The 131,872-nt window shown below is 45.3% G+C and overlaps 2 protein-coding genes across 3 annotated transcripts in view; both read left to right on the forward strand.

The window, feature by feature from the left end:
- The window catches only part of TDRD5 (tudor domain containing 5), an 89,630-nt gene extending 80,076 nt beyond the window's left edge, over positions 1-9,554 (forward strand). The window contains exons 17-18 of the mRNA XM_025878182.2: positions 3,293-3,503; positions 7,932-9,554. Coding sequence (XP_025733967.1) covers positions 3,293-3,503; positions 7,932-8,176 — 456 coding nt within the window. The 3' untranslated portion in view covers positions 8,177-9,554. The remainder of the gene's footprint in view (positions 1-3,292; positions 3,504-7,931) is intronic.
- A 38,820-nt stretch (positions 9,555-48,374) lies between these two features.
- On the forward strand, positions 48,375-119,509 carry LOC112828572 (protein FAM163A). 2 transcript variants are annotated; one of them, XM_025877735.2, is made up of 5 exons: positions 48,375-48,604; positions 111,320-111,411; positions 114,573-114,594; positions 115,624-115,738; positions 116,310-119,509. In XM_025877735.2, exons 4-5 carry the CDS (start codon positions 115,646-115,648, stop codon positions 116,715-116,717), a joined length of 501 nt encoding a protein of 166 aa, XP_025733520.1. In that variant the 5' UTR covers positions 48,375-48,604; positions 111,320-111,411; positions 114,573-114,594; positions 115,624-115,645; the 3' UTR covers positions 116,718-119,509. The 2 variants fall into 2 exon arrangements, with proteins under 2 accessions (XP_025733520.1, XP_073755528.1); XM_073899427.1 differs by lacking the exon at positions 48,375-48,604 and adding an exon at positions 49,012-49,129.
- The last annotated feature ends 12,363 nt before the right edge of the window (positions 119,510-131,872 follow it).

Below are 131,872 nucleotides of genomic sequence, written 5' to 3' on the forward strand. Positions count from 1 at the left end.
TAAATAAATTTGAATTCTTTGCTTAAATTCTTTACATTTTCATCAATTTTTTTCTGTTACTTCCTCTGCATTCTTAATCATGCTAATCACATTTATTTTAAAGTTTTTTTTTTTTTCAGATAATGCCAATATCTGAATCAACTTTGGATATGTTCTTCCCTGCCCCAGCCCCCCGTATTTGATCTTGTTCTTTGATCCTGTTTTTGGTATGGGAGGGGGGATGGAGAAAGTGGGAAGCATACCTCCTGATTATTTAAATTGAATATTTGACATTATGGATAAAAAATTACAGAGGCTCTAGATGAGTTATCTTCCTCTAAGGCAGACTGAGATGTCCTGTGGCTGACAGATACCAGCCAGTCACCTTAACACACACAATGAGGTTTGGTTTTAGGCTTTGTTAGGACTGCTCTATTTCACTTTTGTCCTTACTCCTTAGATGTGGCTGTTATTCCTAACATGGGATCCTTTGGGGATCTCAGCTGAAACCCTTGGTGGGGCTCAGACTCCATCCTCCTCTCCTCAGCTTTATAAGGTATAATTCATATTCCATAGTTACCCATTTAAAGTGTACAGTTTATTGGCTTTAGTGTATTCACTAGTCCATTAGCTTATTGCGCATTCATCCTACAAGGAATTGTAGAACATTTTCATTATTTCCCAAATATACCCTGCGTCCCTTAGCTGACACCCTCCCCTTTATCTGCCAGATACTCATCTACTTTCTGTCTCCGTTGATTTGCTTATTTTTTGTGACATTTCATGTAATTAGAATCAGTACAATATGTGATCTTTTGTGTCTGGCTTCCTAACATAATATTCTCAAGGTTGATCATGTATCAGTACTTTATTTCTTTTTATGGCTGAATAATCCATTGTATGGATATACCACATTTTGTTTATCCATTCATCAGCTGATGGATATTTGAGTTGTTTTCAGTTTTTTTGCTATTCTGAATAATGCTGCTGTGACATTCATGTACATGTTTTTATGGAGACATGTTTTAAATTTTATGAGGGTATGTACCCTAGGAGTGGAATTGCTGGGTCATATGGTAACTCTTTGTTTAATGTTTTGAGGAATTGCCAGACTTTCCTAAATAGACATTCCCACCGACCATATAAGAGTGTTCCAGTTTGTCCACGTCTTTGCCAGTACTTGTTATATCTATTTTTTTTTTTTTAAATCATAGCCATCCTTGTGGGTGTGAAGATGTATGTTATTGGGGTTTGGGTCTATGCTTTTGATTACATATGTTAATCATGTTTCTTGAAAGTCTGTCATTGACCTCTAGTTCCATGAGGTGTGTTTTCACATAACTATGATGGAGGCAGTCATTGATAACTACAGAGAGCTAAATCTGGTAGTATGATGCTTCTCAGAGTATAATGTGCTTACACATCCCTTAAGAATCTTGTGAAGCTGCAGGATCTGAGTAAATTTGGGATGGGGACACAGGTTCTGCATATCTAGCAAGCTCCCAGGTGATGCTGCTGGTTGGTGAACCACACTTTGAGCAGCAAGGCTGGAGAACACTCTTTGGAGAAAGAACCTTGACTGTCAATTAAATGCTCAAGTTGACTGCAGGCAGTTGCTGTCAGAGTGTCATACAAATTTAGAAAGCATTCACCTGTGTTATTTTTTTTTCCAGAATAAGCTATCAGAATGCATCTTAAATATGTTTTAACAATGCATCTTCAAAATCATATTTATGAGGAAAGAGAAAGGATATAGCCTCAAAAATTTGTTTCTGATTTCAATTTTTGTTAAACTACTGAAAATAGACAGCAGGACATAGTGTAAAAAACACTTGGTCTGGCTGGTCTGCAATCTGTGGCTTAGCCTCACCATAGACTAAAATCTACAGGTTGGCACAAGTTACCTTTTGGAGCCTCAGTTTGTCCATCGGCAAAGACTGATTTAGATAGTGATCTTTTCAGCTCTGAAAATTTATCATATAAATATTTATTTACCTGCCTTTGGAGCCTTATTGAAAGAACTCACTAATGCTTAGCCTCATTCTGAGAATAAACCTACAGGGTAACTAAAACACACATGAATTGCATAAGCCAAGTAAAAATTTGAATCTACATCTTTGATTTCCTGAATTAGCATATTGTGTGGCCAGTATAGCTAATCTGAAATGTGAGTTTCATTTTTGCTGTCAAAAAAGGCTACCCACATAGCCCTTTGTATATTGCATAATTGTATAACTGCTTTCATGCCAGCCATATTTGAAAATGAGCAGAATTTTTTTTGTTATGGAACAAAAAGAGAATGCCAACTGAGACTAGATGTCTACTACATATGAGGCTGAAGAACATATAAAGCTACATTTTCTGTTTGTATAACTACTGGTTCAGTTCACTCAGGGCAGATCCCAGACTGTTGGCAGCCTAGGTGGGGTAGGGCTGGCTTTAGTCATATTAAGGCCAGTTACCATCACAGAAGGTGAATGCTAAGTTACCATAGATTGTATCTACTTCAGCAATGACAGTATGGTAGGACATAGGATCTCGTGGTTAAAATTTGATATTCCATTCACTTAAGTCCAATTTAGTCTCCATATGGGATGTTCATCTTTTTTTCTCAAACCCTGGTTCTTAATATTCCATTTTGTCTCTTCTTCTGAGGAGCCTTCCTTTAACTAGTTTATGTTCTCCTGGTGTGTTCACACTGCAGAATGTGGGCCAGGCCTCCATTCATGGCTGGCTGCAGGACACACACTGTTTCTTCAACTGAGGGCTGTGAGCTTGGGGACAGGGATCCTGTCTTACTGGGAGATTGTGAGAACAGGAACTGGGCTGAGTTCCCATCTCTGCTTTGTCACCTACTGGGTGACACTGGATAGCTTCGCCTCTTGTGAAGAGTGTTCTGCTAAGTGAAAGGGCCCATGGTGAGGACAACAGAACCCCAAAGCTAGAGCTCGTACTGACGTTTGAATGAAGAAGCACATGCCGGTAGCCTGGCCGTGTGCCGGCCGGTGAGCACTCGCCGCCTTCTCCCGCCTTTCCCACCGCCCTTCTGCCACTCTGTGTGGCCGCTTTCGGCACTGTGTTTGCTTGTAATGTGTCTTCAGTAAATGTTTCTTGAATTGAATTGATGGTCACTAAGTTAGAAAGGGACTGTTTTTTTCTAGAGAGGAACTAGGTTCTTAAAAGTGAGTAGTGGTATTAATTCTGATATGAAAAATATTTGTCTCTATAACTAAGGAACCAAAACAGGGTTAATTCTTCCTGTTACACTAACAACTACTTTTCATGCTTTTGCCCTACTTTTCTCATACTGCAGCAGCCAAACCTAGAGACTTCTTCGGATTCTTCCACATTGCCCAAGTTGGAGGAGTTCTATATCTCTCTGATTCGGTCGCAGCAGTCAGCGGAAGGGAGCCAGCCCGAGGCCAGCAGCGTCCAGACTCCGGCCAAGCCCGTTCAGCTGTCCTCAGCAGCCCTTAGTGCAACGCCTCCGGTGCTTGATCCTGCAGAAAAACGCTCTGGTTCAGGTAGCTTTACATTTAATTGACAAACACAGTGGTTTGTCATCCTGCTAAAAATTAGCCTGCATTGATCTTTTCAGAACCTACCTTGAAAAATTGCTGACTTTAGCCTTGGTCTCAAGTCCTTACTGGGCTCAGTTGTCCCTTCTATTTGCCACTCCTCTTTTTATGAGCAGTTTGGTTGGGGGGGCGTCTGTTTTACGTACAGTAGAATTTGCCAGTTTTGAGTAGATGGTTCTGTGAGTTTTGACACACGTAAACAGTCTTGCTGCCACCACAGTCGTGACCTAGAACAACTCCACCAGTTCTTTGCTTCCCTCTGCAGTCATTCCCTCCCCTTACTCGCTGGTTCCTGCATGTTACTTTCTCTTTTCTAGAATTTCATAGAGTCATGCATTATATGGTTTTTAAGTCTGACCTTTTTCACTGAGCATGATGTTTTAGAGATTGATTTATGTTGTTGCCAGTGTCAAAAGTTCTTATTTTATTGCTGAGTGGTACCCAGTTGTATGGATATCTTGTCATCAGATGAACAGATTTGGGCCTTTATGAATAAAGCTGCTGTGAACAGTCACACACGCAGCTCTTTGTATAGACATAATCAGTACGTACCAAGGAGTGAAATTGCTGGGTCACGTGATCACTGCATGATGAACTTTTTAAGAACTGCCAAAACGTTTTCCAAAGTGGCTCTTCCATTTTTGATTCACACAGGATTACATGAAATCTGATTACTCCATCTCCTTGTCGGCAAATGATATTACCAATCTTTTAAAATTTTGCTATTCTCATGCATGTGTAGTGGTATCTTATTGTGGTTTTAATTTACATTTCCCTGTTTGCCAGTGAGGTTGACCATCTTTTCATGTGCTTATATGCAATCTGTAAATCTTCTTTAGTGAACTTATGTGTTCAAAGGCTTATTTTTATTGGATTATCATCTTTTCACTGATTTGTAAACATTCTTTATTCTGGACACAAAAGCTTTGTCAGATATATACACCTATATGTATGTGATATATATCTCACAAATATTTTAAGTGTGTGACTTCCTTAACAGCATCTTTGGAAGAGCAAAAGTTTTCATTTTGATGAAGTCTGATTGATTTTTTTCTTAATATAAAGTTTGAGCTTTTTGTGTCCTATTTAGAAATCTTTCCTAACCCAAGTAACTGATTTGCTCTTTTTCTTATGAAAAGTTCTATAGTTTTAGGTCTTAAAATTAGATCTGTGATCCAATTTGTTAATTTTTGAGTTACGGTTTGCATTAGTATTATGGTGTGATGTAAGGATCAGTGTTTATTTTGATTGCATATAAATATTCAGTTCTAGTACCATTTTTTGAAAAGACTATCCTTTTTTATTTTTATTTTTTTAAAGATTTTTTATTTATTTATTTGAGAGAGAGAATGAGATAGAGCATGGGGGGGGGGTTCCGAGGGAGAAGCAGACTCACCGCCGAGCAGGGAGCCCGATGTGGGACTCGATCCCTGGACTCCAGGATCATGACCTGAGCCGAAGGCAGTCGCTTAACCAACTGAGCCACCCAGGCGCCCAAGACTATCCTTTTTTAAACTGCCTTGATGTCTTTGTCAGAAGTCAGTAGGCGGTATATGTGAGGGTCTATTTATGTTTTAGTGGTTTATATGGCTTTATACCACTGCCTTGATTAGTGTGGCTTTATATGTCTTGAAATCATACAGTTTTGTTCTTTTTCAAATTGTTTTGGCCATTTTAGGTCATTTTCCATATGAATTTTAGAATTAACATAAATGTACACAAAGCCTGCTAAAATTTTTATTGGGATTTTTTTATACATTGTAATATTAGTTTCAGGTGTACAATATAGTGGTTCAATTCTGTATATCACCTGATGCTCATCACCACAAGTGCCTCCTTAATCCCCATCACCTATTCAGTACCCGCCCTCCCCTGCTTCTGGTAACGTTAGTTTTTTTTTTTTCCCAAGTTTTTATTTAAATTCCAGTATAATTAACATACAGTATAATACTGCTTTCAGGGTTATAATTTAGTGATTCAGCAATTTCATACATCACCCAGTGCTCATTACAACAAGTGCACTCCTCAGTCCCCATCATGTATTTTACCCATCCCCCACCCACCTCCCCTCTGGTGACTGTCAGTTTGTTCTCTATAGTTAAGAGTCTGTTTCTTGGTTTGCCTCTCTCTTTTCTCTCCCATGCTCATTTGTTTTATTTCTCAAACTTCACATATGAGTGAAATCGTATGGTATATGTCTTTATCCTGCAGACTGATTTCACTTCGCATAATACTCTCAAGCTCTATCACAAATGGAAGATTTCATTCTTTTTTATGGCTGAGTAATATTCCATTGTATGTATATGTGTGTGTGTTTATATATATATATATATATGTATATACACACACACACACATATATATATATATATATATATATATATATCACCTCTTCTTTATCCTTTCATCAGTCAGTGGACACTTGGGCTGTTTCCATAATCTGGCTGTTGTTGATAATGCTGCTTCCCCTTTCTCCACATCCTTGTCAACACCTGTTGTTTTGTGTATTGTTGATTTTAGTCATTCTGACAGGTGTGAGATGTTGCATTGTATTTTGATTTACATTTCCCTGATGATCAGTGATGATGAGCATCTTTTCATGTGTCTGTTTGCCATCTGTATGTCTTCTTTCATGCCTTCTACCCATTTTTTAATTGGATTATTTGTTTTTTGGGTGCTGAGTTGTAGAAGTTCTTTATATATTTTGGATACTAATCCTTTATCAGAGATGTCATTTGCAAATATCTTCTCCCATTCTGTAGGTTGCCTTATTTAGTTTTATTGATTGTTTATACCTTTGCTGTGCAGGAGCTTTTTATTTTGATGAAGTCCCAATAGTTTATTTTTGCTTTTGTTTCCCTTGCTTCTGCAGACATATCTAGAAAGAAGTTGCTATGGCTGATCTCAGAGGTTACTGCAAGTGTTCTTGTCTAGCTAGATTTCTAGCTGCCTCTTCTCTCGTTCTTTTTCCCACAAATTCTAGGCACCTTGGCCTTCTTGAATTCCAAACTCTGTCTTTTCAACCGAGTTAAGATCTCCAGGCTCAGTTTGGCTTCTTCCTTCTTGTACTGAAGCCTTGAAACTATTCCAGCAGGAGCTAATGTCGTTGTAGCACTTACTTCATTTGTTTCCCTTGTCTTAGGGATCACTGCCTTGCATGCCTGTTGTTCAGTGTCTGAATCTGCTCCTGTTTCAGACATTCTGCCCAGTTTTCCAGTTGTTTAAAGAAGGAAAGGTGGTTTTTCAATCACTGTTGAATTAACATCAGATCTGGAAGCAGAAGTTTTGCTACTCTTTTAAATTCTTTGATCATGTGTCCCTGCTTTCATATATTTATACCTTTTAAAACCTGAGCTCACCAAAACTGTGTAAAACTTTATTTTATTAGAACTCACCAGCTCTTTTCCTCTCTAGTGAGCATTAATTATAGCTTTATGATCAGAGTTTTACTTTTTGGAATACCCTGTCAAATTCTCCTTGAATGTGATTCATCACAAATGTATGGAACATATACCACGTGCTACTATGTTAGCTGCGAAAAATGCAAAGATGAATAAAGTACTGGATTATGTCCGTGTTTTCTCTAGATTTTTTGAAATCTGTGTTTTTAAGGTCTAGAGCAGTGCTTTGCAAAATATAATCATACTGGTACTAGTCTGCGAAGTGTTTGTGATGATGGACAACACATTAGCACATTATTTAGCTCACCTGCATTTTTTTTTTTTTTTAACTAAAGCAGAATTTTCTTGAAAGAAGCAGTGTGTGGCTTAGATGCTGGCAAAAGCTCCTTCTTTCATTGTAGGCAGGTAATAAAGAGTTCATGATCTAGAGTATACGTGTGACAATGCCTAGCATCCCCTTCCTTGGCTGTTTGGAACTTTTGGCACTGATTCCTAAGGAATTTATTTTATGGCTGATAACCCGTTTTTGGGACTTCTTACAAACATCTTGGTCAGTTTTGTTTTTACACTGGTACATTCAAATTGAAACCACTTTGGCAATAGAAAACACGTGTGGGACACCATTGTGGTCTCTGCTGGAAGGAAATAGGAGAGCTTCAGGACTCCTCCCTGGTATTGGAATTATATCCAATTCTGATGTCCTAGAAAGAAATTTTCCCTTCCCTGTTCATTACTACCTTTTTTCCTCTCTTTCCCCCCCTCATTCTGACAAAGATTTATTTCATCTCAATTCCCCATTCTCATTTCCTTGCCATTTATTGACTGATGAGTCTCATCCTCTCTAATTGTAACAGAAAATGTCACCACCTAAAGAAAATGATTGTCACACACACTAGTAAAGATCTAGAATGGGAAAGAGAAGGCAATGAGTGTGAGAACCCCTTGAAAAGACTTGTGTTTTCTTTTTTTTTCAGTGGAGAGCTCTCCAGAGAGCCTAAAGAATGATTTCTCTAGTAGCCATGCTATTACAGTATTCAAAGACAAGAGTCACGGAGCCATGGACCAGCTCTCTTTGATCTTGTCTCCTGAGCACCAGATTTCCCAGAAGCTCTACATTCCTCGGAGCACAGCCACTGCTGCCTTAGGAGCTGCTGCACGGTTAGCCACCTCCAGGAGCCTCTTACACTGGTACCCCAGTGTGAAAAGGATGGAAGCATGAGGGAGGGAGGAGGGGAGAAAATAATAAGCCAGGTGCTTTAGGGCTTGGTGATTTCCCAAGGTCAAAACGAGGAGGTATTGAGACAAAACAGTATTTTGATAGTTGATGCCTTTGTCTTTCTGTGTGATCGTATGTTAGCTTTATTTTGCAAACAGTGCACTTTGTTGTGTAAGTATTGATATTTAATGTTAGTTTTAATTTTTATTGACAGTGTTTCTTATTCCATATAATTTTGTTCACCTTAATGTAGTTTAAAGGAATTTTTATTTTTTGTTGTTTTTGTGTGTGTTTCTATAAATGTTTTTCTTGTACATATCGTGACTGATAAAACTGAAAAACTAATGTTTTGTGATCCATATTTAGTAAGACAAAAATTATCTCAGATTCTTATTTCCAGAAAAAGGATGTCTGAATTATAAAGGCTGCTTTTTCTTTTTCATTTGAAATTTTCTATATCATAGAGATAATTCAGGGCTCCAATTCTTACCATTATTATTTCTTTGAAATGCTAGGATCAGTCAGAAAGTCCACATCCTGAAGCTTTGGTCATGTAAACACTTGCACATTTAAAAAAATGTAAGTAGTCTTTCAGTACAGGCAGTTTCCTGAAGACTAATAACAAAATTCTAGAGACTGGTTGTTGAAACTTGCCTGCACCATTTCTGTAGGCCTCCCAGGAGCTTCATTGTTTAAGCATCTGTGGGACATGGTGTTCTCTGAAGTCAAATTGTGTGAAACACCATATAGCTAAAGGTATGAACTATCAAGAATAAACAAGAGACCGAAAGGTGAAATTAAAGAATATGAATGGTACTAGTTTAAATTCTTTGTGGTAAAATACTGGACTTATCCCCAAATTTAAAAAAATTGAATACAGATGCATTTCTTGGAGTAAAATCTGAGAAAGAGCTGTGAATTACTCGTGTGCCGAATATAACTCGATTCTCACCTTCCAGACCCCTCCTCTAAGGCCTCCTGTTTCAGCATTACATGGCAGAGCTGGCCCCTACTTCCTTTCTCTCTTTCTACGGTAAGGGATTTCTCTTCATCTCAACAACTTAATCAGCAAAATGTCCACTGAGGAAGGGGGTGAGATGAAAGTAAATATGAAGTACATTTAAATTTAGACTATTACTGGCTGAAACTTCTTTCTTAGAATTAAGCAATTATGAAACAGTTAAACCTTGAGTCTCTAACTACTGATGTGTTTTGGTTTAAAAACCTTAGAGAAAACATATTTAATACAATAAAATTTAAAAATCCAGATTCACCTTAAATTCCAGTATATCTGTAAGAATGATGATATTCTAATTAACAACAAAAGAAGGTAATCTGGAAACACCACTGATAGTTGATCCAACAGAAAGAACAGGTTCCCATTGGGAACCTGTGGCTAAAGAATCTGAATGGTGTGGGCGGCACGGTAAGGGATGAGAAATCAGCATCTTACAGAGCAGTTTTCAGCTTCCTCCTGACATTTATACATGTATAGCCAGGCTTTTCTAACAAACTTTTGATATCTTTTCAGAATTAAATTCATCTTATTTATGCATACAGTGTCGTGGACAGCATTATTCATAATTTTGCAGGAGCCATCACTGAGACAATTCAAAATTTTCATTTCCTGGAGCCCGTTCAGATCTTGACGTTTTCCAAGATGCCAACCAAAGTGCATAGCAACTCGATCTGCCTGTATTCTTTGAACATAGCCCTGTTCCTAACAGTTGGGTGTCATTTGTCTCATTTAGTCAGTCACCAGTCAACCTAGGAAGCTCTTGGTGTCATTAGCCTATTGGAACCAGAATACTTTAAATTCTGCTATTTTTAACCAGGTAGACAAATTATTTTAACTTCTCAGTCAAGGTGTTCTCTAACATTTAGAAACACAGTTGACTTATGTGCCACTTTTCACATGAAATTGAGTGTTTGACCCACTTCAAACCTGAGTGGAGAATTTATTCACAGCTAAAATTTCTTGGTTGTAAGCATAGTTTTCAAGAAATGCTTTTAGGTTTCTGTTTGGTATAAACTTTGTTTTAAATTTTGGTTAAAATTTTTAAAAATATTTTTTAATTTATGGAAAAATGTTTATAAGGAACTATGTTTACTTGATTATTATGTCTTAGTGCAATTTAGATAAATAATTTGATGAGGAAACCAAACTTAGGACTCTTTCTCTGCTCTCTAAACTTTTGTTACGGAACTAATGGGAAGTTATTGGGATCAATATGATTGGCCTAATGTTTGGAATTTGTAACAGCATTTTGTTTGATTTATATATTTATGAAGTTGGAATTTGTGTTGTCAAAAAATGTCGAGGTGTTTTTTTGTAACTAGTTTTTGTTGTGATGATTCTGCAGGAATGAACATTTCACTTAAATATGTGACCCAAAGAACTTAGTTGACTAAAATACAAAATTTGCTTATATAGTTGTGCAAACAGATTTAACACTCATACTGGATAAAATATTTTTCTTCATTTTTGGCATGACCTTTTTATTCTTGACCTTTGTAAACCGTTGCTATGTTGTAGGTAAATACTTTTGTTCCATGAAGTTGGAATTTGTTCACACTGGAGCCACGTCTTAAGTAGCTGACCGCCACATTTTAGACTTGTGTTATTTCTCCTATTAGTGCAATATGTCACACCCTTCTCAGCCATGTTCCGGTTTCTTAAATTCTCTTCTGAGACTTTCCACACACACACACTACCGAACCTGCTCTCCACTTGCAGCTATAATTCCGCGCTCTTTCAGCTGCTCACTGGATTGCCCAAGTCCCCATTCAGAGCCTTTGTTTGCTACAGTAGCTCTTCTGCCTGGAGCAGATTATTTCTAGGTGATTCTCAAACCCCATTCAGGTGGTTTGGTCAAACTTATCCTTAATCTGTCGTTCCACGGACCGTAAGTAGGAACCAGTCAGCTCAGTTCATTTCTTACTGCAAAAAATGACTCCTTGAAAAAAGTATGAGTATGAATTGTCATTCATATGTTCTGATGAAAAATCTCTTCTGATGCCATATATAGGAAAATACCTGTCAGCTAAGTGAGCCTCTGTGTGTACCACGATATCAACTATGAAGCAAAGTGTATCCCCACAGGATGTTCCCTGTTTTTTCCCCGTGATGCCTGTCTTGCTCCTTCCTAATGGATACCTGTCTTCCCTTCTGCTTGGAAGGATGAAACTTAAACATACATGATATGGGCCAGAGTCAAAAGTTTACCCTTTCTTTTCTGAATTTTAAAAGTAATAACATTCCTGTACTGATCTGGACTAGGATAGTTAAATAAATTGGGAGTAGGGGGGTGGAACGTTTGGCTATAATTGATAGCATACTTTTCGCGCCTCATGTTTTAGGTAGTGGAGCATCTGTTTATGATTAGCTAGAATGTGATCTCCCATCACCTTTTCTACAATTGATGTTGATTTAATTTTGCTAAACTTTCTAGATTCAGAAACATAACTCCACCAAAACTTTTTGGTCTTTATGTAGTTTTTGCTTGGAATTGACTTTATCCAGATTCATGAGGCTCAGCAAAGTTGTCTCAAAACCTTAAGAGAAAAATGGCGAGTTTTTCAATAAAAGCCAAATCAGGTGTAGCAAACATCAGTGTAGGTAAGTATCAGTAAAATCTGCCATCACCTTAGGCTAAGCCACCTTTATGTCTTTTCTGGCATGGGGTAGATGTTCAGTAAGTTTTACTGAGTGAATGAGTAAACAAGATAGAATAGGGTATAAGTAAGGTTCGTTGAAGTCTTGATCTTTTTTCTATAATTCTATGTTCTGAATGTCTATAAAACAAGGCTTTATTGGGAAGTGTCTAATCAAACATGAGCAAACATCCTTAAACTGCCTAAGGTTGAATAAAGAGCATGTTCTCCAGATAAGAGAACTGAGTGGAAAGACCAAATATTTTGTCTAGGTTATTCTTCTACACAAACCATACTTGGTTACTTTTCAGGTTTGGTTCGTGAAAGAAAATGGCCAAAAAAAAAGGGGGGGCCGTTTGATATTTGCAGCTGAGTTCTTAGCAATCAGCCTCTATAGCCTCCTTCCAGAAAAGTTTATCAAATTGGCTCTTTTTAGTTTATCGTTCTCTATTCGTGGAGGCATACCTCTGACATCCCAGTTCATTTTCCAGAAAGTCTTTCAGCACCACAGACCCAGGTTCGGTGACGAGACAAATGCATTTAAAAGTGCTCTTTAGGGTTAATATATTACTTTGGACGTAAACTGCTTTTCATGGACTTTCTGGTGGCCTCTATTGAGTTTTGGGGCTAAATTGAGTTGTAATGAAGAGGGTGGGGCAAGGCCTGTGGCAGTGTCATACCCTGCCAAATAATGATTCCAGGGACAACAGTGAAATGAGGGACGCCCTAGTAGCTCAGTTGGTCAAGCGTCTGCCTTCAGCTCAGGTCATGATCCCAGGGTCCTGGGATCGAGTCCCGCATTGGCCTCCCTGCTCACTGGGGAGTCTGCTTCTCCCTCTGCCCCTCCCCCTGCTGTGCGCACGTGCTCTCTCTCTGATAAAATCTTTAAAAAAAAAAGTGAAATGAAAGAAATTGAAGAATCTGCTCTCCTTACCAAGAAACCCCTTTTGGTTTTTTGGTGAATTTTCTAATTTTCTGCCATTCATTCTTTTTAAGAACATATTGATGAGGTTTTCTGTTTTGAATTCAGTGTGCGAATGTGATCTAAAAACATTAAGGCAACTTAAGAAATGAGCAGGGAAACCACCACTAGCTTTAAATGTGTTCGCTAGTAAAAGTAAACTTACGGATTCCCACTGACAAATACAATGCTGGTGATGGACCATGACCACGCATTGCTGAGGCAGTAATTTGCAAGCCTGGCCTTGTATAATCACCTGGAGGAGCGTTGAAAAAGCCTGCACAGCTTGGATCACTTCGTCCCCCAAAGGCCCTGATTTAATCGGTCTCCTGTGGTTCAGTGAGCAGCAAGGCCCAGAACCACTGTGCAGGAGGATTCCCAACTCTGTCCTGACTGGGAAAAACCACACACGGACACATGTCCTGCCCTTCCTCTAAACTTTAGAGGCGTGATTCTCAGGGGAGGGGCTAGAGGAGCAGATGGCTGGTGAGGAGAGCACTTTTTCAGATGAGTCAGGCTTCCCGCTCTGGCTTGCCATCTAACTCCTCCTTTGCCTTTCTGCCTGGTGCTAGTGAGCCCACCGTCCACCCTTCCCTCCCTGCCTTCCAGGCATCCCTGGTGCTGGCCGCTGCTGGAACAGACAGAAGTTGGGAACTCTTGCGTTAGAAACAGGGTCGTGACAGCCTACAGCAACTGATTTTTTAAGTTTAATTGTGTGGTTTTTTTTTTTTTTTTTTTTTAAAGATCTCATTTATTTGACAGAGACAGAGACAGCGAGAGCAGGAACACAAGCAGGGGGAGTGGGAGAGGGAGAAGCCGGCTTCCCGCCGAGCAGGGACCACCACGGCGGGGCTTGATCCCAGGACTCTGGGATCCTGACCCTAGCCGAAGGCAGTTTAATTGTAACAATGCAGGAGATTTTCAGGAGCACGGTACAATATTAACCATAGGCCCAGTGTTGTACAGCAGACCTCTAGAACTTACCCATCATGCATTATTGAAGCATTAACCCCACTGATTAGCAACTCCCCATTTCCCACACACTGATCTTAATTTGGTCATCATGTTCTTTTATATCCCACGGTGGCACTTTCCCACTAAATACTGTAGGGCTTTAATGTGGGCTTGAACTGTGGTGGCCTTTATCCCCTCTCAGTAGGGACCAGATGTGATGGCAGCCTGGAAAGTGCTGAAGCCAAGCGCCCAAGAGGGGAGCCAGTGTGACGCTCACTCTACTGTTGTTTCCTAACCAGACAGCAGTCATTTTATCTGGGAACCTTGATACGAAACCTGAACAAAGCTGAATTTCCTGCTGTCTTTGGAAGGAGTCTGCAGGAATGTTAGGGTGGTCTGGTGTCAACACAGGGCTTTAGCTGAGGGCTTGTCGGGTGATCGTCCTGGGGCTTTCTTTTTAGACGACATAGAGCTGAGCTTTCAGGGGCAGCTGCTGAAACGGGAAGCGGAAGTAGTACGTGGACACCTCGTGGGAGTTTTAATTTAGGGATTATAAGCCTAGGATTTCTCTACTTGAATTGCTCCTCAGAGTAGAGCTGATGAAGAGAGTATTTCACCAATGCTGGATTTAAAAAACAACAACTTTTTGTTGTATGAAGCCTTCTTCGCCGAGGCGGTTTTGCCTGCTCCTCACTGCCAGGGGGCGCTCTAGGACAGGCGTTCTGTTGCCAAGCCAGATCCTTTGAAATACTTCCTACCTCACCGCACAGTTGAATTGTTGAGTTGGAAGTGGAGCTTGGAGCTCACTTCTTCCAACCTCTCTTTTTACTTGAAAAAACAAGCTGAGTGACATAAAGTGAATTTGGGGGGTAAATAAAGGTCTTAGAGTAATTCTTATTGGGTGATCTTCTTTCCCACAGTTTAAAATTCCTCCCATTTGACCTTACTCTTGTAAACCGCTTGTTTACACAACTTAGACTTTACTACTTCGTGGCTATTTTTATCCCCCCCAGACGGTGGGGAGACACCAACAAGCCTCTACTCATATTCAGAAGCAACAACTACTAATTCTATCTTGCTCTGTTGAAAAAAAATCTAAGAAAAAATAAATCACCTTTCCATCTTTATTTTAGACTTTCCAGGGCAGACAGGTTCTTACCTCCTTTATAAGTTTCCATTGTAGGGAAAAGAAAGCAAAATTCTTATGATTTAGGCACATTTTGAGTCTTTAAATAAAGGGATTTTTTTTACTCCAGTGCATTGAATTTTGTGTGTGTGTGTGTATGTTTTCTGGGGGAAGGTTCCTCAGATTCTCAGAAATGATTAAGAATGCCTGCAGGAATTCTGCAACCTGTGTTACAAGACTGAAGGCTCTCCAGGTTCTCCAGGGAGATGGAAAACAACCATTAACCCTTGTGACTTCACTCTCAAGACAAGCAAGGTCCCTGGTGTAGAGAGTGGGTTTGACTCATGATGAGATCTTGAGTCCATTATAATAACTGTCACTTGTGGAGGGCTTTACACGTTGCAACGCAGCAGAGACAGCTACCATCAAAAGTTAATGAGTTTAGATCACATTAGACAAGGATAGTATTACCCAAGACAGGAAATTATTTTATAAGTTCTGCACCCTGTTTGCTTCTGGGCAGCACTGCATTTACAAAAGGGGTTGACCAGCATTCCTAAGAGAATTGCTTGGATAGTAAGAGCTTTGTTGCATTCATATAATGTGCCACGAGCTGTTGGTTCCAAGTGTTTTACGTAGATTATCTCATTTAATCCTTGTAAGAACACTAGGGGGTAGGTGCTCTATTACTCCCATTTTACAGATAGGGGAATTGAGACACCGAAAGGTTAAGTATCTTACTACACTGACTGAACTTAATACTGTGTCATAGTAATGTTAATATCAACTTACTAAATACTTAGGATATGCTGTACCTTTTACATATTTAATTTTCACAGCATCCTTATTACTCTTTCTCACAAGAGGAGAAACTTGTAGCTCAGAAAATGAAGTAACTTACTCAAAGTCACATCTAGTAAGTTGCAGGAACTAAATATGTCTGATTCCTCCAAAGAGTCATCTCTATTGTTTTCCATCATGCTTCTCCTATTCCCTCTTAAACCCGCTCCTGTTCTGCCTGTGCCATTCTGCCCAACGTGTTTCTGGTCAGGTGTCCAGCGATCTCTGTGGAATTCAGTAGTCAGCCCTCAGTCCTCACCGTGTCTGACTTGTCAGCAGCGTTTGACACTTCCTCTCCTTCAGGGACATCACATTCTCTAGGCTTCCCTCGTACTTGTAGGTCAGTCCTCCACACCTCCTTTTCTGGCTTCTCCTCTTCGCCCTGACCTCTTACTGCTGAAGGGCAGCAGGCCTCGCTTTCTCGCTGAGTTCATTCAGGCTCGTGGCTTTAATTACCATCTACGTCCCGGAGATTTAGATTTTTGTCTCCAGCTCAGAACTCTATCCTGAGCTCCATACTCAAATTCCTATGTGACCTTTCTGCTCAGATACCCAAATGCCATTTCAAGCTTAGCAGGTCCAAAATGGCAGTCATGATCTTGGCCCCACCCGCGCCTCGCACCACACCACATCCTAAGCCTTCTGTAAACTAGTTGTCGAACTCCCTGCATCTAACTACCCAGACCAAAATCCTTGGAGTTATCGCCGGCTCTTCCCTTTCTCTCATATCCTGCACCCAGTGAGTCAGGAGATCCTATTGGCTGTACCTTCAAAATGTATCTGGGTTTGCACCTCTTCCCACTGCCTGTGCTCTTCTCACCTGGTCTGAATCATGGTGTTTGGCCTGGGTTGCTTCAACCGCTTCATCTAGTTCCCCTGCTGCCTACTGCACTCTTTCCTCAGTTCTCCACAAAACAGCCAGGGAGAACCAGTCAAGCTCTAAGTCTACTGGAATCCCTCTTTTGCTCAAGACCCTCCAAGGGCTCCCAGTCTTCCTCAGAGTCCCTGCAATGGTGCTCAAGGGGTGGTATTGGCCAGATAAAACACAGGATGCCCAGTTCAATTTGGATTTCAGATAAACAATAATTTTTTAGCATAAGTGTGTCTCATGCAATATTTGGGACATAATTATACCTTTAAAATATTATGAATCTGAAACTCAAAATAACTGGGAATCCATGTTTTTATTTGCTAAATCTGCCAACAGTACCCACAAGGCCTGACATGATGCCCCCCGCCGCAGCCTGTCTCTGACCTCGTCTCCCACAATCTCCCCCTTGCTCACTCCATTCCACCCACACTGACCATGTTTTCCTTGAGTACAACCAGGCAGCTCCCAGCTTTGACTTTGCCGGCTGTTCTCCCTCCAGTATCTGCATCTTCTCAAAGAGGTCATTATGAAAATTATTACTTAATCCCCACGCTCCTGATCGCCCCCTCCCCCCACTTACCCTGCTCTACTTTTTTCCCCATAGCACCTAACTTCATATACCTTTTAATTCTGTATTGTCTGTGTCCATCAACCAGCATGTAAATTCCCCACAAGGCAGGTATCTTTGCTTTGTTCAGTATTGTATCCCGAGAGGCTAAAACAACAGCACACAGTTACACGATAAATATTTGTTGAATGATGGAATGATTTCAAAAGCCTGTGTTCCTTTCCCTTGCATTATATCCCCTCCGTTCCAACTTGCCTTAGGACAAATATCTGAAGAACCTGAGAGTGTAGAGGCCAGAGAGATTATTGGCCAAGATGGGGAGTGCACTTACATCCCAGCTGCCACAGCCCTTTGGTCCTGAGTCAGGGCACGGGACCGTCCACACCTCTCTGCCTGGGCAAGTACGGTGTTCCTGGACCCTCGGCCTTGCCCTCTATTTAACAAAAAAACTTGTTTCTTTTCTATGTGCCAGGACTTACGCAAAACTCCAAGGATCCGAGGATAAACAAGACAATTCCTACTTAGAAGGACCTTACAGTGAGGTTCCTGCCTGTCTGATCAAATGAAAGGGAATGGGGCCCGACGGGCCACATTTGCCCCTTTTCCAAAGAAAGCGCCACAGCTTTCCAGGTGCCCCTTACAGCCTGTCATCTCCCCGTGGGTTTTTTCCTCTTCTGGTAACCCCCAAGAGAAAACCGGAGCGGCTGGGAAGCAGAAGCAGCGAGAAGCACATCTGCTCTACCCTCCCGGTGACCCCGGCGCCGCACAGATCAATTACAGCGCGCGCAGGAAGCAGGTTGGCGTCAGTCTCCGATGACGTCAACAGGAAGGTGCAGCGGGAGAGCGAGGACCCGCACCGGGAAGCGGGTTTGCTGCTGAAAATCACTGGCCTCCACCACATCCCAGGAGCAAAACTCGTGACAACGGGGATACTGATGTTTACTCAATGGCTTTGTATACATTTTCAACCCACCTGATTTCTGCACTCTTCTGTTGCTGAATTACTGAAGAGAGAAATGACCGTCTTAACATGCCGCAGCTAACTAGAAAAATCTAGGGCAGTTCGCGGAAGTCGTGGTAACATGGCTGAAATGCATTAGAGAAAGAAGTATCTTTGCGGGAGGATGGTTTTCTCGTCTCTCTTCCCCCCTGCATTCTAGCTGGCCTGGCAGCATGTCTCTGTCACTAGATGAGAGGCCTGTCATTTTCTAATTCAATGAAAATTCATGATGGGCCTGTTTGACACAGGCTGTGTAACTTCCTGTTTCCATGGTATTAAATTTATTAAAAGAGCTCATCCTTTACTCAAAGAAGATAGCTTCCTAGTTGCAACTGACCAGGCATACCGGGGGAAGAAAAAAAAACCAACAACAAAAAGCAGTCCTTGGGATCAACTATATGCCAGTAGCAAGAACTGGTTCTTTCTTTCTCGAAAAACAAAAAATAAATGACCAGATGCTAGCTGGAACTCAGGACACCTCCCAGGACAGGACAGCCCAGGGATGTGGAGGGGAGCCCGGACCCGCGGATCTTGTAAGGCAGAACTGGCCGGGCGACACTGGGAATGGGCCGTTCTGATTCAGCATTCTCTCATTTTCACGCTCAGCTCTTCCCCCTCTAATTTTGCCCACTGTGCTCCACGACTGGTCACGGAGTGCCCGGCCCTGTCCTGTCTCCGTGCAGCTGGGCCCCAGCTTAGCAGCGCTGACCCTGGGGGCGCCTCTTAGAGTCAGGATCTAGCCGCTCAGTTCAAACTTACCCATTAATCTTAGTAACTCTTAGTGTCTTCTAGTGAAGTCTATGCCCCTTTACTTCTTTGCAGTGTGTGTAAAAAGGGGACGGAATCTCTGCTTTCTGAGCACTTGCTTCAACAACTGGAAGGTTTTCCCATCAGTCTTCATCTTCTGTTTAATATACTTTTCTCTTTCTTGGTAATAATGTTCTATGAGGAAATATTTATTTTATTTTATTTTTTAAAAAGATTTTATTTGATGGAGAGAGACAGTGAGAGAGGGAACACAAGCAGGGGGAGTGGGAGAGGGAGAAGCAGGCTTCCCGCTGAGCAGGGAGTCCCATGCGGGGCTCGATCCCAGGACCCCGGGATCATGGCCTGAGCCTGAAGGCAGACGCTTAACGAATGAGCCACCCAGGCACCCTTCTATGAGGAAATATTTTAAACTTGTTTTGACACTGTACATTTATTATTCCTATTACCTGGAGGAGGTGGGAATCTGGAAATAACAAAAAAAACAGTTTTTAGAAAATGAAATCATTTTACTGGGAAAAAATTACACTTTGAGCACCAAAGCAAGAACATTGTTTTCAATTGGTCTGGTAGATCATGTTGCAAGAACAAAATGCTCAGTGTGGGCCTGGCAGACTGTCCATAATGATCAGGAACATTCAGGCCGTTACTTTTATTTTAAAGGTTGATAAAATTTCCACAGCTACAAAAACTAGGATCTTACAGGATTCACTTACAACTTTATCGCCAACCTCACTCTTCTTCCCTATAAAATTCCCGGAAAACGTGCCTATCTAGCAGGGGAATGTGACAAAACCAAATCAAAAGGAGCACCCACAACTATAATAGTTTATATAACCCTTTATGGAGTGCCTGCCTTATGGAGAGTCAATGAATGAATACAGAAAATGAGGCTCTAAGTGCTTAGGACCAAAGAGGTCCTTCTTAGATCTTCTGCTTCAAAGTGATATGAGAATTAACTGAAATCCTGAGAGTTCTACCAAGGGGAAAGCATTCCATTGACCCTCATCACAGCTGAGTCAACTTACAGTTCTTAATCAAGCCTTCCCTGTTCCAGACAAATTTCAGTGAGTAACTAGTTTCCCTGTTTCTAATTACTCATAGAAGGTGACGCAAAGTGGTATTATTTTAACTAGGAAAAGATGTTAAATTTCTTCATCATGTTATTAAAAAATGTATAATCACACACAAAATGAAAGATGGCTATTAAAGATTTCTTCCAAGATATGTTAAATCTCCAACTCCTCCAAACCCATTTTTAAACTGAGAAATCAGCTCTAAGAGGAGACACTAAAACCAAGGGTTACTAAGTGTCTGGGTGGTTCTGGATGGCTAATGCTCATCTTCTTCATTCAATCAACTTTTATTTGCCAGGGACCTTCTGTGTGCCAGGCATTGTATTGTGCTAGATGCTTAAGACAAAAGATTATTCCTGTCTTCAAGAATTTCACAGTTTGGTAAGAGAATGGACAGGGTGGAGAGAACTTACAGGTAAGCAACCATAATAGGATGTGATAAGTGCTCTAGGGCGCATGTGCAGGGATCCTTGGCAGCAAAGAAGGCTTGACCCAGCCTAGGGTTGGAGGGCAGTAGATATAGCAAAGATTTTTTTTTTTCCTCAGAAGTTGCCACCTAGGCTGGGTTTTCAAGGTCATACACGTGTCTCTAGTTCTAGTGCATAGAAGGTATTTCAAAAGCACTTAAAAGATCCTTCAACAGGAAGAAATGAGGCAATGGGAAATACATTCCAGTTGGCTGTGGGAAAAGAAAAAAGTTAAAGGAATCAGTTGAAGGAAAATTACCCCAAACTTATAAAAGTGTAAAAGATGATTTTATGACCTTTCATGTTAAGCTAAGAGCATTTTCTAATAAGCACACCTAACTTTATTTGCACAACCAATCATGGCCTAAACATTTTACAAGTCTGTAAAATTTATAATGTGATTTTCTTTTCTGCCAATGTAAAGAGGATAACTCCGAGGGTTATGGTTTAGTGTCCTGTAGAGCATTAACCAATTTGAAACTAGTGTAGCAAATTTCTTTCACTATTTCTTTTTTTCTCTTCTTTCATTATAAATACCCCAAGTTTTCACATTGTCTTTTTTTAAAGTTTTGAATGATTTAATTTATTTTAAATTGTGATAAAATACACATGATATAAACTTTATCATCTTAACCATTTTTAACTGTACAGTTAGTGATAAGTACATTTACATTGTTGTGCAACCAGTCTCTGGAACTTTTTCATCTTGCAAAGCAAAAACTACCTAGTAAATAATTCCCTATTTCCCCTTCCTCCCAATCTCTGGCAACCACCATTCTACTCTTTGTTTCTATTAATTTGACAACTCTAGGTAACTCCTATAAATGGAATCGTAGAGTACTTGTTTTCTGTGACTGGTGTCACTTGGCATAAGTAAAGGTTCACTCATGTTGTTGAATGTGTTCGAATTTCTACCTTTTTTAAGGCTGAGTAACAATTCATTTGCATGTATAGATCCCATTTGGCTTATCCATTCATCCATTGATGGACACTTGGGTTGCTTCTACCTTTTGGCTATTGTAAATAATGCTATGGACACGCATGCACAGAATGATTTAGTTTCAACACACAAAGAAGCGTCAGTTTAGGAGTATTTTTATCATAACCGAACTTTTGGACGTTTGTACGCCAGAGCTCGGGTATCCTGTGAAACCCCTTGGGAGTGTGTCATGGAGATGGTGGCAGGAGAAGGGACTGAAGGCATCAGTTACCTTCCAGGCCCAGAGGTGTAGCTTAGAACACAGCCACCTCCCAGGGCAGCTGGGAGGATTAAAGGGAATAGCAAGTAACAAGCAGCGGAAGGAAGGCACAAGGCGTGTAGTAGGAGTTCCACATACTTGCAATCCCTTTCCTTTCCTTTGGACTTGCCTTGCTCCGAGTGCAGGTGGCTAGGGAGTACACAGGACCCATGGTGGCTTACAGTGCATCAAGTATTCTGAAAATGATTAGATTGCAGATTCTGCCTTATGTATAGTCAAAACATTTAAAATACCATTAAACCTCTGCTTTCCCAGCTCTGTGGATTCCTGCAACCTACAGCTCACAAAATTTCTGTGTCTGCAGGGGTTCCTAATATACTCTGGTCTCGATGCTGCGCTGTGCATTCACATTGTCTTTGAAAATAGCTTTGACATCCTGCTGGTGTCATCATTAAAGAGTTAAATAAAACTCTAAAATGAGCTCACTGTTTTTTGTTTAAGAATCGAGTTTTTAAAATTTTGAGAACTACACTTTGATGGATAGGTATGAGCAGAACATAAACAGCTCGTTATAAAAGCAAATGCTATATATGAAGTGTTTATTCGATACAGGTTTTTCATTTACTGATATTACCCAACCCTCATTAGCTACATTATCCTCTGTTTTCCCATCCTAAGAAAAATAATGATATTCACTAATGCCCTAGACTCAGCACTTTCATCTAAGCATCAATTTCAACTATTGTTCTGTCACCTCTGTGCACTAATAGGGATAGTTTTCCCTGCTTATTCTAGGGCCATCTGTGGAAATGTTAATTTGTGTTCTTCCTTTTGATTTAAAAATACTCTCAGAGGGTTGCTGAAGGAGATTGGGGTGGGGGGATGGGGTAACTGGGTGGTGGGCTTTAAGGAGGACACGTGATGTAATGAGCACTGGGTGTTATATAAGACTGACGAATCACTGAGCTCTACCTCTGAAACTAATAATACATTATATCTTACTTGAATTTAAATTTAAAAAATTAAAAAAATAACTCTCAGAAAGCATATACATTCACAGAGATTAATTTGAGAACATCAGAACCATATAGTACCATGTGGCAATTGAGAAAGTGTATACATGCCAGGAGACCCCCTTCTCTCCTTCTGGAAGTCCTGCAATACCAGGTTGGGATACTTTCTACTGCACTTGCCCATTGCAAAATCCAAAACTTTTGATATGAATTTAAACTGAGTAATTTTTAAATTAGTGCATGGATATTTTTAAAGGAGTTCATTTTTTCTTCACATAATTAATTGCACCTACATTGAGAGACAAGTGTATAGATGAGTAAGATGGAGAGTGGGTACACACCAAGCAAAGAGACCACAGGGCAGAGGCACAGAGATGTGAGAAGCAAGGGCATAGTGTGCTTAAGGAGCTTCAAGTAGGTCAGTCTGACTGAATCATTGAGTACAGGTTAAGGTAATGGAGAAATAATGCTGCTCAAGTAGGCAGGGGCAAAATGAAAATGGGCCTTGCAGACCATGCAAAGGAGTGGTGATTCTGCAGGCAGGCAATAGGGAGTAATTGAAGGAATTTTTTTTTTTTTAGTTTTTATTTAAATTCCAGTTAGTTTGCATACAGTGTAATATTAGTTTCAGGTGTACAATTTAGTGATTCAGCACTTCCATCCATCACCCCGTGCTCATGACAACATGTGCCCCCCTTAATCCCCTTCACCTACTTCAACCCATTCCCCCCACCACTCTCTGGTAACCATCAGTTTGTTCTCTAGAGTTGAGTCTGTTTCTTGGTTTGCCTCTCTCTTTTTTTCCCCTATGATCATTCGTTTTGTTTCTTAAATTCCACATATAGTGAGATCATATGGTATCTGTCTTTCTCTGATTGCCTTATTTTCCTTAGCATGATACTCTCTAGCTCCATCCACATCATTGCAAATGGCAAGATTTCATTCTTTTTTATGAATTGAAGGATTTCAAAGCACTTTATAAAAATCACTTTGACAGCAAATATGAAGCATAGACTGAAAGATGAAAGATAGGAAACAGGGTCATTGGTTAAGAGATTTTTGCAGTATCCATAATTCATGTGGAAGTAATGAAGACCTAAAGGAGGGCATAGGGGGTAGAGAGGATCAGATTACCTCCTTTTGAAAAGGAAACAGTCCAAAGATCTTATCAGAAAATGCAACTCTTTTCCATGTCTTGTCTCCACATCTATTTGTATGAAATCAAAGAGACAACAATAAAATCCCAAGCAATAATTTCATCTCTGTGTCTTGAGTCTATCCAGAGAACAATATCCATTGACATTTGGCTTCTCTAGCTATATCTAATACTGTATGTGTATTTAAGCGCGGAAAGTTCATGGAACTTTCCCCATATTTCTAGGAAGAGCACCCTGAGAAGAGTTAGTCTTATGGGAGGAATATTGAACTATAGTTATCTCTCTTCCATTTTTTTGGAAACAGAAGTTTCCATTTTGACAATGCCAGTGAATCACTTATAACTAATCAAAACTACTTTTCTTAAAAAATGCATCATTTTCTTTTGCTAAATTTGGTATTTTCTTTGGCATGCAGTGGAAAGGCACATAAGTTTTCTTAGAGAGAGTGGGGATACCAAATGGTTACTTAAGAATGAGAAGGAGACAACTGAAGAGCCCAAGACCTAAACCCATCTGAGAAAAAAAGCCATCCTCTTTTTCATAAAACTAATGAAAACACTGGCAAAATTGTCAATCAACTTCTTCAAAATTCTGGAAATTAACCAAAGGCTTGTGACAATCCAGAGGATATTTGTTCAAGAAAAACTTGGTAAGAAGAGCAAGCTTTGTGGCCTTTTACCTTGCCCTTGTTTCCACACCCCCTTTTCCGTAGCATTTCCCCCTTAAAACCAACAGCCCACAAAGAGTGAAAATCAGCAGGCTGGCAGCTATTTGGGGGGGGAGGGAGGTACAACAGAATTGGAGTTCTTTCAAAGCCCTATTACCAGAGAACTTTCATTGTTTGACCTGTCTAGTGGTCCCCTGGAAGACTCCACTAGCAAGTATATTTTATTTGACGTGATTTGGAGTTTAACCAGTGTAAACAGCCTTTTCTTTGGGGGTATTTATTGAAAATAATCAGAGCAATTGTTTTACATCATGAATGGCTGAGTAGTGGATAATAATTGGGATTATAGGTAAACCAAAAGCTTGAAAGTGAGGAATGAGATATACATTTATATATATATATGAAAAGCTATTCATATATATATATAAACATAAATATATATATTAACTCTGGAGGTAAAAAGTAAAATAACTGAAATGAAAAATTCACTAGAGGAGCTCAACATTAGGTTTAAGCAGACAGAAGGAAGAATCAGCAAACTTGAAGATAGTTCAATTGAGGTTATCCAGCCTGAGGAGCAGAATGAGGAAAAAGGAACAGAACCTCAGAGACTTGTGGGATTCTGTCAATTGTATCAACATAGGCATAATGGGTGTCCCAGAAGGAAAGGAAAGAGAAAAAGAAGCAGAAAGAATATTTTAAGAAATTTTAAGAAATAATGGGCAAAATCTTCCCAGATTTGATGAAAAAAGTCAAATGGATTCAGAATAGCAAAGCTCAAACACTTCCCCACCTAGATACATCATAATCCAAACTAGACAAAGAATACTGACAGCAGCAAGAGAGAAGTGATTTATTACATACAAGCATTCCTTAAAAAGAGTAGCAACTGATTTCTCATTAGAAAGTGTTGAGGCCAGGGGATCCTGGGTGCCTTATTTGGTTAAGTGTCTGCCTTTAGCTCAGGTCATGATCTCAGGGTCCTGGGATCGAACCTGCAACAGGCTCCCTGCTCAGTGGGGAGTCTGCCTCTCCCTCTCCCTCTGTGCTTTCCCTCTCTTTCTCTCTCTCAAGTAAATAAAATCTTAAAAAAAAAAAAGAAACTGTTGAGGTCAGAAGATGGTGGTATGACGTATTCATAGTGCTGAAAGAAAAAGATTGCCAATCAAGAATTCTATATCCAGCAAAAATATTCTTCAAGAATGAGTGAGAGATTATGACATTTCAAAATAAATAAAAACTGAAAGAACTTGTTACTTGCAGACTTGTTCTGCAGGAAAAATATAGTGAGTCCTTCAGGCTAACATGAAAACAAATTAGACAGGAACTCAAATCCACATGAAGAAATAAAGGGCACTGGTAATGGTAACTATGTGGGTGAATACAGAAGATGGTAAAAAATATACGTTCTTGGTGACTGTTTTTCTTCTATCTTATTTAAAAAACAAATGTATAAAGTAATAATTATAAATCTGTGTTGATGGATACAAAATGTATAAGGATGAAATTTATATGAAAAATATAATACCAAGAGAGGGGTAACAGAAATATATAGGAGCAGAGTTTTTGTATACTGTTTGTATTAGGGTTCCCCAGAGAAACAGAACCAATAGGATATATATATATATATATATATATATATATATATATATATGGATTTATTATAAGGAATTGACCTGTGTGATTATGGAGTCTGACAAATCCCCAAATCTTCAGGGTAAGTCAACAAGCTGGAGACCCAGGAGGAGAGCCAGTGGTCCAGTTCATGTCTAAAGGCTAGTAGGCTCAATACTCAGGAAGAACCAATGTTTTGGCTTGAGTCTGAAAGCAAGAAAGAGCTGATGTCTCAGTTTGAAGGCAGTCAGGCAGAAGGAGTTCTCTATTATTTGGGGAAGGGTCACTTCTTTTTTTCTAATCATGCCTTCAGCTGATTGAATGAGGCTGGGGGGGGTGGGGAGGATGGTGGACAATCTGCTTTATTCAGTCTATCAACTTAAATGTTAATCTCATCAAAAAAATCCTTGCAGAATCATCCAGAATAATGTTTGACCAAATATCTGGGCACACATGCCCTAGTCAAGTTGATACATAAAATTAACCATCACACTATTGAAATCAACTTGAAAGTTGGTATTAGTCTGAAGTAAATTGTTGTAAGTTAAGATGCTAATTGTAATCCCTATGGCAACCACTAAGATAATAACTCAATAATATATAAAGAAACCACAGGATCATCTCAATAGATTCGGAAAAACATTTGAAGAAATGCAACACACTTTTATTATTGAAACACTCAATAAACTAGCAATAGAAGAGAACTTTCTCAACTGATACTGGGCTCTGATGAAAAACCCACTGGTAACATTGTACTTAATGGTGAAGGACTGAAAGCTTTTTCCATAAGATCAGGAACAAGACATGGATGTGCACTCATGCCAATTCTATTCAACATTATACCTGAGGTTCAAGTCAAGACATCCAACAACTAAAAGAAATAAAAGGTATTTAGTTTGGAAAAGAAGAAGAAAATCTATCTCTATTGATAAATAACATAATCCTGTGTAAATGAAAATCCTAATACATGCACACATAATCCATTAAGCTAAGAAACAAATTCAGAAGGTTTCATGTTACAAGACCCATATAGAAAAATCAATTGTATTTCTAAACACGAGCAATAAATAATCTGAAAATGAAATTAAGAAGATAATTCCAGGAAATAAACTGAGGGTTACAGAAGGGAAGGGGATGGGGGGATGGAAAAGCCAGGTGATGGGTATTAAGGAGGGCATGTGTTGTGATGAGCACTGGGTGTTATGCACAACTAATGAACCCGTGAACGCTACATCAAAAACTAATGATGTACTCTATGTTAGCTAACCGAACATAATAAAAAAAAGATAATTCCATTTATAATAGCATCAAAAAATGTAAAATACTTAGGAACAAACTTAACGGAAGTCCAAGACCTGTACACTAAAAACTACAAAATATTGCCGAAAAATTCAAGACCTAAATAAATAAAAAGACAGTTCATATTGATGGATTGGAGGACTTAATATTATTAAGATGTCAATATTCCTGAATTGATCAATGCAGTTCTTTTTTTTTTTTTGATCAATGCAGTTCTTATCAAAGGATAAAGTTTTGTTGTTTTTTTTTTTTAGAAATTGATAAGCTGATTCTAAAATTCATATGTAAATACAAGGGATTGAGAATGGCCAAAACAACCTGGGGGGGAAAAACAAAGTTGGAGGAATCACACTTTCAGATTTCAAAACTTATTATAAAGCTACAGTAATAAAAACTGTGTGGTACTTACACAAGGATAGCCATATAAATCCATAGAATAGAGAATAGAATTGATAGTCAGGACATAAACCCATACACTTGTGGTCACTTGATTTTTGACAAGGCTACCAAGATGGTACATGGAGAAAGGATCATCTTTTCAACAAATGGTGCCAAGACAAATGGATAGCCACATGAAAAAGTATGAAGGTAGACCCTACCTTGCCTCACATAAAAAATTAAGTCAAAATGAATCAAAGACCTAATTTAAGAGCTGAAACTATAAAATAGTTAAGAGAAAATATAGGCATAAATCTTAGTGATCTTGGATTTAGCAATGATTTCTAGGATATAACACCAAAAACATAAGCAACAAAAGAAAAAAAATAAATTGAATTTCATCGAAATTATTAATTTTTGTGCCTCCGAAGATATATCAGGAAAGTGAAAAGACAGCCCAAAGAATGAGAAGAAATGTTTACAAATGTATATATGATAAGAGACTTGTATTTAAATATATAAGGAACTCTCACAACTCCCAATTAAGATGGGCAAGGATCTTAACAGATATTTCCCCAAGGAAGATAAACAAATGGCCAATAAGCACATTAAAAGGTGCTAAACATCATTAGCAATCAGGGAAATGCAAAGCAAGACCACAATATAATACTTCACTCTCACTACCATGGCTAAAATAAAAAGGACAGAGAATAACAAGTGTTGGTAAAGATGTGGAGAAATTGGAACCCTCATATATTTCTGGTGAGAATATAAAATGATGCAGCTGCTTTGAAAAACAGTCTGGCTAAATACATAATTACCCTATGACCTAGAAATTTACCTCTTAGCTATTTACTCAAGAGAAATAAAAAGTTATGGATATGACTTGACATGAATGTTCATAGAAGCATTATTCATAGTAGCCAATAAAAGTGGAAACAACTCAATGACTCATGACAACTGATGAGTGAATAAACAAAATGTGGTCTATCTGTAAAATACAGTATTACTCAGTCACAAAAGGGAATGGAGTAGTGATGCATACTACAACATAGATGAACCTTGAAAACATGCTAAGTGAAAGAAGCCAGACACAAAAGGTTACATATTGTGTGATTCCATTTATATGAAATTTCTAGAATAGATAAATTCATGGAGACAGAAAGTAGATTAGTGACTGCCAGTGGTTGGGGGGGTAGGGGGAACCAGGAGTAAATGCTAATAGGTATGGAGTTTCTTTTTGGGGTGATGGAAATATTCTGGATTAGATAATGACGATGGTTTCACAATTTTATGAATAAACTAAAAACCACTGAATTGTACATTTTAACTGGGTGAATTTTATAGCATATGAATTAAATCTCAGTAAAGAAACAATGCTAATAAAAAACAGCCTTTTCATAGGAGCAAAAGCCTGTATCTGTTCAAGCAAGGAGATGTTGGCTTCACAGACTCCAGAGGAGGCTTACGACAAAGTGCTGTATGGTGATGGGTCTTAAGTAGACATGAGTAAGAATCACCTGTGGAACTTTCAGAATATACTGACAGCTGGTCCACTTTGAAGTTTTCGGATTTAGTGGGTCTCTAGTAAATCTTGAGTGTTTCCATGCCCATCCCACCTGTCCCTAAAGCGTGGATAAGGTCAAAACTAGGATTTTAGATATTCCTGGTTTAGATGTTGGGGACTTCCCAGTTATTAGAGGACAGCATTAGAACCCAGAATTAGAATATCCAGATGCTTCTAATTAGAACTCAGAATTAGGAAATCCAGATGCTTCTCATTAGAAGTGATTTGAGTTCTATACCAAGGTTTCTGTTCTACAGTCTAAGAGCAATTGCTATCTACCACTCATGTTTCATGAGGAATGTCTACACAGTATCTCGGTCACTGACACTTGTTTTCTTGAATTCATGCCAACATCTCAACTATGTCAGGCATGTAGGAGGTGCTCAGTAAATGTAATTTATATTTCCTCCTTTATATCAACTTATGTCTGAGACCCCCAAATCTTTAGGAATGAATAGCTTTCCCTAATAAGTAGCTTTGGAATTTCGAATACTAGCTTTTGTAATAATACTTGGGGGTATTTTTGTAATAAAAAGCATTTAGATAAGGATTAGTATTGGTTAATCTACAAGTAAATATATATTCTAGTGGAAATGGGAAATCTCCTTCATTACCAAATGGCATTATGTATGTAATTTTGTTGCTCACAATCTGTCTTGGCAGGTGTTAGAACACAAACTCTCTAGGGCTGTCCCAAACGCAGTGGGTCCCCGAAAAAGAAGAATGATTTGTGACACAAACCCCGCGGAGTCCCTCAATCTGTTTCCGTGATTTACGATTCCCTTACTTCAGTGATGACTCCCACCATTTGGTCCAGACCTACAGAGGCCATGTCTGACATTTTGGCAAAGAGAGGGGCAAATACCACCTTGAATCTATCTCGGGCTCACGAATCACCTTTCTTCCCTGCAAAGTTATCAGCTGCTTAATTCTGGATGAGAAGTTGGCATCTGTGGCCAGAAACCAGGGCCAGGTTTAATAAAACCTTAGCTGGCTCCCAGTTTCCAAGGACAGTCAACATCAAGGAATCCTACTGCATGCTTTCCCAGGACTAGGGTGGATGAAAAATGCCAGTCTTCCCAAAGACAATGTTTTCTCAGAGCCATACATGGCTACTGACAGCGTTAGCAAAGCAAGTGCTAATACATCTAGATTTGAAGGAGATGGCAAGAAAACCAATATGGACTATCAAGGTGACCTACAAAAATTACTTGCCGTCTGTCTCCACTCCTCTTCCTCTAAAACAATATGTAAGGCAGTTTGGTGGGGCCCTGTAAAAGGTAGGGGAGAGGATGAATGATTTCTCCAGATTCTTTAACTTCCTCTACCATAAATTCCAGTGTTTGGGAAATTGTGTGCAATTATTATTTTTATAGCCAATAACATATGCATTGTACAAAACTTAAAAGGATTAAAAGGTCCTATAGAAAAATCTTCCCCCCCATTCGCTTCCCTTAATCCATTTTTTATCCCAGGGCCAATGGCACCAGGCACTGTTCTAGATCCTGGGGATAGAGCAGTGAATAAAACAGAGTCCCCGTCCTTATTGAGCTATATTCTAGTGGGGAGAGACACAAAGCAGCTTTGGGTACTGATAAATCGCATAAGAAAAATAAAATAACCGGTGGGGGGAAAAAAACCCCCAGCCTTTGAGGCTCTCAAGGAGAGTCTGGTCAGCTCTGTCAAATGTTGCCAAAAGGTAAAGGTAAAGTATGCAGTAGGATGTAGTGATGTGTCGACTCCTAGTCTTCCCAACGGGAAGATGCCTAGTGACCTTGACAGTGGACAAAAGGAAGAGTGGAAAGTGAGACAGTGGGGACAATGTGAGCTCACTCTGGAGGCTTGCTGTGAGGACACAGAAAATGGGACAGTGGCGGGAATGTTGTCACACAGGTTAAATCAAGCCGCGCGTATGCTGCGCCGAGCCCAGTGCCCGGCACAGAATGAACTCATAGCTATTCTTAGTGTTGTATTTCCTACTCCCAGTCTTTCCTATGTCTGTTCCAAAGTTCATTTTCTCCTAAAAATGTTTTCAATCTGTGGTTGTCTTATGTGAGTCCTGAGAATGCACAGTCACTCCGAGTATTATCCACAGTTGTGAATGATCTTATCTCTGGCCTCTCTGGATAAAAGTTACGTTTCCAGGAATTGTAAATGGAGAGACTTTGTGTTTTAAGTGGCCTGTCAGGGTGCATTTGGTGCCAGCAGGATGAGGCTGCATGACTGCTCATTTCATCGTGAAAGAGGGCTTTGGAGGGGCTGCAAAGCACCAGATTTCAGCCAGTAAGTGATCTTTCTCCTTCTCTCTGTGGCTCTGTCCCACCTTTATCTGGATCATAGCACAGATGCAAGAGCACCCAGGGAATTCTATGGTCTCTAGACAGGTTTTCTGGTATTTCCATATTTTCCTGGGACAATTTGGGAGAAGTGGCGTTGGCATGTTTGTGGTTAGTTTGCTTTTGGTCTTTTGTTTGCTGTCTGCCAAACAGACGCATGTCCCCAGTTGTCACTATTTATGAGCACTCATATGGCCAAAGATTAGCCACAGGGATAAAAAGACAAAGCAATTTGGATAGCCTACAATCAACACAAACTACCCTAGCAGAAGGGAGAGAGGGCTGATGATGTTCCTCCCTAAGTCACTGGGATCCTGTCCCTCAAGGCACTGGCTCCTGTTCTAAGCCCTTGGTCCATACTGGTTCCCATGCACATGTCAGTCCTGTTAAAGAATTAGTTAATCCCAGATTTTCAGTAAATGCATCTATTTTGTACCCAGCTGGGTAGCTCCTGTTCTTGGAGGAGAAGAACATTCCTTCTCATCTTCAAGGTGGCAGAGTCAGACTGGACCCTTCTGTTTCTCCTCCTGCCAGGTGAAAGGCAGCATCCTGAAGCTACTCTTCTTGGAGCTGTTCCTTCTTCATGCCCTCCCCTGTCGTCTCTCTAGCACAATCTCCTTTCCCGAGGAAATCTGGCATACATTCATTGTGTAACACCACGTATTTGTGACCTCACTCAGTTGTTGCCTTGCACTGACATATAGTTGCTTTGTGTGTGTCTTATTTTTGTGAGCTCCTCAAATGTCTTTGAATTCCCTTCAGCTGAGTATAAAGTATAGACAGTCTGTAAATATTTTTGAATTAGTTTCAATGCATTGCTTGACCCTCAAGGATCTTAGAGTTTCACCAACTGGGTGAGGCAACAATTTAGTGCCGAAGTGGAAATGTAACCCCAGGAGGTCCTGTGCTGAGAAGTGGGGGTGGGGGGGGCAGAGTTGAGGCTGGGCCAGTCTGGGGAGGCTCTTGCTTGCTCGTAACAGTTGTCACCTGCACTGAGAAAGTAAGTCAGTAGTTGCTTTCCAAGTGGGCCTGGTTTTACAAACGAGCCTAGCTAGCAGAACAATATTACCGCGACTGACATGATGTCCTTTGCTTACTGATCTCTCTGCTTCCTCAAAGGAATTTGTTCTGCAGACAAACCTAGCTCCTGGCCCCTAGAAATCTCACAACAAAGGTTACGTCTGTTCTCTTTTCCCACTCACCAAAGCCCTTTTATCAGTGTGCTTTTATTCGTAAGCCTCTGTTTCTCTGCAAAGATTTATTTTATGGTTCAGCTCTCTAAAAAAAAACAAAGAGCTGAGAGCAGGAGAAACGGACAGGGAGAGGATGCAGATGCTGTCCTGCACGGCTTTCTGGATGCTGCATTTGGGCTTTTAATACGGCTGCTGTCAAGCTCCATTAGGAGATTTGCACATCAGCCTCCTACCTTTGGGGCCCAGCCTCCCGTCGTCAGCCCTGGCTGGAAGGAAGATGGTGTTTGAGGCCGGTAGCCAAGATGAAAGACAGGTTGGGTGTTGCAAAGAGCCCTCACTCACCATCCATGCAGCCCAGTCGCCTTTCATTCCATGGGGGTGGGGGAGCATTGACCTCCCCACGTGCAAGTGCTGACTGCCATCAGGGTCACGTGCGGGCATCCGTAAAGCCCTTTGTGAACAGTACAATAGGAAACAAGGCTAAGCCTCCATAACCTTTGTATACTTTGAAGAGAGACGGATTTCCTCTCTCTGGGAACGTGGAACAGTGCTGGAGGAGGATAGAGCCTCCACTCCCACCGACGTAGTAGAAGTCATCAAAACGGTCCTGGGGTCACAGGGCGACAGATGTGACAGACAGCCTTCACATCTGGCCTCCTATGTGGCTCTGGTGGGTCAGGGCACCATTTGGACTCTTGCCTCAGGGGCCGGGCAGCAAGTTTCTGGGAAGGAAAAGCCCCCTGGTGACATTCTCTTTCTTTGTCTTTGATAGAAAGGAGAAACCAGTACCCCAGGAAGAATCTATGGGGGTGTTTGTTTTTCAAGCTGAAATGAACACGTTTGTGGTCATCAACAGAAAATATTAAGCACCCAACTCTGCAAGTTATTATGCTGGATGTAAAACCAGAGTGTGTGTGTGTGTGTGTGTGTGTGCGCCTTTAGTGTAAAAAAGCACTGATTTGCATTCAGCAACTCTTGAAAATTATATGATCAAAAAATAGATGGAATATAAAGCTCAAATCATTGTTGGTACGGAGAACAAATGGAAAGATTATGTGTTTATCCCTGTGTTGTCCCCACAGTTATTTATTACAGTAAATGCTGCTTCTTTGAGGAAAGTTCCAAGTTTACAAAGAAGTTTATTTGCTGAATCGGGCATTTAATTTGGAATTTTAATTGTTTTTGTTTAATTGGAAATTTTGACTTATTTTTTATGGAGTCTGGCATTACGATGAATTTGCCAAAGAAGGTGTGTCTTAATGCCCACGATTCGTTTTAGTGAGACAAACCCAACACACTCATTTTTTGAAATGGGTAGTCGTGCTTCCTTCATTAAGTTGAAGCAAAACTTCTCTCAGTACCGTGTGTAGAGTCAGTGGACAAATCCATGCAGCACAGGCACTGGAGGGTTGAAAGAAGGGCAGACAGAATGGCCTGGGAAGAGAGAGGGGATGTAGTCTTAGGCGGTCATCTGCCATGAAAAGCTACACATGTAAGCTTGGATGTGGAATAGTGAAGGAGGGACTGAAGCGGCAATGTCCAGATGACAATGAGCAAACCACTGGTGATATGAGAGCCTCAGAGAGTGATACTGAGCCAAGTGCAGAGATCGAGGGCTCCTCCCCACAGAGCAATGGTACCAGTGGGAGAGCAATCTCAGATTTCCGGAGGAACGAGGGCAGTTTGCTCTACAAGACAAGAAATAGGAGACGGCAGTAAATTTATATGGTAGATTTTAAACTACAACTTCAGGTATAAGAAGAAAACATTGACTAGTGGGTGCCCACCTTGGGCCAGATAAACAAAGCTCTGGACTTGGGCTGCTGCAGCAGGACCGAGCATTGCCCCACGGCGGCATTTAGCACGGCCATCATGATTCCCTGCGCCTTCCTGCAGTTTGCCGGTTCTAGAACACCATCTCTTCCCTTGTGCCCATCTACCTGCTTACAGATATGCTGTAGAAAGTCTCTTTAGGGGGCAAATACCACATCCTGTTTTTGTTGTGAAGTTGCTGTCATTTATTCTTCTTTTTTTCTAGCTTCACTGAGGTATAAAAGACAAATACACATGTATATATTTTTATATGTACAAGGTGATGGTTTAATATACTTTGTGAAATGATTACCACGATCAGGTTAATGAACATATCCATTATCTCAGAATTACCTGTGCGCCCGTTGTGTGGGCGTGGGCATGTGTGCATATAGTGAGAACGTTGAAGGTCTACTTTCTTAGCAAATTCCAAGTATACAACACAGTATTATTCACCAGAGTGATCATGCTGTATCTTAGATTCCTCCAAACTTATTCTTCTTATAACTGAAGACTTGTACTCTTTGACCAGCATCTCCCCATTTCCCCTGCCCCTCAGCCACTGGTAACCACCATTCCACCATTCTACTCTGTTTATGAGTTTAGCTTTTTTAGATTTCACTATAAGTGATATCATGCAGTATTTGTCTTTCTTTGTCTGGCTTATTTCACTTAGCATAATATCCTCAAGGCCCATCTATGTTTTTACAAATGGCAGGATTTCCTTCTTTCTCATGGCTGAATAATATTCATATATTATATATATATATGTATATAGCACATCTTTTTTTAAAAAGATTCTATTTTATTTACTTGACAGAGACAGAGAGAGAGCACAGGCAGGGGGACCGGGAGAGGGAGAATCAGGCTCCCCGCTGAGCAGGGAGCCCAATGCGGGGCTCGATCCTAGAACCCTGGGATCACGCCCTGAGCCAGAAGCAGACACTCAACCAACTGAGCCACCCAGGCACCCCTGTATCACATCTTCTTTATCCACTCATCTGTTGACAGACCCTTGGTTGTTTCCATATCTTGGATATTGTGGATAATACCGCTGTGAACATGGGAGTGTAGAAACTTCTGAGATAATGACTTTGTTTCCTTTGGATACATAGTCAGAAGTGGGATTGCTCATTGTATGATAATTCTATCTTTAGTTTTTTGTGGAAACTCCATACTGTTTTGCATTGGTGGCTGCACCAGTTTACATGCACAAGGGTTCCCTTTTTTCCACGTCTTCACCAACACTTGTTATCGCCTGTCTTTTTGATAAAAGCCATCCTAACAGGTATGAGATGATACCTCAATGTGGTTTTGATTTCCGTTTTCTTGATGACTAGTGATGTTGAGCACCTTTTCATGTATCTGCTGTCTATTTCTATGTCTTCTTTGGAAAAGTGTTTATTCAAGTCTTTTACCCATTTTTAATGGAATTTTGTTTTATTTTGTTTGTTTGTTTTTTGCTATTGAGTTGTAGGAGTTCCTTATGTATTTTGGATATTAACCAAACCTTATCAGATATAAGGTTTGTAAATATATTCTGCCGTTCTGTAGGCTGCCTTTTCATTTTGTTCATGGTTTCCCTGGCAGTGCAGAAATTTTAATTCCATGTAGTTCCACTTATTTTTTGCTTTTGTTGCTTGTGCTTTTGGTGACATATCCAATAAATCACTGCCAAGACCAATGTCAGGAAGATTTTTCCCTAAGTGTTTCTTCTAGAAGTTTCACAATTTCAGGTCCGACCTTTTAGTTTTTAATCCACTTCTGGTTAATTTTTGTGAGTAAGATAGGGTTCAGTGTCATTCTTTTGCATGCGGATTTACAGTTTTCCCAATACCATTTTTATTAAAGAGACAGTCTTTTCCCCCTATTGCATGTTCTTGGAGACCTTTCAAAGATTATATACACATGGGTTTATCTCTGGGCTCTAAAATTTGTTATTTTGGTCTAGGTCTTTGTTTTTATGCCAGTACCATACTGTTTTGATTTTATTATAGTTTGTGTGATACATCCAGGTTTGTTCTTTTTCCAGATTGTTTTAGCTTATTGGGGTTTCTTGTGGTTCCATATGAATTTTGGAATTTAATATTTTTTCGATTCCTGTAGAAAATGCCATTGGAATTTTAATAGAGATTGCATTGAATCTGTAGATCACTTTGGGTAGTATAGACATTTTAATAATATTAATTCTTCCAATCAGTAAACATGGGATATCTGTCCATTTGTTTGCATCCTCTTCAATTTCTTTCTTTAGTGTCTTGTTGATTTTCATTGTACAGATCTTTTGCCTCCTTGTTAAATTTAGTTCTAAGTATTTTTTGTTTGTTTGTTTTTGATGCTGTTGTAACTGGGACTGTTTTCTTGACTTCTCTTTCTGATGGTTTGTTGATGATATATAGAAATGCAACTGATTTTTGCATGTTGATTTTGTATCTTGTGACTTTACTAAATTAATTAGTTCTATCAATTTTCTGATGGAGTCTTTAGGTTTTTCTATGTAATTTCATGTCATCTGCAAATGGAAACAGTTTTACTTCTTCCTTCCCAATTTGGATGCTTTTATCTCTTTTTGTAGTCTAATTACTCTGGCTAGGACTTCCAGAACTGTGCTGAATAGGAGGGGGGAGAGTGGGCAACCTTTTCTTGCTCCTGAGACCAGCATTATTCTGATATCAAAGCCAGATAAGGACACTACAAGAAAAGGAAACTACAGGCCAATATCCCTGATGAACATACTTGCAGAAATCTTCAAGAAAATACTAGAAGCAGAATTCAACAGCACATTAAAGGCATCATACACCATGATTAATTTGGATAGGTCCGTGGGATGTAAGGATGGTTCAACATACACAAGGCAATAAATGCGAACATCACATTAACAAATGAAAGACAAAAATCATGTGATCATTGTAATAGAATCATTTGACAAAATCAACATCCTTTCATGATCGAAACTCTCAACAAATTAGTTATAGAAGAAATGTACCTCAACATAATAAAGCAATATATGACAAGCTCATAGCTAACATCATACTCAATGTGAAAAACTCTAAGTTCCTCTAAGATCAGGAACAAGACCAATATCACATCTTAGATGGCAAAGAGAGACTTAGTGCCAACGATGAGTTCCTAGGTCTGTTGAGATCTTTTGTATAACTTGAGTAAGTCACTCATATGCTCTCTCCCCATGTGTAAAATGGACTAAAAATCCCAGTTCTCATGGGCCATGGAGAAGCTCCCAGAGATGTGAATTAATTGCTAAATGTATAATTGTGTTGGGAAAGATAAACAAGCTAGTATCTTGCCTTTGTTTTAGGTGGCTAAAAATAGACCAAACACCAACTAATTCCATTTCTTTAAATGATTCTCCTATAGTTTAATATTTTACAGAAGTTGCAGGAAGCAATTATAGAGGTTATAAATCTGAATAAGAAATTGCTCCTTGTTCATTTACTGAATTATCCCATAGCTCTTTTGTGAATTACTTTTTTTTTTTAAGATTTTATTTATTCACTTGAGACACAGAGATAGAGAGAGAGAGAGAGAGAGAGAGAGAGCACGAGCAGGGGAGAGGCAGAGGGAGAAGCAGGCTCCCCGCTGAACCAGGAGCCTGATGTGGGGCTTGATCCCAGGACTCCGGGATTATGACCTGAGCCGAAGGCAGCCATTTAACCATCTGAACCACCCAGGTGCCCCTCTTTTGTGAATTTCTAGTAAAGAACTGATTCACCCTTAAATATCTTCTGGTAGCCCATGCCAACATGGAAATTGGATGTCAACTTTGCTTTCTATGGAAACACAGATGCCCCACAGCTCTCTGGGGCTGGTGGAACTTTTCAGGTGTGGGTACTGGAACTCTGTCCCTATACAGCCAAACACACATTTTTAATTCCCATTTTTCTGTAACCAATTATTTTAATTCAATCATGAGAAAGTACCTTGCTATGCTTATAGTGCTCTTCAGCACGTTGTTTTAATGAGTAATATTTGTATCCTCCTAAGAGGAGAGGTTGACTGCGGTCAATCTTGAAAGCAGCTGTAAAGTGGTTATGGAATCTCATGCATCAGCCAGGTCGCCAGAACAGGTGAGAGGAATTCAATAATTCCCAATTCCCATGAAATGACTAGAAAATAAAAGACTTTGTCTCAAGAGAGGATAGATGTTTCACTTGTATAAGGGAGCCCAGGAACCAGAGACAGGAGAAAATGCGATTTTGAGTACATTTAAATGCAAGATGAAATTCAGACCTTCACGGAGGTAGGAGGGCCCCCCTTTTTCCCCTTGGATAATTAATTATACCTTTACCACAATCCCAATTCCAAGGCCTTGTGAGAGAAGACCCCTGCCCCACCCTCACCATTTCTGGGAGTCCTCAGAACTTCCTCACATTCCTCTCGTCTCTGTGCTCATATGTCCACACGTGCGGTCTCTTTTCTGACCTACATTGAAACAGGCACAAAGCCAACCATCTTCGCCTCTTTCCCCACACCTACAAATTCACTCAGAAAAACATGTATTGTCAGTGTAGAAACTTTGCTGAGGATTAGGGGGAAGAAGGTCACAGAAAGGGGTGATGTGGTAAAACTCAGTCTTCAGCTATACGCACGTGTCCACTTTCCTCTTCTCTTCCTCCTTGTTCCTTACATCCCAGGAGCAACAAAATCTTCCCCTTGCCTCATGGGTAACAGTTTTTTTGAAAATCAGTCCCTCTGGCCCCCAAAATTTAGAAAGGTAATTTGGTGCATTTCCTATTAGCATAACACACCCCAAGTAGAGACTGGAGCAGCAAACATCAATGTTTTTGCAGCAAAATGAATAAATATTGGCATGAAAATGAGACAAAGACTAAATAACCTCACTGGAGTTTAAGTTTTGCCCCCACATCAGATCAGGTCAGATCTGGTTTTGCTCTCAAATGAGATCTTTTCTAAACTGACTTTCAGAGATTTGTGAATTTCAAATTGTGGATAAGGGATTGTAGATCTATACAAGAGAAAACCACTGAGCTGGGCTTTATAATGCTACCCTCTTTAGAGAAAACTGTGATCTTAATTACTGATTAAACAATAGCTGACATCTCTAAAAAGAAAAACTTGAATCCTAGCTCTGATTTACTACGTGGTTTGAAGGTCAGATGGCAGAGTTGGTCATAAAGAAAAAATTAAGGTAATATCCCTTTTTGATATCTCAGGAAGCTTCCACCAGAAGAACCTGGGTTTAGATAAAAAGCAGTTTTTTCCCAGTTACACTGACAACACCAAAACTGCTTTGGAAAGAGAGGCATAAGGCAGGAGGAGATGCTTCCAGTGGCCTGGGAGACTAGGGGGAGGACAGGGTTTTATCTCACTCCAATTAAGTGATGTGGCCCCTGTCTGAGTGGTCCTTTGATTTTATAATGAAAGTCAGTAGAAAAATATTACTTCACTAGAATACATCTAAGAGTACAAAAGGTATGGGTAATTACTTTTTTCTTTGATATAGTCCTATTGATGTTTAGCAAAAAGGCAGTATTTTTTTTACCCAAAATAAGTCCTTCCAGATTAAAACAACACATTCACATAGGCAACTGGAGCACTTCAGCTTCTGACAAAGGCAGAGTAAGCTGAGGATAACTAAAGGTTTTGAGAAAATGTTTAAAATCATCTTAAAATCATCAAAGATTCAACAAGTTCATAAGGAAAATTACTAGCTTTAAGTCTCAAGAGAGGATAAAAATTCAAACTGAGGAGCCTTACATTTGGAGCAACTGGGGGGCATTTGGTAATCAAATGTTGGAGCCCATGGTTCACCCAAAGTATGGATGCTGGGAAACCACCTCCTGCCTCAGGTTGGGAGCCCAAAGGACTTACACTCCAGGGTCGGGTGAATAGGAAGTGGAGGACCACTTGTACTTGAATGTGGGTTGGATTTGGTAACTCACTTCCAATGAGTAGTGTGTGGCCAAAGTGATGCTCTTTTGCCACAAGATCTTTTATCCTGGGTTTCTTTACACCATGATGATCTCAAAGACTCCATACCATACTTAGTGGTGAAAATTCAGAAGTTTTGCTTACACATTCATATGTGAACAATGTCACTATAGCTCAAAAATACATGAAGCAAAAAGTGACAGAATTGAAGGGAAAAATAGACAATTTAACAACAAAAGTTGGAGACTTTAATTTCTTTTTAAAAAAATTTTAAGTAAGCTCTATGCCCAACATGGGGCTTGAACTCACAACCCTGAGATCAAGAGTCACATGCTTTACCAACTGAGCCAGCCAGGCACCCCAAAAGGTGGAGACTTCAATATACCACTTCTGATAATGAGTAGAACAACTAGACAGAAGATCTACAAGGATATAGCATACTTGAAAAGCACTATAAAACAACTAGATATAACACACGTCTATAGAGACTCCACCAGCAACAGCATTTTTCTCTAGTGCACATGAAATATTCTCTAGGATAGACCATATATCAGGCCATAAAGTAAGCCTCAACAACAGGTTTGATATCATAGAGAACATGTTCTCTTATCAGAATGGAATAAAATTAGATAATAATAGAAAGAAATTTGAGAATTTTATTCACAAATATGAAGAAATTAAACATCAAATAGCCACTCCCACATAACCAATGGTTCCAGGAAGAAATCGCATGGAAAACTAGAAAATATGAGACAAGTGGAAATAAAAACAGAATGCACCCCAAATTCATGGAATGCAATGAAAGCAATGATTAGGGAGAAATTGATACCTGGAAACATCTATATTAAAAAGGAAAAAGGATATCAAATCAATTGCCTGAACTTCCACCTTAGGAAACTAGAGAAAAAAAGCATGCTAAACCCAAAGCAAGAGGAAAAAAGAACTAATAAAGTTTAGGGTGGAAATAAATACAGTAGAAAACAGAAAGACAATACGGTGCCAATGGAACTAAAACTGCATCTTGGAAAAGGGCAACAAAATTAACAGCCCTGTAAGGAGACTGATCAAGAAGAAGGGACAGAAGAAAACTCAAGAATGACAGGTAGTCACTACCGACCTTACAGAAGTAACAGGGTGATAAAGGCATACCATGAACAGTTGTACGCCAACAAATCAGATGACCTAAATGAAATGGAGACATTTCCAGAAAGACATAAACTACTGAAACTAATTCAAGGAGAAATAGAAAAATCTGAATACACCAATAGCAAGTAAAGAGATTGAATTAGTAATTAAAACATTACTCCTAAAGTAAAGCCCAGATCCAGAGAGCTGATGAATTATACCATTGAAAGATGAATTCATACCAACCTCCACAAACTCCTCCATACAACAGTAGAAGGAATACTTCCCAATTCATTCTCTGAGGCTAGTATTACCCTGATACCAAAACCCGATAGACATACAAGAAGAAAGAACTATAAACAAATATCCCTTATGAATATAGATGCCAAACTTCTCAACAAAATATTAACAAATCAGCAACATTTAGAAAGGATTATACACCAGGACCATGTGAGATTTAACCTAGGAATTCAAGGTTGTTTTAACAACCAAAAATCATTGAATATAATACACTATTTGAATGGAATAAAGGCCAAAACCACTTGATGACAGTAACAGATGCAGAAAGCATTTGGCAAAATCCTACACCCTGTTATTACAAAACACTCAACAAAGTAGGAACAGAAGGGATCTTCCTCAACCTGATACAGGACATTTATGAAAAACCTCACAGCTAAGCTTATACTTAATGGTGAAAGACTGAATGCTTTCCCCCTAAGATCAAGAACAAGACAAGGATGTCTGCTCTTTCCACGGCAGTTCAGAATTTCACTTAAGGTTCTAGACAGGACAGGAAAAGTGGAGAGAAGGAGGCCGACCACAATGGAATCAGAGTAGAAATCAGTAACAGAACGATAACAGGAAATCTCCAAACACTTGGAAACCAAACAACACACTTGTAAATGACCCATTGATCAAAAAGGAGGTTTTAAGGGAAATAAAAAATAAATTGAGATGAATGAAAATGAAAATACAAATGTCAAAATTGGTGGGACTCTGCTAAAGCAGTCCCAAGAGGGAAATTTATAGCACTAAATGCATATATTAGAAAAGAAGAAAGTCTTTAATCAATAATCTAAGCTTCCACCTCAAGAATCCAAGGAAAAAGGAGCAAAATAAACCCAAAACAAGAAGAAAGGATATAATTAAGACAAGAAGAAGTCGATAAAATTGACAATAGATTGTTTCTTTGAAAAGATCAATAAAATTAATGAGCCTTTCGCAAGACTGGCAAAGGACAAAAAAGAGGGGACGACACAAATGACCAATGTTTCAGGAATGAAACGGGATCATTACACACTCGGCAGATATCAAAGAGGAAAAAAGGGAATCCAGTAAATAACTCTACACACACAAATCCGACAACTTAGGTGAAATGTCAGTTCTTTGAAAAATACAAAATACCGCCTCTCACCCAGTCTGAAATAGACAATTTTAATCACCCCATAACTGTTAAGAAAATTAAACTTATAATTTTTTTTTATTTTTTTTAAAGATTTTATTTATTTATTTGAGAGAGAGAGAGAGAGAGAGAGAGAGAATGAGAGATAGAAAGCACGAGAGGGAAGAGGGTCAGAGGGAGAAGCAGACTCCCTGCCGAGCAGGGAGCCCGATGCGGGACTCGATCCCGGGACTCCAGGATCATGACCTGAGCCGAAGGCAGTCGCTTAACCAACTGAGCCACCCAGGCGCCCCCGAAAATTAAACTTATAATTTCAAATCTTCTAAAAGGCCCAGGCCCAGACAGATTTACCAGAGAAGTCTACCAAACATTTAAACAAGACTTAACATCAAATCTACATAATCTCTTCCAGAAAGTAGTAGAGGAGGGAACATGTTCCAGTTTATTTTATGAAGCTAGTATTACCCTGATACCAAAACCAGGCAAAGATAGTACAAATAACCAAAACCACTGACCAATATCTCTCATGAATACAGATGCAAGAAATGCTCAACAAAATATTACCAGATAGAATTTAGCAATACATAAAAAGAATTATATAACATGACCAAGTAGGCTTTATTCCAGGGATGCAAGGCTGGTTTAATTTTCAAAAAGCAATGGACATAATCCACCATATTAACAAGCTAAAAAAGAAAAAAAATCACATGCTTATATAACCCAATGTAAAAGCATTCAACAAAATTCAACACCCATTTATCACAAAAATTTTCACAAAAATAGAAATAGAAGGAAATTTTGTTAGCTTGATACTTACAGTTAGAAGGAAAATTTGTTAGCTTGATACCTACTCTTTATGCTTAATTTATACTCAATGATGAAAGGCTGAATATTTCTCCCTAATATCAAAATGCCGGCAAGGGGTGCCTGGGTGGCTCAGTCGTTAAGCGTTAAGCGTCTGCCTTGGGCTCAGGTCATGGTCCCAGGGTCCTGGGATTGAGCCCCGCATCAGGCTCCCTGCTCAGAGGGAAGCCTGCTTCTCCCTCTCCTGCTCCCCCTGCTTGTGTTCCCTCTCTCGCTGTCTCTCTGTCAAAAAAAAAAAATCTTTAAAAAACAAACAAACAAACAAACAAACAAAACAAAACAAAAAACAAAATGCTGGCAAGGTTCTTGGTAGATATAGAGAAGATTATTCTAAAGTATAAATGGAAAGGCAGAGGAACTAGAAGACGTAAAACAATTCTGGATAGGAAGAATATCATGGGCAGAATCAGTCTGCTCAATTTCAACCTGTGTGGTATTGGGGGAGGAAGAGATCAATGGAACAGAATAGAGAATCCAGAAATAGACCCACACAAATATGCTCAGTAAGTTCTTGACAAAGGTGCAAAGGCAATTCAATGAAGGATAGATAGCTTTTCAACAAATGGTGCTAAAACAATTGGACATACTTGGGCAAGAAAAAAACCTCAACCAAAATCTCACATCTTATATAAAAAATTAACTCATAATGGGTCACAGACTTAAAGGTAAAACATGAAAGAGGAAAAAAAATTGGAGAAAATCTTTGGGATGTAAGGCTAGGCAAAGAGTTCTTACACTTGACAGAAACTCCATGACCCATAATAGGAAAAACTGAAAAATTGGACCTTATCAAAATTTAAAAATTCCTCTGCAAAATCCGTGTAAAGAGGATGAAAGATAATCTATAGACTGGCAGAAAATAGTTACAAACCACGTATCTACAAAAAGACTAGGATCTAGGAGCTCCTGGGTGGCTCAGTTGGTTAAGCATCTGACACTTGATTTTGGGTCAGGTTATGATCTCAGGGTCGTGAGCTCAAGCCCCTCATCAAGCCCTGCCTCCCTGCCTGGGGCTGTGGGCTGAGTGTGGAGCCTGCTTAGGAGGCTCTCTACCTCTGCCCCTCCTCCTGCTGGCTGCACTTTCTTTCTAAAACAAACAAACAAACAAACAAACAAAACAAAAACAAAAAACCCCTAGGATCTAGAATATGCAAATAATTATCATAACTCAAAAGAACAATCTGATTAGAAAGTGTCCAAAAGGCATAAACAGATATTTCACCAAACAGAGCATATAGATGGAAATACTGATGCTAAATTAGTACATGAAAAGATGTTCAACATTATTTCCCATTAGGGGAATGGAAATTATAACCACAAGGAGATGGCACTATGCATTTATCAAGATGGATAAAATTTAAAAAATAGTGACACCAAATGCTGGCAAGGATGTGGAGAAACTGATTAACTCATACACTGCCAGTGTGAATGTAAAAAGGCACAGTAACTCTGGAAAACAGGTTGGCAAATCTCTTTTATAAAGGATGTGTGCAACTACCACACGATCCAGGAATTGCACTTCTGGGCATTTATCCCAGAGATATGAAAACTTATGTTCATACCAAAACTCGCACATGAATGTTTATAGCAGCTTGATTCATAACAGCTCAAAACTGGAAAAAAAAACAAAACCCAGATGTCTTTCAATGAGTGAATGAATTAAACAAGCCATGGTACATCTATATCATCCAATTAATAAACCCAGATGAATCCCCAAAGAATTATGCTGAGTGGGAAAAAAAACTTTATGTATCGTATTATTTCATTTATTTAATATTCTTGAAGTCACACAGTTTTAGAAATGGTAAACAGACAAGTGGTTTCTAGGGGTTAGGGATGAGGAGGGAAAGTGGGTGTGGCTATTAAAAGGAAATCTGAGGGATTCTTGTGCTCATAGAAATGTTCTGACTCTGGCAATGTCAATCTCCTGGTTGTGATATAGTTTTGCAAGATAGTAGCAATGGGGGGAACTGGGTTAAGGGTACCTGACACCCCCGCATTATTTCTTGAAACTGTATATGAATTTACAATGATCTCAAAATGAAAATTCTGCTTTAAAAAATTATTCCCGATCAAAAGACGAAGATTAATGAGGGGGAGAAGATACTTGCAATCTATAAGTGACAAAGGCAGATAGCTAGAATATACAAAGAACATTATGGATCAACAGAAAAAAAAATCTGATAACTCAGTAGAAAAATGGGTAAAGATTTAAATAGGCACTTCACAAAACAGAAAATTCAAATAGGCTCTAAACACATGTAAGTGTGCACCATCTTATTGGTAATTAGGAATATGAAATGAAGATCACAATTTTGATATCATTACATATCCACCAGATTGACAAAAATTAAGAAGTCTAACAGTATGTCTTGGCAAGGATGTGGAGCAACTGAAACTACTATACATATTTGGTGGGAGTGTAAATTTTATGACCACTTTGGTAAACAACTTGGTATTATCTAATAAAGTTAAATATAGGCATACCCTATACCAAAACAACTTGGTATTATCTAATAAAGTTAAATATAGGCATACCCTATCTAATAAAGTTAAATATAGGCATTCCATGGCAAGGTATATACTCTAAAGAGAAGTTTGCATTTGGACACCAGGAGATATATATAAGAATGTGGTTAGCCGCATTATTTGTTACAGCCCCAACTACAACAATATACAACAAAATGGATGACCTCACAAACATAACCAAGTGAAAGAGGAGGCCAGATACACACCAAAAATTCATGCTCTATTATTCCATTTACAGAAAGTACAAAACCAAGCAAACCAAACAACAGGGTTTAGGCATGCATATACGAGGAAGTAATTACTGTAAAGTCAGGATGGCTTTTGCTTTAGGGGGAAGGGAAGGGCTTAGGAAAAGGAATGGGGGCAGTTGTAGGGTGATGTCAATGACCTGGCTGAGTGCACAGGTTTGGTTTATGATGATTGGTCAGGCTGCACCAGGCTTCACTTCTCTGTGTAATTGTGCATAACAAAATAACACAGCTCTTCATATTGCAGTTTTGAGAAGAAATGAGACTGAGGAAGGAATGTAGGTGTGAGGTCTGACTGTGTGAGAAAAGGCAGCACATGATGCTCTGAGATCAAATTTTGAGGGGCGCCTGGTGGCTCAGTCGTTAAACATCTGCCTTCGGTTAGGGTCATGATCCCTGCGTCCTGGGATCAAGCCCTGGGTCAGGCTCCCTGCTCAGCAGGGAGCCTGCTTCTTCCTCACCCTTTCCCCCTGCTGTGTTCCCTCTCTCGCTGTGTCTTTCTCTGTCAAATAAATAAATAAAATCTTTAAAAAAAATTGAAATCTGTGAAAAGAAAGAGGAAAAAAGTGGAGTGTTGGAAGCAACAGTAAACCTGCTGGACCCATTGGGTGGGTAGCTTGCCTTTGGATACATGCATATTTTTTCTAAAGAGTGCTTTAGGAATAATAAAGGTTGCTAAATTTCCTACTCCTTTCCTTTCCAAGTTGGACCTGGGCTGAAGGATCCATATTTTTCTCTCTCTCTCCTCTAGAAATAGATACAATGTTCACGTTTGCTTTGAATCCTCCAGATTGTCCAGAGTATGAAGAGGAAAACATATTTGATGTAGAGAACACCCCCCTTCCTTGAGCATTAATTTGGGTGACCCTCTCCCCCCCCAATGTCTTCAGTCAAGCCTGAGAGCAGGGTCAGGAGAAAAATGAGCAGACCGGAACAAGCAAAATTTCCATATTGAGATGCTTTGGAGATGCGAAAAAGTGACGGTTTCCTTCCATCTTGCCCCACCAGTTCTCCAAGCACATTGATGTCAGAATTTATTGTTTGGGGGTACAGTACAGAAGCGACTTGTAGAGTTTGAAAACATTTTAAAGGAGGGTAATTTCAGGGAAGAAATCGAGGGCACCGTTAACGTTTTCTCCTCGTGTTGGGGGGGCTGGATGTGGAGAAGACAGCGCGTCTCCTTTGCTGCCTTTTCCTGCTAGATCTCTCCGTCCCAATTCTAATTACACATTTATTTACTCCCTCCCTGCCCCGCTGCAAGGACGCGGTGCCCCTCCACGGCGGGGACATCCAGATGTGACTGGTCTTCCAGGGACCAGTGCTGGCCAGAAATAGGGAAACAGATGAGCCTTTCGGGAGGCTCTCCAGGCCAAGTCCAGGGGACAGCGACCCACCCTGGTCCTTAAAACTATCATTCTCTCAGGATTTTCCATGCTGGACTTGAGCTGTGGCTCGCGAAGTTCCTAGGGCGCCCACTCCGAAGCTCATATTTCTTAGGCGAAAGGGCACTGGAGCTAAGGGAAGGCTCTTTGGAAGGCACCAGGCTGCGCCGTGTTGTCCCTTCCCTTCGCCTTCGTGCAAGCAGCCTCTCTGGTGGGGGATTCTCCCAGGACTGGGGCCAGCGCCAATCAGGTGGCTCGGTACCTGCCCCCAGCCACGGCCACCTGGAGGGGCGATGAGGTTCTCCGCTCCGTGCGGGGCCAGTGCTCGGAGCGCGGGGGAACGCAGAGGAGCCTCACGTGGGCAGCCCCAGGCCCGGGCGCTCGGAAGGACGCGCGCAAACCCGGTGCCAGCCGAACGCGGGAGCGGCCGCCGGAGCGAAGCTGCTCAGCTGCGGTAACGGGTTAGGGCGCTCCTCGAGCCGGCGTTCCCCGAAGCAAGAAAAGGAGGGAGGGAGCGGAGCAGGGGTTGGGCCGGGGACTCCTCGGGCCGCCGGCCTCCAAGCGGGGAAGTGCCGGGCCGGGGCGTACTTCCGAGGGCGCCTTAGCACCGAGGGCACTGAGCCCCGGGGCCGCCTTCCCCTCACGCCCCTATCTTGACCGTGGCCGAGCCGGGCCGGGTCTGGGTCAGCGCTCGGCTCTCCGGCTCCGTAGCAGGAGCCGCGCGCTCCGAGGGGGTGGGGGTGGACGTCTCCGGCCTCGTGGCCAGGCCGCGGGTCGCGCTGTCCCCGCCTCGGGGCCGGACTTGCCGGGCCCCTGTCCCCGCCCGCGCCGCTGCCGCCTGCTCCTGCTCCGCGAGCGCCTTCCCCTGGCCGGAGCGCACACGGACGCGGCTGCTGCGCCCCGGCGCCCACGATCGCCCGGGAGCATGCGGCGGCCCGGGCCTGCGACGCTGCACACTCGGCGGGACCGCCCGGCGCGCGTGAGTGAGCGGGGCCCGGGGCTGAGCGCCGCGGCGGGCGGGTGCGGGGCGAGCGGGCAGCGGCACCGCCGTCGGTCTGTGCGTCCAGGGGCCTCCGAGCGCGCGGGCGCCTCTGCGCCAGCCTTGCAACCTGGGCGCGGTTTGCTGGGGATTTTGCTGAAGTTTGACCACAGAAGGAGGGCGGAGGTGCGTTCGCGGCGCGGGGTCGCCATCTCCGCCAGGACGTCCGGGTTCAAGGCAGCCAGGGCCGACGTCTGCCTGAGGGACCGAGACACCGGACTCACCCGGGCCGCTGTCCGCTTGCTCCTGAGGCCGGAGCCGGCGTCGCGCACCCCTATCCCCAGGGCCGTGCGCCGCGGGCTTGGCTGGGGGCGCCGGGCCACGTCGAAGCTTCGCTCAGCGGCCCGGAGGAGGGTTTGGCCCCAATAGAGCAGGGTTGAGCGGAAAACAGTGTCGGGCTAAGCGCCGCGTTCTGCTGCTCCCGTCCCCTTCACCCCGGCTGGCTGGGCTGGCCCGGGGAGGGTGCCCAGAGCGGCGCCCCGGAGACCTCCTGCCTGGGTGGCTTGCTCCGGTCTCTGCGGTGCCTAAGGCAGCCAGGGAGGGCAGGGGTGGAGATCTGTCTTCTCTGTCGGTGCCCTTGGGCTACATACACCACCCGTGCTTTTCTGTCACGCTTGGCCATTCATTTTCTCTGGGTGGAATTGTGGGGCCCTGGAAGTTTGCTCTTTCTAGCAAGTTTGACGCGGCGAGAGGGGGGTGGGGGGCAGGCAGCCCCCCTCCCCCCTCAGTCAGTGGAGGCACTTTCTCCCGTTCTTTCCAGTCTGCCCAGCCCCGGACCCTCTTCCAGCCCGGGGCCACACTCATGGCCTGCCTGAAGGACCTGGGTTGGAGCTGGGGGTTCTCACCCGCAAGGCTGGGGGTCCAGCGTAACTGGCAGGGGTTGACGTCTACGCGGTCAGATCTCTGTGCCCTGTCGGGTCCTTCGGTGGCTGAGCCAGACCCACGTTTTATAACGCGTGAGAGACAAACAATGCGGGGAGGGGGGGCTTCAGGTCTGTCAAGTGCACTTTGCCACAGATTCGCTGGGATTTGGAGTCTTTCTGGAGCGGGGTGGGGCAGAGGGTGGAAGACAGCGTCCTTTCTGTGCTCCTGAAGTACTTGGAAGTACATGCAGTTCTTGCCTCTTCCTTTAGGCTGACAGAGGTGGATCAAGGGGAAGAAAGAGCAAAGGTGTATTCTCTGAGAGCGATGATAATTTCTCAGACCTCTCTCCAGAGGTTCCAGCTGTAGTGCCTGCGAGGATCTAAACCAGCATATAGAGATGGGGGTCCAGTCAGCATCCAGGGTGGATCAGTTGGGGTGTTAGGCAAATCAGCAGCACTCTCCTCAAAGTCTCCCCCCTGCCCCATGAGGAGCTTGGCCATGATTTCTGCCACCTGGGGCATGAAATGAGCGAGGACCATGTATGAATGAGAAAAACCTCTGAAGTCCTGTGGGGTGGAGGCAGGGTGTCTGTGTCACATGCATAGATAGAAACCCTAGAGGTGGGCATCCCTGGCATTCTTGCCAGAACTAGAAATTTGCGTTTAGTGACCTTATCAAAAATTGCTCAGGAAAAGCTGAATGGGCTCCAGTGCTGATGAGAGCAAGTCCCTCATACTTTGCTCAAGGATCTCTGTTTTGTCTTCAGCGGGCCCATCTGTAATTGGAAATGAGCTCTGCTTAGTCCAGAGAGGCTTCGGGCTGAGTGCAGACATCTTCTGGCAACAAGGGAGCCTGTCCTGGCCCAGGAACTGCCCACCCTCACCCAGAGGCCCAGGGTGGGATTGTAGTGTTGTCTCCCGATGACTTTGGAAGGAGGCTGGAGTGGATCGGAGCTGAACTTGGGAACCTTCTGGGTGGCCTCTTAACAGAATGGCCCTGGCTGGGCCAGTCCAGGTCTTGTCAATTGTGAAAAGTGCCCCGAGGTTTAGAATCCGGCCTGATGATCATTAACACAAATGAAAACTGCTGCTACTTATTAAGTGTCCCTTCTCTGTGCTAGACAAGGCTTTGCAAAATCAATATGATTATCCCTGTATTTCACGTGAGGAGACTGAGTTGGGGAGAGGTTAAATAACTTGCTAAGAGCATCAAGCTAGTCAGTGGCAGAGTTGCTGTGTGAAGCTGGGTCTCCCAGTTCCAAAGGTGGTGCTCCTTCCGCAGTGCTAGTCTCTTCCTGTTAAGAACAGATGCATGTGTGGAAGCTGGACATCCAGAGCCATCGTGAATAAACACTGGTATTTGTAGGTCCAAGAGATGTTGTGATCCCGTTAGACTTTAGGGAAAGTGCTAGCCTGGTAAAAAACTGCATGCTCTTCATTCCCTCCAGGACTCAGGGGTTTAATTATACACAAAGGATTGATTCTTTAATATGTAAAGTGCAAACTGCAATTTACCTTTTCGATAAGCTGCTGATGAAGTTCTAGAAAAACAGTCCCTTTCGTACGTTGCTCTTGGAAGAGTAAATGGGTACAATGACTTTGGAGGATGTTTTAGAAACATCTCCTAAAATTAGAAGTGTCCATGCCATCAGACCCAGTGATTCCATTTTTAGGAATTGAGCTTGCCCTTATATTGGCCCATGGGCACAAAGACAGATGCACAGTATAGCATCATTTGAGCTACGAAAGAATAATTTACGTGCTCATCCAAGACAGACTTGTTAAATATCTTGTGGTACCTCCCAGGTAGTTGAATACGGTCCTATTCATTCATAAAACAAAACAAAACAAAAAAAAAAAAAAGAAAGAAAAAAAAACTTAGGAAATTTCTCTATAACTGATAGGGAATGATTTCTAAGATACATGACTAGGTGGAAAAAATGCATAGAGGATTTATAATATGCTAATGCCTCTGTTATGAAAGAGGAGTCAGAGAATTCCAAGATATTTGCTCGTATGTACATAATTATATACAAAAACCCTAGTAAGATCTGTTGCCTTCAGGGAGCGTGGACCAAGAAACCCTTCTGTACCTTTCAATTTTGAACCCTATGAATACATTAACTATTACAAATATCCTCTTTCCTTGTCCTGTGCCTGATAGTTTCCCTTGAGCTCTTCTGCAGCTGAACAGTGGGGTGACAGCCCCGCCCTCAGGTTGCTTGAGGGGTTCCATTTTGCTCTGGGCCGTCCACAATTCTTTTAAGTATGCAGGTCGTGCTTGGACAGCTGGAGGGAGAGGTGCCTTTAGACACCCTTCTGAGCGGGGCGGGCAAGATATAACCCTCTAGCCTTGAAAACAATATGAAGAGACAGAAACCATCCTTCTCTTTATTGCCCTAATACTCGCCGGTCCCCGAGACACTGCGGGTACCTGAGCGGCCTTAGGGAAGGGAACAGGAGGAACAGTGTGGCTGCAACGACGGTGAGGGCAGTAGGTCTATCTCTGGTGTTACAGTTAGGCTTCAGAAAGGAGAGGAAGAGAGATGCACTTGAAAGAAAAGTTTTGAAAATTATTCTGGGGTCTAGGGCCGGATTGTCCCGGAAGAGGAAGGAAGGTTATTGATTCAGCTGTGGTGGCATCAGTGTGCCCCGGAACTCCCCCTTGGGTGCCTCCCATCAACACAGGTGGCCGGCTCAGCAGCGTGCCCCCCCCCCCCCCCCCCCGCCAAGAATTCCCTTCTGCCGATCATCACCCACCCTGGAAGCTTCTAGATGCATGAAGGGCGTGGGGGCAAGACTTCCAGCACTGTTATGTGGGAAGACTTCCTTAGGAGCTAAGTTCCAGCTACTCTGCCTACATCATCTCATTTAACCTCCCGATCAGGTACGTGTGAGAGCGCAGGATCTTTGCCATCAAGCAGCACCTTTCTGCTCTTCCTCCGATGACTTTCCTCCCGGGCACAGTGACCTGCAGCAGTGGTGCAGGAGCATCACAGGTGCTCAGAGACTGGAGCTTGGGTCTAACAGCATGTGGCTGAGCATTACACACTTTGATGGATGAGCTGGACTCTTTGCAGCCTGGGGAGGTTTGTACAAGGCACAGTTCAGGGACAAAGCCGTCAGCATTCTTGGGTTGGATTTCCAGCTTTCCTGCCTCTCTCTCTGAAGCGTGTGCATTAGGGCTGGGTCCCGTGGCCCGTGAGTGTGATCTTCCGCAGGGACGGAGTGGGGAAAGGGAGGGATTATCTCTGCTTTGCTGCAGATGCTAGTGGCATCGAGATGCTCGGGAGACCCTGTGTTGTTCCCAAAGAAGAAGCTGGGCAGGGTGGCCCCCGAGGCCCAGGTCTGTGCTGGGGGTCTGTCTGCTATTTGGCAAAACCAGTCTGAGAGCCAGGGGCCTGGCTCACAGCAAAACTTTCTCCTCCCACACAGCTCACTGGCTAGGGCTCACCTCTGACTCCCATTCCACTTCAAAAGGTAACAGCTTGAATTTTTGCCCGAATGAATTCTAGAGCAAGGGCAGCTGCTTCTCCTATATCCTGCTATGACTCATGGGGGTGAGAGCTAGAAGCTGGACGGGGCTCTCAGCGAAGGCTGCTAGAACCTCGCCACGAGAGGGAAAGCCAGATGCCCCAACTATTTAGGAAAAAAAAGTCACCTTATGACACACAAAAGTGGTGTTTACGTAGCATAGCGAAAGAGTAGTGGATGATCAGTTTAACACACTTCAGTTTGGAAAATGAGTATCATTCCAGGCACTGGGAAGACAGAAAGATGAGCAAGGTGTGGTCCCTGGGCTTGAGCTGCCCACAGGCAGTGGGGGAGGACCATTCACATCAGCAGCTGGACCCTGCAGAATAAAGAAATAAGTGCTAAGTAGAGCTACAAATGACATGCGGTCGGTCATATGCAGTGGGGCTAAAGTGAACCTGGGGCTGGCCCCCGTAATTCCGGCAGACTGTTAAGGTCTTTCTGGAGGAGGTGATTTTTGAGCTGGGCCTTGAAGGTTAAGTGCAACTTTGATAGACAAGCTCAGGAGAAAGGGCTGAAGAGACCAAGAGAATGGGTTTCGATAGACTATGGACACCGCTTACAGATACATTAATATCAGTAATGCCATTATTTACTCAAATTCTGCCACAGACATAATACATGGCATTTTCAGGTGCTTACAGAGTAAAACTGTTTAGATCCCCATAAGATAGACAATCACTATGATTTTTTTTTTTTGGTGGTAAAATCAACAGGGCTTGGTGATGGATAGATGGTAGAAGTGATTCCCCCGAGCGCAAGACTATAAAACTATATTATGTTTACATCAGATTCATTTTACTTATTAAAATAACAATGGATGGTAGCTTACCTATGTGAAATTGACATTTCTGTTGTATGCAACCACTGCATGACCATGAGCTTCCCAATGGAGAGTCAGCAGAGCACTAGGAATGGGGATTCAAGTTCTGCCCCACCGTTTTGTTCGTCTGTTTATTCACTCATGGATTCACTCGTTCACTTATTCCTAGATGCAAAAAAGATGATCCATGTGCCTGAGCCAAGTGCTGGCCTAGCTGGGGAGAGAGAGAGAGAAAAGAGAGAGCCATGGTCCCTGAAGCCTCCAGGAGCTGGCAGTACATGGGAGAGATCACAGGAGAAGGTGATCAATGCCATAGTAAAAATAGCTATGAAGGACTGTGGGAAACCATAATATGTGCTCAGTAAATGCTGGTTGCTAAAACGAATAAGCAACCTGATAAACAGTACCAGATACCATCAAGAGAACAAATTAGAGGGCTAAAAATATTTCTTTGGATTTGGCCAGTGGGTCTCAAACACTTGCTCATGTTGTGAAACCCATGGAAATTGTGGTGTTTTCTGGAGAATACCATAACATTTTGAAATGGCTGAATATATAATTTTGAACTAAATCAGAGAACATCTTCCGCTAGATTCTACCACAGACATAAAATAGTGGACACCAAGTTTTGAGAAAGAAAACTTTATGAAACAAAAGCTTTAAATCAAGGATAAGTCTGTCAGCTAATTTTTTTTTTTCTGTGAATTGGGGAAAAACTGCCAAGATTCTATTTTAGTGCAGGAAACCCTCGGTCCAGCTGGTAGAACACCAGGGATCCACAGGCACACAGTTTTGGCAGTTTGAAGGTTGTTGATGACTTTAGCAAGGGCAATTTCGGGAGAATAATGAGGCCAGAAGCTAGATAGAATTGGGCCGCGTTTTCATGATGTCAAGCAAGTATTTATTGAGTGTCACGGGGGCTACAGTGTGGAGGGGAAACCAGAACCGTCAAAGCCCCAGCCTTCATGGAGTTTGAAGTCATTTGGGGAGACAAATTTGTCACAGAGTGTCAAGTGACACTTATAAGAGCAATAAAGTAGAGGCCATGGCATGATAAGGGCATTTAATGGGAGGTCCGGGCCACTCAGGGAGGACCGGGAAGTCCTCAGAAATGTCCTTTTTCTCAGAAAATGATGGTTCATCCGTCCTTTCATCCTCAGAAAATGATGGTTCAGCTGGGACCTGGAGACTGAGTAGGAGCGGAGGAGGTGAGGGGAGTTTGGGAGCTGAGAAAGGATATTCCAGGAATGGGGGAGGGTCATGGCTAAAGCAGGCATGGCAATTTGAGGTTCCCAAGGCCAGTGGACTGGAGTGCAGAGAGGGAGAGGGAGAAACATGTGAGATGAGCAGGAGAGGCAGGAGGGAGTTTTATAAGCCACAGTAGGGACTCTGATGTTGATTCTAAAGCAACAGGTAATCACTGAAGTACTTAAGCAGGAGGGTGACACAGCCACATCTCCCATTTCAGAAGGATTACAGTGACCATAGAGTGTGGACAGTAGATTTGAGGTGGCCAAGGGAAGATCCAGGGATCTATCGGGAGATGGTTGTTTATGCTGGGACATTTATTGTGGGGTAGAAAGAAGTAAAATGGACAGGACATGATGGTTTGGATGTGAGAGGTGAGAGGGAAGTACTAGGGATGAGCCCTAGGGTTGCCAGCTTTGTAGCAGTGGATGGAGGTACCATTGCCCAAGACAGGAAATAGTCAAACGTCGTAAGTTCAATCTCAGCATGCTGTACTTGAGGAGCCTTTGAACCATCTGAGTGCAGAGGTCAAGAAGCCAGGGGAGGAAAGCCAGGAGGGGGAAATGTCATGAAAGCCAAGGGCAGAGTGTTTCCTGAACAGGAGAAGAGAAAGCATAGAGGCTGCTGAAAAGTCCATGACAATGAGGACCAGTAAACGTCCATTGGCTTCAGAAACGCAGAGATCACAGGTGATTTAAACAAGAGCGTCAGGGATGTGATGGGCAAAAGTCAGACTGTAGTTGGTGGAGGACCAAGTGGACACTGACTGTAAAAGTGAACGTTCCAGAGGTTTGGCTGTGATAGTTGAAGAGATGGGTGGTTTTGTTCTGTTTTAATGGGAGACAGTTGAGCACCTTTAAATGTCAATGGGAAAGACCCATTTGAATGGAAAAGTAATAGGTTCAAGGAAGAATAATTCATAATGTGAGGTTCCTAAGAACATGGGTGGACCCCCTCAAACGTGCAGGTGGAGGGATAGCCCTTAGGATGGAGAGGGGCCATTCTTTGGGACAACTGGACAGAAGGAGGGTAGAATGAGGGCAGCTGTGAGTCTGTATGAGGTGGTAGAGGATGAGAATATTGCTGTCTGATGCAGAGAAGGAAGGGTGGCTAGTGGGGAGAGAGGATGGGGGAAGAAGTTTATTTTAGAAGGGAGTGATGAGGACAGTGAAGAGACAGAGTGAAGAAAATAGAGATGACACTGTTGGGGCATTTATTAGCTGTGTGACATCGAGCCATTTTCTTACCTGTAAAAGGGCAATAATCACCATGATGCTGATTCCATGGAGTTGTGCCTGGCACGTAGAAGGTGATCAACAAGTGTATGCTGCTGTTTGAGCTTTTATTCTCACCATCAGTGGCTAGGACAGTGCCGAACACATCACTGGTTTTAGTATGAAATTGTCATCAATAGTCCCAGGTATTCAGTACCTAAAAATCAGATAGACGTCTCTCCACACGCCACTTGTCCCCCTTCCCGTCTGTGAAGCACCTGTCTCTTCTCTAAGCAGTTGGAAGCTTTTTTGCTACTTAATGCTGAGGGATTTATTTGTATGTGGTCCTTAGCGAGTGCAGATTCTATTAGGAGAGTTAAGCATATGGGCAGGGCACTGGGCCAGGGTGAAGAGAGAAGAGGTTCAATTAATTCAAGAGCCCGGTCTCCTCTGACCTCATTGATCTACAGAGGACAGGGCATCTATGGAAGTCACGCCTTCATTTCTTTTATAACATCTGGTGAAGCCAACTTTGAACTAGGCCTGCACCCTGGGCTGAGATACAGAGATGAACAGGAATGGTTCCTGCCCTTGTGATATTAATTCGACCAGATAAATGTTGTAATGACAGCATCATGTGCTGGGGAGCTCAGAAGAAAGAGTCCCTAGATGTGTCCAGACTAGGCAGGGAAGGCTTCCCGGAGGAGGTAGTGTTTGAGCTGGAACGTGAAGTGTAACATCTTTGTAGACCAGAAGGGAAATAGACAGGGAGGGAATATCTTTGCCGACAAGAAAGGAAGTCTTCTGGGCCTTTGAGTCACAGTTAGGGCCAGGAGCCTCCGGAGATGGTGGGGGGAATGGAACCTGCATTTGGTCCAGTAATGTCAGAACAGGAAATACCAGGTGATGGGGATGAGGTGAGACCCCGGACGGCAGGCTGGCGTTCTGCCTCCTGGCCTAAGGACCTGGAACTGAACCTGCAGGAGATGTAGAACCACTGTAGATTTTTGGACAGTGGCAGAGTCATTGGTCAGGAGGCAGTGGTCATAGTCTAGGCAAGGCTTGACTCGAGGACAATTTCAGTGATATGGGTCCAAGGTAGGGTCATGCTAGCAGATGAGTGAAATGAAACCAAAGCCACTGGCATTACGGAAGTCGTGGAAATACGAGGCTGGGGTGTTAGAGAGGCCATCTGTGTATATTGAAACTTTCTAGGATGATGGCAGAATGTCAGATGAAAGGGAAACAATTGCTAGAGTCCTCAATGAGTGAAGGAGAGGCAGTGATGGGGTAAAGGATAGAGTAAAGAATAATCAGATATCATGGACCTCAGAGGAATAAGGATACTTGCAAAGTAACAGAAATGAAAAATCTAGACTCTAATTCTGGAAAACAGAAGAGACTCCTGAAAAGATTGAACTGTTGCTTATTTCCAAGGGGAGGTGGCCACCACAAAACAGGTGGAATGTAATTCCAAGCTCTTGGGTCACTGAGTACCACTGGAGGACACCAGACAGCATTACAGATGGGTGTCCACAGGTTCAAGACCTCAGAAATCGGCTGAGTCCTCATGATGACTGCACGATCCAAGATGTCCTTCGTGGAGTCTCTTTCCCAAACCTCTCAGAGAATCATTTCTAACCTCTTCGCTGAGGTCTCGCTGATCCCAGGCATGTCTCTCACTGAGGCAAAGAAGTTAATCCAATAGCACCATTCATCTTAGGGGGCTGATAGTTCAGCACCAGGCTTCTCCTGGCAGATGGGTTTCATTGCCAACTCTCTTCTCTGTTGGGCAAACTCTGTACCCAGTGATGTGCTGGGCACATTGGAGGAATCAGAAAAAATACCAGACATGGTCCATGCCCTCAAAAATCTCATAGTCTAAATAGAAAAGCCAGACTGGCACACCGGGAACAGTAAGAGGCAGTAAATGCCTTGTCTGCTTTATTAAGGGGTAGGTGGCTGGGTAAAGACAGGCGTATTGCACCTGTCTGGTCAAGAGTTGAGAGTATTGGAAAAGAGAGAGTAAGGAATCCAAAAAGACCTTCAGATTTTTGACTGGGGGAAGGAGGCCTGGGGAGCGGTGGTGCCATTCTGAGAGACAGGATGTACAACGGGGGAGAGACTTGGAGGGGTGGTGAAGAGCCTGAACTTGAGAGTGGAGAGTTTGCAGCCTTATTTAGGTGGAGGTAGATGTGGAATTTAGCTGCCCTTGTTGATGTGAGTGTACTGAGTGTCAGTGTTTTAACAAAGGGAAAAAAGGTAATAAGGAGGCAAATGAAGACAATGGTAATAGAAGGATGGAGAAGGGATAGATCCTCAAAACATTTAAGGGATGAAGTGGTTAAGATTTGGTGGTTGAGTGGATTTGAGGGGAGAGCTGGAGAGAGGAGACTGGAATGACTCACAAGTTACTGGGCTCAGGGACTAGGTGGATGGTGGTACCATTAATTAGGAGGAGGAATGCAGGAGGAAAAGCACTTTGGTGGGGGAAAGAGCAGGTAAAATAATGAGGTCTGTTTGAGACCATTCGAATTAAAGATTCCTGTGGGAGAGCTAAGGATGCAGTGGCTAGGAGCCACTTGGTGGTGCAAGTCAGAAACCCAGGAGAGTTCAACGTAGTAACATAGCTCTGGGAATTGTCGGTGGACAGGTGAGGGCCTAAGGCAGGCATGGAAGGCAAGGATGGAACCTCAGGAAAGACTGCATGTTTATGAGGGGAGTGGTCTAGAGGGGACAGTCTACGAGGGAATAGTCAGGGTGGCCTGAGTTGAACCAGAGAGGCAGTATTACGAGTGGTTGATGATGGTTCTTGTAGCTTCTTGTTGCCTTTCTGTCTCAGAGAACATGCCGATCCGCTCTGGGAGAGAATTCTTATTTGGATTTCAGAGCTTTCCTCAATCAGATCATCTCCCCAAATGCTTCCCTACCGGCGGACACAGGCTAACTCCATCTTCTGGATTCTTTAGAATCTAAATCAAAATATTTTACTACAATATTTGAGGAGAAAAAGCTGCAGTTTCTTGGAAACAAGCTTTTAGTGGTTTAAGAGAAGAACAACAGAAAGAGGAAACAAGCTAATGCCCCCCTCCCACCCTGTCAGCCTTTCCCTCTGCACCATCTGCATGTCTGCTCAGGCTCTCCCCCACCTCACACTTTCCCTCACTTGGTGAGTTTGAGTAAGTGTGAAGGGCACAGAGATTCGGGGTCTCCATAGACACTAGAAATAGTTCCTTCTTGCCCCTTTCCTCTCTTCACCTCATAAGCCACCGCCTTGGAGTTCCTGGTCTTCTGGACATCCATCCCATCCAACCCTCCCCCCAGGACTGACGTTAAGGAGGTATGACTTGCTAGGGCCATGCAGGTTGTCACGGTGTTAATATGCTTTCTTCTCAGATGGCAAGTGGCCACTTCGTGGGGTTCCTTGAGTGCCCCACCCCACGGGTTGCTCTAGCCCCTCCCTTAGGACACCCAGACTCCCCCCGAGTCCAGCCACCAAAGGGATAATGCCCGGCACGGCAGGGACTGCCTCTTGCCTGCTCCCATGCTGTGGTGGGCATCAGTTCTGACTAGTCCCCATGTGCCCTGCCAGTTGTTCCAGAGTTTTCGCGACTCCCCTTCACTATCTCTCTGTTTTGCCATCCAGCTCTATCTGGAGGCTCACTGTGTGTCAGACACCCAGCCGGGTGCTGGAGATAAAATGGTGGACAAGGCAGATGAGGTCTCTCCCTGGCTTCGTGGGACCTGCAGTCTTGAGCAGGATCTCTCAGTCGAATCCCTGTGGACAGGCCTTTGCGGTGGGAGGCTGTTCTGTGTCTTGTTCTGCCTTCAGCGGTGTCCCTGGCTTCTACGCACTAGATGCTAGTGAGCAGCACCCTCCCCCAGCTGCGACAGCCAAAGATATATGCAGACATTGCCCAGTGTCCCCTCTGGGGGACAAAATACCCCCACCCGCACGGAGAGAATATAAAGTATTCTCAAACAACTGATCACAAAAATAAAAATACGATTACTAAATATAAAGTTGCTCTTAAAAAAAGAAAAAGTGAGCATGTACCATCCCAGAGAATGAAAGGAGACTTATTTTAGGTTCAGTTCTGAAGCAAGGCTTCCTGGGTGAAGTAGCCCTAAAGCAGAAGCCTGTGGGACGAGAAGGAGCCGGTCACATGAGGAATGACGGACTGAACATTCCTGGCAAGAGAAGATCCTGACACCAGAAAGGGCCTTGGCTATTTGAAGATCAGAAAGAGGGCTCGTTGGCTGGGGACGAGGGACCAAAGGGAGAAGCAGTACAAGCTGAGACTAGAAAAGTAGGTAGGGCTAGGTTTATGTAGGGCCTCGTAAACAGTGCTGTTTTAAGAGTAATCCAAATATCTGTGCCATGTTGTAAGAAGGAAAGAGATATGCACAGATTGATGTGTGAGGCAGGTCGTCTGTCTGCTAAGTGGCAGCCAGTTGGGAAAGAACTAAATGGGCCAGGAGACTGAGGGTAGCCTAGAGCTTGGCAGTGGGGACAGGGAGATGCAGATGGATTTGAGGTTTGCCCCCCTCATTCATGATGTCTCACATACTATGGTCATACCCAAGGGTTGGCAGTATGGGTACTGGTCATACCCAAGGGTTTGGTCATACCCAAGGTTATACCCAAGGTCATACCCAAGGGTTGGCCGTACTGGTCATACCCAAGGGTTTTTGGTCATACCCAAGGGTTGGCAGCACTGGTACTGGGACCACCTTTACCTTCTTCAGTAACATTTATTGGGTGCCCACTGTCTGCGCAACATGTAAGACACTGACCCAGGCAGCTCCAAGTCTAGTAGCAAGACGGACACAATGTGCTCAGACTCGAGAAGTGTTGTGGAGGGGAGCTAATCCGGCCTGGGAGAGGGGGAGGGTCAGGAAAAACTGGAGGAAGTGACACCTCAACCGAGTGATCAAAAAATCAGTTCCCAGCACAGTTCTCCAGTGCTGTGGAGGAGAATGGGCATGCCAGGCCTAGCACAACCGAGCAGAGACCCAGAGCGTGCACACAGCACGGCAGGGCAGAGACAGGTGGGAGAGGAGGCTGGAGGGACTGGCAAGGGCCAGACCATGACAGCAAATGCAACCTTTGGGTCTCAAGGGGCAAATGACAGTAAGGTGAACACAGGAGCGGATGGAGGTGTGGTCTCGTCTCCTGCAGGGCATCCCCTCCCCTCTTGCTACCAGAGGGTCCTTTCAAAGCCTAGAAGTGCTGAAGGCCTCTGTGTGTTCCCCTCCTCTTGTGTGTCCCCCGAGGTTCCACACAATGCTCCCGGGTGTCCTCATCCCCCTCCACCTCTGGGCACCAAGGGACAAGCACTTTCCCGGACTGCCACCCTCCACCCTGCCTTACTCGCGCTGCTCCCTAAATCCTGGACGGAAATCCAAAACAGAGAGAACCCTCGATGGTTCTCACAGTGAAAGCAATTCATACCAATTGAACTGTTTCAAATAAGGAGGGATTTCTCCAGCAAACCAGCAGCCACCTAAAATGATGTAGAAACATTTTACATGAAAAGATATTCACGATCTATTGCTAAATTATAAAATGGCATGAATCTGAGACCCCAGTGAGCATGTGTGTGTGTGCACGCGCACGTGGGTATGTGTGTGGGGGGGGTGGGGGTGGGGTGACAAAGTGTTACCAGCGCCTATCTCCCAGTGGATGGAGTCACAGGATTTTAACTTACCTATTTTTAAAATTTTCTAATACGCAGTTAGGACTTTCATGATGAGACACAACGTACAAAGCTGCTCTAGGGGTCTGGTTGGCAGTGTTCCCAAGAGTCATTGACCTCTAGCTGGTGACCCTGACTGCTCTTTGGAGACAGTATCTTTCTCCAGGAGGACTGCAAGCAAGACGAATTCATTAAGTGCTTTCAGTCCTAAAGATGACAGGAGCCAGGAAGGCATAAAGTCTTGTTACTACACAGCCAGCCGACAGCCCAGCCGGTAGCCTTGATGTCTGTGTGTTTATTTATTAACAGGACTTTATGTATCCATCCTCTGCAAGCTCCAGGAGCTTCCCAGCTGACTTTGATACAGATCATATTCTCAAAATGGTGCAGCCCATCAGTCAGAATAAAGACAGGGCTGGCTCATGAGAGGATTAAAACCAAAAGCACACCGTCCTAGGAAGCAAAATAAACCCGAAAGGATACTGACGGGGGTCGGTGAGGTGTTAGGAGAACAGAGTATGGGAGGAATGTGCTAGAATCTTGGGTCACTTTCTTTAACGTAACAGTTATCAAATACGTTTTCCGTGCCAAGCACGGAGTCTGTTACTATATACACTTTCCCCCCTTTAAACTTCAGGACAATTCTTTCAACAGTCCCTGTTTGGAACTGTTGAAATAGGCTCAGAGGGAATAAATAACTAGTTAATGACAGCTTAGGTTTTAACATAGCTGTTTTTTTTTTTTTTCACTGAACCCCACCCCAGCCTACACCTCCCTGCTCGACGGATACTGCTTAAAGGCAGGGAATTTTAAGTTTGGAAAATGTCCCATTGACTTTGGCTTAGAAGTTACTTAGCATTGAGTAGATGCCAAATGCTCTTGTTGGATGGATGGATGGATGGATGGATGGATGGATGGATGAACAAAAGAGAGAATGATTTTTGAAAGGCCGTATAATCACATAAAGACAGAGAGACATAATCGCTTTAGAAACCTATGGCATAGATAGTTGCTACAAATGAATGTGGCCAGGATTCAGTAGTACTTTCTGTTGCTTCCCTAAGAGTTATGAGAAATGGCTGTAATGGGAGTAAACCTCAGGAGAGTCATTTATCGAGGGCTGGAGAGAACTGGGATCATGCTGGGTACTTGGGACAGGCAGGGCTGTCACAGTTGGGGGGAGGAGAGGTGCTAGCCTGGTCGAGTTCCCTTGGACGAAGCTAGATGTTTGCACATTGGTTACCAAGGTCCTCCTGTGACCTAGCACTTTGCCGGCCCCTGATCTATTCTCATGGACCGAGGAGCAAGGAGGCCCAAACAGCGAGCCTTCCTGGGCTATCTGTGAGAGAAATGCTTTATTTTATTTTATTTTTTCAAGGTTGTAGCAAACGGACAGCCTTCCCTGGGCTCACATGAAGAGCTGTTCTTCTCCACGTGTGCTGCTCAGGGATTGGTTATTGGCTCAGCAAGGAGAGATTGAGGAGGAAAGCTGTGATTCACCTCTCTCCTCTCCTTATTCATTTTTGTTGCTGTGCAGAGAAAAAGCTCACATATTCCTTGTTCCGGCTCTGCATTCGGCAGCCAGCAAAGGAGTGAAGGCCAAGGTGTCCACACTGCTGTGGGGGCCGAGAAGAGAAATGCTTTGGGCAACATGTTGGTCTTTATCTTCCAGGAGCTCAGTTTCCTTGAAAAGAGAATACACAGCGCCTCTAAGATTCCAGAGCAATGCCACTGAATTACGAAAATCTGAGAGCGAAGGGGCTACAGGACACAGGGCTGGCTAGTTTCTACTTCTGAGAAACGAGGCCATTGGGATGGATTCTGCTTTTTCCCTCTTCTTCTGCTCTAAGAACGTGCGATTCTCCAGTCCAAGACTGATAAGTTTAATCAACGAAGACCCGTAGGCACTGACTTCTTAGGGAGAGCAGAGACCTGCATCTCAGCCCCAGAGGAGATCTCTGGTTGTAGGCTGGGGCAAGTCCCATTTTACAGATGTGGAAACTGAGAGCCAGACCAACCCCTTCTCCTACCCTCCCCCAAAAGGCAGGGGAGTCCCAATGCATGGACCTCTGCAAAGGATGCAAGACAGCTGCCTTCCCTTGACTGAGAAGAGGTGCTTTCCCAAAGGCCTCAGGCAGGTGTGCGAGGAGTCTGCATTCCTCTCTCTCTGAGCCTCACTCAGACTTTGCCTCTGGTGCTTCCTCGCCAGCCCCATCCAGTTTGGGTTGGGGAACCACTTTGAAAAATTATTTCTAAAAGATCACACACACACATATGCGCGCACACACACACACACACACACACACGCTGAGGGAGCTCTTTGTATTTTATATTGGAAATCATAAATGGCTCTCAGGCTAAATGAAACCTGAACCAATCAAACAACTTTCCCAGGGGCTCAAAAGAAACAAGATTCACAGAACTGGCTGGCAGTATGGCAGAAAATAGAGCTGATGGAGAGATGCCCATGTGGGTGTGGGGTGACCTTGACAAGGGAGACACAAAGCAGTATTTTTATCTGCCTTTCTTTCCTTAGGACACTGATGCTGTCCCACGCGCCAGCAACAGGCTCTGTTTCATCTCCTGACACCGGGGCAGAAGGGATGGGGAAGGCAGCAAAGCAGATAAGAGTATACCCATTGGAGGAGTAGGGAGACCAAGCCATAGATGCAGACTGTGCCCTGTGTAGAGTCATATGGATAGGCTTTGGGGTTCCCCACATAGAAACAGTTTGCCCAGACTCTGATTCAGAGCTCCAGCGCTCAAATTCTAGACTCTCGAGGATTTCCTATCACTTTTCCTTTCCTTTTATTTCTCTTTGGTCATTCCTCTGTGGGAGGTGAGGTATGGGCCTTGGGTACTCTAAGGTAACCAACTTGCCCAAGATGCTCCCAGTTTTAGCGCTGAAGCTCTCACATCCAGGAAGCCCTCTCAGTCGTGGGCGAACCAAGACGGGTGATTACGCTGAAAGCGTGTCATTGCTTCAGGGGAAACTCCTGGGGTGGGGAGAGTGTTTTCCCAGCTCCCTTCTGGAGGGGTCTCACCTGGCAATCGTCCATGCCAGCTGTGAAGCACGTCACTGGACCTCTCTGTGCGCCTCAGTGGCCTTATCTGTAAAATGGGGATAAGGATAACCTGTGCCTCAAGAGGTTGCTATGTGAAATTATAGATATCATATTGATTTTAAAACAGTGCCTGTCTCATAGTAAGTGTTCAGCAAATGTTAGCTACAGTCATCATTCTGCCAGTGTCTGCCTGTTAATAAATAGATCTCAGAGATGATGAGATGCCTTCTTAGAGTTCATTTCTGTGTCCCCAAATTTATTTATTTATTTCCTTTTATCTTTTTAAAGATTTATGTATTTATCAGAGAGAGAGAGAGAGAGCACGCACAAGCAGGGGGAACGGCAGGCAGAGGGAGAATCAGTCTCCCTGCTGAGCAAGGAGTCTGATGCAGGACTCCAACCCAGGACCCCAGGATCATGACCTGAGCCGAAGGCAGACGCTTAAATGACTGAGTCACTCAGGAGTCCCTCAGTATCCCCAAATTTAAATGCACTTTCCCACTGTGGCAACTCCTTCTGTGTCCCCCGCCCCCTCCCACCTCTCCCCCCCACCATGGGGACGGCTGCAGCTGGTGGAGGCTGTTTCGATCCGGCCTTGGAGTGGATGCTGCTCTACTTCTCTGCCTGGTGCCAGGGGAGGTGGGATGTGATATCTCGGTGCAGTCACCCTCAGACCTGACCGTGCACACCCATCACCGGGGGATCTTGTTAAATCTTGTTCAGTGTGGATTCTGATTCATCAGGCCCGAGATCCTGCATCTGTCACGAGCTCCGGGGTGAAGCTGCTGGCCCGGGCCCCGCGCCGTGAGAGCAAGGCCACGCTGTGGGTCAGCCTGAGTGAGGCGAGCAAAAGCCTGTGGAATTCATGCCCATGAGAAGTTCCTATGATTAGAGCATTAGTACGCTGGGGTGGGCGGGGGGCGGGGTTGCTTAGATGAGCTCAGCGCGTGTGAGAGGAGAGCCCCTCGCGAGTGGGGAAGCCAGCAGGGCGCCCAACCCCCAAGCGGGTGTGCACATCTGTAGGGACGAGTAGTCGCAGGTAGTTAAAGCACTGGTTAAGGAAATGCACGTTGGGAATCATTTTTTGCTTACTTTAAATACCAGAGCTGGTTCAACACTTAGAGCTTTAATCCTCTCGTTCTCACTTGTGTCCGTGGATTTGCTGTCTGGAACGGTAGACAAAGGGGTGTGGTGCCCCACCCGTGCCCAGAAGTCACACGTGGAGATTGTGGCCGGCTGGAGGGTGACTGCGGAAAGTGACTTCAGAACTGCCTGAAGAGCCCCAAGGCCCCATACGAAGCCGGGCCTCCAGTCCCCCAGCCGACACGCCCCCGCATGACATTGCTTGCGGGGGGGGGGGGGGGGGGGACGGGGGAGGCGCTAATACTTCCTTAGCCACCTAGACCCTGACCTGTACGAGCCACCTGGCCCTTAGGCCTCCCATTGCCATGGATGGACCCAAATCTCCCAAATAATCTGAGTACCCCCGAGAGCATGACTGGTGCGCCCTCACATCTGAGACACGGTTATTCCTTTTTCACAGCCTTGCACAGAGTCCTCTGTGCCGTCCGCTCTCCCGGCAGTTTTCCCTCAGACACTCAGACACCCGTGGCGGGCACCAAGATGATGTTACGGTCCAGTGCGGGGAATCTGGTCTCTGCTCTCCGGCCTGCACTGATTCCCGGGGAGCCTTCCCAGGAGATGTAGGAGACATGCTGCTGGCCCTCCAGTTCTGCCTCCTGCCGCCTGGATTCCCTTAGGCCAGGCTTGCGCCAATCTGAAAAATAGCTTTATGCTAATGTGCACTAAAAGCACTCTGCAGACCCGGGTGCCCTGGGAAGAGGTTCGGGGACTCAGTATTGCCAGCTCCCTGCCTCCCTCCCGCGCCCCTCTCCCCACGCCTGCTGTCAGCATCCACGCACTTCTAATCTCCCCCATGTCTGCCCAGTGTACTACACATTTGTATCTGTCACTTCGGATCCCCCCGCATGGCTGCTCCCGGCCAACTGGGCTTTCTCCTTTCTTCCCAGAATGTTCCCGGAGGACAGCCCAGTCCCGGATAAAGGCTTTCGCTTTCCTTTGTTTCTCTGACTTGGCAAACCCCCACCCACCCCTTGCCTAGTACAAGTACCTTACAGAGCCTGCCCAGCCGCCCAGCCCCTTGCCCCTGCCTGCAGCTGTTGGGAATGCAGCCTCCTGTTTCCGGGGGGGGGGGGGGGGTGTTAGGCAAAAGTAGGGGAGGTTCCAAACACGGCTTCCCTCCCACTTCACTCTCTGAAGGAGCGAATGGTGTTCTGAGGTGCCTCCCAGAACGAGCAGAGTGAGGTCTCAGAATTTATGATGTCCCCCCAATTCCTACAGCTACGATGGACCCCAGAAATTTTTTGTGTGTTTTTAATTGTGGTGAAAGACATAACATAACCTTCACTCTCCTAATCATTGTTGAGTACGCAGTTCAGTAGGGTTCAGCGTATTCACATCAGTGTGCAACAGATCTCTAGATTTTTCTCATCTGGTAGCACTTATATTCTATACCCACTCAACACTAAGTCGCCTCCTCCCTTCCCCCAGCCCTTGGCAACCACCTTTCTACTTTTTATGATTTTTGACTATGTTAGATCCTTACATGAATGGAATCATGCAGTATCTGCCCTTTTGCAACTGGCTTATTTCACTTTGCATAATGTCCTCGAGGTTCATCCATGTTGTGGTATGTGAAACATTTCCTTTTTTTAAGGTTGCATAATATTCCAGTGCGTGTGCATGCGTGCATGCACACACTGCTTGTTCTTTATTCATTCATCTGCCCACGGACATTTGGGCTGCTTCCTCCATTTTTTTAACCCCTTAATTTGCAACTAGTCACTCACATAGAGTGACTTGCCTGAGACCACACAGGCGTTCAGATGTGCGTTTGCTCAGGATTTTATGTTGTCTCCTGGGTCCCGGCATCAGCATGTGGGGGGCTCTGGTCCAACCTGGGTGTACAAGAGCAGGCCCTCCAAGGATCCGACAGGCCACAGAGGCACATGATGACATGCAGCCAGGTCTTGATGTCTGCATGCCTGTGAGAACACCCAGGTTTGGCTTTGGTATGGTCAGATGCTCTGTGTGTATGGATGCTGGATTTTTTTTAAATCAAATGATGCAACTATTACTAATTTGTTTAGGTATGCAAATGATATTGTGTTATAGGTTTTAAAAAGAGCTACTCTTAAAAATGCATACCACAATGTTTATGAAATTAAACGTATGGGATCTAGGATATGCTTCAAAATAATCAGTGGGAGATTTGGATGAACCAAGGCTGGGGCTCATTATTACCACTCTCTCTACTTTTGTATAGGTTTTCAGTTTTGTATAATAAAAAGTTTTTCATCTTCAAAATTAAAAAAAAATCTTACATTTGGATAGGGCCACACTTGTCCACTCCCCAGGAACTTAGCAGATTATTGCTGAAGTAGGAGCAGTTGGGGCCACGATCAATGATATGTGATAGAAAATAAAGTACCACCGCCTCTGGGCTAGGTGAAATCAAACACACAGAAAGCCTTGCAGGCTGTGGGGATGGCATCCGCGTGGAGCCCATGGCGGGGCGGCCAGAGGCACGAAGGGCTCAACTTTCTCTACTGCAGCAATGCAGGCCCTGGGCTCAGGCCTTCCTGCTTGGACCCGGGGAGCTTCTCCGCCAGACCATCCTGTCTCCTGTCCCCAGCTTCCTAACTGATGTCTGTTTGGCCACGGTAGGAAGTAAATATGTTTTTTCACTTATGTACATGTTCAGTCATCCATCGCTCATTCCTTCCCATAGATCCTGTCACCCAGCCCTGCTCCATAAAAATGCAGAATAGTCTCCCCTCTGCCCGCGTCATCAGCTCTCCATTCACTCCCCTCTCCCTAGAGCCTCAGCACCGTCCCCACAGCCACCCATGTATAGCACCGAGTCCCAGATCCTCAGGAGTCTCCTTGACCTCTGCCTCCTGGAGGCTGATCACATCCTCTTCTCTCGGATGCTCTCTTCAGGCTCCCTGGCTCCGCATCAGCCTTGCCTTCCATCCTTGTCCACACTTTCTGACTCATCTGCTGGCACGGCCCCACCTTCCCAGCCTCCGAAAGCAAATTTGGTTGAGACTCCGTCCTCTGCGCGCACCGTCTGTGCAGCTGCTCCAGAAGACGCCTCTCGGTGGCAGAGGGCTCCCGGGTCTCCACGTCAACCATCTCTCTTGCTCTTAGTTAGCATTTCAGCTTTGCCAAATAAGGCCAAACTCCACTACTCCCCTCCGAATGGCAACTCCTCCAGAGTTTCTTTTTCTGGTCCCGTTACTGCCATTCTCTGCGCCCTCCCATCTGCAGCATCTTCCGTGGCTCACCTCTGTCAGTTTGTAAGTCCCATCACTTCCACTGTCCCTGAAGTTCCCCCATCCCTCTCCTCTGAGTTCCTCTCACCGGTCCTTTGCTTAGCAGAAGCCACCTGTTCTCCTCTCTCCTGCCCTAGATCCTATTTGCAGTCTTTATGCTTCCAGTCCACTGTTCACGCTTGAGGTTCTCAAGGTGTGGTCTGGACTAAACAGCTTCAGTGTCACCTGGGAATGCATACTCTCAGGCTTCATTCTAGACCTGCTGGTTCGGGAACTCTGGCTAGAGCCCAGCAGTCTGTGCGGGGAGGTTCTGTTATATGCTAAAGTTGGAAAAGCTCTGCCCTAAAAACCCACCACTAAACGAGTTTCTCCTCTGCTTAACAACCTAAAACACTTCGTTTACTTAGGATTGGTTTCGGCTGGAGGTAACAACTGAAAAAGTGGCTTGAACAAGATAGAAATCAATTTCTCATCCAAAAGAAGTCTGGCCATGGGCTGTGCAGAGCTGCTGTAGCAACTCCATGGTGTCATCAAGAACATCCAGCTTCCTAGCTTTCTGTTTTGCTCCTGGAACATGACCCTCTCGTCATCAATCTTCCTCATGATTCAAGATGCCTGCTAGTGCTCCAGCTATCACATCTTCCCACAGATAGCATCAGACCCCACAGGTTAAGGGCTTAGTCCTATAAGACTGTCCTCCCCCCAACTTCAGACGCCAGTTGCAAGTCCATGTTATCACCTGTGCTTTTGTAGATTGGAGGTTCTGTCAACCTCCTCCTTGGGTTCAGTCAATTTGCTAGAGCAGCTCACAGATTTCAGAAAAATATTTTACTCACTAGATGACTGGTTTATTATAAAGGATATCGAAGGGTATGAATCGCCAGCCAGATGAAGAGATACATAGGCAAGGTGTGGGGGGAAGGGCTCAGAGCTTCCCTGGCCCCTCTGAACCCACCACTCTCCCCAACCTCCACAGGCTCATTGGTCTGAAAGCCCTCAGAACCCCTCTCCCAGGAAGCTGGAATGAAAAGTTCCAGTCATCTAATCCCAGGGTTAATTCCCCTGGCAGCCAGCCCCCATCCTTCGGTTACCTAGGGGCTTTCCAGAAGTTACCCTATGAACATAACAAAAGACACCTTTATTGCTTTCAAGATTTAAGAAATCTCAAGAGTTTAGGAGCTCTGTGCCAGGAATTGGATGAAGACCAAATTTACATTTCTTGTCATAAATCACAATATTACACATCCTAATACAGACCAGGAGGAACAGCAGAAGAGCCGAAAGGACTCCTCCAGCCCAGTCGGCTTCCAAGCTTTAAGCAACCTTCCCACGAGACCCAAATAACTCTTCCACTTAAGTCTGGCTGGTCAGAATATGTTCATAGAGCCACACGAGATTCAAGGGAAGCTGGGAAATGCAGGTTTTGTTCTGGGTGGCAGAATGTCCAGCTGAACATTGAGGTTCCCTCAAAAGATTATATCCCATATGATTCCGTTTTTGTAACATCCCCGAAATGGCAAACTTACAGAAATGGATAACAGATTCACGGTGGCCAGGAGTTGGGGAGAGAGGGAGATGATATGGGCTGTCAGAGGGTAGCTCCAGGGATTCTTGTCACGGAACCGTTCTGTATCCTGACTGTGGTGGTGGTCACGTGTATCTGTACAGGTGTGACGTGGTATCTCATCGTGGATTTGATTTGTGTTTCCCTGATGATGAGTGATGTTGAGCATCAGAAGGACTCTTCTTCTGTAGTCCTTGGTTCAGTAACCAGGTCTATGAAGTAAATTGATAACAAACAGATTAACAAGAGAAAAGGCATACAAATTTATTAATTTTTAATATTATGTGCATGGGGGCATCACAAGGAAAAACAAGTGAATACTCCAAAAGGCAGTGAGATTTAAGAGCTTATATACGGTCTTAATGGGAAAGGGGAAGAGGAATGGCGAACTTAGGGGAGAGTAAATGATTTTGAGGAAAGACGAATGGGCCCTTAGAAGAATAGAAGGTGTGGCAGTTTGTGACAGAGTTCGTCTGCATGTGGTGTGGACTTTTAGTTTCCGGTCCTGTGATGAGTCTGTCTTTCCTGGTTGAGGAAGCTCTCTGGAAGAGGATTTACGATCGTCGAGTTCCTGTTGGATGGTCTGTCTTGAGGCAGGTAAGGGGAGTTCTGGGAAAGCTCCTCCGTGTGCTTGCTGTTTTCCAAGTGCCTTTGGCTCAAAATAATCAATATACCAGAGTGGCATATTTTGAGATTGTTTATCCTGAACGCCTTTACCAGGTCAGTGTTTGCCTCTAGAGGGAAGGCCCCACAGGTGTAAACAGTATTCGTAAGGCATTTACCTCTTCACCTATAGCGTCCTGAATAGAGCCCACGAAACAGATTTTTCTACCCTCCAGAAGTTTCCATTCTGGGAAAGCACCAAGATTCTTAGGTGTGGTGCCACATGAAAATGCAATGAATGTGAAGAAGGAGAGTGAGAACGGCCTTTTCTAAAGGAAAGGGGCCGTGAGCAGAGAGGGGCTATTTCCATCCATATGTTGCTGTAGGGACCGCAGTGGGGGGAGACACACTGGGCACATTCTAACGTAACTTTAAAGAACTCTGTCTTGTCATCTTCCTGCATCTTCTGGGGCTCCTTCCTTAAGGCACTGCCCAGCACCAGCTGCTTCCTCACCCCTGGGCGGCTCTGCTGAACTTGACTGTGGCCCCATAGGAAGGAATTAAACCGCCTGCCAGGAGCTTCTGCTCAACCAGAATCCTGCCCAGAGGCATTTCCTAGCAGCTTTCTGAGCTGCCCCACAAGGCGTCAAGGGAGGTGCTGAGGTGGGCTGGGGAAGGAGGGCCCAGGACCCGGGGGGCCGCCCCCCAGGGAGGGGTGCCTCGGTGGCAGAAGGATGGTGAAGAGAGAGGGGGGCGGGCATCTGGAGAAAGAATAAAGGGGTGCAGGCACAGACCTGGGGAGTGAGGGGGAGAGTCAGGCAGAGCCAGCATGGACGGAGAAGGGGGCAGCCCACCTGGCACAGCAACGGCCCTGAGGGACAAGTGCGTTGTGGGGCAGGGGCTGCCCGCTGGGGGCGCTGCTGGCTGCCACGCCTCCTGGGCCTCTTGAACCCATGGACTCACGGGGCAGGGGGGGTTCAGCGGTGGGCCTTGGGGGTTCCATGAATTCCCTGAACTTGTAGGCAGAATTCTGAATGTGCTTTTTTTCTTCAAGGAGAGTGTCCTTGGCTTACGTCAGATTCTCAAAGGGATCCATACACCCCTAAAAGCTGAGACTGATACCCAATGACATAAAGAGAGAGAGATTTGGAGGAGGCGTGGTAAGGGAGGTGTAGGTAAGGGCCAGGTAGAGCAGAGAAGTAGCCAGACTGGAAAAGCCTGAGAGAAAGCACTTCGCTGTGGCCTGTAGGCTGAGCTGGTAGAAGCAACACTGATTCCCTGCCTGCCCCCCAGTACTCTGTGCAGTGAGATGGCCTGACCTGCTCTCAGTCCCGGCAGAAGTCACCGCCAGGAAAGCCTGTTTCCACCCTCAGGTCCTGGAGGAGCCCTTCTCCTTAATGACGCCTGCCCTCAAGCTCAGGGAGACCTTCCCTGAGCCCCTAGATCTGTGTGTTCCTGTAGCCCCCTGTGCTTCCCCATCAGAGCCCCAGCACACTTGTAATTGTGCTGGTGCCTCTGTTTCCCTGTGCAGGGAGTGCTGCCTGTCCTGTCCACACTGCAGCTCACTGCTCTCCTGGCCCAGTGCCTGGCACCGGAGACATGCTCAATAGCTAATAAATACTAATTCAGCTGTTGGATGGATACACATATAAAAGAGTGTGTTGTCTTCTGGGTGAGGGCACGACACCCGAGGAATAGTTTGAGGGCCCTCAGAAAAATAGCTGCAGCTGACCTATAATCCAGTGGGAAAGAATAGGATAAAGATGCACCTGACTTTGTGAAGGACCCCTCTGGAGATTAATCCTAATTCTACCCACAACATATACTCTGTGGGGTCCTGGACAGGCAAGATTTATTCTCATAACTCTTTGCTATAAATTCAGAAGCAGATGAGGCTGAATGACTTGATGGGGGTCGGGGGTGGGGGACATTAGGGAAATAGTCACGTGCGAGGTTCAGTGAGTGATGGATTCAAAATACAGAGGCCGACACTTAACTTGTGGTCTAGTCAACCAGTCCGCATGTTAGGAGCCCTAACTGTGGGCTGAAGAGATAAAGGCAGTGTAAACCCCAGGTAGGAATCACAGGAAAGAGAAATGACCTACAATGACCCTAACTTTCTTTTATGGCTGCACGCCCCTCAGCTCTCCTATGGGAGGGAGTATATGCATGTGGGCCCGACCAAGCTTTCTGCTGCCCCGAGGATGTCAGCCCTACACTCTGTTCCCTCGGCCCCGAGGATGTCAGCCCTACACTCTGTTCCCTCGGCCCCGAGGATGTCAGCCTTACACTCTGTTCCCTCGATTGCCACATGGTAAAATGGCCTTTTGTGATCTAACCTCCAAGGGTTTCTGTTTTCTTTATTGAAGTGAAATTCACATAACATAAAATAGCCACTTGAAAGTGTGAAATTCAGTGGCATTTTGTACATTCAGTGTTGTGCAATCACTTCTGTTTAGTTTCCATCACTCCAAAGTAAAGCCCCAGGGGCGCCTGGGTGGCTCAGTTAAGCGTCTGCCTTTGGCTCAGGTCATGACCTCCAGGTCCTGGGATCGAAGCCCACATTGGGCTCCCTGCTCAGTGGGGAGTCTGCTTCTCTCTCTCTCTCTCTTACTCTGCCCCTCTCCACTGCTCGTTCTCTCTCTCTCTCTGTCTCTCAAATAAGTAAATAAAATCTTAAAAAAAAAAAAAAGTAAAGCCCCAGACCCGTTAAGCAGTTTCTCCCCAATCAGCGTCCTGTGTCTATGGATTTGCCTAGTCTGGAAATTTCGTATCAGTGGAGTCATGCAGTATGTGAACTTTTGTGTCTGGCCTTTTTTTTCACTTAACGTAATGTTTTTGAGGTTTATCCCTGTTGTAGCATGTATCAGAATGTCATTTCTTTTTATGGCTGAATAGTATTCCATTACATGTATATACCAGAATTTTTTATCCAGTCATCCATTGATGAACATTTGGGCTGCCCTCACCTTTTGGCTACTGTGAATAGTGATGCTGAGAATGTGCATGCATATGTATTTGTGTGACTACCTGCTTTTCATTCTTCTGGGTGTACACCTAGTAATGGAAACCTCCAAGTTTTTGCTCCAGAATTTAACCATGAATTTAAATTCTGCTGGCAAAAGCCCATCAGAAGCTCAGCGAGGAGAAATATTACTCATGACAGGTTCTTAAACTTCAGGTTTTTTGATGCAAAGCCCTTTTGTCAAACAGCTGACCCCAAACTCTAAGATAGAAAACAGAGAAGCAGAAGTGCTTTGGGTGAGGCGGCGGAGGAGACCAGAAGCGCCGTGAGGTCAGCCTCTACACATCGCCCCCACCCCCATCTGCCCCCGAAGATGTGAGGCGGCTCCCCAGATCTCCCAGGCTCTGGGCAGCAGCTGTCAGAACCCCTGTTCTCAAAATGCCCTAAGCTCCAGGTCAGGCTTGCCTGGCAGGGCTGAAGATTTGAACACTACCACCTCCAGGTACGTTTTCTTTCAGAGATTGGTCTTGGGTCTTAGGCCCTCAGACTATCCTGGGAGATTCAATAAGAAGCTGCTTTTTAAAATATATGTGACGGGGGCGCCTGGGTGGCTCAGTCTCTAAGCGTCTGCCTTCGGCTCAGGTCATGATCCTGGGGTCCTGGGTTCGAGCCCCACATCGGGCTCCCGGCTCGGCGGAGTCTTCTTCTCCCTCCCCCACTCTCCCTGCTTGTGTTTCCTCTCTCACTGTCTCTCTCTTTGTCAAATAAATAAATAAAAATCTTTAAAAAAATAAATAAAATATATGCGACGATGTAGTGACAACTTTCTCCTGTAGCTCTCAGCCTCCCCCTTTAAGAGGATTCCTCTCCAGGCTTAGTGGAATGAAAAACTAAGCTCCTCTTAAACTGGGATTTGTTGTAACTGACCCTATTTTCCTTTTGGCATTGGTGGCTAGGAAGCTCCGAGTTAACTTTGCAGCCCTTATCCCGCAGTTCTGAATACCAGCTTACAGCTGGGCACATGTTGCTAAGAGACCCTCCTTGCTGTCCTTATCTACTTAATTTTTACCCTACTGAATGATCTGTATTTCTGAAGCACCTAAAATTCTTTTTGGGTTGGGGTAAGATATAAAGAATCGTTCTCTCATCTTGGCAGTCTTGAGTGTACGCGGCCTTCCAGTGTGAACTCTGAGTACAGAATCCCAGTCTGCCCAGGTAAGGTCATGGGTCAGTCAGAGCAGCCTCCTCACACACCGCTGGCCTGGGTTCCAGAAGGGAGACAGTGCCCAGGACAGAGCAGGTGAAGGTGGGTGGTCCCAAGGCCTTATATATTCATTATCAGCTTCACTTCAACTGACCGTCTGCACCTGTGAACAGCATTTATGGAATAAAAGACAATCTGAGGATGATCTTGGGCCACGCGGAATTCCAGAGGGCGAGACAGTATGTGCATAAAAGACAGTGGTTAAGGGGAGGAAGAGATTTTTCTGACCATGGGATCTGAAAAAAATGAAGATATGATCTGGGTTTTCTGACAAGTGGTAGGAAGGATAATAGCATTCCAGGCAGGGGAAATGGCTTGCGCAAAGACTTATAGACAGATGTAGGGGAAGGTACACAGATCAGTGTAGCTAGACTCACAAGCTGTAAACTCAAAGGCCTGCAGGGGTATGCAGTTAACATATGTGTATAAGGCTGCATATGTGTGTATGTGTGTGTATAAGGTGCTCGGGGCCAGGCACCACCAACCCCACCTGGCAACACTTTCCTTTCAAACACTGTGGGGGCATAACAGACCAGCTAGCCAGGTGCATGCTTGATGGCTGTGCATCTCAGGCTCTGAGCTAGAGTCCCCGGGCCTGGGAATGAGGTTCAAAAGGAGATGTAAGACTGACCCAGGAGGGGAGCAATTGTTTACCAGAGGTGGGAAGAACCTTTACAAGTTTTAGGCAGGAGAGCAACGTAGTTGTATTTTAGAAAGTAGCCTTCAAAACTGAATGCTATCAACAGCTATTCACATATTGAAGAATGATATAAAATATTAACAGGGATTATCCTAGGTATTAGGAATCTAGGTGGTTTTTATATTCCCTTATACTTTTTAAAAATCTTTACTAATGTTTATATTATTAGAAAAGGAATTAATAAAAGTTATATCAAAATAAACATTTAAAATATTTTATACTGGCAATAGTCTGCAAGGGGTCACAAAGCTCTGAACCAGGGTATTGGTAGCAGGAGTAGATAAAAGGGGTTGGATTTAAACATTTTGAAGAGGGAAGTAGCCTAGGGACAGAGGGAGATGGGGGGAGAGGGGGGGGGGAGGGTGGATGGATGGATGGATGGGTGGGTAGGTGGGTGGATGGATGGATGGGTGGATGGATGGATGGGTGGATGGATGGATGGGTGGGTGGATGGATGGATGGGTGGATGGATGGGTGGATGGATGGATGGATGGATGGGTGGATAGATGGGCTGGAATGGTCAGAGTCAGGGTCACACTTTACTTTGTGGTAAAGCAGCCCCTGAAGAGCCCAAGTGCCTCCCCAGCGCATCATTGTTCCTGATCCTCTGGTACTTTAATGAGAACTAATGAGATTGGGGACTGTGAGTGGCTCTTAGCTAAGACAGAGAGTTGCTTCCTCCCAAAGGCTTTAAAAGTCCCAGTGGGACTTGGTTAGTGGTCTCAGAGATGGAGCCCAGGCAGTGACAAGATGATGTTTCAGCTAAATGAATAGACTGAGATGTTCCAGAAAACATGGTCTTGCATTTGCCTCATTTGAGACTAAAAACTGGATGCTGATATGCAGTCACATTTTCTGCTTATCTGCACCCATTGGTTTTTGCTATTCTATAAATACACATAGATTTATGTTGTTTTCAGGTGGAAGTCCCAAGACTTCCATCTCGACAGATGGGGTTTTAACTCTGGGAATCCACGTGAATGGTAAAGTGCTGATATGGGTCCATGGCCTTGGTTAGAGGCCTGGCTTCCCCACTGACTGGGGGATCTTGGGAAAATCACCTCAGTAAACCGAATCTCAGTTTACTTATGGGTTAAATAAAATAATAATGCCATCCCATCTTATGTCATAGCATCTCTTTGAGCTTTATATTAGATGATGTAAAAATACTATATAAACTATATAGAGCCATATATAAGTGTGGGAGTGTTTACTGTTATAAAAATTACTATTTCTTTATGGAAGAGGTATGGTTGTGTTTGCAAAGAGTGCATGCCCTGAAGAATGCCTGGCCATAACTCAAAGTCTGGTCTCGGCCCCATCCCTGGAGCAAAGCACATGGCGAGCTAGGGCCAAGCAGGTTCATGTGGCTATTATGATACAAGCCATGACACACATGTTCAAAGGAGAGCCCTATAGATGATGGGCCCACAGAGCCCAGGACTATGCAAGTGTGTGTTGATGTAATGGGTAAATTATTTACTATTTGCTGATGCCCTTTGCAAGCACATTAAGGATTTCTGATCTGGGCTCCCTAGTGTGTAATGGAAAATTTTGGACATAAAACATACTTATGGTGGGGCGCCTGGGTGGCTCAGCGGGTTAAGCGTCTGCCTTCGGCTCGGGTCATGGGCCCCGGGTCGGGCTCCCTGCTCAGTGGGGAGCCTGCTTCTCCCTCTGCCTCGGCCTGCCGTTCCGCCTGCTTGTGCGCTCTCTTTCTTCAAATAAATAAACAAAATCTTAAGAAAAAAACCCCCCACATACTTATGAAAGTACAATGGCTGTGATCAAGACAAGACTTCAGCTTAATCAGTTAGCTTGAAGAAGTGATGTATAGACAAAGCCAAATGCGTGAGATTGCTAAGTCCCTCGGTACCCAGTCATGACAACATGCAGAGATAGAAAGCAGGGAAAGCAGGTATGCATGATGAGTCTTAAGCCCAGTGATTTAATCGAGATAGAAAGTAGATTAGTGGTTTTCCAGGGCCCTGGGGGGAGGGGAGGATGGGCAGTGACTGCCTAATGGGTCTAGGGTTTCTTTTGGGGACAATGAAAATGTTTTGGAATCAGGAGTGATGGGTGCACAACACTGTGGGTATTCTCGAACACCGCTGAACCACGCGCTTTACAATGGGTAAATTTTGAATTTTATGTTATGTGACTTTTATCTCAAAAAATGTTTTTAAAGGCCAGTGATTTCATGGGGAGAAGTAATTACACTGCTCTTTATTTCCCCTCCTCCCACATGGAGCTGCAGCCCAGAGTGGGGCATGTAACCGATGCTCAAAATCAGTTGCTGGGTGATTGACAGTTCTGACCCCCGAGGAAGGGGTTCCATTGAGCAGTCCCCTGGGAACTCCGGAGGCTGGACTGTGGTCCCTCAGGAGGGCTCCCTGAGGCAAGTGTACCTTTTCTTGGCATAAATCCTCACCTCCAGTCCGGAGATCCCACTGGGATTGTGGAGGGGCAAAGTGAAGGCGGGCTAGATAAAATGACTTTTTGCTTTGAGAGTGCCTTGTCTCCAGTTCGCTGTGATGAGCACACAGTTGTTTATGCTGGCAGAGGCGAAGCTGCAGAGGCCCGCTGCTCTCCTCCAAGCAGAGGGGCTCCTCTCCGGGCTGACTCCTGCCGGCTGCAGACAGCCCCAGGGAACCGGGCGGGATGAGCTCACGGGCCTGGGTGGGGCGAGCATCCCAGACAGGGACCAGGCCCCTCTGCTCGCAGATGTAATCAGCTTTGATGGGCAGAGGCTGGGGCTGTTTTTCCAATTAGGGCTGTTAGAAGCTCTGGCAAGGGCAGCAGTGGGCTTAATTCGACAGACCCGGACTCATTGAATTAGCAACTGTGGAGGGGAGAAGGAGGGCCCTAACGTGGGGGATGCGGGGACAGAGGGGTGGTGGGGGTGGTGAAGGGGCCCAGGAGGGGTCCTTGGTCAGCAGGGACACAGTGAGGCCTGTCTCCTCCCCTTTCTAGAACAGGTGGTTCTAGGCCCACCCCGTGGCTGGAGAGTGAAGAACACTAGTGTCGAGCCATCTTGAAGGGTCCCGAGTCTACACCTTCCTTTTGCAGGGGAGCCAAATGTTCTCTAGAGAAATTTAGGAACTTGTCTGAGACCACCCGGCACTTTAGAGGAGGTGACAGGGTGGCAATCCACGCCTCCCTCTGTGTATCTTCCCCATCCCCAAACATTCCATTGAAATAGTAGAAGACATAGGAAAAGATAATCCAATTTTAAATATGAGAAAAGCAGGGCATGGAAAGGTTTCAAAAGGTCCCATAGATATTAAGTAGCAAATCTAGAATCTGATCCTAAGTCTCAGCCACTATGTGAGATCGTTACGTGCTTAGCATGTTTTTATACTTCCCATTTCCAACCGCCTACAATTGAGCATATAAGAAACCTCATTGTACTTCCTGCTGGGCGAGGCTGGGTGGCTGTAAAGACCATTTCCCTGATTATACCTCCTGGCTCCAGAGTTCGCTCAAACACTGGCCATCTTCGCTCTTGGAGACATATTTGGTTGGAATCGAAGTCCCAACTTTGCCCAATGGGCAAGTAAGTGAACTTCCTACCTCCTCTGGCCCATCTGTGTCAGAGCCAGAGGCTGGCTCTGGTCTGCACTGACCAGGCTGGAGGATTGCTGGGAGGGCAGTTCAGTGGTTGGTTCTGTTTGAAGACAAGCCTTTGCTATACCCACCAGAACCCCGGGCCTTCCAGAACCTTCTGTGCTCTCCAAGAATGACCTGGCCACAGCTACACATATCCCTGTCCCTGCCTTGGGCCAGGAAATCCACCCTGCTTACATTCATATCCCAGCTCTGTTGCTTCCTAGGGGGTGCTGCAGGCAAGTTACCTCCAATTTCTCAGAAACTCTTGTTTCATCTGAAAATGAAGACAATTCTGCATTATAGAATTTGTTGTGAGGATGAACTAAATTTGCAGTTAACTCAGTGCCTGGCACATCAAAGATGTCCCTCTGGTGTAACCTTCTAGAATTCCCTTCCTACTCTGTGTCCAGCATTGCTCCAAATCCCTGGATCCCCAGACCCAGAGAAAACATGACCTGGTATCAGCCTTTGAGGGGCTTATCATCTTGTGAAGGCAAAAAAGCCTGCGTGTGTAGAAGCACAAAATTAGAAAAAAAATACACTCACATTTGCTGAATTCCTGTTTTGTGCTAGAGAAAGAAAAAAGATCCTGCATCTCATTTCTTGCATGTAGAAGATAGCCCAGAATTGAGACCCATCACGGTGCATAAAAGCTCGATGCTGGGGCTTTAGGGCATTCCTTCCGGGCCCCTGCCTTGTGATGATTTTATGTACTGACTTAACTAGTGAATTGAATCCTCCCCATTCCTGTCCCTTCAATTCTGTGAGGTAAGCTGGACTCTTCTGTTGCTTGGCTACCAGGCAGGTGGTCCCAAATGTGGAAAAAAAAAGCTGCCCATCCTTAGAAACTGGCCACGGACGTCACTGCGGGAGGACAAATAAATATAGAACATCAAGAGATTATTCACTTAGAGCCCAGCTTCTCCAACATCTCCTTGCTGTGATGCACCAGATCAATTAAAGGCACTGTAATTCAGTGTGTCAGGGAGGTTGGGAATAGAACAGGTCCAAGCTCTCCCCCTCGCCCCCCCACCCCCCCTCACCCCCCCTCCACATCCCCTCCCTCACCCCCCAAACCCCCAGTCCTCACCCTCCTGGCCTCTGATGGGATTTGTTCCTCCCTTGCCAGGCATATAACTTACCGCTGCTTGTTTCAAGAAAACCAATTAAGAAACCATAAATTGCGGTCCACGAGAAAGGTCACTGCACAGGCTATAAATACAGGCGTTCCTAAACTGTGAGTGCAAATCTGCAGCGCATTCTCTCCACCACACCCACGTCTTCCAAGCAGAGGTTTTCCTGGGATAAAATGAGAGAACAGCCAGACAGGGCTCAAAAAGGCATTCCCTGGGTTTTCATTATGCAGCCTGCCATATGGAATGGACTAGGGAATTCTAAGGCTCTGGTGGGACTTATGTGCCTTACATAGACCCCTACCCAGACTCCGGGTGGGACTGTGTGCCTTATGTACCCCCAACCCAGACTCTGGGTTTTGTTTTGTTTTTCCTCATAACAATGATTGCTTCGCAGTGTCTAAAAGGTGTATGAGCTCAAGGTAAAACACTTGGAAAACACTGAAAAGCACACGGGGGAAATAATAATCTTCAATCCCATTCCTTAAAAAAATATGTATATTAACATTGTAGTAGAGATTATTCCAGGCTTTTCTTTCCCCCCACCCAGGCTGTGTGCATACATATTTGTTTTTCTTTACAAAACCATATTTAAAGGGTGTCATTCAGTAATACTGGTTTGTAGCCTGCTAGCTCAGCAGTATTTATGTGAATTTTTTATGGTATTCTGTGTGTACCATAATGTATATAACTTTCCCCTGCTGTTCAGCATTCCAATTGCTTCCAGACTGTCTCTCATATATAATGCTGCAGTGAACATTATTGACTTAAAGTTTGCACAGAGCCATAATTACTTCTCTGGGGTAAATATGTGAAGTGGAATTTCTGGACCCTTGATTTTTACAAGCGGTCCGTGTAGCCAGATTGTCTTCTGGAAAGGTTAAACCTATGTACACTTCACTGGTGTCTGCTTGTGGACATTCCCCCACACCCTGGTCAAAAATGGACTCATCAATACACAGTTTTAAATATTGACTGGTTTGTTGGATTAAAAAAAAGGACATCATGTTGTTTTAGTCTAAACGGTCACGTAACACCTCCTAACATGTCACAGAAGGCTCCCAGAACCACCAGGAGTCTACCCTGAAGTGGGCTTACCCCTGCCTGCTTCGGATAGGCCCTTCTCAGATCCTTCCCCTCAGGAGGGTGGCAGAGACAGCTCTGGGGTTCCAGTTTCCCCCAGGGTGGATCCAGAGCCAGGTGCAAGTTGGCTGAAGGTTCCTGTCCTGATTAGCCATGCTCAGCCTCAGGCCCCAGAGTTCATGGGCACAGGGAAATGCGAATGTGAACAGGAGGCTAAGCTAGAATGTGGGCTCAGGTGCAGGGCTGGGCTCTTCTGCTTCCCCACCAAAGCCTTCGGCTGAGCAGCAAAGTGGGATCTCCGGGGCCCTGTCTCCCCGACCACCTGCGTGCAGTTCCTCACTGCCTTCTAAACCCTTTGACATAATTGGGTCATTTAATCCTCAAGACAACCCAGTAAGGAAGATAAGTATTGTTCCCATTTACAAAGGAAAATATCCAAGTTCAGAGACTGAGTGACATTCTCAAGGTCACAAGGAGAACCAGGATTTAAATTCAGACTTCACACCCCAAATACAGAGCATTTCCAGTGTGTCCTATGACATATCTGGCCCCTGGCATTTGAGCCCACCATCTCTGTCCTTGTCCTTATGCATTGTGTGGGTCTCAGGACCCAGGCGCAGGGCCCTTTCTCAAGGGTCCCGTGGTGGGACGGGCTGGCTGGGACAACAGGGTGCCTGGGCCCTGCCTGCATCCCGCCCGCATCAGGCTTGCTGCCAGCCAAAGGGAGCAAGACCTCCCCAAGCATCAGGGATGTGGGAGCGTGAATTAGATAAAGTCCATTAGGCGAACCCTGACATCCTTTGACTTACAAAGCAGTATTATTAATAATGTTTGAAATGAGGTTATTTAAAAAACATTAAGTGGTCATGGAACCAGTGATATCAAACCCAAAGCTGTCTTCTAGCTCCTAAACAATCTCTTTCGCCCAAGGCTCCTCTTAATTTAGAGTAAATACAGTAAGCTGTTTAGCTATGCTGTTAGCCCTTTGAGCAAGGAGAGCTCACCCTAAACACGTCTATTCTTGGGACTTGCTTGATGGAAAGTAAACAATGGGCAGCTCAGGTACCTGCGTGTGTGCGTGCGTTCACTCACTCACTCGTTCTGTTGTTATTTGTAGAGCCCATACCTTGTGCTGGCCCTTGACCAGGCAGGAGGGATACAGGAATCAACAAGACACAGAGCCTGCCCCGAAGGCTTCCTCCCCCACAGTCTTGTGTGGTTAAATGGGTCTGTAATAAAAAAACCCCGCATAACCCTGAGAGTGGTGCAAATAGAAGATCCACAGCACCTGCTACAGGCTTGGGGTGAAACTGGGAACCACTCACCCCACAGAGGAGCTTTGCACGAGGAGTGAGGTCGGGGATGAGAGCAGGGTGTAGACATGCCGTACCCAGTTATTCCAGAGTGCCAGGCAGCAGCCGGAGGGAGTTAAGGAGGGACCTGGTCAGCGGCGTTTCAGGGAACTGAGTCTGGTGGCAGAGTGGAGAAGGGACCCAGTGGGGAAGGACTAAGGATGGGGGCCCAACAAGGAGCCCCTGGCAGGGCCGAGTCACAGACCATGGGAGGCGGTGCCAGTTGGCCTGGCTGAGAGCGGTGGTGCCCAAATCCAGCGCCCCATGGGGAGCCCTGGGGGAGGGGCATTTAACCAGCCGGCTTCCCACCTGCAGAGATTGTGATTCATTGGTAGGGGTGGGATCTGGGGCCCCGCATGGTAACGAAGCTGCTCAGATGAGCGGCTGTGGGCTTGGGCCCATGTGTCTTCCGGCTCAGAGATTCTGGGAGACGATGAGTTAATAGATAGCTTTGTAAGCTGTAAAACGCTACGCAGATATGAGTGATGATGTTTCTCAGGATTTTCTCCGCAAAGGTAATTTTGCCAAACACCACGTTGACCACTCCTCTCGGTGTGTAATCAGCAGCAGGTCTGACCTTCAGGCTCAGAGGCGCTTCTGCCTCTGTTTCCTTGCTCCTCCAGCCTCCGACCAGTCAAGGCAAAAAAGGGTTTTTCTCCAGTCAAGGGAAACAAAAAGGGCACCGTTTTGAAAGGGAATAATCCTCCTTCTTTCCCACTGCCCACTCACCTGTTTCCTGTGTTTGGTAAATCCAAATGATATTCCTCTGGTTTTAAATAAGACCGTGACTGCCAGACTGTACTGGTTCACCATTCAGAGCCCATTTTCCTTCTCCTACGGAGGCTTCCTTGTCACAAGCCTCATAGAGAAAGCCTACGCTGGCCCAGACCCACTCATCAAAAACTGGCCCTATTGCCGTCTTGCACACGCCAAAGCCTGTGAGGAACCTTCCTGGGCTGGGCCCAGACAAAATCGATGTAGGGTGTGTGGGGCTTTGGTGCCTACAGACTTGGGTGGAGATGCCGGCCCTGCCCCTGACGGCTTGTATGGGTTTGGACAAGTAATTTAAATTTCTGAGCCTCAGTTTCACCATCCCTGGAAAGGGAAAAATAAGACCTACATCCCAGAGATCTTGCGAGATTGAAAGGAATTGACTCATGCTACGTATCGGGTATGACGCTGTGCAAGAATACTGAATTGCGGAGTTGCAATCTTTTGGGAGGAGCAATGTCACCCAAAGTGAAAAGGCTCAGGAAGTCTGCAAACAAGCACTTTTGGACTCTATGACTGTTCTCAAGCAAGGCTTGACCCTCTAGCTCGCTTCACTTATCAGGTGGTTATACACATGGCACAAGGAACTGCCCCTCTCTGGGCACTCTGGTAGGGCACAGCCCTTGCTACCATCGTCCCCTGTTCCCAAAAACAGCCTCCTCGGCACATGTCAGCCTCCAGCCTCCCACTGACACAGAGAGCATGGTCTCCTTGTGGACAGGACTGTCCCAGACCCCCTTCTGTGAGCCCCAAGATGGCTGTGGTTGGTCATCACATTCAATTTGAAATAATTGAAAATTTCTGGTGACTTCATCTCAAAATCTTCAAATGCGTTCCCAGGAGAGGAGGTCAGGCTCTTCTCTCTTCTCTTCTACAATCCTCTTGCGTCTTTCTCTTCCTTTTTCTCATTTTAGCGCATTGTTAAGTCCTGAATCTGATCATCCAACCAGGAATAAGTTTGCCTTGAGGTGTCCCTTAAAAGAGAATGACAGTGACAAAGAGCATCCCGGACGAGACTGTCAGTGACTAAAAACTCAATATTTGCAGGGTGATTTAAGTTTACAGAGTGCTGTCACATCATTTTAGTTGGGCCACACAACCACCCGAGGAGAGAGGTAAAGCCATGCGATAATAAAGTCGTGTCGCCAAGCCCATTTTGCAGGATGCAAACACAGACTCAAATGTGGTTAAGGGCCCTGTCCAGGATCATACACCAATAAATGGCACATAACTGGATTTGAATCCAGCACATCTGACTGCCAGGGTCCACAAATAGACCAGTCTGGCGTGAGATGAAGACTCATGTTTTGGATGGTAGGGAATAATGGTGGAACGGTAGCACACAGACCACGTTCTGGAGGGCTGAGCTGACAAGGCTGTGTTTTATGTGGTGGGTGATGGTGAACCCCAGGGTATTTTAGAGGGAAGGCACATGTCCTAAGAATGATGTAGGAAGGTAAATACAGCAGCAGACAGAAAATATGGAAAGGAGAAGAGATTGGCAGGAAAGAGACAAACCATTTGAAATATGACCCTTAACTCAGATGGTAGCAGTAGGCAGTAGCAGAAAGGAAGAGACAGATGATTAAGAAAATGCAGGAGACAAGGAAAGGGTGTCAGAGAGAGTACCACGGTTCCAACCCTTCAAGTGGAAGGAATACCAGCAGCAGAAGTAGGCAGTGTGAAGCATAACAGCTGACAGTTTTCTGAGGAGCTGGTACGTGCTAGCTACTGCCAAGTTAAGAGCGTTCTGTGAATTTTCTCGTTAACTTCTCCCTAATGGCCCTGTAACATAGCTACTATTATTATCCCCATTTTGGAGATTTTAGAAATGGAAAACTGAGGCCCAAAGTGATTTACATGACTTATCCAAGATTACAAAGGTAAGAAGCAGTGGAGCCAGCGTTTCAACCGAGGTCTGGCTCTCAGACTCCACCCAGCTCTGAGAGCCCTTCCAACCCACCTGCAGAAGCAAGCTGGGATAAAGGAAGAGTTGCTTGAATGAGCAAGGCAGACCTGGCTTCTGCAGCTCCTGTAACCCTTAAGAGACCAAATTCACCCTTCCAGTGATCTGGGTAGGTAGCAATCAGTCCTCAGTGAGATTGGGATTTCTGGTTTAAGATATTGGCTCGAGAAAAGGCTTACTGTAGGGGTGGGAGAAGGCAACTCCAGCTCAGAATCTGGGCAGACCTGGAAAGATGGTGGCCTTTGGAACATCAGAGAATGAGGAGAGAGATGAGGGGAAGAAAGTTGTGGGAAAAAGGACAAAAATTCCCCAAATCCCAGAACATTCTTAAGTAAACGATGTTGTGTGGGCAGCTGGCCAGGAAGATGAGCAGAAAACACAAGGAAATGAATTAGAGTCCCCATCAGTCATTTTGTCTGGGTTTCTGCAGCAATATTCCTTTTTAGGCCCCTGCACCCAAAGTCCAACAGCCCAGCAAAGCTGCCCTGAGCCCAGCTCAGAATCATCCAGCCTAGTTGTTTTTGTCCCACACAGAGGATTTTGTTCTTAAACTCGGATAATGTAAACATTCAAAAGAAAGGAAAGACCCAAGGAACTTAACATCATGGGACTTCCATGTTGGAAGTAGCTCTTAGACCCAGGCAAGAGAGGCCCCTGCCCTGCTCTCCTCAGGCCATGCCGCTCACATGTGAGGACAGGTCTGTGGGGTCAAGGATGTATCTGTGCCCACCTTTTTAGACCATGCAGCCTCGAGCTGCTCCCAGGGCCTGTACAGGCCTCTTCCTGATCTGTTCTTCCAGGGGTATGCATACTCCTGTGCAGGGTGGCCAAGAGGCAGCTCTTTGGAGACAGTGGGTGGAGCCTGGGCAGTCAGACTGGAGTGTCCACACACACTCATGGGTACAGGACCAAGTCTGTGGCGGAAAGAGGAGGGGGTGGGCAGCTGGGCCAGCCATCACCATGCTGTCACGTTTCAACGTGGAGCTCCAAGGAGTCTTGGAATTCTAAAATGGAACCTAGTCATCCATCCAGATGTTACAAAAGTATATTTATCAAGATAGGAAGGTAGAACATTTTTTATTTCACAGGTGCTAGCTTGAGTTTTAACTTTTAAATATTTAGGCATATGGTCTGCAGCCTCCATTTGTCATCTTGCCCTGGGCCCAACAAATGTTAGGAACAAGACCTTGGATAAATGGAAGTCATCCTTTCCATCCATCCCACCAAATGGTTAAAAACCTCCAATTGTGGTTGATGCCGGCCTCACTGTCTCCTCCTGAATCCTCCTCCCCTTTGTCTCTGCAGTTTCTCACCGTTAAAAAGTGCTCCTTTATTTTGAGTCAAAGTTGGTCTTCCTGTTCCCAAAACAGTACTTAGTAGAAATAACTGAATATTGAATTGAGCAATAGAATGAAGACGTTCATGCACTTGGGCTCCTGAGGACCAGGGTTCAAGTCCTGACTCTCCCACTTACTAGATGTGTGACTTTGGGCAAGTTTCTTAATCTCTTTGACCTTCAGTTTCCTCACCTGTAAAATGGAAATAATAAGTTCCACTTCTAAGCATTTTTTTTGTGTGAGTAATAAATAGCTATGGTTGACATTATTCATTCTTTTTTTAATTGAGGCATAATTAACGTGTAACATTGTATTAGTTTCAGGTGTACAACATAATGATTTGATATTTGCAAATATCATGAAATGGATATATATGCAATCACCACAATAAATCTGGTTAACACCTGTCACCATACATCGTTAGAAATTTTTTTAAAATAAATAACAATGACTTTAATGTTATTGTTTAGGGTTTTTATTTACTTTTTTAGAGAGAGTGAGAGTGTGGTGGAGGGGCTGTGGAGGGAGAGGCAGAGAATCTTAAGCAGGCTCAACACCCAGCACTGAGCTCAACATGGGGCTCCATCTCACAGCCCTGAGCCAAATCAAGAGTTGGATGCTTAACTGACTGAGCCACCCAGGTGCCCCTATGTGGGGTTTTACAAATACAACTCCATCAAAGCTTGGCCATGATTCCCCTGAAAACATTACTGCAGAAAAAGTTTTTTCTTATGATGAGAACTTAAAATCTACTCTCTTAGCAATTTTCAAATATGCAATACATTTTTAACTACAGTCACCATGCTGTATGTTACACCCCTGTGACTTATTTATCTTATAATTAGAAGTTTGTAGCTTTTGACTCCCTTCACCCACTTCCTATCACCCTATCAGCCTGCTGGCAACCACCAATCTTTTCTCTGTATCTCTGAGAAGAAATTTTTCATTACTGATGTTGTAAATAGAAGGTCCAGTCCCAGTGAGGAGGGACATAATTAGTGCCAATAAATAGTGGCTTGCTTATTGTTTCTTGGGTGCTTTCATACTTTTTCCTCTATGGCAGAAAGACGTTAACATTTGACACAGCAAGACTTGAGAACCAGTCTGCAACAGCACTTTCAAGTTGTGTGATCTTAGACAAGTCACCTGTTTTCTTGGAGCCTCAGTTACTTCCTCAGTAAAATGGAGGTGATGATCCTCATCACCTCACAGAGCTCTTATATGAAAAACTCCTACTGAAACATCATTTACTCATTTATTCATGTAAACATGCATGAAAGGTCTACTCTGTATTAGGTGCTGAAATACAAAAATGTGTTCAGACTCCAGTGGATGAGACAAAGAGATAATATTTTTTTAAAAGACTACAGTGGGATAGGTGCTGGCAGCTTGAAGGAGGGACGACTGACTTTGTCTCAGGAAGGTTTTATAGAGGAAGTGGAACTTGAGCGAGGTGGAGGCCCTGGGGAAGGGAATAGCATGAAAAAGAAAGCATGGAGTCACACAGTTTTAAGGAAAAGAAATACAGAATATAACAAATCCTTCTTTCAAGTGACAGGTCTTCAGCTATCAGACAGAAGTGATCATAGCCTCCCCTCCCATTCTTTATCCAACATCTTCTTTAGGTAGACTCAACAAAATTGATTGCTCACCTGATTGGCTGTGAGTCTCCCCAGCCCCTCTCTGGGCAGGGTCCATTCTCTATATGCCTCAACGACAGGAGATAGTCAAAGGTCTACATATATCATGTACATTACCATAGCCACTTTGTTAGTGATGGCATAATTGAAACCTTTTAAAAAAAAGCTGTTTATGCTTTATTTGTAAAATTCCAAGAGTCCATAAACTACACTACAAATTGGAAGGCTCATCATGCATTCACATAGTGATGTATGGGCTTGTCTCATGACACAGAAAAAGTATGTGTGTGAAGAAAGTATGGGCATAGAAAAGAGAAAAAGAACGTGTAAATGCTCACACAGAGATTCTGTGGGCTCCTGGCTTAGTTCTATTAGGGGACAATGAAAACATCGGCTCTAGATGATGTCTTATTAAATCTCAAGGGATTCTGGTGAGCTAGGTCAGAGACTAGTATTTCAGGTATAATTTCATAGCTCTCTTAGGCTCAAAGTTCTCAGAACTGGCTTTGATGGAACTGGGTACTTTTCCATGATCGTAAATTAAAAGGAAAGGTAAAATGAACATAAGGAAAAGTTCCCTGGAAGGAAACAACAGCCCAGCCATAGGAGCTGGAGGCCACAGTGCCATACTGGACATCTGGCAAATGGCAGAGCCCCACCACACACTAGGTGGCTATTGTTGGCCCTGGGCTTTCCGACTTAACACAGGTGTCCTTTCTCACTCTTTTATATGGGGCATAATTTGTGTGACTGCAGTCACCTTAAAGTCCCATCTTTGGGTGAAAAGGAGCCTGGTCCCTCAAAGGGACACCAGGACCAGTCCTGACAGCTTTATCTGTGGTGGCCACAGTCAGCATTTCTCAAGGGAGCAGGAGGCCATTGTGGGCCAGGTCATACCTAGGACATCAGCTGTCCTTGCTCTCACACTCATGGCCAACTTCTGCTTCTGCTCAGCCCAATGGCAGCACTGTAGGTGATGACCCATCCCATCAGCTCAGGGCTTTTTCCTCGTTGTGATCTGTGAGAGAATTAAAGGAGGGAAGACACCTGGTTCCCACCGTGAAAGGATTAGAACCCTTGGTCAGGGGTTCTCACACTTCACGGTAAAATAAAATACTTGAAATGAGGATGACTGTCCTGTTTTATGACAATTCCAACATAATTATTAACAGTGCCCTCTTTTACTCAAAAATGTCACAGTTTGGGCAAGAAATTGTATATTACCCTACTTAAAATTCATATTGCCAGGCCCCATCCACAGAATCTGGTTTACTAGGTTTAGGGGTTCTTAGGAATCTGGATTTTAAACTAGCACACTGGGCATTTCTGTTGCAGGTGGCGTATAGGCATGCTTTAAGAAGTTCTAACAGTGAGGTAAAACCTAGTAGACCAAAAATCATTAATAATAATTCTAATTTAAAAAAAAATAGAGAGGAACTACAAAAACACCAGAAGGCAATTAACAATATGTCAATAAAAACATACCTATCAATAATTACTTTAAATGTAAATGGACTAAATTCTCCAATCAAAAGACATAGAGAGGCTGAATGTATTTAAAAAAACAAGACCCATCTATATGCTGCCTATAAAAGACTTAGTTTAGATTAAAATAAGGACACACACAATGAAACTGAAGGGATGGAAAAAGATATTCCATGTTACTGGAAGCCAAAAGAAAGCTGGAGTAGCTATACTTATATCAAACAAACTAGACTTTAAAATGAAGACTGTAGTAAGAGACAAAGAAGGACATGACATAATGATAAAGCGTCAATCCAGCAAGAGGATATAACATTTGCAAATGTTTATGCATCCAACATAGGAGCACCTAAATATATAAAGCAAATATTAACAGATCTAAAGAGAGAATTAGGCAGCAATACAATATTAGTAGAGGACTTTAATATCCCACTTACATCAATGGATAGATCACCCAGACAGAAAATCAATAAGGAAACATTGGCCTTAAATAACACATTAAAGTAGATGGACTTAGTACATAAATACAGAACTTTCCATCTAAAAGCAATAGAATACACACTTTTCTCCAGTGCAAATGGAACATCTTCTCAGATCATACATTAGGCCAAAAAACAAGTTTTAATAAATTTAGGAGGATTGAAGTATCAAGCATCTTTTCCAATCACAATGATATGAAACTAGAAATTAATTACACAAATAAAACTGGAAAAGTCACAAACATTTAGAGATTAAACAACATGCTACTGAACAACCAACATGTCAAAGTAGAAATCAAAGAAAAATAAAAAATACCTTGATACAAATGAAAACTGAAGCATAACGTGCCAAAATCTTTGGGATGTAGCAAAAGAAGTTGTAAGGGAAAAGTTCATAATGATAAATGCCTACCTCAAGAAACAAGAAAAGTCTCAAATAAACAACCTAACTTTATACCTCAAAGAATGAGAAAAAGAAGAACAAACGAAGCCCAAAGTTAGGAGAAGGAATAAAGATTACAGCAGAAAAAAATGAAACAGAGACTAAAAAGACAATAGAAAAGATCAATGAAACTATAGCTAATTCTTTGAGAAAATAAATGAAACTGACAAACTTTTAGCTAGATTCACCCAAGAAAAAAAGGAAACTCAAAAAAAATCAGAAATGAAAGAGATACTACAACTGATACCACAGAAATACAAAGGATCATAAGAGACTACTATGAACAATTATATACCAAAAAATTGGACAACCAACAAGAAATGGATAAATTCCTAGAAAACTATAATCTGCTAAGATTATGACTCATGATTCATCATGATGGAATTGAAAATCTAAACAGACTGATTACTAGTAAGGAGATTGAATCAATAATCAACATTTCCCAAAAAAACAAAAGCCTAGGGCCAGATAACTTCACTGGTAAATTCTACCAAACATTCAAAGAAGACTTAAGACCAATTCCTTTCAAATTTCCAAAAAACAGAAGAGGAGGGAGCTCTTCCCAACTCATTTAATGGGACAGATTACCCTGATACCAAAACCAGACAAGGATGCCCTGAGAAAAAAATTACAGGCTGATATCCCTGATGAACATAGCTGTAAAAATTCCCAACAAAATATTAGCAACCCAAATTCAATAAAACATTCAAAGCATCATGGCATATGGTATGAAACTAGAAATTAATTAGAGATTGTGCTCTTGATGTCATATTAAAAAAATCAAGATATGCTCAATATCATTAATTATCAGGGAAATGTGAATCAAAACCACAATGAGATATCACCTCACACCTATTAGAATGGCTATTATCAAAAAGACAAGAAATAACAAGTGCTGGTGAGGATGTGGAGAAGAGAGAACCCTTGTGCACTGTTGGTGGGAGTGTAAATTGGTGCAGTCACTGTGGAAAACAGTGTAGTGGATCCTCAAAATGTTAAATATAGAAATACCATGTGATCCAGCAATTCCACTTCTGGGTGTTTATCTGATGAAAATGAAAACACTAACTTGAAAAGATGTCAGCACTCCCATGTTCACTGCAGAATATTTACAATAGCCAAGACATGGAAACAACCTCATTGTCCATTGATGGATGAATGCATGAAGAAATTGTGGTATACATATTTAAGGAAATATTATTTAGATATGTAAATATATAAAAATATTAAAAAAGTGAAATCTTATCATTTGCAACAACATGGACCTTGAGGATATGATGCTAAGTGAAATAAGACAGAAAGACAAATACTGTATGATCTGTCTTATATGTGATATCTTAACAAACAAATAAACCCTCCAAAACAAGCATGTAGATATGGAAAACAGATTAGTAGTTGCCAGAGGTGGGTGATGGGAGGTGGCAGAAATGGGTGAAAAAAATTTTTAATTTAAATAAATTGAATAATTTGTAACAAAAAGCATATTTTGCAAAGAATTTAACTAATTAAAAAACAGCAATTCCTTGCTTTTGTGAAGGGCTTATATGGTTCACAAAGTCTCTATGTGAGACTTTGATTTAACAAATACGAGTACCCATGATGTACAGAGCCCTTTGCTAGATGCTGTGGGAGATACAAGATAAATAAGACAGGTCCCTGCATCAGAGGAGTTTATGTCTGGAAAGGAATTCAGACAGATATTACATGAAGGTGAACTCAGGGTAACAAAGAAATGCCAAAGGGGGATATTTACAGAACAATGTAACCAAGTAAGTAGGAAAAGCATTGCCATAAGGAAATGGAAAGTGGGAATTCAGAGGGACTGAGTGACTTACCTAAAGTTCCACTGAGCAGGAACCGAACCTGGGCCCTCTAGCACCAAGGCATGGGCTTCTTACCCACAAACTCATCACAGAAACATGTAACCATAGACATCATCCTGCAACCTCCAAGAGAAGCGTGCACATGAGAGTGGTAGGAAAGGGGCATGGAGGAGGGACATCGCAGTAACTAGAATTACTGAAAAGCAAATAAGAATTCATCTAAAGAGGATTTATAGAACAACAAAAAGAATTTATAAGACTTTATTATAAAACAGCATTAGAGAAAGTGATAAAAGTAAAGGAAAAAATCATCTACAGTCCTTATACATCATTTCTACCCCCAGCTCAATGCCATATAGTCTATTCTTTTCTTCATTTATATTCTATGTTTTGCCTGACGGTGATCATATTTTACATGAATTTATGTCCAAGCTTATCCTCTTAAATGTTTTTCCATGTTAGGATAAAGTGTTCATAATTATAACTCAATAACTATACAATGTTTCATTGACTGTTATGCATAAACAAATAACTTCCTTATCACTAGATATGTAGCTTGTTTCCAGTTTTTTTCTCAATTATAAATAACACTACAAGTTAACTTTTTCTCTGATTCTAGCTTTTTCCTTATTTTGGATCATTTCCTTCTGGATATATTTCCAGAAACAGGAATATTGCATCAAACAATATGAACATTTTTAGGTGTTAATCTCGTACACCAACTTTTTAAAAAAAGATTTTATTTATTTATTTGAGAGAGAGGGAGTGAGTGAGAGAGAAAGAGAGAGAGCACAAGCAGGGAGAGGGGCAGAGGGAGAAGCAGACTCCTTACTGAGCAGGGAGCCTGACTTGGGGCTTGATCCCAGGATGCTGGGATTATAACCTGAGCAGAAGGCAGATGCTTAACCAACTGAGCCACCCAGGTGCCCTCATACACCAACTTTTAATGCAAATAGAATCTTACTCTACCTCATTCTCTTTAACAACTCCATGGGAGAACTTTAATTCATTTAACTTTTGCTCTACTGATGGCTATTTATCAAGTTTTTGCGGTTACAAATAATACAAGGAATGTACTTGTACCTGTATTCTGTGCACATGTGTATTTCTATGGATGGGTTCTTTAGAAGTAGAATTGGCTGGGGCAAAGTGTATGTGCCTTTCAAATTTTGGCACATATTATCAAATTGCCCTCAAATTGGCTCTGCTAGTTTATACCCCACCAACAAGTGCATGTGAGGGCCTGTACCCCCCTACCTTCAACAACACTGCATATTATCAAGCCTTTCACATATTAGGCAATCAGATGGGCAAATAATGCTACTTCATTATTGTTTCAATTTACATTTCCTGATTACTAGGAAGATGAACAATAAGTCATTAACTTTTGGGTTTAGTGGCTGTCCGTCTCTCCTGATCACTGGGGTACTCCTTTGTTTATCTAACTTTAGTGTCTGTTCTGGGAGCTTCCTGAGGTGAAATTCCGCATTCGGAGAGCCTTAAACTTAAGGTTTATCCCACAGGCAAGTGCCCAAGTCATCAGCCCAGGCAGTAGGGGGAGAGGTTGGCTCAGCTAGTTTGTCTGAAGGCCCAAGTTTAAGGACTAAAGCTATCTTCTTTCCCAAGGTCCAGTGCCTCTGATATTGGGATTATGCCAGAGCTCTGGTAGGAAAACCACTTGGTTTGGATGTCCTCTTTGCCATCTGTTAGGGGGTCATGGGTTGTTGGGGCTCACCATCAATCTGCTCCCATCAGCTTCATCTTATCCAGAAATTCGCAATTGGAGTCACACCATTCTGGTTTCCCAGGGCTGCTGTTAAGGTTATTTTTTCATATGTCTTCTATTATTTCAATGAGACGTTGGGAGGTAGGAAAGATACAGACTTTTGCTCAGCTGTTTAGAGCTAGAAGCCTTTGTTATGTACATTTCTAAAAGAAATATTGCCGCGTATTTTCCCCATGGAGTTTTACAAATTTTCATCCAGCAATATAGAGTATTAAACCCCAATCTAATCAGCCCTAGGTATTATAATTTCCCCTAATTTAGTAGAAGGAAGAAATATGTCTCACTTTGCACTTCTTTGACTAGTAGTGAAATTGGATATTTCTACATATGGTTATTAATTTACTTTATCCTTTGTAAACTTCCATTTCTGTGCTTTGGTCGTTTACCTATTTGATCTTAATATATTCTTTTATCATCAAAATATGCTGTCATATTTACTGTAGTTACTTTCCCAATTTATTATTTATCTTTTCATCAATTTTTATTCTGAGTTCTTTCATACATAAGTGTGAATTTTGAATGTAGTCAGGTTTTTCTTCTTGCCTATAACTTGGATGACCCACTTCACCAGTTTGGGATACAAGTGAGTTCATTACTCTTATTTCTCTAATTAACTGCTCGACCCTCAAATGTTCTTATTGGCTGAAAGTTCCATATCTCCTTCTTGAGACCTCTCTTCCCTTCCTCCCTCAAGCCTTAAGGGTCTTACTCAACCCAGAGGAGGCTACTCCTGTTTCTAGGTATAAGATCAAGAAAGAAACAAGAAATTCTCGTGAGTCTTCTTGCATTGATTGATGTTACATGATGTAATACTGAATGCTAGCTCTGCATTGTCCATTGAACATGTATGTCCATGGCTGTGGCAGAGTCCTCCCTGCTGATGTGGTGAACAGGCCATGGTACCAATTTAAATATCTCTTGGTTCCCATCCAGCCATTGTCCCCCAAAGCCCCATACTATGCTAAGGCAGCTGGATAAGGAGAGGCTTCTGGCCTGAGCCAGGTGACATTTCAGGACGAGCAATTTCCCCACAACTGTTAAGCTGTTGTGTTAAGCCTGAATCCTTCACAGATACCCACTGCCCCCCCCCCCCCCCCCCCCCCCCCTTCCTTTCTTCCAGCAGACCTTGGTCAGGGCCACTCCACAGGATTCCTTAACTTCAAATCTTGGGGAGAAGGAGATAAAGTCTTGGCTTCTGCCTTCTCAGAAGAATCTTGGGACCCTTACGCAAATTCATATCTTAAGTTTTCAGCTGTGGCCTCATGAAAGGAGGTACAGTTTTCATCAAACTGCAAAAGGTTTGGGTTACCTTTCCTGGAGGTCAGTGGATGCCTATTCATTTGGTTGGGTTGCAAAAAACAGAAGCCACTCTATCTATTTTATTGAAGGTTTTATTTTTGAGAGAGAGAGAGAGCACAGAGGGACAGTGAGAGGGAGAAGCAGATTCCCCGCTGAGTAGAGAGCCTGACATAGGGCTCAATCCCAGAACCCCAGGATCAGGACCTGAGCTGAAGGCAGACACTTAACCGTCTGAGCCACCCTGGCGTCCCACTCTATCTTTTAAAATTATTTTTCTTTTTCTAGTTGTCTTTATTTTGGTTTATTTCATTTCAGCTGTTTCCAGAGAGGTGTATTTAATACAGGGGATTAGGTGCTTACAAATCACTGGAAGATCTAAGGGGCAGGATGTAGGCTGAGCCCCTACAGGTGACTCCTGGGATGACAGCACCATGTCAGGAAGCTGAGGGATCATGAGGCTGAGATGGTAGCTGCTGGCCATAGCTATACATGGCCTTAGCTGTAATCCAGAGATCAGGAAGCTGCCACCACAACTGTTGGCTTCCGGGCCACACAGATCCTGCTGGATCCACCACTGCAAAAAATAGACACCACTAGCCCTGCCTCTTGAGAGACACTGAGACCTCTGATAACCCTGCTCCAGAAAACTCCATGTCTAATAAGCCCACTTGCCAGCAGAGCAGCAGAAAAGCAGCTTCTGCTTTACTTCCACTTCCCAAATCTCATGCGAGTGCATCTGATTGGCTACACTTACATCATGTCCAGAACCCTAGTTACGAGGGAGTCTGGAAAATGTCACTTTTAGCATTCCGGCCTTGGCCTTGCAATAAGATGGGCAAGAAGGAGGATAGAATAGATGTTGCACCCCATCTACCACACCAGTCATTTGTATTTATGTGACAAAAAGAGGCTATTTAAGTGATTTCCCCACTAGGAAAGAAAATCTGCTGCGAAGTGACCACCCCAATCTATGGACAGACAAGCATCAGGCATAACTTTCAGAGTCTCACATAACCCAGCAATACCTCACACATCTAAACTTAACATCCCTCCTCTAAGGTCTTTAAAATAGTCTATTAGAATGGATGATTACTGGGTGAAATAGTAGATGTGCGTGGTTAGGGGGAAGTATTCCAAGGGGAAAGAAGGGTCTATGACCATAGCTGAGGCCCGGTCCCCCACCTGCTGTGGATTTACTGTGAAGCAAAGGGGCAAAGTCAGCCCAGTGAATCAGCACCAATCAGTTCAAACCCAGAGTGTCCTGTTCAGATCCTTGGCTCTGCATCTTCTGAAGGATGTAGACAAATTGGAGCTCATTCTGAAGATGGAGACAAGGATGGTGAAAAACTGGTAGCCATGCCGCTTGGGGAAAAGTAGAAGGAAATGAAAACATTTAGCCTGAAGAAAAAAGAAAACTGGGGGAGATATTCTTTCGTTCATTCAATCAGTGAGTGTTTACTGAGTCCTCTTTGTTCTAGGCACTCTGCGAGGCAGGTACAGAGGTAAAAACAACATTCCTGCTTGCACTTGGGCTGGCAGTTTAGCAAAGGAGGCAGATTTTTTGACAATTAATAACAATGATAAATTATGAATTATAAATCATGCCAGTGCTGCAAAGGAGGTTTCCATAAGATAGAGAATAAGAAGGGCTTACAATCTGCCTAGAGGAGTCAAGGAGGGGGTTCTTGAGCTGATTCCTAAAGGAGTAATAGAAATTTGCCAAATAAATCAGGGTGGAGAAGGTGGCCTAGGAAGATGGAACAGTATGTATAAGGATGGAGAGATAGGAGAGAGAATGGCTTACCTAGGAAACGACATACATTTTCGGTATTCTTGGAGCAAAAGTGCAAAGAGGTAATGCCAAGGAAAAAAGGTAGATCAGAAGTTAGGGACTGTGCTCCTCCTTCCTCCTGGGCACGTAGCCCCTTTATGCCTCCCGGCCTCCCATGTGGTTGGGCATGGCCGGTCAATGGCATGTGAGTGGGAGTGACAGGCCCCCCCCCCTTCCCAGTCTGGCCCACCAAACCCTTCCTGCAGTGATCGCCCATTCTTCCTCTGTCTGGATGGCTACAGGCAGAGTCACTACATGGGAGGACCCTGAGTCCCTACATTACCATGTGCAAGGCCCAGGTCCCAGATTTGGAGATTTCTCTGCCCCAGCAGCTAGCAGAACATGAAGGGCCTTGACGCGATGCTGTCTGTCTCGAGATGTTGAAAAAGCTGTCTTTTGAAGAGAGAGAAAGCTGTCATAAATGACCCTTGGGGGTAAACCAGCTGGAACAAGTGACAGTTATAGACAGGCAACTTTCAGCTCATCTTCTTTTATCTGTTACCCAAATGTTGTCTTTCTTCCTCTCCCCTCTCCACCCACCTCCTCCAGAAAATTTAATAAATACAGAAGCTGGCCACATCCGATCACAAGGCCGCCACTAGCCTCAGCATCTCCTCATGGTACGCTGCTGCTCTTCCTCTCCCTGCTATTCTCAGCTGCTCCATTTCAGTGGCTCTTCTCCCCGGACTCTGGGGTCGCTGGCCTTCTCATGCTGTGCTGCCTCTGCTACATTAGCCTCCATGCAATAGTGGGGTGGAGAACGAATGCACCCTTACCGTTCGTGGCTCATCCCTCTGACCACCCCGCCCCCAAGGCTCGAGTGTGTAACACATTTGATAGGCAGGTTGGAAATAATTAGAGGGGAGGCTTCTGCAGGGAGGAGGAAATTTAAGTGGATATTGAGTCTGGCCAGTTCAATACTGTAATCCAAAGGGACAGAAAGCAAGCTATTTCTCCATTCTTCCTCTTCTGTCTCTCTTTCTCGGAGGGGACCATTCTTCAATCCGTGACTCAGAGAGTGTGGTCGTTCCTTCAGGTCTGTTCCCTTTTCCTCTGTGGCAATGCAAGGACACAGTATGCCAGCAGTTTATTTCACAGAGTCTGAGCGAGTCGGTGTTGAATTCCATCAGGCATTTGGGACAGAGCAGTCATAGTTGGGTTTTGGCATTCCATATCTGTCTGGCTCTCTCTCTGTCTCTCTCAGGCAACACCATGTGCAGAGATGCCTACCGCAGTTCTCCAGAGGGTTAGTGTTGGTTCAAACGTGTGCATGCACACACACACACACACACACACTCATACCACATACCCAAGGTCACATCGTTCTCAGAGACAGTTCAGTCTATACTCAAATTAAGAAAGAAAAATATTTTCCTAAACACGGCATCACCCATAAAAATTCCCCTGTCTACAAAACAATCCCGTTTTACCATATTACCCAGAGCAGCTCTGATTTGGGACTGGGTGTCCTCCCCTGGTGGCTTTCTGTAAGGGGGAAGCAAGCAGCCCCCCTGGCCCTCACCCACGGCCCCTCACTCTCTCAAGGGGACTATGTCCCACATCCTCCTCATCACACTGGCCTGGATACCAGAGTTTGAAAGGGGAATGGACCAGCTCTTCCTGCTGTTGATAAGAAACAGTGAGGGTACAGGCTTCAGATTTTCCCTTTTGCTCATTTACAGATGACACAGTTCAGTGCTCCTCTGGTAGAAAAGCCCTAGAACAGAGCCCCCATCTCTTTTCTCATCATAGTCCCTCCACGACAATCTTCCCTACCTTGACTTCCTGTTCCGAGGCCCTAAGCCATCCTGTAAGAAGCTGTAGCCCAAGAGCCAGCAACAAAGGAGCTAGAGGCCTTGGGAAAGTCTGTACTCACATGCCATCTGGCAGAGTTCTGCTGGGGTTCAAGCAGACCTATAAGCTTGAGCTCCAGGGGAGGCCTCGAGGGTGCAGCTTACATGGGTGTGTTCAATGTGGGAAGATTCATCAAGGTGCTTTTTTATGACTTGTGCACCTTCTGTATGTTGCATTTCAATAAAAAGTTAAAATATAGTCTTAGCAGCTATTAAAATTTATTATGAGGCAACTTAATAAAGACAGTAGGGTTTATTAATAATTGTAGGTGGATAGGTAAGTAGAACTGAATAGCAGATTCACACATAGATCTGTATATAAATAAATCTAAAATTAATATGTATGTAATATGTGCGTAAAGATGATAATTTAGTTCTAAGAAAATTAGGTTCAACTGGAAGAATTGATTCCCTGTCTAAAAAAAATACTAGAACTGAAACCTTTAGAGTATAAAACCAGACCCATGCTGGATGAACAATTACATTTAAAAAATGAGAAATCCCTGACATCAACTTGTGTGCAAGAAAACTTCCTAAGCAAAGTAGGAAAGAAAAAGTGATAGATTTAACTCCCTAAAAATTTTAAACTTTTGCATGGCAAAGGAGTCCATAGTAGGACAAATATCTATAGTATTTATGACACCATAAGTATTATGATTTGCTTAATTGGTAATTTTCAAAGAAATTGATTTTAAAAAGCACAAAATAACAAGTAGGAAAATGTATGAAATTAAGAAGTGATCACTCACATAGGAGGAGGTCTTTTTAAAATATCCCCTTTGGGGGTTAAAAAATGTCAGAGACCCAGATGTGTGCTGTTGTCTTGGCCACAGGTCAGTGGGGACGGTCAGCTCATCCCAGAGGGGTCACCTGCTGGGAACATTTTGAGGAGCTGTTTAGCATTCTTGTTTCCTACCGAATCCCTGACTTCTTTGTGTCTTTTTACTTTCTTCCCTCTGTTTGGCTTATTTTTGCTTGTGGAAATGACATCCTGTCTTGACCACGCATAGCTGATTTAAATTTAATGATTCTTCCTTCCTCTACCTGTAGGTCCCAAGACAGGAGTCTGCCTCCCTCCCTCCTCCCATCCCTTCTTCCTCTTCTTCTTTCCTTTCTATTTTTATTTTTATTTTTAGTGAGCTGCTGTCTTCTTAGCCATCCCGTTCCTCTTTTATAGTCTTTTCTATACATCATCTCACTCGGTGGTCCTTAACCTCTCTGGTTACAGAGCTCTCTGATACCTGAGGAAAGCTGCATAGTGCCCCTCCAGAAGCAAGCACGTGTACACACACACTCACACACACACACGCACGCACATACACACATACGCACACACACACACATATACACACATACACATATACACGCACACATACACACATACACACACATACACACATACACACACATATACACATACACACATATACACACATACACACACATACACACATACACACATATACACACACACACACAAGCTTAACATTTTGGAAGTTTGTAAATGCTTTTCGACTTTATCAAAAGTGGAACTGATTTAACGAAATTGCTACTGATCATTTTTCTTTAGACAAATCATCTTCCTTTATGATTATAACCCACAAAAGAAAAGAAAAATTTACCCCATAGTCTCAGTCCCTTCAAGGAGTCTCATCCCAGGAAATTCCAATCCAATATGCAAAAAAAAAAAACATATTTGGAAAGCAATTTAAATCTTGATTGCTCATTTTGGGAAGATCCCCATGGGAGAAATTATATTCATAATATATAAAAAACTTCAAAATATCCTCTTTCCCCCATCTTCGTCTCTCCCAGGATCTCACACACATGGTGGCCACCTCTTCTCTCTGTCCTTCCAGAATGCTTTTCAAATGCCTTTCATGCTGGCTCTTGGATTTTCTCCTCCTCTCCTCTCATTGTCCAGGTGTATTCAGGTCGGCACTCTGACCTTTCTAGCTCACATAAACTCAAACAGCATGGGACCTCCCAGCCTCTCTTTTACCCCAAATCTGCCCACTCCAGGAGATGAGCTGGTAGACACAGTTTAGCAGAAAGCAGAGGAGAGAACCTACGAACATTCTACCTTAACATGTTTTCCTATTACACACAAAAAAGTGTAAAGGTGCTCTTCCTAATCTTCCTAACCTGTTTTCTGGCTGATCTGGATCGGCCTGTTCTAGAAGCTCCCCCGATGGGTAAGGTGGCCACGTGCAGTCCGCACCCCACCCCTGCCTCAGCCCTTGGGTGCCAGGGGATGAAATTGGGCTCCTGTCCTTAATCTCTGTTTCTGGGGGAAGAGTTAAGAGCTGCAGTGTAGAATCTATGAAAGCTTCCTTGACCTCATCTACAAGGTACAAAGGGATAAAGATTCAGCTGAAAGAAGCACCACAAGACCACCACTACCAGAGAAATCTGAGCACGTCATTCAGACAGAAATACGATTCATTGAGATGCTGGTTCCTTAGTTTTACTCCCTCTACAATATTGACTCTGATAGTTAAGCAGGTCAGTTTCTAGAGGAGTTTAACTTGGCCCTTCACAAAGACACCCAAAGAATTAGTTGAGAAGTACTAGACCCAGAACGTGGAGCAGGAACCATATATATTGTGGTGTGCCGTGGACTTGAGGATGAGACACGTCTGGACGTGAACTCCCCATCCCTGCTCACTGAGTCGGGGTTGGAGCAGGGAGCTCCAGTCCGTGTGGCCGAGGGGATGGTATTGTTCTGATCCAGTCGCGTGCCTTCCTTGTGGATTCTGCCAGCCCTCTGGGCTGGGCTTGCCCATGGGGTCCTGCCCGGAGTCCTCGCTGAAGCCCTTGGTTTGGGCTCCCGTGGGTCCCCCTGGCATGCCGCACGCCCAGCACACCGGCAAAGGCCTGCGACCTCCCTCACCTGATCGCCTTGCTCCTGGACTTCTGAGAGTCCTCCTTGGGCCTCTCTTGCCCATTTTAGAATGTTTTCTCTGAAATGATGAAGGATTCTGAGTACATTCTGCTGCCTTTTTTAAAGGTCTCTAAACCCAGAAGCCGCCTCGTTCCTCCCCAGATGTCCCACCATCCTCCTGCCCTCAGTCTGGCCCCGTCAGCCTCAGCTGGTGTAGGAAGAGGCCTGGTCCCCTGGACTGGACGGCAGGAGAGGCCACCCGCTCTGTAATGCTCCCAAGCGTCCCTGTGGGACAAGGGTCAACACTTCCCCATCTCTGTTACACTTGCTTATGTCCTGTGAGATTCATCTTGGATTTGGTCTGAATTTCCCTTGGTATAATCTTATCCCTACTTCAACTCCTGGCCCCCTTGGAAAGCCTTGAGCAAACCTCCCACTTCCTCCTGCCCTGCTCTGATGCCTCGGTCCATGACCAGTCCTGTATAGGCTAGCTCCCTCCGGCTGCCTTCCCAGTTCCAATGCCATGCCCTCCTCATCACCGTCTGGCCTCAAAAACCAAGCTCCCCCTCCCTTGTGTGGCCTGTGCTCCTACGGGGATCTCTTCCAGCCCGCTGACATCTTGCTAGAGAGGAGGAACAAACCCTACAGATGCATCTTGCCTTCCCTAACAAGCCAGCTTAGCCGTCATCGGGCTGGAGGCCTGCTGCCTGGGGGCCTCAGAACACCTTCCCAACAGCAGTAGACATCGAATACAGAAGGAGAGAAATCCAAGCCCTTGGTGCGGAACAATGCACCTCGCGGAAAGGAAAAGCCAGTCCCTTCCCATGACACAGGTCATGGTGCTGCCTTCCCTCCTGCAAGTGGTCAGGCTGGGCAAGAGCATGGAATGGGGGGGGTAGAAGAGGGGGGCACAGTGATGGGCCACCGTGCGTGTTCAGGAGCCACATCGTTCGTGGAAGAATGATGCAGGCAGGGTGCTCCCACTCTTCCTGAATTAGCTGTGTGGGTGGCTTTCCTGAACTTCATGTTTTCGGGAAAAGAAATCAAAAAAGGCCATGCCTGGAGATCAGACAAGATGAAACCCAGGAAAATTCTGGAAGCAGTAAGGAACATTGTTTTGAAAGGCAGCAAGGGAAACAAAGCCAAGTCCAGGGTGAACCACACCCTTAAGAAGTGTACCGGCCTCTGCTCTGGTCTCTCTGAAGCAGGGAGGGGACATCTATATGGTCAGGGATCCTGATTCCAAGAGCTGCAGAGACAAGGGTCACCTGTACAAAATAGCCTCCGCCCATCGAAAATGACTCACAATTAAGACCCACAGTGTCTATAGACTATGAGCGCAGCTGGGGTTTGCAGGAGGCGAGCTCAGGGAAGGCTGTGAGCTGGAACAGGTGGGACCCCTTCTGCGCCCACTGCTCTTCTGGGACCAGCGCAGTTTTAACCGAGGGACCGTGCAAAGGGGTCCGTCTTTGTGCGTCCCCAGACAGGGAAGAGGTGGCTCAGCCTCGCCTCTGAGAGAGGCATCGAGGATGCAGATGACACCGTTGGGTCGGCCCTGGGCTGAGAGGAGCAGGGCCCCCCATCTTGGCTGTTTATCTGTGGCAAACGTTTACTGATGACCCCAAACACTGAACAAGCAGCTCTGCCTGCTCCAGGGAGTTTGCAGGCTCTGATAAGGACTGCAGTATGACCGCAGGCCCTCCATCTGAGGGTCCTGGGACCATGTTCCTACTGTTTACTCTTCACCCACTCCCTGTAAGCTTCTTGAGGGTGCTCAGCCTCATCATCTTTGTGCTCCCGAGGTGGGGCTCAATGCCAGGCTCTGTGCTCAATAACTAGTAGGTAAAGAATAAGCAAGGGGAATGACATAGGTTTTCCATGAGTATCATGTTGAGACACAAAGATCCCAGCAGGAATGCTAGTCAAGGTCATGATCAGGGATCATAGGGACATGTTGTATCTGAAAGGCAGGTCAAGGCCAGAACGGAAGAGAAAGACAAACTATTTTCACATGAGTTACCTGAGGCATAACTCATATCGGAGCTGGGGTCATGTGTTCTAAGGATCTAGATAGGACCTGCTCAAACCCTCGTCTGCCGAATTAGTCCTTATTGTGTCATCTGCATTCCACCGATGTGCACCCAGGTCTGAGCTCAGCCCCTTCATCTGATTGCCACAAATGAGAAAAAGATCATTCACATTTAGGAATCACCAGCAATTTGAGAGGACAACACAAAAAACATAGAGACCGCCCAGATCTTAAAAGCCGTTTGCACTAACTGCTGGGATTTTTAACTGGCCAAGAGACTCAACAGAGCCCCCGCCCCCCCCCCCCCCAGTCTCAGCCAATTTTTCTGGATCCCTTTTCTTCCTTATCCCACCCTCTTTGGTCCACCTGTTACCATACACCTGTTACCACCTCAATACATTCTTCTCATTCTGTTGTGTCGGGTGGTCCAGCTCTTACCACATCTACTCCCAAACCTTGGCATGGTCAAGTCATCAAGGGACAAGTGAGAATGAAGGGCTATCCCTTCTGTTGGTGGCACAGAGGACCACAGGGACCCTGAGTCCTTGGAACAACACCCATTCTCTCCAGAAGACGGCATAATTTAAAATAACATCACCTTTCTAGAGGGGAGGGGGCTGGGGGAGGGGCTAGCCTGGTGACGGGTATTAAGGAGGGCACGTTCTACGTGGAGCACTGGGTGTTATACGCAAACAATGAATCGTGGAACACTGCATCCAAAACTAATGATGGAATGTATGGTGACTAACATAACAATAAAAAAATAAAAATAAAATAAAATAAATAAAATAACATCACCCTTCCCATCATCCTCCCCATGCAAGGAAAGGTGTGTCGTTTACCTTCATTTTGCAGGTGAACCTCAAGGAGGTCATTATTTGTCCAAAGGCACCCAAGGGAGTATAGAAGAGAGAACCGAAGCCCAAGTCTTGGTACTTCTAACCTTAGTGCTCCTTGCACTGTCCACAGCAGATGAGCCCAGAATGCAAGGCTGTGTGTTGGGATTGCACCCTGCGTACAAAACGACTTCCCCATTAGAGCTGGTCATTCCTGTGTCTAGAATGTGCAGAACACCAAGGCAGCTGGAGTGGAGTTTTACGAAGACACAGGATTCCAAGTCTGTGCCCTCAGATGGTCTGTAATCGAATGAAGGAGGCAGAGTACACCCAAAGGGCAGCAGTGTATGAACAAATAGTTACCTGGGGACAGAGAGGGAGGCTCAACAAAAATGTGCGGCATTAAGTACATCACGGAACGCTTCCTGGAGGTGGTAACAGCCCCTTGCTTTCTTTTCTCTTTGTTCACGTTGGACCTCAGGTGCAGAAGGTGAAGTTAATCATATTCCATATATTATCGCTCATCCTGGGCCTGTGCCAGGCCCTTCTCTTGCTTTATATGCTTTTCTCTTTGCTCCTCTCCATGCCATCCTTCTTCCATAGGCACCCATTCTAACATTTAATGTGACCCATTTTTTAGTATGTGTTCTTGAAAATGTGAATTATTGATCTGTACGCTTGCATTTTAAATTTATGTAGGCAGTATTAGGCAGCTCGCTCTGTTTTTGGCTTTTTGTTTATTTGTTTTTTACTTAGCGCGGTGCTGAGATTTACTGCTGTTTCTCTGGTCCAGTGCTTTCGACAGTCGCATTATCCTGTGAGATGGCATCTACCTGACTTTGCTTCTCCACTCCCCCATGATGATCACGGAGCTTGCTTCCAGTTCCCTGCACCATAAACAACACAGCAATGCACATCTTTCACACATGACCCCTCACAGATGCGTTGAGAAGTTTGGGGACCTAGACTCGGGAGCAGAATTGCTGCTCGTGGGGGTATGTGCGGACTTAACATGACTATGGACACGGATCTCTCCCTCAGGGGCTGCTCTGGCTTCGCCCCCACCAGCGCTGCCCCTAAATTCCTAGGGTGGCTCCGACCCTGGGCATGAGCCAGCTTTCTAATTTTTGCCGGTCCTTCCGGCGTAAAGTGAGAGCCTACTGTGGTGTCAGTTCATATTCCTCAGATTAGCCGTGAGTTTGGGCGTCTCTTCACTTTCCTGGTAGCCTCATTGCCCCTTACGACAAGTGTCCCTTCTTTCCCTTGCCGATTTGCAAGGATTCCTTGTACGTCCCCGAAGAGACCGCTTTTCAGCCGGTGCGTGCGTCTCTGCTGCTGTGGCTGCCCACGGGGGACAGAGGAGCCCATCTGGCTGCCGTTCTTCACACCCTCCTCCCGGGGATGTGGGCTTGGGGAGGGCCACGGGCACAGTCGAAGTCCAAGGCACCCCTTCCTCCCCTCTCCTCTGCCGACCTGGTCTGAGGATTGCAGGCTAGGAAGACTGGTAACAGACAAGAAGACCTGTTCTGGGTCTCCCCCGCTGCTAACCGGCTGTGTCAATTTCATGAGTTCATAAATGGTTGGAGGAGGCTTACTTGCCTGGGAAGAAATTGAGATCAGTGGTGCTTAGGCCCCACTCAATTAACCTGTGCTCCTCAGGGGGCTGCGCAGGGAGCAAGGGGCCAGCCAGTCGTTAATTCTTCGTTCTGCTGCCAGCCGTGGCTGTCTTGCCTGCCAGCAACCTGCAGGCAGGGAGAAGGTGGCCCCGCCTCAGTGAGCTGAAGTCACGGACCCCTGGCCTCGGGGGCAGTGGGGCCCTCGCTTCCCAATACATCCTATCCGGGTGGCCTTTCATTCCCTGCAGCCTCTCGGGGAAGAATGGCCTTTAAGATTCCCCATCCCTGACCTCTTTACCCACCCCACCCCCCATGCAGGGTTGCCACGTCCCTACAGTTCTCCCGCACTCCCCTCTTCCTCCTTCCTTCTGGTCCGCTTGCCCCAAGGACACAGAATCCAGAGCCAGCGTTCTGGGCAGCAGATGATGCCCCAGGCTCTGCGAGGTCACCTACCTCCCCTGCTGCCTACAGCCTGAGATCCTCCCAAAGACTTTCATTCCTACGTCATTTCCTAAAAGGGGCCAGATGGTGAGACTCAGATTCTCGGGCCCCTTCCCTGGAGATGCTGCCTTGGTAGGTCTGGAATCTCTGTTTTTTAACACCTGACTTGGGTGATTGTTACTGTCAAGATAATTTGGAAGACCCTGCTTCAGGGGACGCCTTAGCACCTGGTGAAGTAAGTATGGGAGAGACCACAGCCTAATGGCAGGGCCGGGACTGGGGCCGGGGGGCCCCACTCCCAGTGCTCTGCTGCTCTGTCTCTGTCTTGGTGTGTGTGGTTAAGCCAGTCACGTGTCCTCTCTGAACTTGGTTTCTTCATCTAGAAAAGAGATCCTGGGCCAGATCTCTCAGAGTCCTTCCATTTCCACGGATCATTTTTTTTCAAAGTAACTGGTAGGTTGAACAAGCATGTTGCATGATTTGTGCTCAACGAACAACTTTGATTTTTTTTTTTCTCTCTTTGAGCATCCCTTTACTTTAGAATGTATTCCGTGGAAGAAACCTTCCCCTGCCCCTAGATAAAAACTTGGGCCAGTCCCATTGCGTGTCACCCACTCTGAGGTGAGAGTCTGTGGTACCTTTCAGCTGTAGCTACAGTCTCAACTGAGAAGTCGGAGTCATTGAATAATTGACACTGTGTGATTCTTCTCCGTGCCAGCTTGGATCTGCTTCGGGCTGGAAGCTGCTGGGGCGGTGCGCTGTGTCCCTCTGCTGTCTCTACTCCCCAGCTCCTCCCTTCCTCCCACCACCCCCAAGAGCTCTGTTTCGCGAGCTGCCAGATTGAAATGGGGAATTCTTACCAGTTAGAGAGCAGGGGAAGCTTCAGAGGGGCTCTTGCTTTTGTGGATATTTTTTTGTGGGCTTTTTTGAGGTTCCCAGCTGGGCCCCTCTCTCCTGCAGCTCCCTTACCCCAGGCAAACACATCGACCCTGTCCCAGGCAGCTCCTGCAACTCCTTGCTCAGCCCCTGGGCATCTGGATGTCCAGCTCCAGCCTAGTGGACTAGGCTCTTCTCACGCCTCTGGCTGGCCCTCCTGGACAGACTCAGGACAGCCAGCCATTTTCTGCCAGACCCACGGCCCTCCTCCCTTTGGGGGTGGGGGGATTCATGGCTCAGCAACAACTTGCTGAGGGAAATCTTCCGCACCAGATCTTCACCAAATTTGTGACCCATCTGTATTTTACAAAGTGGGAGAAAGGTTCCTGGATCCTGAAACAGACTTTTCGACATTCCCATGCATATTCCTCTGCACGTGGCTGGGGAAGAGGGACCTGTCCCAAACTCGCACGTTAGTCTTCTGGTTTCTATCAATTGGCATCTGAATCAAAACTTAGATAGGAAGAGTCTCCTCGGACATCCAGCTATCTATGACTTCCATTTTAACGAGAGTAAGAACATCTTTGAGAAAAGAAAGCCCAAGTGCCCAGAACATTCCAGACCTATCCCAGGCATTTAGGCATAGATCTAGAGGGGAGGTGAAGGTGGGGATGGGCCAACTCTGTAGGTGAACATCTGCTCTTTCAGCTTCTCCCAGAGTTCTGCTCCTGGGACCTGCTGAACACTGACCAGTGCCAGGCCTTGAGACATTAGTGTGCCCTTTGACCTCCAGCTTCCGGCTGCCGCAGAGAGCCCATCCCTGTGGAAGGTGGCTCTGTGGATCCAGTTATCAGTTGGGTTCCCTCCCCACTACAAAGACACCCAGCAGGGCCTTCTCGCCTCAGGACAATGAGCAGAGCGAAACCTCACCAGAGAGCTCTCCTCACTCTCCTACTCCCAGTATAAGGCCCAGACTCTCCTGTAGATCAGGTTGAGTGGATATTTAAAGAATTTTCATTTGAAGGGACTCCCAGGAATTAGCCTCCACTGAATTCCTGAATGTCCTGGTAGGACCCTGCTGCCCCCTCCTCCATCAGCACACCAGCGTGAATGTGCTCATCCGACTGTCCTGTTGGCATGTTGTCCTGAGGGAGGTCGGGACTTTGGAGTGAGGGCCAGGAATGTGCGGCTGTGGGCGCTGGGAATATGGACGGGCCCAGGGAAGGCTGCAGAAGGGAATGGGAAAGAGGTGCGTGGGGCCAGAGAAAAAAGAGAGAAAAAGCCGCACAGGCAACAAGGACACGTTTGCCAGGGGATAGGCCAGAATTCTCCAGGGGCGTGTGAAAGAGGTAGCTCCACCCCCCTTCCCTGCATTGAGCCTCACTTCCCAGAATAGGCAGAGGCTCGCGCCCAGCGTCCTGCTACCGTGTTGGGCTGTGGGTTCCAGACAATGGCACTGAGCGAAGGAAACAAGAACGGGATGGGATGTGGTCGTATAGGGCCTGTCCTCGCGTTCCTAGGCTGGGGGCCTCAGAGACTGAGGCAGCCATGGAAGCCAACAAACAAGGCCCTTTGGGGGGCATCCACTCAGTCTCGGGGTCTGTCCATCCTCTCGGCCTCCCCCTCCAGCTCTCACTGATCTTCCCCTCTCTTCTCTGGCAGGAACTGATGCCCTTGGCCATGACGCACCCCCAACCTCTATCTGCTCAGGCGCAGCCTGCGTGACCAAGCCGTCGCTGTCCCAGCTGTTTCACGTACGTGTGAGGTGCAGGCTGACCCTCTCCCCCCAGGAGAAGGTGTCTGGTGGGTGGGGAGGGATGTTGGTGGGGAGTGAGGTCCAGAAAGTTGTGGTCACAGAGGGCAGGCCCCAGGAGTCTTTAGTTGGCAATGGGTTTGTCCTCTCTGGCTGCCCTTGGTCCCTGGCTTGGCCACCACGGAGCCCATCTGCCAGGCCCTGGGAGGGAACCTTTTGCTCCTGTCCTTAGGAAGCTCAGCAGAAGGCAGCTTTGGAGGATGGAAACTCCACGGCACTGGCCCTTGGGTCCTGACTCAGACACTTGCTATCTTATGACTTGAGGCAAGTCACTTAAAGGTCCGACTTTCTCTCCTGCATGTGGGGTTTTTGCGTGGTTCAGAGGCGTATCCATTATCTTTTGCTGCATGGTAAACTCCCGCAAACTTAGCAGATTGACACAACGCACGCTGACCAGCTCACAGTGTCTGTGGGTCAGGAATCCAGGCACGGTCCACTGGGTCCACTGTCTCAGGGTCTGTCATCAGCTGCCTTCAAGGTGTCTTGGGGCTTCAGTTTCATCTCGAAGCTTGACTGGGGAAGTACCTGCTTCCGCTCTCACTTCTGTTGATTGTCCAGTTCCATTTAGGTCACTGGACTGAGGGCCAGAGGCCACCCCCTGTCCCTGGGCACATGGGCCTCCCAACGCGGCAACTTGCTGCAGCCAAACCAGCAAGGGAAGGAGTTGGCTAGCAAAAAGGTGCTCAGAATGTTATATAATCTATTCACAGAGGTGACATCCCCTCACCTTTGCTGTGTTCTGTTGGTTAGAAGTAAGTCGCAGATGGCACCCCCCACAAGGGAAGGGGAGCACACGAGGCATGACTTCCAAGAGGCAGGGCTCATTTGGGGCCATCTTGGAACCTGCCCGTCCCAGGAGGGGATGGAAATGGAAGCACGTTGTAGACTGTAGAGTGCTCTTTAGATTCAGGCAGCTATTGTGATCATTTGCGTCTAGTTGCAGAGAGAAAATGAACCCACCTGCAATAATAGGAGCCTTTGGATATAGGAATTTAAATGCTAGATTGTACCATGAGTACGGGGTCTGTAGGGAAGGTGGTGGGGACTTGGGCATTGCCCACGTGCCCTTTACGAGCGCCTTCTGGGTTTCTGACTGTAAGGCCAGATTGAAGCCGACATCTAAAATGTCTGGGCCGTCCTTTCCCGGCAAATAACTGTATTTGAAGGATCTCTTAGAGTTCCCAAGGGGCTCTTGCATATGCGAATCTCGCTTTTCCCTCACAATCGTACTGGTAAGCTGAGTTTTTTGTTAAGCTTTCTTTTACAAGTGAGAAAGGAGGTCAGTCTCCAAGATGGGGTGGCTGCTAAATGGCACAGCTGGGCCTCAGATGGGCCTTCAGATGTGCGCCTCTGCCATGCCTCCCCCCTATTTTCCAGGCCACTTCTGTGGAACCGCTGCATGGTACCCAAAAAGGGGAGGCCAGGCATGGAGGTCAGAAGGAGGGAGGGCTCTGTTCTTAGATAGCTTCCTCATTCCCTGTATCCTAAAACAGGCTAGCATCTCAGGGGGCAAGGCCAAGCCTTGCAGGTAGAGTGAGTCACTGCTGCCTTCAACTCCAGGTCACTCCAAGGGCCTCTCTGTCTCTCACATGGCCCTCCGTCGTGAGCATGCAGGGCAAGCAGGGGAGAGTGACGGCATGTTGTAATGAAGGCACACACATTCTCCCAAGGCTGAAGTTCGTCTCCCACCCACCCCATCCCCCCACAAATGCCCAGCGAATCCCTGAAGCACGGCCCACCATGCATCTGGGCAAAGTCAGTCAAATTGGACTTGAACAGCGATGCTCAGGTCTGCAAGACGGGATGGGAGCTGAGCGATGCAACTTGCTGCCCCCTGGTGGTGGATCAGAGTCATCACTGTCAGGCCGGTGGACGTGCTGTGCGGCCAGGCCAGAGGGATTAGCAAACACGTTCAGTCGGCGCTGGGTACAATGCTGCAGGGGTAGAAAGCCCTATAGGACACAGCTCCTGATCGCATGGGACTTCTCATGTACTGGAGGAGTCACGATGTTCCCACGTGAAAGCAGACAAGCATCCTACCAAGAGAGGGTTTGGAAAGTGGTCCATGGAAAGGCTTTGCTGTGGGAATCCAGAGAGAGCGCGCCACGATGGGGGAGCCGGGGGGGTCTCTCAAGCGCTGGAGGGTGGGCAGGATCTAAACAGCTGGAGAAAGCGGGCTCATGCAGCCCTTCAGGAACCCCTGTGGCCTCCGAGAGAGTTGAATGCCAATCCTTGCCTGGCTTATAGCCTCTCCCACTTGGTGCCTACCCTACCCGGCCTTTCCAGATTCCTTACGGTTCCTGGAGGCCATCAGGGTATCTCACACACCTGGACTGCTCAGCCTGCCCTCTCCCCTTGTCTACTGGGCAAGCTCCCACTCAGCTTGTAGCACCCAACTCAAGCATAACCTCTTCCAGGGAACTTTCCCCAAGTAGTAGTCGCTCCCTCCTCTGTGTCCCCACAGCTCCTGCTCTGTGTGTCTTAGGCCTTATCATAAGGTATGTTAAGTGTCTTTTCATCACTAGGCTCTGAGCTTCTTAAGAATTGGGTCTGCCTGGTGGACAGAGGCTTCATGGAGGGGGAGAGTGGGAGGTGAGGAGGGGAGATAAGGTGGTGGTGAGCATGCAGGCAGTGGGGCAGGGCAAAGGTGCACGGTGACAGTGAGGGGCAGACGTATCTGGCTGAAGAACAAGGTGCCCCTTCCGCCAGGTGAACACAGCAGGGCCTACAGTTTCCTGAGTGGACTGCCGCTTGCGATCCAGCCCCGCTTGCCCTTTGAGTAATGAACAGCCTACTCTGGTGGAAGCGCTAATGGGGGGGGGGCATCCATTTGGAAGGAGGGTGATGACTTAGGCTATCACACCAGACGCCAGAGTTTGACATCCCACAGGGACACCTGAGTGACATGTCTGTCAAGCAGCAGTGGGAGGCAGAGCCGGAGGCTGACTTGGGAGGTTGTGGGCTTGTCGGTGACAGAGCTCCCAGTGAAGAGGGCAGAGTGGGGGTGGGAAGAAGGGGCTTAGGGACTAATCTAACCCCTGGGGCCTTTTTCAGGGGTAACATTCTTCTTCTAATAGCTCTGTCCCTTTTATTGTCTTGCAGGTCACTGTTCCCTTTACTGAACGTAAGTGCTCACGGTCATTCTTCCTTCAAGATGCCCAGGCTCCTCCCACCCTCCTGCTCCATGGGCATGGCCAGTCTTCGTCCCCATGTGCCTGGGGGGGGGGGGCTGGGAAGTCCCCATTCAGTGCCCAAGAGGGAGTTTGCCCCAGGCCAGAGCTTTACCCCCATTAGCAGGACCATTCTCTAGACTCGCCACCACCGTCCAGGAGCCAGAATGCTGCCTGTTGCCCACACCTTCTGGGCTCACCTTGCCCTCGTCTTCCACAAGAGTTGGAAAGAGAACAGAGATGCTCCCAAAAGGAGTGTGGGTTTGAGCCAGGGCAGAACCAGGTGGAACTCTGGAGGTTCGGACCCTGTCCCCTGCACCTGAGTCCAGGGCTCAATGAGTCCATTGCTGTGTGTGCCCTAGAGGACAGTGATTAAGAGCATGGCCTTTGGGGTGAGCCAGGCTGGGTAGAATCTCAGCCAAACCAGTCGAAGCCACAGTTCATCATGTGTGATACAGGGATAATTAATAACCATCCTGAAAGGTATGTTGAGGATTACCTGAGATAAGCAGGGAGAGCTTAGGGCAGTGCCACAGACTAAGCCCCCAGGAAAGGAAGCTGTTGTCTTTGTGTCTCGGATGGAGCCTCAAGGGTGAGGGCGGGGGGCTGCTGAGCAGGATGTGAAGAGAAGGAGAATGAGAGAAAGGCACAGCAAGAACCTTTGAAACTGAGCAGAAGCTGAGAGCAGAATGATGCTGTCCGTTAGCGCTCCGCTTCCCCTCTTCCCTCTCGCGGTGGTGCCCCCCCCCCCCCCCCCCCCCCCCCGGGGGGCCCCCCCCCCCCCGCCCCCGGCTTAGGCGGGCCCAGGCCGCAGCCTCGCTCGGTCTTCAGGAAGCCCCTGGCGTCTCAGTGCTCGTGGCCCTCCTGTTCCAGCTGCCCTCAGGCTCCCCCCCTGCCTCCAAGTGTGTAGAAAGTTCCAGGAGGACCTCCCCGCCCCACGCCCGGCGTGGCTGCCCCTCACCTCTCCGCACACGTCTTTGCAGAGTTTGATGGGGCGTCGGGCGGATGACAGCGGGAACAGTTGTGATCACTGGCGGAATCCTAGCTACGGTCATCCTCCTCTGCATCATTGCCGTCCTGTGTTACTGTAGGCTCCAGGTCAGTCCCCAGGGGCCACCAGCAGACCATGTCCCCAATCTCGGGGCAAAAACTGGAGGCCCACTTCGAGGGTGACAAAGCTCAAAGCCATGAGGCGTGGGGGGCTGGGAATCGGGGGTGGCCAGAAGGGAGCCATGCGTCTCTCACATTCTGTACACTTTGGGGTCCCCCAAAGAGGCCGTGCCGGGGAGATATCGGGTCATTGTGTTGTGTCTCTGGCACAGCTGAGATTTTAGGAGTGCTGGGAAGGGGCACCCCTCTGGAGAGGCTAGGAGAAAGCTGCTCCCAGCGACCCCAGCCCTGTCCTCAATGTGGCACGGAGGTCCTGCCTCTCTCAACCACAGCCTGGAGTTAACGCCCACGGAAGTAGGGGAAGGAGAAGGGAAGGCATTGGTCTGGCAAGGCTGGGAGTATACATACTGGTGGAACGTGGGTGTCTGGTGTTGAGTTTCAGTCCCAACACCAAAAAGCTCTCTGCGCAGGGTCTTCGGTGCGCAAGGGGCACGGTGCCTTTGTACACCCGAAGGGGAGCATCCGGCCCTCAGGCATCCCTCCCCCCCTCTCCCCTCAGTATTATTGCTGCAAGAAGAGCAGAGCCGAAGATGCAGACGACGAGGAGGAGGAGCACGACCTGCCCCCACACCCCAGAGGCCCCAGCTGTAATGCCTGCAGCTCCCAAGGCCTGGACGGCCGAGGTGGCCTGGCGCCTCTCACCAGCGAGCCCTGCGGCCAGCCATGTGGGGTGGTGGCCGGCCACTGCACCACCTGCTCCCCATACAGCTCCCCCTTTTACATACGGACGGCTGACATGGTGCCCAATGGGGGCGGAGGCGAGAGGCTCTCCTTCGCTCCTACATACTACAAGGAAGGGGGACCCCCACCCCTCAAGTTGGCAGTGCCCCAGAGTTACCCGGTGACGTGGCCAGGCTCTGGGCGCGAGGTCTTCACCAATCCAAGGGCTATTAGTACAGACGTGTAACCCCCTTCACCCCTGACCCCTCCACATACCGACGCTGCTGTCCCGGCAGGAACAACGGGGGGGGGCAGCAGGGGACCCCTCCAACAGCCCACAAGGACAATCTCAGTGGTTTTCTTTTGTTTGTTTTGTTTGTTTTGGTTTTGTTTTTGTTTTTGTTTTTGTTTTTTGGCTTTTCTTGCTCCACAGTGGATGCAAGCTGCCGAGTCATTGAGAACCAGGGCAGGCCCAGAGGTGGGGGCTGGCTGGATGTGTGGGCAGCCGTGCCTCTGTCTGTGCTGGAACGTTCCTCCCCCAGCTCCAGCCCTGCCGCCACCCCTCTTGCTTACCTGGCTCCCCCCAGCTTTGCTGGACGCTGAGCGGAAGAACAGCAGGGAAAGCTAAGCAAAGGCCTTCTTGTGGGGGGCCTCCTTGGGCGATGGAAGGAGAAAGGGGACTGAGGGCGCAGGGAGAGGTGAGAGATAAGGCGCCGCGGATCTGAGAAGGGAGAGGAAGGTGTCCCCCTCTTCGGGACCTGCTTGCTAAAACGAATCCGAATCCGAGACCCAGTTCACAAGCTAGTTTTTTTGTATGTGATGATCATGGGGACTGCAGTCCCTGTCGCTGCTCCAGTATGGATATTGATTCTGGAACCCGCTACGTTCCCCTTCCTCGTGGGACACACTGAGTGGACTCGGAAGGCCGTGACCTAAGGTTACTTGTGGGGAATGCACCGAAAAGGGAAGCCTAACCTTGTCTCCCCCCAAATCCTCTCTCTCTGCCTCTGGAACCAGCTGCCCCTGCTGGAGAACCTTGTTGAAGTTTTGTTACTGAGTCTGAGCAGCTTGGCGGATGAGACCTTCTTGCTGATGGTCTCTGGGGCCCCGCTCTGCCACCCTGAGCGCTGCATGGGAGAGCGGTGCTGTGAGGGTGCGTGTGTTCTCAGGTGGGCACACACCTGTCGCCACCCGCACACGTCACACACCAGGGGCTTTGCGGTCTCTGGGAGCTGCAGAGTGGAAGGGGCTCTGATGTACGGACTAGAAAGGGAAATCTGACCCTCAGACAGCATGAGTGGAAGGTGATTAAGGTAGCTAGTCCCCTAGCAAGCAGCTGGCTGGTGCAGGGGGAGCCTGCCGTCTCCGGGGGGACAATGCTGCAGCATTGAAGCCATGTACCCCCTTTAGAGGCCCAGCCTTCTACTTGGGCCTCCAGCAGCATCATCATAGAGCTGGACGACTTCACTGCACCGGGGACAGCGGCCCCCACTCCTGGATTCCATGCTTGCCACCCTCCCTCCGCTGTACCCCCCCCAGCCCCCCAGTCTCCAGTGAGGGCCTGTTACTTGCCCGAGCCCAGCCCTCCCTTCCCACGTAGAACTCCGCTGTGGCCCAATGCCATTTGAGGAAGTGCACCTGATGAGTTTTCCAGTTGCCTCTACGCTAAGGGGGTGGCCGCTCCCCCTTCTAAGGACATACATAACCCCCAGCACTTCTGAGTCACCGCATGCCGCAGAGGGTGGGGCAGGGAAAGTGCTAGCCCCTTTGCGGAAAGCGTGATTTTGCATTTGAGAAAGGGCCAGGTGCATCTGGGAGAGAGGGGAGGGGAGGAGAGGATTCACCACACCTCCTGTTTCACTCTGTCTGAGCACTTGTCACCTTGCATCTCAGCTGTAATTAGGGCACACCCGGTGAAGAATCAGGGGACCTGGGGTCTGGTCACACCGAGGTCACTCGTTAGCTCTAGGACCAGTCATTTATCTTCTCTGAGACCCCATATTCTCCAGGAAAAGGAGACCTGCCCAGACGGTCCCTAAGAAACAGCCAGGACTTCCTGAAAAGATCTGCCGGCCACACTGCTTTTCCTTGCCCGAGTCCTGGCAGGGGCTAGATGCACTTGCCAATGGCCTGATCCAGTGCACGTGGATGTGTGTTGAGGACTGAGCCACCACCGTGAAATACAGGTTTAGCAGGCAAAACAATTTTAATTGTTCGGTGAAAAGCAAACATGTTTGTCTGATTCTCCTCCTGGGGCATCTCAGATAGTAACAGGTCCTTACAGCAGGAGGCAGCTCTAAGCAGGGTGTCATGAGATTTGCCTCCCAGTCCAGAGGCACCGGTGTGGGACAGCAACTTTAACATGCGCCATCCCATTGCCCGTCCTTATTGGGCCAAGCGCACCCCCCTTGCCACGAGCTGCTGGGTCTGACAGCTGTTTTGGCCTCCTGACGACCAGCCCTTGTGCCTTGCTGCCCGGGAATTCCACAGCTGATCAGCCACAGCAAGGGTGGTGGCTCCTCACCAAAACATAATGACATTGTTCCTCTTGCCTTTGGCGAAATCAAGACAGCCCTGTCGGCTATCACCTGCTTCTGGCTCTGATCTATTGAGGTCCCTGAATGAAAAGCATCTTAAACAGTCCCCTGTCATCCTGTAGCTTTCCCAGCCTAGATCTTGTCAACACATTGAAATCTGGGCTTGGGGACACTGGAGAGATGATGGGCCACGGCTCTCCCCTACACACCCCCACAACGTGCAGGGCACAGTCTCCGGATTGCCTGTCCATCCCCCTGTCGCGGGGAGGGCCTTACCTACAGAAGAGGAAGCTCACCCATTCAACTGCGCTGCACACTTCGTCCCTGTGGAGTCTGTCCCATGGGACACTGTCTGGACACTTTTCAAATCGTACCCTAACAGGAAGAGAAGGAGGAGAAGCTGGGAACACTTTCCTGTCTGCCATCTTGTCTCCACCTCCACGTCACCGCTCTTGCTACAGATTTCCCATCCTGCATCTTTGATAACTTGGAGTCACAACCAAGTGAATGTCCAAATAAATGAGGAATTTGAAGTAGAAATCCCACAGAATCCTCTGTTATTCACCCGAGGAGGGGGCAGCCAGGCACGGATTTAAGAGCGAATGCTCCTTTTTATTTCCCAGAATGTCCATTGTCACCACCAAAATCTACCAGCTTCTTCTCCCCTCCTGCTTCCACACTAACAGGTCCCATCCGCCATGTTGCCTCCATCAGAGCTCACGCCCAGGGAAGATGGGTTGTTTGTTGGGAAAGGGGACGTGAAGTGTAGTTGCTGCCGCCCCTGAGGTGAAGTGGCCCAGCCCACTGCAGGGAGCCTCACTGGGGAGCAGCCCAGGCTTCAGCCCTGCTCCCTGCCCCCCTCACCATCCAGGCCTGTGGTAGCCCCACCTATAGTTCTGGGTTAAATCACCAACCCTCTGAAGCCCGAGGAGACCTGAGCAGAGCGTTACACAGCCAGCCCTTGCATGTTGGGAGGGGACAGAAGAGGAGTTTGGGGACCAGATCCTCTCTGCCAGACCAGGAGAGGAAGGGAATGTATGTGTGAAAGGGAGCATCCAGGGGAGATGAGGATGAGGGTGGATCTGTGTGTGGGCCCATGCGTGGGTCTGAGAGAGACAGAGACACCCTCTGCCCATCTCAGGGCCACTGTGAGCCCTGATTACAGCTGGGTGGGCAGTGGGCAGCTCTGCCCCTGTAGGCCTTCTGGGAGTCCCACGGGGCACAACTTCACCCTCAGCCCTGGTGGCCCTTGGCCACAGTTCTGTCACTGGTTGTCTGCTGGGAACAGAAACCCTGAAGCTGATCTCTGTCATCACCATACACACCCCAACCTCAAGCCATCCCCTCCCCTGCGAAGTGGCTCAGGCCCACTCCACCCCCAACCTCTCACCCGGCATCTCTGTGAGGTGGGGCTGCCCCCATATCTTTCTGCAGCCCCAGGCGACGGGTGGGGGTCACAGCCCTGCCCCCATTCTTCTCCTGGGTAACACCTGAGCACCTTCAGCTCAGCCCCAGGCCTCAGGTCTTACTGCACCTTCCATGCCCAAACGGGTAGGGAAGGGAAGACAGGAGCAGTGATCAAGATCACAGGCCCATCACCCCAAATCCCATGGGCTTCTCTAACCAACACAGCCCTTGGTACCCTTGACACCATCAGCCCCATGAGCTGCATCATGCCAATCCAGATCTTCAAAACCTTACCCTGTCCCTGAGGTTTCTCCAGGGGCTTCAGAGAAAAGCTGCTTCCATCCCATTTTCTAGACTCAGGTTTACAAGTGCTGCTCAGAGGTCACTGATCGTTTTCCAAAAAAGAGGGCCAAACCATCAGTATCTAAGGCCGGGGGCTCCTGACAGCATAGCAACAAGACAAAGCATAACCAGGAGCTCCCCCCAGCCCTATACTCACAATGGAAATGGTCCACAATCCTTGAACTTCGGGCACTGACTTAAGCATGTCCCAGACAACAGTGACAAGGACAGCTAGCACCCCTTCTTCCCTCCTTAGCCTGGTCCACGCTCCTCCTCTTTCCTCCCTGTTCGGCTACCTTCTCCACCTGAGCCCCCCAGCTCCAGTAGCCATCCCCTCTCCACTGGCTAGCATTTCCCTCCGTGGAGAACCCAGTAGCACACAAGCTCTTAATATACACTCCTGCACCAGGCTTCTGGGCATCCCTTCACAGTGTGTCTCAGGGTGCCCAGCACACAGCACCCTCCAGACTACCCCCCAGCTCAGAGTCAGGAGCTAGTGACAATAAATGAGGAGGAACTCAAAAGAGAAAAATCAAGAATCGAGAATTTTAAATAAGGGCAAAAAATGGTAATATAAGATGTGCCTGAGCTAGACATTGGAAGGTACATAAAAAAAAAAAAAAAACAAACTAATAAAAATGCTTTCCTTTTGGGAAGGAGTGGGGAATCAATGAGACGAGGGCAGAAATAAAACTTCAGTGTGTGCCTGGTTATATTATTGTGCGTTTTGTGACTCTACATCTTGAAAAGATTTTTTTTTCTGAGTCAGGGTATACTAACACTGTGCCTGAGAATAGTGCATGCTGGGTAGTCACATGCAGCGGCGTGGGCCCTCCAGGGACCCTCCCCTGGCAAAGGGCCTTCTCCACTACAGGTGTGGAGCAATTCTCTCCCCATCAGGTCAATGGCTGGAAGACCAGAGGGAAAGCAATGTCAGCCAGCAGAGGTTCATATCGTATAATTTTTTTTTGCAATTTTTTTTGTTGTGGTAAAATATATACATAACAGAACATTTGTAATTTTCACCATTTTGAGGTGTATGGCTCAGTGGCATTAATTACATTCACAAGCTTGTGCCTCCATCACCACTGTGCCCAAAGCCCCAAACAGAACCTCTGTGACCATTCATGTTTGAATTATTTTTAACAGCTATGTTTTATCTTTGAATGAAAACCAAGCTTTCAGGGAGGGCCTGGCTCCCTGTCCAGCCAGAAGCTGAGGGCTTAGCAAACCAGTAGGAAGGCAGGGTGTTGAGCGATCCTCACTTTCCTTCTCCCATGATGGACTTTCCTAAACAAAAGCTGTCTTCAAGGAAACTCCAAAGGTAAGTGTGTTGGAATGCAACTTTGCCAGCCTATCTTGGGGGAAATGTGGGGGGAGGCCTGGGCGGGCAGCATATTTTAAGATTTGGACAGTGGAGAGAATGAACCAGCTGGGAGGGCACGAGGGCAGTCCCCGTAGCCTTCTGGGCAGCCGACCTTGCTGCACGGGGCTGCTCCGCTGAGCAGCCACCTGTCCCTTCATGGTTCCCACCCTGCCACAGCAGGTGGAGCACTGGCCACAGAGAGGGGAGGGAGAAGGGGTGGGGAAGGTGAGCAAACCAGGCTCACACTAGTATCGCCAGGCTCCACCCCCCAGGGACTCAACCAAACTGATCTGTCTGAATGCACATGGGGTTTATGAGCCCCCTGGGATTCAATGTAAATGTGTGTGCATCAGACATCCAAAAACGATTCCTGCAAGGGTGCCTGGGTGGCTCAGTAGGTTAAGCATCGAACTCTTGATTTTGGCTCAGGTCGTGATCTCAGGGTCGTGAGATCGAGCCCCTCAGCTGGCTCATGCTCAGCAGGCTCATGCTCAGCGGGAAAGCCTGCTTGGGATTCTCTCTTTCGTTTTTCCTTCTCCCTCTGCGCGCACACCACTCCCCCCCCCCCCCCCACACACAGGAGTGCTCTCTTTCTCTTTTTCCACACAAAAAAGGGGGATCCCTGCTGCCCCCACCAAAAAAAGGTAAAACAACACCACCAGGAATTTTCTCACCTGGAATGACTTTTCAATTACAACTTCTACCCCACACACCCATCTCCACCAGTGCAAATTTTGCCTGTCCTTCAAACCTTTTCCACGATTCAACGTTTTACTCCTCTGCCAACCCTTGCAGTAAACTCTCCCTTTTTCTGGTTAACCCAAACATCCTATCTCTACCTCCCTGTGGCATTCTAGGTTGGAGCGCTGATACTTGGTGGGCCCTTTATCTCCTCGGTAGACAGAATGTTCGTGGAGGGCTGGATTCATCACTGCATGAGCCCCAGCACCCAGCACAGTGCTCAGCACATGGTTTGCAGTCGGCCAAAGTCTGCTAAAGGAAGGACGATGCATTTTCCCCTTTCATTAGGCCATTCTTAATATTTAAAAAAAGACAGGTGTATTCAGAAGGAGAGAGAAAGAACTAGAACAATACCATAAATACAAGTGGACTAGAAAAATTTGAGTGCGGGGAGAAAAGAATGCCCCTTTGTTCCCTTTATGCATGTCTTTGAAGCGGTCTTAGGTTACAACATTTGAGAAGATGAAATACAGGGCTTTATTTATACTGAAGCGCATGACTATGGCAGAGACGTAATGAGGCTGTAGTCTGAACCCCTGGAGAGAATGGTTCCGTGGCCAGTTGCAACGGAGTGGGTAACGGGCATCTGAGCAAGGTCCTAGGCTGCCCGAAGGGGAGCATACCTGGGACAGCTCTCAGAGCTGATCCGGAGCGCGAAGTTCAGACCATTCAAAGCCACACTCCTTCCGTAACATCTGAGTTTTCCGGTTTCTCTATCACCTCCTTGCTAAGCTCCATCTCTTTTGGAATTTGCTCAAAAACCAGTACCAACCCTAACAAAATTAGCTGGTCATTTAGTGGTTCTTCCAGTGTGAAGCTCCCCCAGATCAACTCATGCAAAACCACCCCGCCACGCCTCTTGCTTCCATACCCAGCTGGGAGACAGTGGGAATCTAATGGCACCGATCTGCCACTCAAGGCTCGGCTTTTCTTGGATGCACATTTTTCAGGAGTCCCAGACTGACCGGGTAGAGTGGTGTCTACCCCTGTGGTGTCTCTCAAAGGCCTTGGCTTTGAAACAGGAGCACTGTTGCTGCTCAAAGCTCTCTGAGCTGGCTGGGCAAGGCTGCAAACACATAAAGCCATGGCTATTTCCCAGGACTTGGCACGGTGAGGACAGTCTCCTCCTGGTACAGCGGTAGCAAGAGTAGCTCTGTCCTTTAAGTGGGAGCATGGGAAGCAAGCACGCATGTGTGCAAACTGGGACCCATGTCTAGACACTGTTCCCAGCCTACCTCCTAGAGACTGCAGGGAGCACCCCTCCTTCTCTAGCTCCACATCAGGCTCTGCTCCTAGGCCTTCCCTGCCTGGAAGCTCTGCTCAGCCTGCCTCATCTGCTTCTCACCCCATAGAGGCCCTCAGGCCTGTCTGGTAGCACCAAAGCTGCCCTACTTGCTGCCCACACCCCTGGTGGTGCCCGGATTGGCCGTCGCCTGGAGGGCTGATTTGGCTCTTGGGACGTGGGCAGCGGAAGACTGAGCTCGTGAGGGAGGGGGACAGGACCTGTGAATCACATGGGTAGAAGGACCGAGTGAACACCCGAGTGAGGCTTCCCTTCCAGGGTCTCCTTTAGCCCCTTCTCCAAGCGCCCCGCTGGGCTGCTGGTCCCATGGTCTCAGGGCTTTAGAGAGTAAGCATGACAAATCTGCGGGGTGTGCACGGGGCTGGACTCTGTGAAACAAGTCCAGAGTGCTGATAAAGCCACCGATTGGGGCAAACAGCAATCTTTCATATCATAGGATAGTTCAACAGTAGTTTCTTTTACTTATTTATTTAACTTTTAAAACACTGAGATATAAGTGACCTAGAGTGTTATATTAGTTTTAGCTGTACGACATAACGATTTGATATCTGTATATATTGCAAAATGATCACCACAGTAAGTTTAGTTAATATCCACCACCACATATAGGTATAAATTTGTTGTTGCTGTATCGTGATGAGCCTTTTGAGATCTACTCCCTTAGCGACTTTCCACAGTATTGTTACCATGCTGATCCCCGTGACTTGTTCATCTTATAACTTGAAGTTTTACCTTTTCAAAGTTGATGACAATTTAAGTTTGGATGTAAATCTCTACATTTTTACCCTCCTCCTGCCCGCCCCCCCGCCCCGTCTATGTTTTGCTATCACAGTAGGTTCTTTTACATACTGTGTTTCTCTAGTTCACTTGCTTCTCTAGTTCAACAGCGGACTAGGGCTCAGGATCTTGGGTCTGGTCTCAGTTTTGCGGTGACAACCACATGGCCTTAGATGGTCACTGAGTTCCTCAGTTTCCCCATCTATAAAATGAGGGGTTTTGGCTATATGACCACGGGGACCATTTTATTTTAGTATTTCATGCCTGCCTTTCCCTACAACTTCTTGACTTAGAGGCTTCCAGGCAAAGAAACTTAAAGCCAAAGTGTAAAGAGCCTATTGGTTGTTCAAGCGTTGGGGAGGTCATCCGAGTGCCATGAGCTGGACCCTGGCACTTGGAGGCTCCTCACCCTGTACCCTGTCCTTGGAATGTGGGTTTGGCTTGTCTTTCCAGATCCCAGAGGCTGTTCCCCAAGGACAGAGCCTTGAGATGGTGATGTTGTGTTGAGACCCTCTGGATGGTATACGTGACTGAACTCAGTTAAGGGCTCTGTATACACTTTTAAGGTGTGCAGGATTCTACTGGTCTTGCTGCCATCCTCCCCTCCCCCCACCCCAAAACAAGCCTCATTTGTAAATTCTCTGCTTATTACACCTGCCGCCTGCCAATCTACATGGCTGCCTCTTTCTTTGGTCTCTCCCTGCCCTCTGCCTGCAGGGGCGGGTTTCAGATTACGCCCGGGAAGCTCCCAAGGTGCTTGGGAATTGACACCAAGTCCATTCCAATGAAGTCAGAACATTCCAGTAAAGACAAAATAACTCAATTGCCAGAAATCTGACTTGGGTGTAACTTTCAGGGATCTGGGTGTTGCATAAAGTTACATAGTCAGTTAAGTGGCCTGCAACCATCACTCGCTCGGTTCCCTCTGTGGCTGAGTCCACAGCTTCAACCATTCAATCCAACTCCTACTCCAAGGGTGAACCAAGTGTGTGTGAGTGGAGATACACAGGAAGGCCAAGAGTGCACAGATTTTGAAAACACAAATTAGAGAGTAGGGCTAATATAGGCAGAACTGTTCAGTCAACTAACATTTGCTGGGAACTCTGCACCAGGTGCTAAGCAGGTGTTAGGGAACGATAAATGAAAAGCGCACGCCTGCCCGCAAGGGATTTATACTCTGGGACAAAAAATGAACACACATTTCCAAAGGTGGAATCTGTCCAGGTATCTGCTTGCCCTGGACTAAAATACGAAAGTCTGGTGTCCTCAGAGCAGCAGGAGCAGAGACGATGGGTCCCTCAGCCTGCCAGGTGTGGCATAATTACCTTAGGAAGTTGATCCTAGCCTCAGCACTTCTTTCCTGTCAGATTCGGTCCTCAGCTTAGAGAGAGAGACAGAGAGATTGCCAAGAAGGGCGTCTAAGTCCGCTCAGACACTATAACAAATAACCATAGGCCTCTGGCTTCAACAACAACATTTATTTTTTTAATTTTTTTATTGTTATGTTAATCACCATACATTACATCATTAGTTTTTGATGTAGTGGTCCATGATTCATTGTTTGTGCATAACACCCAGTGCTCCATGCAGAATGTGCCCTCTTTAATACCCGTCACCAGGCTCACCCATCCCCCCACCCCCCTCCCCTCTGGAACCCTCAGTTTGTTTTTCAGAGTCCATCCTCTCTCATGGTTCGTCTCCCCCTCCAACTTACTCCACTTCATTCTTCCTCTCCTGCTATCTTCTTCTCCTTTTTTTTCTTAACACATATTGCATTATTTGTTTCAGCGGTACAGATCTGTGATTCAACAGTCTTGCACAATTCACAGTGCTCACCATAGCACATACCCTCCCCAATGTCTATCACCCAGCCACCCCCTCCCTCCCACCCCCCACCACTCCAGCAACCCTCAGTTTGTTTCCTGAGATTAAGAATTCCTCATATCAGTGAGGTCATATGATACATGTCTTTCTCTGATTGACTTATTTCACTCAGCATAACACCCTCCAGTTCCATCCACGTTGTTGCAAATGGCAAGATCTCATTCCTTTTGATGGCTGCATAATATTCCATTGTGTATATATTCCACTTCTTCTTTATCCATTCATCTGTCGATGGACATCTAGGCTCTTTCCACAGTTTGGCTATTGTGGACATTGCTGCTATAAACTTCGGGGTGCACGTACCCCTTCGGGTCCCTACATTTGTATCTTTCTGGTAAAAACCCAGTAGTGCAATGGCTAGATAATATGGTAGCTCTATTTTCAACTTTTTGAGGAACCTCCATACTGTTTTCCAGAGTGGTTGCACCAGCTTGCATTCCCACCAACAGTGTAGGAGTGTTCCCTGTTAGCCACATCCCCGCCAGCATCTGTCATTTCCTGACTTGTTAATTTTAGCCATTCTGACTGGTGTGAGGTGGTATCTCATTGAGGTTTTGATTTGGATTTCCCTGATGTCGAGCGACGTTGAGCAATTTTTCATGTGTCTCTTGGCCATTTGGATGTCTTCTTTGGAGAAATGTCTGTTCATGTCTTCTGCCCATTTCCTGATTGGATTATTTGTTCTCTGGGTGTTGAGTTTGATAAGTTCTTTATAGATTTTGGATACTAGCCCTTTATCTGATATGTCATTTGCAAATATTTTCTCCCATTCTGTCGGTTGTCTTTTGGTTTTGTGGACTGTTTCTTTTGCTGTGCAAAAGCTTTTTATCTTGATGAAATCCCAATAGTTCATTTTTGCCCTTGCTTCCCTTGCCTTTGGTGATGTTTCTAGGAAGAAGTTGCTGCGGCTGAGGTCGAAGAGGTTGCTACCTGTGTTCTCCTTTAGGATTTTGATGGACTCCTGTCTCACGTTTAGGTCTGTCAACCATTTGGAGTCTATTTTTGTGTGTGGTGTAAGGAAACGGTCCAGTTTCATTCTTCTGCATGTGGCTGTCCAATTTTCCCAACACCATTTGTTGAAGAGACTGTCTTTTTGCCATTGGATATTCTTTCCTGCTTTGTCAAAGATGAGTTGACCACAGAGTTGAGGGTCCATTTCTGGGCTCTCTGTTCTGTTCCATTGATCTATGTGTCTGTTTTTGTGCCAGTACCATACTGTCTTGATGATGACAGCTTTGTAATAGAGCTGGAAGTCCGGAATTGTGATGCCGCCAGCTTTGCTTTTCTTTTTCAACATTCCTCTGGCTATTCGGGGTCTCTTCTGGTTCCATACAAATTTTAGGATTATTTGTTCCATTTCTTTGAAAAAAGTGGATGGTATTTTGATGGGGATTGCACTGAATGTGTAGCTTGCTCTAGGTAGCATTGACATCTTCACAATATTTGTTCTTCTAATCCATGAGCATGGAACGTTTTTCCATTTCTTTGTGTCTTCTTCAATTTCTTTCATGAGTATTTTATAGTTTTCTGAGTAGAGATCCTTTGTCTCTTTGGTTAAACTTATTCCTAGGTATCTTATGGTTTTGGGTGCAGTTGTAAATGGGATCGACTCCTTAATTTGTCTCTCTTCTGTCTTGTTGTTGGTGTATAGGAATGCCACTGATTTCTGTGCATTGATTTTATATCCTGCCACTTTACTGAATTCCTGTATGAGTTCTAGCAGTTTTGGGGTGGAGGCTTTTGGGTTTTCCACATACAGTATCATATCATCTGCAAAGAGTAAGAGTTTGACTTCCTCTTTGCCGATTTGGATGCCTTTGATTTCTTTTTGTTGTCTGATTGCTGTGGCTAGGACTTCTAATACGATGTAGAATAGCAGTGGTGAGAGTGGACATCCCTGCCTCATCCCTGACCTTAGGGGAAAAGCTCTCAGCTTTTCCCCATTGAGAATGATATTCGCTGTAGGTTTTTCATAGATGGCTTTTATGATATTGAGGTATGTACCCTCTATCCCTATACTCTGAAGAGTTTTGATCAAGAAAGGATGCTGTACTTTGTCAAATGCTTTTTCTGCATCTATTGAGAGGATCATATGGTTCTCGTTCTTTCTTTTGTTAATGTATTGTATCACGTTGATTGATTTGCGGATGTTGAACCAAACTTGCAGCCCAGGGATCAATCCCACTTGGTCATGGTGAAGAATCCTTTTAATGTACTGTTGGATCCTATTGGCTAGTGTTTTGGTGAGAATGTTTGCATCCATGTTCATCAAGGATATTGGTCTGTAATTCTCCTTTTTGATGGGGTCTTTGTCTGGTTTTGGGATCAGGGTAATGGTGGCCTCATAAAATGAATTTGGAAGTTTTCCTTCCATTTCTATTTTTTGGAACAGTTTCAGGAGAATAGGTATTAATTCTTCTTTAAATGTCTGATAGAATTCCCCTAGGAAGCCATCTGGCCCTGGGCTTTTGTTTCTTGGGAGATTTTTGATGACTGCTTCAATTTCCTTAGTGGCTATAGGTCTGTTCAGGTTTTCTATTTCTTCCTGGTTCAATTTTGGTAGTTGATACATCTCTAGGAATGCACCCATTTCTTCCAGGTTATCTAATTTGCTGGCATAGAGTTGCTCATAATATGTTCTTATAATTGTTTGTATTTCTTTGGTGTTGGTTGTGATCGCTCCTCTTTCATTCATGATTTTGTTGATTTGGGTCATTTCTCTTTTCTTTGTGATAAGTCTGGCCAGGGTTTTATCAATCTTGTTAATTCTTTCAAAGAACCAGCTCCTAGTTTTGTTGATCTGTTCTACTGTTCTTTTGGTTTCTAGTTCATTGATTTCTGCTCTGATCTTTATTATTTCTGTTCTCCTGCTGGGTTTAGGCTTTATTTGCTCTTTTTTCTCTAGCCCCTTTAGGTGTAGGGTTAGGTTGTGTATTTGGGACCTTTCTTGTTTCTTGAGAAAGGCTTGTATTGCTGTATACTTTCCTCTCAGGACTGCCTTTGCTGTATCCCAGAGATTTTGAGCAGTTGTGTGTTCATTTTCATTGGTTTCCATGAATTTTTTAAATTCTTCTTTAATTTCCTGGTTGACCCATTCATTCTTTAGTAGGATGCTCTTGAGCCTCCATGTATTTGAGTTCCTTCTGACTTTCCTCTTGTGATTGAGTTCTAGTTTCAAAGCACTGAATATATTTCAAAGTCTGAAAATATGCAGGAATGATCTCAATCTTTTGGTACCGGTTAAGACCTGATTTGTGACCTAGGATGTGATCAATTCTGGAGAATGTTCCATGGGCACTAGAGAAGAATGTGTATTCCGTTGCTTTGGGATGGAATGTTCTGAATATGTCTGTAAAGTGCATTTGTCCAGTGTTTCATTTAAAGTCTTTATTTCCGTGTTGACCTTTTGCTTAGATGATCTGTCCATTTCAGTCAGGGGGTGTTAAAGTCCCCCACTATTATTGTATTGTTGTCAATGTGTTTCTTTGCTTTTGTTATTAATTGCCTTATATAATTGGCTGCTCCCATGTTAGGGTCATAGATATTTACAATTGTTAGATCTTGTTGTTGGATAGACACTTTAAGTAGGATAGAGTGTCCTTCTTCATTTCTTATTACTGTCTTTGTTTTAAAATCTAATTTGTCTGATATAAGGATTGCCACCCCAGCTTTCTTTTGTTGTCCATTAGCATGGTAGATGGTTTTCCACCCCTTTACTTTCAATGTGGGGGTGTTTTGGGGTCTTAAATGAGTCTCTTGCAGACAGCATATCGATGGGTCTTGTTTTTTAATCCAATCTGATAGCCTGTGTCTTTTGATTGGGGCATTTAGCCCATTTACATTCAGGGTAACTATTGAAAGGTATGAATTTAGTGCCATTGTATTGCCTGTAAGGTGACTGTTACTGTATATTGTCTGTGTTCCTTTGTGATCTATGCTGCTTTTAGGCTCTCTCTTTGCTTAGAGGACCCTTTCAATATTTCTTGGAGGGCTGGTTTTGTGTTTGCAAATTCCTTTAGTTTTTGTTTGTCCTGGAAGCTTTTTATCTCTCTTTCTATTTTCAGTGACAGTCTAGCTGGGTATAGTATTCTTGGCTGCATATTTTTCTCGTTTAGTGCTCTGAAGATATCATGCCAGTCCTTTCTGGCCTGCCAGGTCTCTGTGGATAGGTCTGTTGCCAATCTAATGGTTCTGCCATTGTAGGTTACATATCTCTTCTCCCGAGCTGCTTTCAGGATTTTCTCTTTGTCTCTGAGACTCGTAAGTTTTACTATTAGATGTCGGGGTGTTGACCTATTTTTATTGATATTGAGAGGGGTTCTCTGTGCCTCCTGGATTTTGATGCCTGTTTCCTTCCCCACATTAGGGAAGTTCTCTGCTATTATTTGCTCCAATATACCTTCTGCCCCTCTCTCTCTTTCTTCTTCTTCTGGGATCCCAATTATTCTAATGTTGTTTTGTCTTATCGTATTGCTTATCTCTCGAATTCTGCCCTTGTGATCCTGTAGTTGTTTATCTCTCTTTTTCTCAGCCTCTTTATTTTCTGTCATTTGGTCTTCTATATCACTGATTCTCTCTTCTGCCTCATTTAACCTAGCAGTTAGTGCCCCCATTTTTGATTGCACCTCATTAATAGCCTTTTTGATTTCGACTTGGTTAGATTTTAGTTCTTTTATTTCTCCAGAAAGGGTTTCTCTAATGTCCGTATTGAGTAGGTCCCTGGCAGACGGTACTACCTCTTGTTCTTTTTGCTGAGGTGATTTTTTTCGTCTTGTCATTTTGTCCAGACGAGAATAGATGAATGAGAGAACAGAATGCTAACAGGTTAACAACGGCCCCAGCAAATATACTCTCATACAAATCAGAAAAGACCTGAAACCAGGGGACAAGAATGGGAAAGAAAGGAAAAAGAAAGAAAAAAAGAAAAAAAAAGGAAAAAGAAAAAGATAAAAACAAACAAAAACAGAACAAAACAAAAAAAAACAGAATATGATCAAATATGATCAGGCTAGTGTATAGATCAGTGCCACACACTAGTTTTTGGG

This window comes from Callorhinus ursinus, unplaced genomic scaffold (assembly GCF_003265705.2).
Source record: "Callorhinus ursinus isolate GAN/ISIS: 27379988/994484 unplaced genomic scaffold, GSC_fseal_2.0 scaffold13, whole genome shotgun sequence".
NCBI classification, from domain to species: Eukaryota; Metazoa; Chordata; class Mammalia; order Carnivora; family Otariidae; genus Callorhinus; species Callorhinus ursinus.

Bases quoted from the DNA above. Each gene is read 5' to 3' on its own strand.
- LOC112828572 (XM_025877735.2), top strand. From the start codon at position 115,646: ATGACAGCGGGAACAGTTGTGATCACTGGCGGAATCCTAGCTACGGTC. The intron at 115,739-116,309 runs GTCAGTCCCCAG...CTCTCCCCTCAG, and splicing joins TGTGTTACTGTAGGCTCCAG to TATTATTGCTGCAAGAAGAG.